This window comes from Denticeps clupeoides, chromosome 8, assembly GCF_900700375.1.
Source record: "Denticeps clupeoides chromosome 8, fDenClu1.1, whole genome shotgun sequence".
NCBI lineage: Eukaryota > Metazoa > Chordata > Actinopteri > Clupeiformes > Denticipitidae > Denticeps > Denticeps clupeoides.
In genome coordinates this window covers 12,772,066-12,910,792 of record NC_041714.1, presented here as the reverse complement: position 1 = coordinate 12,910,792, position 138,727 = coordinate 12,772,066, and the positions used below count along the sequence as shown (strand labels likewise).

The 138,727-nt window shown below is 42.7% G+C and overlaps 6 protein-coding genes across 15 annotated transcripts; 4 read left to right on the top strand and 2 right to left on the bottom strand.

Moving 5' to 3' along the window:
• Nucleotides 1-40,610: 40,610 nt before the first annotated feature.
• LOC114796030 (homeobox protein HMX2-like) lies at nucleotides 40,611-42,482 on the bottom strand. Its single transcript, XM_028989857.1, has 2 exons — nucleotides 42,080-42,482; nucleotides 40,611-41,271 (listed from the first exon to the last, which is right to left on the bottom strand). Exons 1-2 carry the CDS (start codon nucleotides 42,291-42,293, stop codon nucleotides 40,751-40,753), a joined length of 735 nt encoding a protein of 244 aa, XP_028845690.1. The 5' UTR covers nucleotides 42,294-42,482; the 3' UTR covers nucleotides 40,611-40,750.
• A 3,473-nt stretch (nucleotides 42,483-45,955) lies between these two features.
• Nucleotides 45,956-47,368, bottom strand: LOC114795958 (homeobox protein HMX3-like). The gene is made up of 2 exons (XM_028989717.1): nucleotides 47,000-47,368; nucleotides 45,956-46,681 (listed from the first exon to the last, which is right to left on the bottom strand). Exons 1-2 carry the CDS (start codon nucleotides 47,235-47,237, stop codon nucleotides 46,053-46,055), a joined length of 867 nt encoding a protein of 288 aa, XP_028845550.1. The 5' UTR covers nucleotides 47,238-47,368; the 3' UTR covers nucleotides 45,956-46,052.
• Nucleotides 47,369-58,244: 10,876 nt separating this feature from the next.
• ikzf5 (IKAROS family zinc finger 5) lies at nucleotides 58,245-65,126 on the top strand. Of its 3 annotated transcripts, none has more exons than XM_028989543.1 (4): nucleotides 58,245-58,279; nucleotides 60,788-60,935; nucleotides 61,856-62,029; nucleotides 63,003-65,126. In XM_028989543.1, the coding sequence occupies exons 2-4, from the start codon at nucleotides 60,803-60,805 to the stop codon at nucleotides 63,947-63,949; spliced, it is 1,254 nt and encodes a 417-aa protein (XP_028845376.1). In that variant the 5' UTR covers nucleotides 58,245-58,279; nucleotides 60,788-60,802; the 3' UTR covers nucleotides 63,950-65,126. The 3 variants fall into 3 exon arrangements, with proteins under 3 accessions (XP_028845376.1, XP_028845375.1, XP_028845374.1); XM_028989542.1 differs by lacking the exon at nucleotides 58,245-58,279 and adding an exon at nucleotides 60,152-60,497; XM_028989541.1 differs by lacking the exon at nucleotides 58,245-58,279 and adding an exon at nucleotides 60,152-60,601.
• A 10,857-nt stretch (nucleotides 65,127-75,983) lies between these two features.
• On the top strand, nucleotides 75,984-91,639 carry plekha1a (pleckstrin homology domain containing, family A (phosphoinositide binding specific) member 1a). Of its 6 annotated transcripts, none has more exons than XR_003750603.1 (13): nucleotides 75,984-76,099; nucleotides 81,295-81,478; nucleotides 81,728-81,784; nucleotides 81,910-81,955; nucleotides 84,262-84,359; nucleotides 84,738-84,866; nucleotides 85,542-85,682; nucleotides 85,975-86,043; nucleotides 87,218-87,282; nucleotides 87,604-87,667; nucleotides 87,861-87,950; nucleotides 88,415-89,644; nucleotides 89,888-90,015. XR_003750603.1 is itself a non-coding variant. In XM_028990019.1 (13 exons), exons 2-13 carry the CDS (start codon nucleotides 81,338-81,340, stop codon nucleotides 90,087-90,089), a joined length of 1,173 nt encoding a protein of 390 aa, XP_028845852.1. In that variant the 5' UTR covers nucleotides 75,984-76,099; nucleotides 81,295-81,337; the 3' UTR covers nucleotides 90,090-91,639. The 6 variants fall into 6 exon arrangements, 4 of the variants coding, with proteins under 4 accessions (XP_028845852.1, XP_028845849.1, XP_028845850.1 ...); XR_003750604.1 differs by having other exon boundaries at nucleotides 88,415-89,623; nucleotides 89,888-89,998; XM_028990019.1 differs by having other exon boundaries at nucleotides 88,415-88,485; nucleotides 89,888-91,639.
• Nucleotides 91,640-93,856: 2,217 nt separating this feature from the next.
• On the top strand, nucleotides 93,857-120,400 carry LOC114796123 (serine protease HTRA1A). 2 transcript variants are annotated; one of them, XM_028990030.1, is made up of 9 exons: nucleotides 93,857-94,409; nucleotides 107,371-107,470; nucleotides 107,613-107,817; nucleotides 116,174-116,368; nucleotides 116,735-116,767; nucleotides 116,860-116,974; nucleotides 117,117-117,174; nucleotides 117,580-117,675; nucleotides 119,822-120,400. In XM_028990030.1, the coding sequence occupies exons 1-9, from the start codon at nucleotides 93,887-93,889 to the stop codon at nucleotides 119,988-119,990; spliced, it is 1,494 nt and encodes a 497-aa protein (XP_028845863.1). In that variant the 5' UTR covers nucleotides 93,857-93,886; the 3' UTR covers nucleotides 119,991-120,400. The 2 variants fall into 2 exon arrangements, with proteins under 2 accessions (XP_028845863.1, XP_028845864.1); XM_028990031.1 differs by lacking the exon at nucleotides 93,857-94,409 and adding an exon at nucleotides 95,267-95,291.
• A 2,838-nt stretch (nucleotides 120,401-123,238) lies between these two features.
• On the top strand, nucleotides 123,239-138,323 carry wapla (WAPL cohesin release factor a). Of its 2 annotated transcripts, none has more exons than XM_028989990.1 (20): nucleotides 123,239-123,509; nucleotides 124,306-124,700; nucleotides 125,395-126,052; nucleotides 126,144-126,451; nucleotides 126,983-127,089; nucleotides 127,618-127,713; nucleotides 128,418-128,579; nucleotides 129,065-129,201; nucleotides 129,313-129,424; nucleotides 129,583-129,810; nucleotides 131,353-131,464; nucleotides 131,676-131,773; nucleotides 131,967-132,043; nucleotides 133,050-133,222; nucleotides 133,397-133,512; nucleotides 133,607-133,804; nucleotides 133,897-134,107; nucleotides 134,485-134,573; nucleotides 136,273-136,368; nucleotides 136,496-138,323. In XM_028989990.1, exons 2-20 carry the CDS (start codon nucleotides 124,328-124,330, stop codon nucleotides 136,559-136,561), a joined length of 3,417 nt encoding a protein of 1,138 aa, XP_028845823.1. In that variant the 5' UTR covers nucleotides 123,239-123,509; nucleotides 124,306-124,327; the 3' UTR covers nucleotides 136,562-138,323. The 2 variants fall into 2 exon arrangements, with proteins under 2 accessions (XP_028845823.1, XP_028845824.1); XM_028989991.1 differs by lacking the exon at nucleotides 123,239-123,509 and adding an exon at nucleotides 123,784-124,059.
• The last annotated feature ends 404 nt before the right edge of the window (nucleotides 138,324-138,727 follow it).

Below are 138,727 nucleotides of genomic sequence, written 5' to 3'. Positions count from 1 at the left end.
TGCTGAGCAAACATTACATAGAACTTAAGCTGAGAAAAAAATATAAAAGGAGGAGAATAAAACAAGCTCTTTTTGCGATTGCCTCTGTTATACTTGGCGAAGCTTTTAGACATGAACACATTGTGATGAAACTGTTGTCGAATTCCTCTCGTTTTGTACATCTGTCATCTTGTGTCTCACAAAGATGGATATACCAACGGGAATGTCTTTTCTATGCATGTGTTTATGCATTTCAAAAACCCCATCAAATTAGGCTGAAATCAGTCAAAATCAGTGGTCGCCTAGCAGTTAAGGAAGCGGCCCTGTAATCAGAAGGTTGCCGGTTCAAATCCTGATCCACCAAGGTGCCACTGAGGTACCACCAAACAAAGCACCTCGGGTGTCTGTCATGGCTACCCACTGCTCACCAAGGGTGATGCAGAGGACACATTTTGTTGTGTCACCGTGTGCTGTGCTGTGAATCACAACGACAATCACTTTAAAAACAGTGAGCATTTGTATCATGCTACTTTACATCACCGCTGTTTGGGACAGTAGGGTCTCAATGGTCCTTTGACTTTCGTTTGTCATCCCCCTATCAGCTATATCTGACAGAGTGTATTACATCCCCAATCACTGAAGGTGTTGTGTGGTCCAGTGTGACATTTTTTGAAAATCTGTTTTATCGAGTTGGTATAAAATTGCTTTTACTCATTGTCTCTCATCGCTAACCTCTTTTGTTTTTTGCATTATATCAGAGTATGAAGTGGAGCTGTATTACACACACTGCTGATCAATCAAAAGAGCATTTAGCTTGTTTTCCGCTCCCATTTCATCACTGAAGGATGCATGGCTGTGAAATTCCTGGAAAAAGAAGCGTGGTGCCTTCTGAACAGGCTCTTTCAGATGACAAATCGACATTTCGATTAGATGGTCTTTATGCGTGGCCACTCAGGAAACAAATATGCCTCAAGAAACCAAATATTGTAGGGGAGAAGTGGACAGAAAAACCATGCATTGATTTTTTCCTCTTTCTCTTCATTTGATTTTATGATACGATGCTTAATAGCCCTACTGAATGGTGGACTGCATGGACATTAGACTAATGACATATGACATAAACAGATCAGATTATCACCTTTTTCGTCTTTTTAATGCATCACCTCAGGTTTTAAGGATAAAAGCCATCAAAATGTGCCCAATAAATAAATGCCAATCTTAGAATCTGTGTACAGTATGAAGGGACTGACATTTTCCTACTATGCGTCAAAACGTGTCTCAGGTGGATGTAGTTTTCACTGTGTGTCATGTTAAAAAAACAGAAAGGTCTCTGAACTCGTCCTCGGAAGACACCTCTGTAACTCACCGCCAGCGGAGAGGCTCATTTTTAGCACTTAATTATGCAGCTTGTTTCCCGTGTTCATTTTGCTGATACACAGCTCAGCCAGCGATAAGTAGCAGCTGCTGAGGGAGGCTTGTACGCGGCAGGGACACCCGATAGCTCCCCAGGCGCGATTTTCCAGCCTCTGAAAATGAGCAGCATCTTTGATTTGGTCCCTGTAAACAGACAGAGACAAGACGACAGGACTTTTCAGATCTTCCATCGTGGACCTGTCACCCCAGCATCTGTTCCTAATCACATCACTGCCAGCCTGGGCCCTCGCCAAGATGCTGCAACCTGCCATGTTTGCCAACCGGCATGCACCCCTACGGGCACGGGATGACAGTTCAGGGTAAATATGTGTTTTAATCCATGTTGTGTTGTCAGTGCTAAATTAACACGTGCCTTGAATGCATACATCAACGCATGTTCAACATTATGGTTTGAATTGATAGTTAATATGGTCCTACCCCTTAGCATGTTCACAACTTTGTTTCAAATAATGGACCAACTCGTATCTAGGTTGTTCATATGTTCAGCTGTTTACTATTGAAATGGAAATTGAACATTTTGTAATGTATTAATACACGAGATGAGTGTTATATTGGACCTGTTGGGATGCCGCCCCGCCCTGGGTGAGGCCCCGCCTAGTGCCCAGTGTTCCGGGATTTGCTCCTGGAGCTGCAACCCTGAGTGGGACCGAGCAGTTATGGAAGCCTGACAAGCTTAACAAGCATGTGGTCAAGTTCAATAGATTAGCATTCATATACCAATACTTCATGGTACTGAAGAAAGTTTGCACTGTGTCACCGCAACTTAACCACTTTTAATTAATTACTCTTCTGGTCACAAGACCATAGTGTTGTGCATATTCCAAAGCTGGAGTCTTCATAACGAGTGTCTGACTATTAAGGGAAAATGAGAATTTTTACATGATAAACGAAAGCCACTGTCATACAATAAGACAAACCATAACCACAAAGCACTAATCATAAAAGCACAGACCACAGACAGATGAGTTTAAATAACGAATGACTGCGGTAGCCTGCCAGTGACTGACATGACACATTAGCGGTGCTGTGTATTCATTAAATTTTAATGCTGCAGGAGCAGCCATATAACATCACAGCCTTCTGGTGAATGGAAGCCGGGCTTTCGAGCATCTGCTGCAGCTCCGCTGGGCGCAAAGTGTACTGCGCCAAGCTCCTTTACTCTCTGCAGCACTTCACGGGGCCTCCGGTTCGCCGCTGTCGTGGCCGTGATGGAGTGGGCTCGATCGTAAAGCTGTGGTAATCTCCTAACGTGCTCCGCTGGGTTGCCGTGTCTTTGGCCCTTTAGTGCTTTTCAGGATTGCTGACCTCTGACCAACACGTCCGCTGGAACATTGAGTCGGAACCCTGGAACAGAAGGCCGAGGCGTCATAGCTCTTGTATATACCTGCCTGTCACTTCAGCGGCTCCCCGGAAAGAGCTGTGACTCTGCCGACTCTCAGGGTAATGGGCTAATAAACCTCGCAGAGGGCACCGAGACACGCCCCTGCCTGACCCCCTGCCCACCCAACCCCCCCATGCTGGGGCAATTGCAATAATCTTGTCTCATCCTAGGGTTCAGTGTGTGTGTGTGTGTGTGTGTGTGTGTGGGGGGGGCTATTCCATGTTTTTACCCTTTGAGTTACTTACCTCTTATTTTTCCACAGTGTTGGATCATGAAGCAATTCTCCATAATTAACACAAACACTTTTAATAATCTGTAATTAGCCAATTTAATTTTGAAAAATTGAAGCTGTTCAAATTTTAAAAAAGCGCCCCTCTTCATGCCACTTGTCAGTCTTTGTTCTTTTCTTCTCCCGCAAAAAGGCACTTTCTTGAAATGAAATAATTAATTGGTATATCCGTCCGTCCCTCTCAGTTTTTGACCTTTTCTGTTGTCTCTCCGAGGAGGACGGTGATGACTCAGGTCTGCTTCAGGGGGCAGGAGGGGGGCCGTTTTCCTGGGCACACCGGTGGACCGGCAGCCAGCGACTGGGCGGGTAGACTGTCTGCCTCCAGTCGGAGAACTTGAGGCGATGCGGTGGGCTAATGTGGCCCGGGGAGAGAGGAGGAGATGGAGGAAGTGTGCCGAGGTAAGATGTCGCGTCCCACTGTTGGCTAACAATTAAATGTGGCACCTCAAGCAGATCAATTTAATTTCTTTGATCCGAGGGATTTTTACCCCCCCCCCCCGTGTCTCCTTGCAATCTTGTAATGACTTTCCATTGACCCAGGCTCATCCCTCTCTCCTGACTCAGTATCCCGACAGGCCACTGAAGACGCTGGTAGGAAACGAAACACCATAAGAAAACAGCACTTGAAATATCAACATCACCCACAGCTAATTAGAGCGGGCCTAATGGGCCCTAATTGCGTCTCTGAAACGCGGCCGCCTCTGAATCGAGTTCTTTCCAGTGTAACCCGACTTCCCTGCGCTCCCGGAGTATTGATGGAACTCCGTGCGGCAAACTAAAACGCAGTTAATTTATTGTGAGGTCTATTAAGGGGGCGAGTAAAAATAAAAAGAGAGGGAGAGGAAATGGAGGAGAACGAACAAGGTGGTGATGATGATGATGGGTGGGGGCGGGGGGAGGGGGTGTAGGAGTTATTAGTCTCTTGTTAGCCAACGCTGCATTTCATTCAGTGACCACCCCCCTCCCCCCACCACCAGATTAAGCTTGTTAATTTGACTTACCGGCCGTATTCTTGGGGTGTCGTCCCCCCAAAAAAGGCCCAGGCAGAGGAGAGGCAGAGAGAGGGGCTGGGGGGGTAGGGGTGGGGGGGGTATTGTAAAGAAACGGGGGGCTCCTGAACAACAGTTACATTAACTGCTGTGTGCTTTTAATTCATCTAATTACAGGGAAAGGATGAGAGGCACGGGGGGCCGTTTTTTTTTTTTTTATTCTTTCTTTTTTTTTTTGTGAGCACGTTTGTGCGGCGCTGCTTCCTTTCATAGACGATTCCAGGTCTGGGCTTTTACGCGTTTCGCTTCTTTTATTCGGGGGCCGCCTTTCATTCAGCCAAAAAAGAAAGGGGGAAAAAAAAAAAGTTACAGCCATTTTCAGCGGTGAACGAGACAAAACAAGTTCAATAAGCAGAAAATGTACTTGTTTAAATGACCTTTTTTCTCTAATGTGGAAAACCATTAAGGTTGGTGCTTAGAGTAAGTTTTTCATTTTTGTCTACCTCTCTAGCTAGCCCCTTTTTGTAGCAGTTTATCCCCTGATAGTAGCTTTTATCACATTTTGTTATTATTCCATTAGATGGTGATATTCGTTTGGTATTATTCTGTGTTTCATTGCACATTTCATGAATTGAATGCACTGTGAAAAAGCTTCAGTATTTAGACTAATGTGCTTTCGATTCCAATGTAATGCCCATTTAAGTGATTCGGCCAGGATGCGCATTGAGAAATGCGTTTTTAATCTTGTCCCCGTTAACTTGCCGGTTGACTGAGCGAAAAAGTGTAGGAAAAAAGGCGGCAAAACGTACCTCAAATTGTGCCTCTGCTTCCATAAATCAACTCTCTAAGGAACAAAAAAAAAAGAAGTAAATTCTGGGAAATTTCTGTTACTCTTTAGTCTCCCTTTTGTTCTTGACCAGTGCTTTTTAAAAATGTTTTTTACAAAAAAATATAATCTCCCTTTTTACTGAGGAAAGTGTTGTTATAGCTGTAGCAATAGCAGTAGCATAATTTCAGTTTGTAGTCATTATAATTGAGATTTCAGCGCTAAATTTCAAATTTTACAACCAATATTATAAACAGATCTGTCAAAATGCATTTATTTTTAGAATTATGATGAAATTCATTTTAGTTTTTAGACACTGTGTGAAAAGTGAGACATGGATTACAACTATTTCTATGAGGCCACGTGCCACTGGGTAAAACACTTTGGTTATTTGCAAATCTCTCGACATACAACAACAAGGCAGACCTTGTTGTTGAAATTCACTTTTCGACAAAATAGCGTCATACTCAGACATCCTATAACTCTGACAGTACTATGGGGTTACCAACGCTGGCCATGGTGTACAGGTGTGGTGCAGCGGAGCACAATTTTACTTGATAATACAGCATCTCTTTCTGTTATCAGCATGAGGTTATGACTCACTGTGATACAATATATTGTCTCACAAACCACAAGATTGTCACATCTTGTCTTAACAGCTACTTGGGAAACCATTGGAAAAACCACTCCACTCAAAAAGGAACTATAATGTCACAATAAATCATTTTAAGGGAGGCAGAGTGGCACAGTGGTTAGAGCTGTTGCTTTACCAGGGCTGAGTAATGTTTGCCTGCTTTTCCTGAGCTAAAGTTCCTCTTGGTGCTCTGGTTTCTTGTTGCAGTCATGTAAAATGTAGACTATGTAATGTTAGGGTATAAGATTGTACATATGAACCTGTGATAGTGTTTTTGGGGTTTGTCCTGCAAAAGACAAATGGAAAAGTTGGTCCAGTTTCCCCCCAAATGTACAGATAATGGATGTTCTGTCTTACATTAACTGAACTAAATAATAACCTTATATGGCCATTCTACTTTTGATTAATAATGATTATGGGCCCAATTCTTCATTTGCACAACCAGTGTTTTTGAGTATCATATGTTATTTCAGTTTCACTATCGTCAGACAAAAGGGGCAGGCACGTGCCCACTCCCCTCTGACCCTGTGTACCCACCCCAAGAACTTTTGAGCCTCTGGGTTCACCGGCACCTTTTCTTGTTGCCACAGATGACCTAACTATGTCAACCTTTTGTCCCATGTATATAAGCCTTCCTGTGTTCTTATTTACTACTGTGGTCACCTTTTCAGACCAGGCCAAACTGGCCTCTACGTATTTCTCACATATGTTCTACATAGTGGGTTATAACAATAATCAAGCTGTACATAAATGCACATTTTGTAGTTGCATAAATGATTGCACTGCCTCATCTGGTAACAGAGAAAATAGCTGTGAAGAGGTTGCCTTGTATCACTCATGTGTTTAATTGAAAAGCAGTCTTTTACATCTGGTCAATGGTCAATTTGACTTTAGTTTTCGCATCACTGCAGCATTTCAAAGCTTTTATTGTTGAGCGTACACACATTAGTGTTTCAATGAAGCCACTTTCCACAACACACACACACAGTATGGCTAATTGGCTTGACATTAGTCAGTTGGACCTGTATTGATCTGCACGGTTTCATGTTTGTTTCAAACACCTGAAATACTTAGTGTTGTGAAGCTGGTGTTTTGGTTTAATGTGTATTAATCAATTAATCAATCGTGCACATCCTAGCAGGAAAATGAGGAAAAGTGAAGATTCTTAATCAGATAATTATATGGTAGGTGGCTGTGTTGGGACTTGAGAGCACTGCAGTAAAAGCAATTAATTGGACTCCATCTTGAGCAGATCATACAGCCCTGCGTTTTCTAAGCCCATCCCACCTTGGAACACCCCTACACACACAGACACACACATTTTTGTGTTGTTTCAGTTTTAATTAGACTGGCCAACACAATGGCCACCCTGGTTGGGGGACAGCGCCTCTTTAAACGTCCATTTGTTTCAGCCGGGGGACGGTGTGCGAGCGATGGTGAATAAAAGGGAAATCAATAGGGTTTCATTAGAGCAGCAGGCAGTCTTTTGCCTGGGCATGGCTTAATTACAGCCTCGCTGGCGTTTGCTTTAATTGGAGAGAATAAAAGAGTGAAGTGGAGTGAATGAATGCATTAGCATATCTATCCGCGCCGGGGCCTGCGTTACCTGCATTGCCCTGCGGCTTCAGCCTTCCCCCTATTAACCTTTCCATCACTCTTACTCTCTCTCGCTCTCTCGCTCTCTTTTTCTCACCATATCCCTTTTTCTCTCTCGCTTGCACAGACAGACACAAACTGGCGGGAGCTGAATAAGAAGATTATGTATTCAGTTGACCAGCTACTGAGGCCATTTTTTTCGTGCTCAATTTTTTAAAAATGACATATCATATCACATTTTTAGATTTTATCTAAAATAATTTAAGTAAATGCATATTCTCTGAGCTGTTAATTCCATTAATGATAAATGCAATAATAAAGTAGACCATCGTTGTTCCAGGAGTTTGTTTAGTTAGAAATTTAGAAATCCCTCAGCAACAGGCTTCTACACATATTATGAATGCTACCACAGGTCCTTCATTCCATCTGGATCCCATAAGATGCTACATAAAACATAACAGTTAATTAAGTTCTGCAATGTACAGTAATCTGAATGTCCATTAGACATGTATATCTATTCATCACTGCATATGGGCAATAATATTTAGATACACAGGCTCTGTCTAATACATTTTTATATTTTCTTGTCTTATCTTATCTTATCAAATCTTGTCTCTTTTGTATCTGTTGCATTTGAAACTTGTGTTGAAATTTTTAGACAACGTTTCACTGTTCCATCCAAATAGCAGTCACTGCACCATGAAACGTTCATTCGGAAGTACCTTCCGACCTGAATTTAACATTTGGCAGAGCCACTAATTCTCAATGCAACCGTCAGCACCCCACTCCTGACACTGACAAACGGCCCTTGGGGATGAAATATCTCCGCTCCACCACGAGGAGACAGACAGTTTGAGCTGCCTGCGCTCTCAGGGCAGTTAATATTGGTTTGAGAGTGAGTGCTCAGGGTTAATCACACAGTCATCCTAATGAGGGACTCAGCGACAGCTGTAAGCAAGCCAAGCCGATCAAGAACAGCCATCCGTCTCTGTCAACTTCGTGCTTCCGATAACAATTTTTCTCACTTCAATGGTTTTTATTGTAATTCCAGCAAACACAGACACATATCAGAATAACAAACTGCCTTCATCCTGCTTATGGACGGTTTATGTGTGCTCTTACTGCTGTAACTACAAAACTGAGACTTTGGGATTTGCCCTGTATGATTGTTTATGCATACAATTCAATATAAAGTTAAAGAAAAGTTCACCGTTGCTAATTTAATAACTTGAGAGCCATGTAAAAAAATTAAATTCTGTAATTTAAATACAGGATGCCGAATGAAAAGAAATAGGTAAATAAAACTGTAGTCACTGATATTCCAGATGCCCTGAGAAGATCTAGTATCTAGTACCTAGTGGTTCTACAGTGACACTACAGGTCAGAAGTTTGGATTAAAAATAATAATAACAATAATAATAATAATACTGCCTGGTTTTAAATTTTTTTAGTCTATAGTTACACAAAAAATATGACAACAAGTTCTTTCCCAAAGTTGCTGGAAAGATTGCTGCAAAGCTTCCGTGATAAAGACACGGTTGGTTACTCAGTGTATGTTGTTAAATTAGACTTCAAAACCAGACTGTTACATCTGATATATACGGTATTTCTAACGTTTTAGCATAATTTTTGGGTTTGAAAAGAGATTTGCAGGATGTTTATTTGGTTGGTTTTAGAAAAGACTACTGCTTGCTGATTCTCTTACAATTATTACTATATATGTTTTTCCAATAAATAAATAAATACAGCAAACATTTGAGGATGGCTAACTCACCTGCTGATTGTCCACCAGTAGCCACCAATGGTGACACAGCAAGGGGGGGAAAGGGGTGTGGATCGGGATTGGCAGATTCTTCGCTCCAGGTCCACACGCTTCTCTGAAACACAAGGCCATTTTTCAATTAGCCGGTGGAGCCTGCGCTTCTGTTTACGGGCGCTGCCTGTTTTCCTTGTAGTGCAGTGCCTGGCCAATGCCTTCGGTCGTCCAGCAGTGAAAAGCTTGATTTGTAATGTGTAGCATTACCATCTGTTGTGGTTACGCGAAATTACCGATAAACCAGTTAGTAAACACTTTGCCCCATTGTCTGTTGTTTTGATAATCATCCATAATAGCATCCCGCATCAATATGGTCTTTAAACCCGATTAAGGAGCTAATAGAATAAGAGAGACGGGGAGAGAGAGCGAGAGGCAGTCGGTGTATGCACTGCGGGGGGATAATGTCATTAGAAATGTTTGTGAAGAACAAATTAAATCAGTCGTAAATTGTGCTCTCAAGTCAGCCAGGAAAAACTGGGCCTCATTCAAGAGCCAGGGATTCATATTTTAACCTCTTGCAGAAAATGCACTTAAACAGATTAAAATAAAGCCGGGCCTGTGTGGATGGATGGGAATGGTAATTGCCGGCGCTCTAATGGTTTCCGGCTGGCCACGATAGGCGGTGGGCAGAGCTATTCTAAAGGCGGTCTGTGATTGAGGTCAGCGCTATGGCTATCTGGTGATTAAACCGAATAGAGCTTGTCACCTAACAGAAGATTATGCGCAGACACCTAATGGAGGTTTTTTTTTTTTTTTTTTTGACATTTTCTTCAGGGTGCCGGCTGTCGGGGGAGCGTGTCATTTTATGCACAACAGAGGAGCAGCGTTTTTGCATACGTTTATTCAGGTCACCCCTTGCAGTCGGCTAAATATGCTTTTTAACAGCTTTTGCCTTAGCATTTATGGAAATTATGTCATCGCGGCTGCCTATGGGTGAATAAATGTACGCCTGGGCCTAAAACGGCAAGCTTGTAAGCGCCACTAATTATTTTCATATTTTCATACGCCTGAAAGAGACGCTGTCCACACTTAGTGAGCCTTTGTGGTTTTTACTCATGCAGATTTCTTTAGGAGCCTGAAAGTCGCAACCAATAGGCCTGCTGTTTGTCTGTTTATGATATTAAATTGCACGTTCTGCATCCTTGTCAGCACACGCACACAGACGCCGCTGCTGCTCTAATCTTACCACCCGGGGATTTCCAAAATCAGGCTAATTTGAGAGTAAATTTAATAGGAATGTATGCCTTGCATTCCTTTGTAGTAACATTGAACTTTGAAACATTTATACTCCTGTTCAAAAGTTGTCTTAACAGGTCATTTAGAAATGTCCTCATAATTGACAGAAAGGAATGTCCGTTAAAATAACATCGGATTGCTCGAAACGCACATGCTGACACTGTTCATGTTGAAAATGACTGGTAGCTGGAAATGGCCGTAAATGAAAGGAATATCTGTGGATAATTTGGATACTGGCCAAATTATGTTTTAATGGGAAAAAAAAAAATTTTTTAATCGGCCAAAAAGTCTGAACGTAAAGAACATAAATTCCTAACATGAATTTTTGTTTTGTTATGAAAAAAGACTGAATAATGATTTCGCCATCATCAAAGTAAGAGTCTCTCTCTCTCTCTCTCTCTCTCTCTGTGTGTGTGTGTGTGAGTTTTTTTTGATACCTCAACATCCCCCCCCTCACACACACTCACACTTGCCTTCAGCAGTATGGGTTTACCTGTGGTCTCAGACTCACCTGTAACTGAGCACCGTTGGCTGGAGGTAAAAAGGCAGACGGCTGCTCGGTGATGTTCGGTCTTTGTGCAGAGGTCGGTGGAGGGCTGGCCAGATAGAATGGCAAACATGCAGGTGATGACACATCCTTCATAACACAAAGTGTGCGGCATTACTCAGAGACGGCCGAGAGGCGAAGCCTGCATGGCACCGCGTGCCGCGCTTTCTGACGCCGAATGAGAAACGCTGCCGCTTGGGCGCAGCCACTTTAAATTAGATCTGGAGCGTTGTTTAATTACCGCTGTGTTATTTTCTGCCCTTTTTCCCATCCCTCTCTCTCTCTCGCTCTCTCTCTCACATGCACACACACACACACACACACACACACACAAAATTCATCACTTTTGCTATGAGTATCTGGTTCTGGGTGGAGTGAGGAGAGCTTGATGAATGTCTAGTAATCTAAAAAGACATGATGAGGTCATGTTTCAGTAGTAATCTGTTAACCAGTGACGTCCTACCTCTTCTTCTTTTCCTCTACTTTTCCTTGAGAAGGCCCCATATTACGGGAGGAGGAGGAGGAGGAGGAGGAAAATAATCGTGTTATTACATCATCTTTGAAACTGCATATGGAGATCTAGGATTTCAACTTTTGTGGTCTCCATATCACCTGGTCTCCAGAGATAACGCAGCGAGATTGATTAGGCTGTAATAAGCCATGTCAATCTGAGCAACACAATTATACATAAGGCAGAACTCTCTAGAAAAGCGGGTTTTTCCTTTTTAATACGAGTTGCCATACTAATCATTAGAGGTTATTTTCCGTACGCCGTTTGCCACCTTTGATATCCGCATGCTGGATGGCGGTGTAATATAAGTAGCGCAGGCAGTTAATTATATATTGTACTCCTGATGTGATCAGTTAAGCCGCAGCTCTATCAGCTATACGAGCTTCACAGGGGTTTTCAGACGCGGGCCCGGCGTTTTGTTCGGCAACAGATGTTCTTTCAGGCCGCCAATTTGCAACACTGCAGCGAGGTAACTGGAGAGCGCCGCCCATGTCTGAGCACTCTGATAACACTTTGTGAAAAGCGCAGTTCTCCCCTCCCTCCTTCCCGTCGGGGCAAGAGGTGAGGAGAGGAGAGAGGCAAACAATGGGACTCCTGCGTGCTACCAGGGGGAGAGAGACAGTGGCTCGTCTGTCACCACACCAGGGGTTGATGTCACAAAGACATTCCACATTCTGACAGAGAGAAAGGGGCCTGTGAGAGTGGGTCATGTTGTCCCCGTGGCAACAGAGGCCCCGGAGGCAGACAGTGAGGTTGATGGAGTGGAGGGTTTTGTTAGATGAGATCTGGAGCTGGGCTTGGTGTTGCCTGCACCTCCAGGGTTGGGTATTCACACAGGAGCGAAAGGGGTTTGGGCTACATAATACTGAGTGACCCCAAACACACATGACCCTAAACACATACACCGTGCTGTACAAATCCCCGAGGACATAACGTGTGTGTGGGAGAAGCAAGAAATGGCAAAATGAAAAGGAGCAGCGAATACTGGACATGTCAGGATCTGACTCCAGGGGTGGTACTCCGGTTCTGCGGTTTGGTCCGGAGTTTTTGTATTGTTAGTGTTGTGCTCCTGATTGCCCTTATTGTTTTAATCAAATAAGTATTACCATCACAGGCCACTTCAGTCTCTGTGTTTAAATCCTCTTTAGAACACAGTCACCTAGTCAAACATAGACAGTGTTCAGTCCTAGTTAGGGTACCGGTGGGGCAGTGGTGGCCTAGCGAGTAAAGAAGCCGCCCCGTAATCAGAAGGTTGCCCGATCCGCTGAGGTGCCCCACACACTGCTCCCTGGGCGCCCGTCATGGCTGCTCACTGCTCACCAAGGGTGATGGTTAAAAGCAGAGGACACATTTAGTTGTGTCACCATGTGCTGTGCTGCAGTGTTTCACAATGACAATCCTTTCACTTTCACTTTCACTATTACACTAGTGTACCTCCATGAGACCACCAGAGAGGTACAGGTGTGCATATGGACTATCCCTAACCCCACCGACACAAATATTTACACACGACTGTGATCATCACTGGCATGGACTTCTTATAGTCATGACTCTTCTTTACCCTGTGGTAACAGTAACACTACAGTGATGCCCATTGCACTCTTTCTGCCCTCTCTGAATTATTCCTTCACACGAGAGTCCTTCCTTGTGTCCAGAGAGAGTCCAGGTTTGAGGGGTGTCGGCTGTAATGGCATTGGTAGTAGTTTTATTTTAAAATGCATGCTTTTATGGACAGGTGCATTGTGCAGAGACAATAGACGTCGAATTCAGATCCTTATCTTAATGACCCCGCTCTTAGGCGGTGAGCTGTTTATCTGATTCATTCCGCAAATTATTTCAAACCCTCACCACCGTCTGAAAGACTCGGTGCAGGAAGAGAAATGAAATGAAAGCCGTTGTCTCATGTCTGACAGCAGGTATGCACCTCGTGATGACTGTCTCGACGTTCATTGAGGAGAAATTCTTGGCAGGACCGGAGAGTGTGTTCCAGACCACAGCAGAACCCAAGCCTTCGCGGCATTCTGTCTGTGGTGCACGTATCATTACAGGGGGATCCCAGGAAAGGCTGGCTCACAACCTCTTATCTCAGCTTGAGGTGTCCTGTTGTCTTGTTGTTATGTGTTATTATTTGTGTGAGTTGGCAGTCTAACTCTGGATTAATGCATTTTATGGATGAGGGGGAGTCCTTGAGTATATAATATGCATATAAAATGACAGAACATCAGTTCGATCATTTTTGTGGAACTCTAAAAAGATTGTTGGTACATTATCCAAACTACGTTTCTTTCTGTAAACATGGTAAACGGCAAAAAACTGTCATGATGATTTGTTTTAACGGAATGTTGGACCTGTTCTACGTCTGTGAATTAGAACCCATGCCGCCATCCATTCCTTTTTAGTTGTCAAACATGGCCGAACGCATCCACGCCGTCACCTGAGGGGTCCAGGCATGCTGTATTAATCAACCGCAAAAGCAGGAGGGGATCCCGAGAACAAAATGTATGTTCTGTTGTACCTGGGCTCTCTGTTTGTTTTGTATTATATTCTAACAGATGAGGTGGAGGAACAGGAAGCCTCCAGGCAGGTTAAAGGAAGTGTGCAAAAACACACACACGGCGCCTTCACAGCCCCTCTCAGTGCTTGGCAAATTGGGCCTATCAGAATTTGATATTTATATAAAAAAATAATAATTGTCACTAATAGGTTTTGAGGAGCCCAACTGTCGTTTATGTGTGTTTAATAGTGACATTCAGTTAACTACCAGATAACAATTTTGCCTGTTTTGATGCATTGTGGACAACTGTGGCCTGAAACACTTGCACTACTTTACATGTGTTCCGTATCGATGAGCAGTTGTTGTGGCAAGTCAGTTCTTCCCTTCCAAGTTAGAAATAACTAGCAAGTGGCCCTGTATTCGTTTATTTCTTTAAACCCAGAAAAACTATTTGATGTGACATTAGGAAACATGCTTCAAGCACTTATATTATATAATATTCAGCCCTTTGAAATCAGGACTCTAGAGGACATAAGTGGTGATGCAGCGCTTACCCATTTGTTTCGTCTTGTTCTGCATATGCAGGTCCAAGACTGTGATTAGGAATCACAGAGATGGTAAATGTGGCAAATTTGCCCTGAGCCTTTTGTTAGAGTGAATGTGAAGAGTTGCAGGGATGGGCGAAGGGCCTTTACTGGTCTCCTCTTTCTCTCTCTCTCGCCTCTCTCTCCTCTCTCACCCCCCTCACCCCCCCCCCCCAAACAAAAACCCAACCCAACCCCACCCCACCCCCATCTGTGTCTCTGTCTCTTATTATGTGACCCCGTCTTAAGGGATCCTGCTCCAGTCCATTTTATTTAATCATCTGATATTACCAGCTGCCCTTTTCACTATTAAAATAATAACCAACAATTACGGACAAAAGGGAGAGGGGAGCAGCAAATAGAGAAATCACACACACTGTAATATTTTCTCTACCTTGGATGCTTTTGATGTTTTTGTATTTCTTCTAGTTTTTTTTTCTGAAGGGGGTAGGAGGTGGGTGCTGGTAATAATAGACTCATGGGTGTCTGAGCGGTTTTCTCCCACAATGCACCAGGATTACGTGCTATGTGTTCTCTCAATGTGCTGACAATTTATCCGGGACTGGAGATGAAAGAGAAAAGGTGCAAATAATTTAAAAATTGACCACCTCTAAAATGAAGAAAATAGAACTGTAAAAGGGGCATTGTGATCTACTTTAATCCTCTAGCCGATGCCAAGAAGAAGAAAAAAAAGAAGAGAAAGAACTCGCACCATTAAAATCTTCCTTTGAAATGCTTTGAAATGTATGTGGGCCATTGCTTGGGGTGGCAAGCATCCCAGATGAACCCATTGTCAAAGCAAATAAAATAGGAGATGAAAGTTAAATTCATACAAATATTGGGCGAGAAGAGAGGCCGGTCCAGGTGCTAGAAAAAAAACATGGAATAGAAAATCCATTTGAAGAGGGAAACAGCGGCGAGGTAGAAAGAACGAGCTAAAATCTCCCTCTCACAGGAAAGGAGAGCCAGGTAGAGAGGAATATAAAAAACAGATCAAGCTCCAAAGCAAAGATGAAAGCTGTCAATGTCACTCTAATTAATACATGAAACAGAACATGGGTAATAATTATGGCCAGAAGAGTTGCTCAGTTACATTAGCTGCTCGCTGCGTTTTGGGTAAGTCACTTTAAATTGGATTAGGAGAGTTGTTTTGATAATGGCGTTCTGGCCACTCACTCTTTTTAATTATGAGGCCAGAGTGCAACAGCGCCCACAATATGTCTCTCTTTGCCTTATTCAGATGAGTGCAGTCAACTCTTATAAAAATAAAAAAAACAACAACATGACTTTCATTTCACATGTAGGGATTAATGTGGGATAAACAGTGATGCTGTGTTTATTCCATTATACCGTTAATCCAGCGTCACACTAAACGTCCCAGAGACAATGATCAATTCAGTTCAGTAAACCACACACTTATGACATGTTAGTTGTGACATAGTGACCATGGGGTGCTGTAAAAGGGGGATTGTATGATGATTTAAAGGGCCCGGCCTTAATGGCACCTTTTTTCTATTTCTTTTATGTTTCCAAACCCTACAGCATGTTGCGCTACAGGGACATCTAATGAGTTGCAACGCCTATGTTTTCAGATCAAATATATGCAACTTTGCATTCAACAAGAATGCCTCTTTAAAAAATAAAGTCTGGATTTTCTTTTTTATGCTTCCTGAAGAATTGTATATTCTTATTGTATTTATTGTAATAAAGGACAAACAAACATATTGGTCTCTGCTTGGGAAAAAGGAGTGAGGAATGGGGCTCACTCCTCCGGGGCATGACTCCACACTCGCACCTGGTCTGAAAAGAAAAAAAAACACAAAACATTTCAACATCACACACACACAGCCAAGACCCCCCGAATCACACGACTCAGGCTTGACATGTGGGCACACACACGACACTTGCACACAAAACACCCTCAACTCACGCACAAACAGTGACGGGCAGTACAAGAATTTCGGACCCGGAGCACTGGCACAGGTACTCCTTTAAAGGAGGGAAAAGAGGTGCGGGTAATCGGGAAGGGGCGGGGCCTGCACTCAATCGAGGATTGTTACAATAGCCAATAGATTTTTCACATTACGTGGTGTAATATATAGATGGGTGCCTAAATGTGTTACACAAACTTATACTTAACGCTTACAAGGTTGTTTGCTGTCATTACATTAAAATTTCTCAAATTAAACAATGTACATAACTAATCTGCATACCATCAACAAGCTAGCGAATGGTTTGTAATGGTATGTAATGTAGGCTAATTAAACACACTTCAAAGCTATGCTTCCAAGGCATTATGAGTTTTTGCTTATCAATCTTGCAGTAATGGCTAATTAACATGCTAACTCCTTCACCCATCTCTTTAACCAGTGTCTGGTACGTTATTCAAGAAAAGTAAAGTTTTACTGATGACTCTTTTACTTGCTGCTTATTGCCAGCAATTAATTAATGAAATCACTGTCTTACAACAAATCTATAATTTAAGTATTAAATAAACCCTACATGTTCTGGTAACTCGCAGTACTACTTGTACTAGTTATTATAATATTATTACTGTTTAGGGTATTATAATCCCCAACAACGCACCATTCTGCCGAAAACCTTTGTCAACCTCAGCCTTGTGCGAAATGAACTGAAGCAATGGAAGGAAATGGCTGACGGCATATTTAAAAACAAACCATTCTGCTCAGCTCTTTACCGTGTGCTCAGCCACTGTATTGAGCATAACGAATGGTGATGTGTACAACCACCCTACTGTACTATTCATCCCTTCATTATTATTTCATTCCTATATGATTAACACTTATTGCGCACACCCTGCTCCCATTTACAGCATCGACGGCCGTGCCGAACGCAGCCTGAGCTTGAGAGATGTGGCTTTTGCAAGTCATTTAAATTTTACAGTTCCATTTACTCCGCCTTTTAATTTAGCATATAATGACGCCATTAGAATAAAATCCATCTGGAAGTTCTTCTGGGAGTGTGTAATGCTCCATGCCTTTTGACGCTAATGCTGCTCCCGCCGCACAGGCAACAGATGCTAGGAGAGAAACAGATATATTTTCTCCAATTACCTCAACAGCGCTGTCTGCATTTAAAATAAATGTTTCACATCATGCCAGGCTGAACGCATTTGGGCAGACAGAAATAAATCAGATGGAAAATACATAATCAATGTGTATTGTGTGTGTAAGAAAAAAAAAGTGGACAACATGGAAAGTTTCCTCGTGCTACCGACACCAGAGGAGATGTAAAGCATCCTGCGTTCGGGCCAAAATAATGCGAAATTAGCCTCATTTTACCAAATTAGCTGCCACCTATGACTCTTTTGTGCGGGCGCGAGCCATGTTTGTCGGTGTGAAAACAATATTTACCTTGAATAATTCATCTACGGGATTCTCAGCCGTTAAATCTCGGACCTTTCTCCGCTTAACGGAGATACGAAAACATATGCCTTGTCAATTAAATTATTAAATAAAAGTGATTAATTAAAATAATAAACATCGGAAATGTGGAAGCGGCCCATGGCCCCACCCTGGAGTAGCCTTTAATCCTGTCTGCCTCTTATTATGCAAATGAGGACTTTTTTTTTTTTTTTTTTTACTCCCTGCCACTAATTAGAGTGATTAATTTTCCCATGTTTTGAATTACAATTCCAGTGCCTGCTAGCACTTTAGAGCACTCGTTAATTACCAATTAAATCAGCAAGCTTGCATGCTACAGTGTCACGCATTCCGTTGTGTAGCACTTAGGGTTTGTGTTTAATGTGCTAATTGGGGGAGATTAAACGTGTGACCTCTTATGATGAGAAGAGGATGGAAAACTTATTAGAGGCCATGATATTAGTGCAACGTCAGAGCGACACCAGTCCCGTGTGCTGGGGCAGTGGTGGCCTAGCGGTTAAGGAAGCGGCCCCGTAATCAGAAGGTTGCCGGTTCGAATCCCGATCTGTCAAGATGCCACTGAGGTGCCACTGAGCAAAGCACCGTCCCCACACACTGCCCCCCGAGCGCCTGTCATGGCTGCCCACTGCTCACCAATGATGGGTTAAATGCAGAGGACAAATTTCACTGTGTGCTGTGCTGCTGTGTATCACATGTGACAATCACTTCACTTCTTTTTCCCGTCCCCCTGGTTTGTCACTGATTTGCATTCAATATTGTCATTGTGCGCGCTCAGATCAAGCTAGCACATCCATTGTTGGGCGTGGCGAGCAAGATAGACTTAATCTCTCCATCAATCATGTTTCTGCTTGCTAATGGCACGTTACTGTCTTGGCTCAGGTTATGCGTTGTTGCGTGAGAATTTGGGTCGTGAGTAGTTGCTTGGTGTGGTTGTTTTGTACCCCGTGGCAAGGTGTGTTGTTTACTCCTTGGGTCAGTGTAGACTTGTGCTATTTTATTGTACATTTACATTTACATTTACGGCATTTATCAGACGCTCTTATCCAGAGCGACTTACAATCAGTAGTTACAGGGACAGTCCCCCTGGAGCAACTTAGGGTTAAGTGTCTTGCTCAGGGACACAATGGTATTAAGTGGGGTTTGAACCTGTGACTCTGTAGTCTTCTGGTTCATAGGCAAGTGTGTTACCCACTAGGCTACTACCATTACTACCATTGTATTGACTCGGCCAAGTATATTCCGGTTGACTGCGCACTCTTTTCTTCGGCCAACTGTAGTTCAAGAGGCAAATTTATTTTTTAAGTTGTCTAATTATTGTATTCATGGCCTAATTCTGTAAAAGATGATGCATGTCTGCTCCATTTTTTTGTAACCGGAGACACATTTGGTCATGTTGAGGCAATTGTTGTCTGGAGCTTAGTGCACACAACAGGATTTTAAACCGGATTCTTGCCGGATAAGTGATTTATTATTTGCAAATGTCACATTCACTAGTTTCATCATTAAAATTAATATAAAATAGGCGGGCAGCTCTGCCTGCAAAGATAACTAGTAAAGGATTATTAGAAAGCACCTCATTTCTTGCTTTTTGTTATGTTCTATATTTTTTTGGTAAAATATGAAAACATGGAAGGCACTGTGAACATAGGCCCAAACTCTTCCCGTCTTTCTCTAGGGAGGTGAAGCCATAAACAGTGTCTATTTGGCCGTTGTCCTTGGGAGCAGCAGATGTGTAGTGTGAGTATTAAGTACAGAAATAGAGCCTGTGTTTTACTGTAAAGGATGATGTGCACCTGTAGCACAGGGGCCCTTATCGTAAGCTTGTATCAGAGGTGTCTGCTTTCTCTTCTGGCCTCGCTGTTTTCCAGCTTGACATACTTTTATTTCTATTCTGTCATTCGTGATGTCCACTTGAGTCGCATTAACAGCTCCCGAGTCCATTTTCTGAGACTGAGACTGACTCAAATTAAGTTTGCTGCATCAGCGTAACAGTGCTCAGGGCACACTTGAATGGGCATTAGAAAAGGGCTTTTTTCATGTCCTGATGTGATCTCCTTGAATAGCAACTAGATTATTTTATATTTTATCAACGGTTGCGGCCTTCTCTTCCAAATGTAAGGATCAGAGGTTCTGAGGGGAAAGTGTCGTTTACCAGAGTGCTCTGATTCACAGAACAGGGAGCGTTAATGCCATACAAGGGTCCATCAATGGAGACAGTGCCAGAGCCTGGGGCTTACACTACTCTACAGAGTATCTGCAGCTTTTTTTCCTCAGGACTTTAAAAAGGGGGCTTCTCACAAAATAAAATGGATTTTGCAGATCCAAAAACAGTTGGCTGCAATGATGAGTTTATTTTCTGTATTAAAAAAGTTTTGTCCTCTCCGATATTGCAGAATTACATAAAGTGTATGTGAGTGTGTGTGTGTTTAGTGAGTAAAGGACCATGTGCACATGGGCCCGCCTGGACCCATCTGTGTCCCGGTTTCACCATTAACCCCCGGGGCCAGTGTGTGTAAAACACTGACTGCTCATACATCCCAGCTCCACCCGTCTCCACATCCCTGATGAAGACGATGAGTGGACAACAAAAATGGGCTCCTGGAGGAGGCCTTGAAAAACAAAATCCAGTTTCTTTGTCGCGTTAACCTTCTCCCATGTCTCAAGTGTTTGGAAACTGGCAAAAATCTATTAGCTCGCTTGTAGAAGGACAATGGTGTGAAATTCTAGTCTATCAAGCCCCTTTGTTTGGATAATTTACACAGCTTGAGGCAAAAGCACTTTTGACAATGCTGAAGCATCAAGATGAGATATGGACACTTTATGTGAGGCCGGACACTCGCCTGGATCATGGATGCACTTTACATTAACATGGAAATGAACTAATGCCCTCGCCTTTCTGCTTGCTTGCGAACGTTCTTTGTTCTGCGAACATCTCCGTGTGTGTGTCTCTCTGTGTGTGTGTGGACAGCACTTTCATTTGCAGTGCAGCTGCAGTGAGGGGTGGCTGCGGGGTGAATGGTGGCTCAAACTGTTCAAACAGTTCGATTCTCTGCCATTTATACTTAAATGTTCCATTTTTGACATTCAAATGAGCTCAAGATAACCTTTGTGACAGTGATTATAACTTTGCTGCTGATTTTGGATCATTGCGGATCATGTTTCACTCAAGGAATGTACACAAATACGCACATTTTTGGTTTTAGGCATTAAACTGAAACTAATTAAAGGTTTTTACATCTTCCCAACAGTAATTGCTCAGGAAGGGACTGTTTATGTGTAAAACACACAAATTGTAATGAATTAAAAAGTGAAATTGGAAATCTCACCCAACTCTGTAAACTCTGTAATGAATGATCTCCTACAACCAAAAAACGATATTGCATTGCTGCTCAGAGAACAATCGGATAACAGGTTGTGTTTATTATGTGTCCCTTACACATAATGTCGTTGTTTAACGAAAGCCAGAAAATTCTGCAATAAACGGTTTAGTTAAATCAATATTTGATCAAAGTTTGACAGATTTATTTTCAAGTGGCAGTTCAGATAAACGGTGTTTTTTTTTTCACTGGTTTGTATCGCACAGTACTTAGCAAAACATGAACTTATAATGTACTTAGATCATTTAATTGACATAGAAATTCATTTTAACAAATTACTTTAATAATAATCCGTTTATAATAAGTTATAATCCATTTATAATACAGATGCTGTATTACATTGTGAGACAGGGTATGCATTCATTTCATGTTCCTGATAAAATTAAACCAATTCCATGCTGCATTTCCTCAGCATGATAAAAAATGTAACACATACGGCGTTGCCTTTAGGATTTACAGTAATAAACAGACATAAACAAGAGAATGGCTGCTTGCTAGCGGTCTCTATTGTGAACAGATGTAACTAACTAGTGGCCTTATTTCTGTCACTTAGAAGACAACCTTTAATGAAGTTATTACAAAAGTCTAAAAATTAAATGATTAACAGCTCTCACGCGTCATGCTTCCACATTCAACGTTGAAACAGATGTCGTGGTTTTTAATTCAATGAGCCCAGTGTCCTAGGATGGCCTCTGGGAACCGTAACCCTACTTATGTGATTATGGAAAATGAGTGACATTCACTGACACTCCCAAGATGCTGCATCTATTCCATGTGCCTCTGCCAATGTTTCTGTGGTTTGCTAGTCACATACCGGCTTTTGACAGTATTTGTGAGTAAATTACAGTTGCAAATAGTTGAAATGTAATAGATCCAAATGATAATAGATCCATAATGTTTTTATGTATTTAAATAATTTTGAACAGCCCCAACCTCATTTTAACATGTTAAATAGTGAATAGCAAACACCAAAACCAAAACCTCTTCAATCAAATCCTATAGGGCAGCTCCACCAGTTGATGGTCCCGTTATGAAGCTGGACAAAGGCATGCTTGTCAGGGAGGAAGGGGGAGGAGAGAACCAGGCGAGGGTCGGAAAACGACTCGCTGCAACAAGGTAACAAGGTAAATAGATCCTTCCTGGAATTATCTGGGGACTGGAGACAGAGGACTGCCAGTCTGCAGATCAATGAGTTGGGGGCTGGAGGGGTGTAGCCGGCAGGATATTGCTGTGCAGGTAAGTGTGCCGGAGCCAAGCCCAGTGAAAAAGACTGGATCCTCCCACCAGTACAGGTGTGTCGCAGAATTTCACTGGATTAAAACGTACTTATTGACTGATCTCTATTATGATTAGAATAACGGACTTAGCAATAAGAATAGTGTAGCTCTAACACAGCAGAATAGTTCTAGACTATTATAGTTATAGAAACTTTTACCAATCTATGCAATGACTTGTGGCAGTCCTAAACATTCTGAAATTTTAAACCGACAATGAGTTGACCGTCATGAATGAAACCTGCAATGTGAAAAACACTTCTAAGTGATTTTTCGATACCTGATTTTATGGGTCTAAAATGGAACAATTGAGTGTTTGCAGTTTATGTCTGACACATAATGAGAAATTAAAGAATTAATTAACCTTGTCTTAAAACTCAGTAAAACCCCCCACTTCATTTCGCATTGAACAAACGCATGACCCTCCCCCGCAGCAATCTCACATCACTGCACTTAGTTCCCGAAATCGCAGTATAAATGATAAACAGGCCGCAGGTACTCTCTCTCTCTCTCTCTCTCTCTCTCTCTCTTATTTCTCTCTCTCTCTCCTGTCAAGCCTTTATTGCGCCATTAGATTCCTCTTTGAGTCGGCTCATCACAGGTATGAAAGCGCCCCGCGCACTTGGTCCACATTCTCTCGTGTGATAATGCCTCCCTTGTCTGAGCACGAAGCGGCAGAGTGTGCCGCTGCTTGTGTTGCTTATCGATCCTCTTTGTGGGAGCTTGGGAGCCCGGGGTAATTAGCGGCGACCATTAGCCAGTTCTGTGGGCTAAAATCACCATTAATGCCCCAGCATGTTCTTTCATAAATGTTAACATTCATGGCGACTTATTATTACATATACTTTAGCCCCAAAGAACAACAAGGAGGAAATGGTGTGGAGAAATTTCAATAGAATAAAAGATGGCAAAAAGGCTGAAGTGGATGTTTGAAAGCATTAGACGGGGTCTGGATTTAATTAACAGGCTTTAATAGCTGCCACCTTTGTTTTCACGATGAAAATGATCTTCTGAGCACAGAACAGAATATTGGCTTCGGCAAATGTGTTATTAAATGGTACTTTCATAAACACGGAGCCTTTTATATTCCTTGTTAAGTATTTCTTTTAAATATTTTTTTTTGATGACCACAATAGCACAATGCATCTGTTCTCATGGCTACCTTTGACGCATTTAAAGCAACCTGGGACTGAGTTGCCCAGGTTTTTTTGGTCACTGAATGTTATTGGAACACAACGCTGTTTAATAAAAGATATCCGTGAAGCAGCCACAAAGTAAACTCCAGCTAAAAGCTCCACAGTTGCCCATCTGTTGCGGAGCTTTGCTAACAAAGTACTGTGAGAACTATGGCACAATGTTGCCCATAGTCAAATACCATGAAGTGTTATAGTGAGGAAACTATGACATGTTGTTAACTCTACTTTTTGTACTTTTTTGGATTTTTTTTATAAATCACAAACAAAAATCATCCATAGTTTACCGACAATAACATGCAGCGCATTACTGTATTTAAGCTGTTTGGATCCGACCAGCCACAGGAGCGGCAAAACTTTCCTTTGGTGAGGGGCAAGTAAAACTGGATAAGTGATGGTAAGTCTGTATGATGCACAGCACACGGTGCACACAAACAAAATGTGTCCTCTGCATTTAAACCATTAGACTTAGTGAGCAGTGGGCAGCCATGAAAGGCGCCCTGGGAGCAGTGTGTGGGGACCGGTACCTTGCTCAAGGGCACCTCAGTGGCAAACCATTGATTGGTTGAGGTCAAATTAAATGCATGGTAACGTGAGGCAGAGGTCATGGGTTTTTACATAAAGGCAATGGCGAGTATTTGTTCATCTAAAGGCTGTTGATTGTTCCACCATGGCGAAGAGAAAACATGTATTTGTTAATTATTTCTATTTACCATTTTCTGCCATCCAAAGATGTTTCCCTCTCATCACAGGCTTTTAGAGGCTCGTCAGAATGGCACTTTATCCCAAAGAACGTGCAGCGCCATGCAGAATGATGAGATCCCCAGACCGACTCAGGCCCGAGGAGACCTGCAATGCCGAGACCTGCTGTTTCACCTCTGACCTTTCAATTTGCCCTGCAGGACTAGGTGTGTATGTACATATCATATTGACCCATGCTACATACCAGATGAGATGGGGTTGGGTTGTCTATAGAGAGCTAAAGAGAAAGGGAGGGATGATGTTAAAACCACTCATGTCCTGTTATTACCATCGGCTGTCATCACAATGCATGCAATCATCATAAATGCGTTTGGAAGACACCGGGGCCGGAATAAAGGTGGGTCAACCCTGCTTCAGCTCTACACGTTTTTGCTGACCCTGACACAGCACATAATCTCACAGATCTGATTTGTATCAAGTGGCCAGTATTTAAATAACACCAACCAAGAGAGGAGACCGTGTACTTGAGCATTACACGCAATTTACACATTTCATTTAAATCTGATCCCTGTGCATGTAAGCAGAAATAACACATAGGGGGCAGTCTCCTTCCTCTCTCTCTCTCTCTCTCTCTCTCTCTCTCTCTCTCTCTGACAAACAGTAAATAAGCTCTGGATGTCTCATTACACGGCCCCATTCCTCGACAGCTGCATTCATCCAAAATGCATTGTACCTAAAGGTTAAGAGTAGTTATGGGGAGAGTAATGTACTATTAAAATACCTTTCGGAGTGAAGTACCTTTTGATATATTTTCCTTGGTAATGAAAGCAGCGTTCGGAGGGGAAATGTAGTAATTTGCTGTCCCATTTCTGCGGCCTTTATTCTCCGTCTATGGCTGCACGACATCTGGGCCGAGGAAAAACGCAGGCTAGGAGGAGACCGTAAATACCCTGCAATAGTCAGCCGTGTCTTACATTACACCACTTTCAATAAAAAACCCCGTAAAGCATTCAGGGCATCTTCAGCACTAGATGCCTCTCAATTTTTTACTCCCTTCCTCCCCCCCTCCCCTTCTCTCCCTGCTTTTTGTCAGACATTGTTAAAGCAGTAACTGAATGCAGAAAATGGCTTGGCTTGTTTGGTGCCTGATCATGGAATGAGAAATGAGAATGACGGGAAGGCGGTTTGATGATCTTTTTTTTTTTTTTTTTTCACTCTCCCTCTCTTCCTCGTTTCTCTCGGAGTCGGAGTCAAAGCTTTACCAAAAGCCTTGTGAGAGTAGGATTCAGGGGAAAAGAATAGCTCGCACTCAAACCTCTATTAAAAGCATCAGGCTTGTTAGGGCTGGTGAAAAGGACAGGAAATCAGCGGGTGAAACGAAGATTCTTCTTGCCGGTTAGGGAGATGAGAGTGTAACATCTTAGAGCTCTTTGTGTTACCCATTACACACAACCACACACACACACACACACACACACACACACCCTTCACCTGCGCTGACGATTTCCTCCCATCCATGAGTATTGAACCGGGTGCATTAGTGATCGGGCATAAAGAGAGGCGGCTCACGTCTCGGCCGAGGACGGGGTGCCAGCGCCGGCCTTTCTTCTGCGCCGCCGGGAGCGGGTCCGGCCGGTTTCACCCGGAACGTTCCCTCTGTGTCTGGGTCCTGGATGAAACCTTGCGAAGATGAAAGGCTCCATCCTGGACCCCTTCAGGGACAAGCTGAGGTGCCCTCAGCAATCTGCCGAGATCTTTATCAAGTACAGATGAGCGTAGCTGGTGCTGCGGCGCTTTGTGTGTCTGCTGTGTTCGTGCCGAGATTTAAACTGCCGTTCTGACAGAAATTTGCCCGCTTTTTAGGGGTTCATTACGAGATGCAATATAATCTTTGTGCCTTTAAAACTGTTTTATCTTGATTGGGTATGTAATTGATGACATAAGTGCTCACAACATCTGTGTAAATCCTGTGTGTACCTCTTTTTTTCTGGTTCTTCCGGCGCTCTCCGGGGGACGTCCGCCACCGCAAGGCTGCATCATCTGACCACATCTCTTAATTACCAGTCAAGAGATAACAATAAAGAAACTAAGCGCTCTGTACAGAAACAAGAGGAGCTAAATCCCTCTGGATCATGTGGGGTCTTTTTTTCCTCAAAATGCTTTGTGCAATTGTGTATTTTATAGCACATATTAACAATAATAGTATTTGAACCAGTGCATTAACATTTCATCTATTTAATTGTATGCAAATGTGTTATCCTTTGGAAATGAAGATTAATGTCGCTGCTTCGGTCATTAGCGCTGAACTACCCCTCTGTTTATTTGTGCGTTGGAACATCACCCCGAAAATTCACTAATGTAGTCATTTTAGTCGGAAGGCCATGCCCATACCCCAGCATCACGCCCGGTTCATCTGTCAAATGAGATGTTTGAAACCCCTCACTGTTTTGCCACAAGCATATAAAAGTAAATGCTAATAAGAGTTTCATTTTTCTTTTTCTTTTCTTTTTTTGACCACTGCCATATATGTTCCGTTTTTAGTATGTGATTTAAATACAGTGATGTGTAATGGCTTCGCCTTCTGTTTAATGTTCATGTCAAGATTGACAAAGCTGTTGGGGACGTTCAGAAGGGTGCTGAGCGAGGTGGTTCGCAAGGGAAGCCGCAACCATGCGAACAGCAGCGCGAGGCTGTGCCAGTTATTTGCAAGGGTAATGTTGTAGAAAACAGCATTACCCACCCCCACCCACAGCCCCACAAAAGACATTCGTTAGCCCCATCAACCTGACCTCTTCCTGCATAATGTTGTCAAATGTGACAACGCGTCAGACTATTGGCGAGCACGATGATCAATAAATATGCAACAGTGGCGTGATTCTGCGCTTCTGGCATTTGTGCAACAAAAATGGCAGCCAGCGGAGTGCCAGGGCTCGCTAATCTGTCATATATCTGCTCATAAAGCACCGGACTGAGCAGCCGACGCCATCAATAATAATAATAGAGCATCCAGTGCGCGGGCCGTGATGTATTACGCCCTGGGCTTTTCCACTGGCCTGTAGCACTGATGCATGTGTGTGTGCTAAATGAACAGGCATCAGACAAACACAGGGAATCTGGGCATTATATTAGTTAGATAAATACATAACTGAATCGATATGTTGCCTCTGTCTCGCACATGCACACTGGGTTTTTTTTTTTCTTTTTTTTTTTGTCTCTGTGTCAACAGAACAAAATAAACATCTCTCTCGTTCCAAAATTGAAGTTTAAATGATTTTGGATGGTGTGCATGCTTAATAATAATAATAATAATTATAATATTATATATATATATATATGTATAGTACATTGATAGTACATATCTGCTGTCTTATACATATATAAAGACAGCAGATATGTACTATCAACATAGATAAAAACATATCTGCTGTATTTATCTGGATGTTGATCTGGAAATTTGAGTGGACTTCTTAGACAGTCTCTCACAATTCCTCTCTATTTCTGATTCAGCTCTTAGAAAAAACAATTGTTATCACTAAAGTCATAAATTAAAAAAGCCTTTAGTGAGTAAATATGCAGCACACCCAAGTCAATATTTCACAGCATAGTATGTCCTCAAGTGTTTATATGATTTTCTATTGGATTTGAATTCATGAAGCAAATTGCTGCACTGTAAGTATAAATTCTGTATAATCTGTACATTGCTGTTTTGTGCATCATTTCTAAATAAGAATTACAATGGCTGAAAAGAGGCACCAGCAGCCAAAAAAGAGCCAGTCCACCTCCTGAGAAGGCCATGCTTATCCGATTCTGATGTCACTGCTCAGTGTGTGCATGTTTTTTTCTTTTTCTTGCTGTACAGATAAGTGATCCCGATACAGATCACATTGTCATGCACAAGGTGTAAATGGGGCCTTTGTGTGTTGGGTGCTGCACCTGGCGCTTGGCTGCAATGCACTGAAAATAAGACGGGGATGGCGAATGTGTAGGTTTTGAGTTTCACTCCTTACACTTTCAACATTAGATTTACAGTGGGTAACAAATTAAGACAGAGTGCCTCGGACCTCCCCTTGAATCTGAATCTAGTATCTCTCTCTATCTAGCTATCTGTCATTCTGTAAAATAAAATGCTGTAAATGTCTGTAAAAGGCACTAAATTCAATTAAACTAAAAGGTTTGATTACGGCTGTGACTTTATTAGACATTCTCAGCCAATAGGAATTTAGCCACATAATCAACTTTTTTTTCTAAACATCTATCTTGTGACATTCTTATTAGTTTTGAGATTTTAACATTTGACAAGGTGAGATTTAAAAAAAAAAAATTTTAAACCTGAGACAGAAGTGTACTGATGTGTCCCTTTGAATAACAGTACTTTTCCTCCAACTATTTCTTTATCAGCAAAGTTGTTCATTAATGTTGATTCCCTTGTCCATCTCATGTAGTTCTTTAATCCAACAATGGCACGTATTTGCATATACCAATCCCAAATACCAAAGAACCCGGTTAACAACTGCTTCTCACTATTTGGATCCCTAATGATTTTTATCTGTGTGATTGACTTGAAGCCATCTATTCATTAGAGCCCCCAGAATATCACCATAGACAGCTGTTCTTTGTTATTCGCTAACTGTATTTTTATTTTTTTTACCTCTGTTGGAACAAAGAGACACAATGGGTGGTAGGTAGTCTGATAGCTAGAGTTTTACAGTGACCAAAACCTGTACTGTCATTGACCCTGTCATTTATTTATTCTTTGTTGATTATTTTTTCACTCAAATTTTTAATTTTCACAGGTAAAAATTCAATCCATTTCCATAAAACATGGAAATGAAAGTGAGTGGTCTGGTTATTTGTTTTTTAAGAAAGAAAAAAAACCTACACATTTTAATGACACCAACCAGTAGCTATAAATACTGTGTTACACAATGACAAGTGAACCTTTCAAAGGAAAGAATTGGCCAGACAGGGTCAATAAGGGAGAACTTCCATGCTCCTCATATTAAAGAGGACAAGACCGCAATCTTCCATCCCATAACCCTGCTGAGATGAGTTTCTGAAGTGTGCTCCTCAAAGGCCATTCTAGAGCCAGCCTGATTTCACATCTGATGACACATTTCTGCCAAATCAGTTTTTTTGGTTCCATAGCCAAATGTGTCATGGCTTCAGCAAGAATTACAACAAAGGTGACTGGTAAACGAGAGAGAGGTTCAAGTGAAAAAAAAAAGTTTTCTTGTGAAAGCAGATAGGTGGTTCGGCTTTATTGCATCTATATCTAACACATAAGGTACCACGCTATGGTTAAAATCATACTAAAGAAGATAATGCATGCATGTATGCATGCAAAAAAAGCTGTGCAGGAGAAATCTTTTGTTATTTTTGGCCATGCTGCTCTGTGTGACACTCAATTCAGCGAAGGTAACAAACACCAAATGCTGCCACCATAATTTAGCTTCATGTAAATAAAAAGGAAAAGTGCTGTCTGCTTCAGCCAGCAAATAAAATGGTCCGTGGCTTGTGGTGGCAGAAATTGGGCAAAAGTTAAAAAGAAAAGTGCTGAAAGCATGTCATCCTTGATGTAAATCCCCTCGTGGATTGTTGCATTTGGAGAGATAAATGGCACTGTGCATTAATGGCTGAATGTGTCTGACTTTGTTGCGAGGGAGATATAAAATAATAGAAGACTACCCGTGCTGGGGAAAATGAGGATATTGCGGTGCTTTCAGTTGAAAAGGACCCTCTTTCCGACCTCTTGATCAGTCTCTAACCTTTAAGCACATCAGCCATCTCATAAATAGGTGGTGTGCTAACAGAGACTTCAAAAGGAAGGGGACCCGATAATTTCAAAATGGAACCTCGTGGAGTGGAGAGTCTATGAAAGCTGTCTTGCTCTCTCCCACACCTCTCTGCTTCACAACAGCCAGTTAGGGTAATAGCCTGGGAGAGAGGGATAGAGGGAGAGGGAGGGATAGAGGGAAAAAGGGTAATTACATGCAATCATTCGCTGGGGAAGAGCTAGTGATCATTACAGTATAACAGATTGTTCTGTCCCCCTGGTTGGAATCACAGAGAGGTACAACTCCGGAGCAGCCCGCAGGTAACGACAGGGAGATTATCCTGTAACCTCAAGCCCCCCACAAACTCACACCCTTTCTTCTGTCTGTCTGTCTGTCTGTCTATCTATCTATCTATCTATCTATCTATCTGTCTGTCTGTCTGTCTGTCTGTCTGTTCAAATGCTTTCAACCATTTTTCGTTTAAATTTTAATGTGTTGTCTATATATTTATATATAACAACATGTTTAATATTTAATACCAGCAACTCAGACATAAACTGCGCTCAATCAATCTTCGCAGGTGTTGCACTATGTCTGAAATAAATAAATAAATAAAATACACGGGTTCTTTAATGAGCCAAATAATTGCGATCATTTCTAGAGAGATCCTACCTAGATACATTAGCGGCATTCTGCTAAAACCTTTTTTTTTTTTTTTTGTAAACATCAGCAAGCGGCTTTCATTAAATATAAGTGCCTTGGACCATACTGCAAAATTCAAAGCAACCATTATCTTGAATTAGAATCATTATCAGTGTAATTATTTCTCTTGGCTAAACAGTAAATTCAGTCTCTTGCAATTACAGTTGATTGAGTGGATATGCTCAGTAGCTAGGAACTCACACAGTGTATGTGTTTATTGGTTCGTCTACAGTAACACAGGGAAAAAAATGATAAGAAAGACAGAAACATATCATGAAAAAGAAAGGGCACGGAGGTCATATTTTAAGGCCCCTTTCAACACTTGTGATTGGCTGCAGATGGAAACGCATAATGGAGGCACGAGTGCACAAACGTGACATTGAACGTCTTCACAAACGTGTCTGTGAGACACCCCAGCTGAGGCTAGTCCAAGCACCAATACAACGCAGGCCTGTGTTTCTCAAAAGCATGTTAAGCAGTACAGAAAAATCCCTCTTGGGAATCCTTTGTTGATTTAGAGAGCATTTCCTAAAAGCATCATGAGAAAAGTGCTGGAGATACGTGTCAGATGGCAAAACGTCTTAAACATATCGTACCGACATAAATATTTCTCATAGTGTAGTCTAATAATATTAAAATTACCGTTAATTATTTTTAATAAACAGGCACATGCCATGTTAGTAAGACGTTTGGTAAGGCTTAATTACCATTGTTTTGTTGTGTCTTCACTTGCAGTGGCCCAGATATGCGCTTCTTGAGAACCCTGTTGACAGGAAGCGCTATTGATCATGAGCAGCGTTCGCCATGTGCTCTGCTTGCCCCCATGTCCCAGTCAAAACTAATCCATCAAGTGCATTCGTGCATAAGCCTGTCTTTCTGCAAGAGGAGGACACCTTTACAAATTACAGATAAAGATTTCACAGTTTCACTTTATTTTAAAAGCAATAGGAAAGTGAGTTTGTAAAGATTTAACACCAGCTAAATTAGTACAAAAAAACCTCTGACAATGGCACTCTGGTGCTGTAAAATCAGAAGTATGAGTGGAGAAGAATGATGTAGGAAAAAAAAAAAAGAAACCATGTCAGACAGCTTATTCAGTCTGAACATTAAAAAAGTGGGTTTTTTTTTTTCTTCCTTCCCCCGTTTCCACAGGGTCATGTTGACCACGTTGAAGGACAGCACTAATGGCAACGTCAAAGTCCTTGCTTTGAACAAATCAGCAGACAGACAGCTGCCCATGGCTACTGCGTCCCGTCAACATCAGAGTGAATGGCAACGTTATACCCATTGGACATATGGGCACAGGGGGGCTTGGGGGCCGGCTTTCAGTAACTGTTTAAGGCGGCAGCTGAAGAGCTGTGTTAAGTCTCAGGGACCCTTGCACGGGACCCTTTTCGTTTAAAAAAAAAAAAAAGATATCCTGCTTCTATAAAACTTACTAAGCACGTGGACATGAACATACGTAATTTCTTCCTGCAGGGGTGGGGGGTTCCGACGTCGGAAACGCTCCGTTTCTGATGGGGCTGTGCGCACTGTGCGCTGATGGTAGCAGCAGCCTTAAGAGCGGCTCTGTTTTTGTTGCCGTTCAAAGGGAATTACCAATAACACAGCTTATAATAAGGGTGGTAATGGATACACGGGGCGGCCTAATCTGCCCCGCAGGTTCTCTGACAGGGCTCAGGTAACATGATGCTCAAAGATTCGCAGCATTAGTTCTGCTTAGCTAACCGTGAATGCTAATTGCAGGAAGGACAAACTGCTACCCCTCCCCTGCCCCTTTTCGTCCCACTTCCCCTTTGGCTATGAGCGCATTGAACAACGCAAAGATTTTTTTTTTTTTTTTTTTGGGTGGAGGAGTTTGGGCAACAGTATAGGGGATGCGAATAGGAGCTGGGAGCATTTATTTTTAAGAGAGGGGACGCATTAAGAGTTTGAATTAAGTCTCCTGCAGCAATCTCTGCTCCGCTCTGACAGCACGCTGACAGTATAGAAGGGTTGTGGCGGGTGGGGACAGTCACTAAACAACCTGACACGGATAATCCCCACAGTGCAGTATCTTTCACTCTGGATTTTTCCCCTAATCTCTTTCTTAAAGGAAGGGATCTACCTCTTTTCTTCTGCCCGTGGCTTTCAGATGGCGATAACCGAGATACATTGTCAGGGGAGATGTGGCTTTCTGTAGTAACTGTATTACTGAATTGTAGAAATGTCAGCATGCATGGGTTAATAGCATTAATAAATGTAACATGCTGATAACACAATGCATCTTTAACGCCATGATGCGCAATCCTTGAAACCATCCGTAGAAAAACATGCTATTTATGTCTTTATTAATAACATTTATTATAACCTTTATGAACATGTTATTCATGCTTTATGTTTAGCATGTTCCTATTATTATTATTATTATTATATTCTGAGAGCACTAAACATAATAGGAAATATGTTAGTTCCAAGATAACAAAATCACATAAATGTGATATAAAATATTAAACAGAATTCTACAAAGGAGCCCATTTAAAATTTAAATGAAGCTGTGAATGTTTTCTGTAAATCAAGGACTTCATTGTGATTTAAACCTCAAAACTAGTCCACATTCACCTGGGACCATGGTGCAACACAAACACAAAAAAAAGGCTTCACAGATGCTGACAGGACTACAGAATGTGCAAACAACAGGACGGCATACAATGCAGCTAACCAAACAGTAATGGTGTGCACAAAATGACCTGGTAAGTGCAAAGGCATTGAATAATACTATTTAACGTGCAAAAAAGCAAAAACGAATCAGGTTGCATTAAGTTATTGAAGATTTACAAAGAAATAAAACTGAGAATACACTGGAGGGAGGTATGAAATATAATTCTGATAGGGATTTGTCAAAGTAAGTAATCTTGTAATTTTGGTCTATTGTTTGTGGCTGTTCAAATTTAAATGTAACAAATGGCTGTCAATACCTTCAGATCATCTTCCCTGACATCCTTCCAGATCATTAGTTACATTTGAAGAGAGCTTAATCACTGACTTATTAGCGAGCACAAAGGCTGGGAAATATGACAGATGGGGACAGGCAGGGAGCGGGAAAGTAACATCTAATGCGAACGCTGATACCGATACTAATCTATGGACAAGGTCAAAGACTGATGCACGCACAAGACTCTCCTCCGGCTTTGGGCTTGTGTCCCTCCCAACGATCAGAGGTCGCAGCCCTCCTTTGAGACTCCAGCCCTACAGCGAATCACAGGCCACAGGCCCACTGACCGCTTTCAATCTCCTGTTGGTGATCTTCTCTCTTCAAATCAGACCAGCACCCTTGGGCTACGCGTTCTATGGCATGACCACTGCGCCGTCCCTTGCTGCCCTGGACGTTGTGGAGATGTGCTGTAATGGAATCCCGTCATTATACGTGTCTCTCACAGTCTGAGCACCTTCCCACAGGGACACAGCTTTGATGTTGGTGACCTCTGACCGTTCTGGTCTTGCTTCCACACCACTGAGCTCCTGGCATTATACCTGTCTTCCTAATTGGTCAGTTGACTCAGAATATGTTGCCCCTGGTTTACATGAAGCTGTTGTTTGTGACCAATTTACATGCAACAATCTACATTCTTTATATTATATCATATTCATAATTCTTGCAAAATAATGATTCAAAAATAGGCCTGGCGCACGTCTGGAAAGGCCAGACAGCTTATTGGTTCACAGGACCCTTGCCAGGCCCTTCACCCCACATTAGCACTGGCCTGCAGTGGGAGCGAGGTGCAGTGATGGAGGTGGTGGAAGGGGCCGTGTGCCCTGCAGGTGAACGTGAGCAGGTGGCCCGGAGTTCCCCGTGCATCTTCCGCTCTGCGAGAGCCTCGTCTCCGGCTACACAGTCGTGCATTAACCAACCATCAAAGCGCCTAAAAGTGCCTGCAAATGAATGCACTTAACAAGCAACAATTTATCAATTAAGGTAATTGACGTGTCTTTGGGTTTGAACACGCTTTTAAAGTCAAGCACTAATGCTTCAATCGACATGCTCCTATTTAGTCAAATTAATTGCGCCGAATGTTGGTTGCTTTTCCCCTCTTTATCGCATATACCTAAAATGGAAGTAATGTGCGTTGTGCTCTAAAAGGCGCGCTCAGTAATGACAGCTCGTCTACGACTCAGGACCAAACACTCGGTAGAACAAGCGAGCTCGAGTAAGTGGTGGCCAGATAAAGGATGTGGGGAAGCCGCGACTTCGGTGCTTTTAAAAACGCGCTCGGGTACCTATAGCCACGCCGGGCACGTTTTAACTTAGCTCGGCGCGGCAGCCAGCGTGTGGCTCGCGCAAGGCTTGGGGTTAAGGTTAGGACGTGGAAATAACAATTTCACTTTTGTTTCAGCAACAAGCCATTTATTCACGGTTTTTTTTTCTGTTTTGTGTACTTAAGTCAGCCAATGGCAACGAAGTATTAGTGGCTTGACCTGTTTATTGCAGCTGCTCTCTTGGCCTCCTGGCCAGAAAAGGGTAAAACTGTTAGGGGCGTAAAATTAGGCTGCAGATCTATGGCCCTAAGCTCTACTAATTACTTTCTAATGTAACAACACTTCTTTTGAAGAGCTGTTTTCTCACTTGCCAAATCTCTTTAAAAGCTTCCCCAGGGCAGCATGGAGGCCAACCGGGCCACACCAGGGCGAGACGGGGGGCTCAGGTTACCCCCCTGCCTGCCGTGATGCATCGTCTGTGGGACGCCGAGGCTCCAGCCCTCCCCCTCCTCTGCTTACGCCTCAAGTCCCTGCAGTCGCCCAGCGCAGCCACACAGCCTCTCTGACAGCAGCTCCGAGGAGGCACTCTGCACATGAAACACTACACTCAACTAATGGTTACAAATGTGTTCTCAAAGAAACATCTTGGGTCCCCACATTCACCCATATACACTCAGAGACGTATGCGCACACACACACACACACACACACACACACCACACAAGAAGACAGTGCAGGGGTGCTGTTTTTGAGCCTCCGAAAATTTTGGAATATTCTAAATACAGCACATCGTATTACATTCAGGCCTATCTACGAGATGAAATAGAAATCCCGACTTTGCACTGTGCAGCTGGACTCTGCAGCCTGCCCACAGAAACAGCGTTCTCCAGCCAGCCAATGAGCTCTAATTACCTGTCAGGCGATAGTCTCTGTGGCGTTGTTACATGCTGCAGGGCTTTTTGGGTAAGCAGTGAGGTGTGCTCACGGAACGAATGGGCCTCTTCCCATGAGCTCCACCCAATAGGAGAAAGAGCACCGGCACAACAAAAGAGCGCCTGAGTCTCTTAATTAAAAACCAATCCGCTATCATATTCTTGTCCAGAACCGGCGGCGGTATGACCCTCCATGTGTTACGAAGGAAGTGTGTTTGATCAGGGGAAAGGAAAGGAGGGAAAGTCTGAGATATATTAAACTCTTTCATGGGAATGGGAATATTGCCATTTAGGGTTCTGTGAATGCTGGACGGTCAAATAAGTGTAATTTGGTATATTTATTAAATGTGTCATTAATTGGTTTATTGACCTATTGACCAAGACACATGAATAGTTGCACAGTTTCCTTACTGTTAGATAATCTGTTTTTAATGTAGAGCGTTAAGTGGAGCGTTTCGCCGTCAGAAGCGAGAGCTGAAGGTCATCGATGGGGTCGGGTGTTAACATAAGACCCTTTTGTGGTTTGGGTAAATGTACATGACCGCCCACTAGAACACACTTACCCCTCTTCAAATACTGTGTAACAGCCCCGTGAAGAGCCAAACTGTCTGCCACACTTTGGCACTTAGACACCAGACGTGCGCACACACAGATGTGCACATGTGCACACAGCACGTGTGCATAGAGAGAGAGACACACACACACACACACACACATGCACAAAAAAATGAAAAGAGTTAATGCAGACACGAGCACATCCATGCATGTTCACATTTACCGACACCCAACCAGGAATGCACAAACACACCACACCTACACACACTATACACACCAACGTGCGCATGAACAAGTGCACACAACAGGACAAGCAGGAATACAGGAATGGCAGGGTGCGCGGTGACACAGTGCCAGACACCGGGGTGGGGGTTGCGCGACAGAAATGTTGTGGACGTTTTGTTGCGTACCACCAGAGCCGAGTCAGAAACTGGGGAAAAACAACGGCGGCTAAATAGGCATTTTTCCTTCCCGACATCCGTTGATTGGAGAGGGCCGGGAAGGAAATTTAACAGCTCCGTCTTCAGCCCGGCCAGCTGAGAAACTTAATTTTCCAATTTGCGGGAAGACAAGATGGCAGGAAACCGAGCAATTTGCTGCATGCTCGCCGCACAACAAACCCCCGGCTTTCGCTCCCCAGCCGTCCTCCCGGGTAATTATCCTTAAAAAGGATGCCATCTTGGATTAAGATGAAGTCCCATCAGAAATGAGAGAGTTGGCCTCATTACATGTAATTATGAGGGAATTAGAAACATCATTTAACTAAACGAGCAAATAATGTCCAGGATATTGAAGAAGCTGCCTTCGCTTCTGCAGACCGCTGAAAGTCCCATTACAAAAATTGTGGCTCTTAAATAGAATAATGACCTGCTTTATCTTCCCTCAGCTCCACGGCAGCAGGGAGCCTGGTCACTGAGAGCAGGGGAAGGAGAGGGAGGGAGAGGAGGTGGAGGAGGAGGAGGAAGAGGAAACAACTGTTGCTTCTTCGGCTGAGTGCTCTCTTTTTATTTCAGTTTTAGTGCAAATGCAGGAAGCCATGGAGGTTTAAGGCTCTTTCAGCCTTTGTGTTGAATAAATGGGTGACATATTAATAGGAGTATCTTGAAACCATGAGGAATAGCAGTCAACAGAACATATAATACAGTCAGTAAAAATAAAAATATTCCCCAAAAAATTGTAGATTTTAATAGAATTATTTGCTAATTAAATGCGGTTAAACATAAATTACACAATAATGAAGGAAATAAATAGATGGGACAATGGACCACAGATTTAAATGACACATTATTGTATGAATTTATTTAAAACCTATTTTGAAGTTTAACAACGATTGACCACGTAATTATTCTGTGGTTATATTGCCCCTCATGGAGTATTACGTAGTGTTATGAATCATAAGCATACTCATCCGGGTGAAAACTGAATCGAGTCATCGGCAAACCCCCCGGACAGGGGCCCTGTTCCTCCATTCAGGCTGGAAATAAAGCCGAATCATGGAACGTCACTTCAGGCCCAAGCCCCCCCTTTTTTTTACCCATTAGTCCAGGCATGGGCAAACCACGGCCTGTTGGTCTCTTCACTCCGGCCCGCCGTAGATTGGTACCGAATTGCCCAAATAATTGCCAATAATTCTAACTGCAGTAGTTTTCCTGTAATTCCTGGCGTTATACCAGGTGGTGCATTAGGCGCAGATGGAGCTGAAGATCTTTGCCCGAACCCGACGGGCAAGCAGTCAGGGCCAATAATCTCCAGGTTTTGAAGCTGCTTGATCATAAAACGGCGTCCGTGTGCAAGTGCCGCTTTTTACGCCGTCGTGCCTCACCCAGGACGCAGCAAAAACGCCGCTTTTCTCGTATTCCAGTGATCTCGGTCCTGTGCGCTTCACAGCAAACAAAGTTGAACTGTCTGGACCCAGTCAGTAACGCAGAAATCAGACCACACCAGTCCGGCGCAGATCTCCTACGCTGACGATGATGCGCCGAGCTGCTGCAGTGGTGGTTTTTACTGGTTTTACTGGTTTTACTCTCCTTAACAATCCAGAAAATGGTCAATGTCACGAAAAAATTGTTCAATCGTTTGGCGACGTTGCCTAAGTGGCACATACTTATTATGTGATGGATTTTCAGTCCTTTCAGATCATCAAGTCATTAAACAAAATGCATGGATCTCTGCATATGGTGCCGGCCCGGCCTGTCTGTGAAGTATTCAACATCAATATGGCCCCCGAGATAAAAAGTTAGCACACCTCTGCATTAGTCTATTAGTATGGGGGCCCAGACAGGCCAGAAATGGCGTCGCGGCCCACAGGTTTCTCAGATTTGAAGACGGGAGGAGCTCCTGGTTGTGAAGGGAGCTTGTTATTTTTTTTTTTGTGTGTGTGTGTGTGTGTGTGTGTGTGTGTTTGCAGACAGAACACAGACAGGAAACGCCACACCGGTTCAGTCATTGTTGGCACCAGTGTGTTTGGCATGCTCAGTTTTAACCTGTCAAAAGGAATTATTAAATGTGCCAGGGAATATAATTCCATCGACAACAAAAAAAAAAAATCTTATCACCTGTCACTGTGCAGATAGCCAAAAGTGAAATAATAATAATAATACCTGCATGGACATATTTTACAGCCATGGTGGGATAATATGACACATATAACGGACGGACCGGTTCTGTTTAGCCTGAGCTTTGTAGACATGTGTGTAGCATAATCTTTATAAACCGCAAATATTTATTCCCTTCGTCGCGATGAGTTGATTTACACGACTTTCCAACGCTCACGGACAAGTTCGCGATCGTGTGACGGAACCTCCGCTTTATTAGGGCGATAAAAGGGGTCCCCTCGTTAAATCAACTCGGCGAATTAAAACGACCCTGCGTGTCCCGTCTCTCCCGATAGAAACATGACTGCGTCGCGGCGACAGTAAACAGTCACACTTCACGCCCGGACCCATAAATCCCGCGTGTGTTTAAAACACGTGGCCCGCGTCCCGTTATTCGCTTTTCCTCTGATGAATCCTGAGGCGCAACACATCATCTCCACAAATCATCCCGGGGACGCCGGCCTCTGTCTCCCGCCCCGTTAAAATCACTTCAAATCATTTTCATCGCCGCCACTATTAAAATTTGTAATTCACACCTGCCATTCAGGCACTATATAACCCAGGCCTCCCTCTCTCTCTCTCTCTCTCTCTCTCTCTCCCCCTCTCTCTCTCTCATTCTCCCTTTTTCAGTTCAACAGCAGGAATCATGCAGACGGAGGTGAGAGAGAGAGAGAGAATAAGCACACTTTACCCCTGTTACTTCAGTACCATGAACTACAAGTTGACATGTCCCTCGTGGACATTTGGTGTTCGGCAAACTCGTATTTCATTGGTTCTCCGTTCGAATCCCGATCCGCCACTGAGGTGCCCACTGCTCACCAAGGGTGATGGTTAAAGGCAGAGCACACGTTTCGTCGTGTCACCGTGTGCTGTGCTGCACTGTGTCACAATGACAAACAGCTTCACTTTCACTTGACACGTCACGTCTCGAACTTGTCGACACGTGACTTTTACTGCGGAGTTGACCGTGGACGTTCGTGATCAGCGCGCATGTTGAATTTTATATATTTTTTAAAAACATATTTCATTTCATTTTCCCGCCTGTCTGCTTGAACCCATTATCCCGCAGTGCGCGCGCTTGTTCCGCGTAGTTACGACGCCAATAACTGCTAGTTGGGGAGTAGTAAACGAGGAGCTGTCTGTGGTGCTGATTCCTGCTTTTCTTTCTTTCCTTCCTTCTTAATTTTTTTTACTGAAATGACACCGTGTCGTTCCGAATTATGACGATTGGACGAGAATATGAGAAATAAGTGGGCACCGTTACTGATGTAGAAAATTTATTGAATGAGTGGATTACAACAGCAATATTATTCTTATCAATTTTCTTTTTCTTTTTTTTTTTTTCTTGGTGGGGGGGGAGTCTGGTCGCCTATTACCCCCCCACCCCACCCCACCCCACCCAACCTCACCCCCCACCCCTCCGTCCAGCTGCCCGTTCGGCTCTAGTTGGAATCGAATCCCGGGAATAAAGCAGGAAGATGCGGCGTGTGTGGACGAAGTAGTAGAAAAAAAAAAAAAAAAAATTCAGAAAAATGAATTCGCATACACACGGTGTATTTCGTACATGTAGAGCAGCTCTCGCGAAACGGAAATATAAGATATAGACCGCCGAATAAAAACCAGAAATAAAAATGATATAAATAGCGAGGTGGTGGGGTGTGGGCTTGGGTGTGGGGGATCCGCAGCAGCAGTCAGTACTCGAGCTTGTTGTACAGGTTGTACAGCGGCAGCGCCGGCAGCCCCCCGCCCGGGTAGTACAGCGGCGTGGGGAAGGCGATGGACCGCGGCACCGGCACCCGGAGCAGCGAGCTGTCCCTGAACACCAGCGGCACGCCGACCAGAGTCTGCGCCGAGGCGTGCGCCATGTTGGCCGCCTCCAGCTCGGCGGACAGCTGCCGCTTCCACTTGTTCCGGCGGTTCTGGAACCACGTCTTGACCTGCGTCTCGGTCAGCTGCAGGCTGGAGGCCAGGCAGGCGCGCTCCGAGCTGCTCAGGTAGCGCTTGACGTCGAACGTGGACTCCAGCTGGTACACCTGGCTGCGGGAGAAGACGGTGCGCGTCTTCTTCTTGGCGGCGGCCGCGGCGGCGGCGGAAGCGGCCTGCTTGTCCGGCGCGTCCCTCTGCCGGTCCTCCGGGAGGCCGCAGGCGCCGTCCGGCTCGTCCCGGTCCCGGTCCCGGTCCCGGTCGTGTCCGGAGAGGAGTCCTTTAGCGCCTGCGACCGCCACAAACTCACGATTATACGCCATGAATACCAGCATTCAATTCACCCTTTTAAACTTTACACTTGTGTGTCTCCAGATTAAACGCTCGATCGTTTCAGGGCGTCATGTTAAAACAACAACGACGACGATTTATTGTTCATTCGTGGGTTTTGGGGCGTTTTTAAAAAAAAAAAAAAAAAGAGTGTGTTTTGGTCTGTATACCGTGTATTGAAATAATGTTTCACACAATTTATATATACACGCACACTAAACTGTACTAACTAAAACTAAAGCTTAAATACTGTACAGGTATCTATATAGGATAAAAGTACAACTTTTCTGTACACAACAGGACATAACTGGACAACATCGTTTTTTTTTTTTTTTTATTCTAATGCACATTCAGCACATTGCTGGTCGGCAGTTATAGTTATAACTTTTGGTCGCCAGGAAGGATGCGGCCATTATTCGATACTTTGCACAAGTGATCATTAAAAATTTGAACCCTGGCCGCGTGATCGGCCGCTTGAAAGGTTACAAGTGGGCGCGCGGCGGCGTTAATTAAGTCGAGTTACATTTAGGCGCTTAATCGACGAACCAAATGAATGAATAAATAAAGAAATGTATTAAAAATCGGCACCGCGCTCGTTCTAAAAGCCCGCGGTAATCAATTAGCGGGGCTCGATTAAAAAAACACAAGCAATAATAATACTAATAATCACCAGCGTTAATTATCTGACCTTTATGTCCTCCGCGGAGTGATGCGACGTGAATAATAAAATTAAAATAAAATAAAATAAAAAAAGGACGGAGTCTCACCCAGGCGCGGGAAGCTCAGGCGCGGCTGGCGGCCGCACGGCTCCGGGCAGCAGCACTCCTCTCCCGCGCTGCACTCGTCCTCGGACAGGGACAGGGACACGGACGGCGCGCGCTTCCTGGCGTCGGCGGACGGCGTGCCCAGGATGGACTGGATGGTGAAGCTGGAGACCGGCGCGGGGGAGCACTTGCTCCCGCTGTCCTCGGAGTGGCTCATCGTCGCCTCATGCCAGTAGAGTTGGGGACTCGCGTCAGGCGTCTTGGTCGTGGCGGCGATTTTTTTTTTTTTGTTCTCGGACGTTTGGAAGAGTGTGTGTGCGCGTGTGCGTGTGTGTTGTTGTTGTTGTTGTTGTTGTTTTTCGGTTAGCTCCAGAAGTGGCCGAGCGCGCGATTCCTCGCCACTTTCCTCGCGCTGTGGGCTAAAGGCGCCCGGGCGCGCGCCCTCATTTGCATACGGCTCGGGAGCGCGCGGGCCAATCGCGTATCGTCGCGTCGGCCGCGAAATTTCGAAACGGCGGAGTTTACGCGCACGACCGCCCGCCGCGGTTCTGCAGGAGTTGCAAGTTACTTTAAACAAATAATCATTTTCATCGCACTAGATTTTTTTAATAAGATCGAATAATAAAAAAAAATCATAAATCTCGGCGATGCACCCGTCTTTTAACTTGTGTTTACTGTGAGGGTGAGCATGAGGACAGATGATCCAGATCTTAAACCCCAGACATGAGAAGGAAACGAATAAGACGTTTTCCTAACTTATCTTCTTAATTAAAAAAAAAAACAGACTGTATTAATAAATTCTCGATTGACGCGGAGGGTGTGAAGTCAGAACCTCCTGCAGACCCAGGGCAGACCGCGAGAGCACGGTCCTGACCTTAGGCGCAATTCTCCCATGGACCACTGCGGTGGGGGCGATGGTAATAATGATGATGATAATGATGATGAAGTATCAGAACTTTCAGAAGGAGGTCACGCTATATCTCACTATAAATAATTCATGTCAGATCCCGCTGGTGCTTATAATAAGCCGCGTCTTCGTCCATTTTCTCAACGTTTATTAAAATGTTTAAAGATTCCTCATTTTACGGTGTACACGCAGTGGTACGCGGTTACGTTGTTGCCGTGGATCGCGAAAACGTCGTCGTTTTGTTCGTTTCGTGGGCGCCGCGGACGGAACGGGGCCTGCGCCGCCGGCGCTGCGCGTGCACGAGCCGGGCGCGCGCCCCTCGCCGTGGAAAGACGTATGAAGTCGTGCTCCGGCTTTGATCCGGGAATCGAGCCTCGATAAATATTAAACCGCGGGAAGAAAAGAAAGGAGGGACGTGTACACGCGCGCGTATTATGATGTATGGCGTGTCCGAACTTTAAAATAAGGAAATTACCGGAGAAAATGATACCGATAAATTTTCTAAGTATAAACGTTGATTATGTTTCGATTTTCATTCAAGGGTGCGAGGCCGGCCTTTTATATTTTCTCCGGTGATGGTTTGGAGAGGCGGGGTACGGGATGGGGGGGGGGGGGTCCCGAGCCCTGGAGGTGTACAATTTATGTAATCTGCGCCTGGGAAATGAATTGGGTAATTTATTGGAAAACAGAAAGTCAAGAAGATTGGATCAGTACAGGCCGTCCGAGGGCTCCTATCCATCAACTTCCAATTAACAACCTCAACCATTGAGCTTTAATGGCTTTCCAATCTACTGCCCTGATAGACTCATCCATTCCTCGGGGAGAAATTAAGGGGTGTCGGGGGGTGGTGGTGGTGGTGGGGGGGGGGGGATCGACCGCCCCTCGGCGCTCGCGCTGTCATTCCCCGCCGCAACTATATGTCAAATTAAAAACACAATTAAAATTTAAACTGTTCCGATCGCGGGCTGCCGCGCAACCTATGTTTCACTTAATAGGAGGTCGGATGAGAAACGGATGCGCGCGTTCACCCCCCCACCCCCCAACACCCCCACCAAAAAGAGAAAAGAGAAGATTTCCGTTTCCGCGAGACTGCGGTGCGATAAAACACACACACACACACACACACACACACACACACACACACACACACACACACATAACTCATACATATAATCATATATAATCTTACATATATAAAAGAGAAAGCATTAATATTAGATTAATAAAACGTTTCGAAATGGTCAAACACGCAGGTTCCTTTATAAAAAGTGAAATAAAGGCACGACGACACGTGTCAGAGGCAAAGACGACGACACTAATGACAAAATAGTGACAATAGTAAAAACAAAACGTTTTTAAGAGGAATAAAAGTCCGAATGGGGACGGGCAATGCATGCCGGGAGTTAATCTGGACACTGGCACCGAGAGGGTTAAAATGACTTTTTATAAAATGATTTTCACCCACAAGCCCCCCGCTCCTTCGCATAGAGACGTCGCGCGGAATGGGAATTATCGAGTGGTCTTTTTTTTTTTTTTTTTGTCAAGGTCATGAGCGCACCTCGCCACGAGAAGAAAGTAGCCGCGCGAACCACGTCCGTGATCCGCAGCAATATTTTACAGACGCCCGCGGATCGATATTCTCGCCGATCTATTCGTTCTCCAATAACGGGCCGGCGCTGCGGTCAATAGCGGACTTACTCCGATATTACACGCTGTCTGCCGCGCCTTTACACTTTCGCCCACTTACGTTTTTGCATGGTTTTGTGTAGTGCTTATTAAGTTTTGTAGAATATTTTTGTGCAGTGTTCATTATATGAAGCATTTTTATTTGGAAGTCCCGCATAATTTTTTTTATTCCCAACCTGCGAACGTTTGCGATTTATATGCGAAAGTAAAACCTTGGATCTTGAAACTCGAACTGCTGCCTGGCGCTATAACACACACACACACACACACACACACACACACATATATTGAAAACGTGCAGAGGCCGCAAACTCAGGATCTTGAAAGGCCATGTTAATATGGCAGGAATTGCGGATGGGATCTGGTGGGATCTGTCCCTCTTCCGGTTGATTATTTCAGTTTTCCGGCCTGCTGGCTTCGCCGTTGAGGCCTCAAAATACTCCCTCATTACATATTTAATATAAAAAAACTTTTAAAAAACTACTCCTCACAATTGCCTCAGTGTATTTAAGGCAGAACGTTGCCTCTGTCCGTCGTTATATAACTTTACAACAACATATATCGCAACAAGTCAAAACTTCAGTAATGAAAGAATAATTGTTAATTATCAAAATAACCAAATAAAAATGATGAATGGACAACAAAACAACAATATAAAATATTATTTTCTGTTGTGATTGTTTGTTCTCTTAATCTTAATTCCACACAAAGGCCTAATTAATACTAGTGCTGCCTCTAATACAACCAATAATAATAGTAATAACAGTAATAAACATGCTGGCCAGCAGTTTCACGCAGACATAAAGAACCGGAACAAAAACTTCCGTTTATTTCACAACAATATTCAGCAATACAATATGAAAAAAGTTCTCTCTCCCTGCCCTTATTTCGATTAAATATTAAATATACAATTTATACAGCATGTGTTCACAGAAACAATACACGTATTTACAGCAGTTCTGTCGACGCGCCCCGTCGAACACCACATCCAGTTGTATTTTTTTTTCAACGTAGAAATAAATGATGATTGTCCTTGGTGAAACGTATTATAAACTCTACGTTGCTTATTAGTATTATAATTTTTTTTAATTTCATTTTCTCAATATAGGGACACTACAATATTAAATTATAAAATAACCAACGAGGAACCACATTCTAAACCTCCTCCGAGAAGACAGGTAGATGGAAACGACGAGGAAATACTCTCCAATAATAATAATATTAAGAATAATAAATTAGTCTTATATCGATACCCCTATGAAACTTTTTTTTTTCGTTTTTTTTTGTTTTTTTTTTTTTTACAAAAATACATTTCTTTTCTTTTCTTTTTCTTCTTCTTCTTTTTTTTTTTGTTGCACATGTACGAGAAGGACGCTTCACGGATCACACCGGCCTCAGCAGCGGCACGGACGTGACGAGGGGCGGGTGCGAGTAGTAAACCGGGTGCGGGAACGTCAGCAGCGGCTGGCTGACCGGCGCGCTCCCGGCGCCCGCGGCCGCGCCGCTCGCGTCCGACGCCGCGCTCTCGTGGTACAGGATGGGCACGCGCACGATCCGCTGCGCCGCCGCCGCCGCCGCGTGGCTCAGGTTGGCCGCCTCCAGCTCGGCCGCCAGCTGCCGCTTCCACTTGTTCCTGCGGTTCTGGAACCAGATCTTCACCTGCGTCTCGGTCAGGTGCAGCGAGGCGGCCAGGCCGGCGCGCTCCGAGCTGCTCAGGTAGCGCTTGACGTCGAACGTGGACTCCAGCTGGAAGACCTGGCTGCGGGAGAAGACGGTGCGCGTCTTCTTCTTGCGGCAGGGCTTCTTGTCGTCGCGGCCCTTCCAGTCCTCGGCGGGGCCGCCGTCCTTCTTGGCCTCCTCGGCGTCGCTCTCCTCCAGCACGATCTCGTCGGCGCTCTTGTCCTCGTCCTCCTCGTCGTCGTCTTTGGCGTCGGGCTCGGATTTGAGGAGCAGGTCCGGCGAGTCCCGGTCGGTGGCGGAGGCGGGCGACGCGCCTCGGACCTTCTCGGCAGCTGGACAGGACAACAACAGAAGACAAGGCGACATCAAACCTCAGCTCGCAACTTGACAGCAACGATGTAGATTTATATTCTAAAAGGCATTCCCCGCTCTGGTCCAGGAGGCCTATATCTTAACGATCACGTGACTCACGAAACGAAGCAAAAAAGAAGCTAATCGTGTTAAAGAGGAGTACCCCCCCCCCCAAAAAAAAAAAAAAAAAAAAAAAAAAAAAAAACAACAACGGTCTTTTGAATAATAACAAAATCGAAACGATCGAAAACGATTATTTCCAGCTAGCCGCGTGCGCTCGGGATCGGTAAGAGCCTCACCGTGGCCGGCCGCGCCGAGCGTGTACGGGTACCACCAGGCGCGCTCCAGGTAGGCGGGCAGCGCCAGGCGCGGGAAGCTCAGCTCCGCCACCGGGGAGAGGGCGAAGCCGCAGGCGCCGTCCGGGGCCGCCGCCCGGGGTCTGGGTCGCGACGGCTTGCTGTCGCAGTTCAGCAGGTTCTTGATGAAGAACGGGGAGTCCTTGGGCGCGGGGCGCGTTTCGGGGGTCGTCTCGGGCATGGCGAGGGCGCGGGTTCCCACCGTCCGTCCGTCCGGCTGTCTGTCTTCTCCTCTGAGAAGTCGAACGAAACGACCGTTCAAAGCAAAACCGAACGATTACGAACGTTGCATCTCGCCGTTCTGGTTAAAAAAAAAAAGAATATAAAAACGTAAAAAATAAAAAAGTCTCTTCGCTGGGTCAAGAGCGGATCTCTGCGCGCGCGTCGGTCCGGCGCCGGATGCTAATGATGGAATAAAAATGTCATCCAAGTTAAACGCGGAAAAGTACACGGCGATTGGGCACGTACAACGGCAAATGGGATTAAGGAAGAGATGGGAAGGAGAGAGAGAGAGAGAGAGAGAGAGGAGGGGGAGCGAGCGAGAGAGAGAGAGAGATCGTGGGTTCCCCTCCCAGACTCCTTATATAGTCCAATTATACCCGGCAAATGAGGACGGCCCATTAGCACAAAAGGGGTTCGAATCCGAAGCCAGCAAACCTCACACTATCTATCTATCTATCTATCTATCTATCTATCTATCTATCTATCTATCTATCTATCTATATCGTTTTATATATTTTTTTTACATATTCCACGTTATCCGTTTTTTCCTTCTCCACCCACAGGTGTTAACGTGTCACAAACCTCGTGTTTTTTATGGTATGGGGTCACGGTTCATATTAACAAACAACCGATTAACGTACCTTGCTGAATCTCTTTATATGTTTCTATAAATACATTTTCCATGTAATACATTTTGTAAAAAAAAGAAATCACAGTTTTATGTTCCACAGCATCAGGCGAACTTGCGGTACGAAACGGAGGACATTAATAATTGGAAATGATGTTAATTTAATTAGCTCGTGACTGCATGTTTAATGAGGTCAGATAACAGTCAGCTGCTGCCCTCTACGGGCGACGAAGGAAAACTCATTTTTTACCTCATTTTTACCCTGTAACCTCATAACACTTTAAATCCAACAATAATACAAATATTTTAATCACAATCTTTAGTGCAAAGTAAAGGACACGCTACTACTACACTTGCAATAATAATTATATTAATAACCAGAATTATTACATTACTCACTCACCAAATGTTTTCTGCTGTAATTGTTTTGTAGTCCGAATATGAAATGTTTTAATATCGCTGCAGGTTAACGCCATTGAATTTCCAGCATTTGAGCCTGTACGCCATCACTTATGATGACATCACTTATGATGACGAATTACAGCGTGCTTTTTTGTAGATCAGCGAGGTTTAAATCACGTGGTTTCTTTTTCATCTATTTATTTATTTGTTTGTTTGTTTACTGCTGTTACTTTAAATGACTCCCAAAACCAAGACGTCTTTGTCTTTTGTATTGGAGATGACAATCAGCAATTTAGAGAAAAACAAACGTGAGCAATTATTCTGGGGAGAAGCAGTTCTTCAGCGCCACCATGTGTTCGTGTGACAATGACTGTGAGTCAGTGGCGCACAAGCACGGGCTCTCTGTCTCTCTCTCTCTCTCTCTCTCTCTCTCTCTCTCTCTCTCTCTCACTCTATACACACACACACACACATATATTCTTTTTTTCAAGACTAGATTAAATCACATTCATTTTTATATTTAAAAATATCCCAGCAAATTTAAATATTGTTTCGCTGACCGTGGACTTTTTAAAAAAAAATAATACAAACACACACTATTTAAAAATGCAATTTGAAAATTAAGCTGAATTCCTTTTTATTATCACCACAATAAAAATAACATCTTCCCACCATGTATGTGTATTATTATTATTTTTAAATTATTATTCTGTTCTTATTCTGTATTTATCTATTGTTCCGTTATTCTTTTCTCAGCTTAGTGGTCGGGTTAATGATGGTGAAGTGCAGTTAGTGGACACAGCTATAACTCAGATCATGTGCTTTTCATTTTTTATTTATTTTTGTTAATATTTCATCATCATGTTCGCTGTGCTTTAAAATGATACCGCGATACCCTACAATGTTGTGCCTTCTTTGTTACTAGGTGGAGGAAATCTCACACAGAGGCCTTAGCCTTTTTTTTATTATTTATTTCGAAACAAGGCGCTATTGATTATTTCAGTAGGAAAAATGACAAATGGCACCGCAGAATGACACGGTCAGCAGGTTCTATTAAAGAAATGATAGTATTGCTCATGGTTTGTCAAAAAGGTCCAGTTTAGGTACTTTACAGGTTTACATCCATCACCATCTAACGACCGTCATGAAGAGAATAAAAAAAAAAAGACAGAAAAGGCGAGAGAGAGTGAAACGTGTTGGCCGGTTAGAATGACAATGCTTCTAACCCCAAGATGTCATTTCTCTTGTTCAATATAGACAGAGAGAATCTTCCAGAAACACACAAAGACACACAAACATTTCCCACATAAAAATGATCAATAAGCTCTCTGAATGTGTAAAAATTAAGCTGTCCTGCTTTCTGTAGGTGCACTCTGGGGTCTGTATGCATCCTACTTTTCCTTTCTTCTACTTTCTCCTTGGTCTTCGGTCTGGACGACTGTGAAGGTCACGTTGCCGGCCCCGCAGCCACCCACACCCAGTACTTAAGCACGGCATTTAACTTGTAAAGGACTCGCCGTGGCCTCCCGGTGACCTGGACACTTAATTGGAATTGTATGGGTATTGATTGGCCGGGGCGACGTGTGGCTGCTCTGAGTTACAGTGTGATTAGCGAGGCCTCCGCTGAAGGTTTACAGGCCTGCTCAGAAGCTGTGAGCCGAGGAGTTCTAAAGGCCCGTTGAGGGAATGGGACGGAAGGTCCGAGACGTTGTGTGCATGGAGATGTTCTCCTGGTGAAAAAAAACCCCGAGGTTTCTTGCACATTGGTGATAACACAGCAAATAGATGGTGCGTGCTGTGCCAAGCTAAGGGCACCTGTCACAGGCCAACTGCATCCTAGGACAGCCGTGTGGGAATGTGGCCTGCCATCATCCTATCCCAAAATGCACCGTGGCCACACCTCCGGCCGGCCTCGCCGCGCAAGCGCGCCATTTCGGCGGTGTAATGCGGTCCAGGCGACACCGGGTTCTTATCAGTGTCAGTGGTGAGATATAGATATGGACCAGGTTACAAATGGCCCAAATGCGCAGGCGACGCGGCAGCCCATCAATAAAGCAATTTCTGGTGTCATAACAGCGACGCTTTCCCTAAAGCCAACCTTTCAAAAACTTTCCCCTCTGCAAATCGCTGCAGCCCCACCATTAGGGTCCCTGCCTTGTGAATTTAATGGATTCCGTACAAATAATATTCCACCATAATGGAAAAGGTTGAAGTCACCGAAGACAGATGAAGTCATAAACACGTATAATTGAGAATCAAAGACCGATAAATTTTAAACTGCTATCCATTCTCTGTTTTTCAGATGATGATCTATGTCGTGCGGGCGGCTGGAAAATGGAAGGGATTATGGGTGGAAATTATAACAATAAATTTTCTAAACATACACCTTGATTATGCTTCGATTTTTCCGGATGGGGCGGGGACTTGGGGGAAGGGGTGTTGGGTGGGGGGGTGGGGGGGGGGGGGGGTCGCTGAAAGCTTGCTGGCTAAATGGCGCCATAAAATAGGCTCTGCGCTCTTTCGCCCGGGGAGCGCCGGCATGCCTGGAGGTGTCATTTTCTCACTCTAAATGGGGGAAATGAATTGTGTAATTTATTGCAAACTGCAGCACAGTGAGATTAGATCAGCATATCCCATCAAAGGAACAACAATCAATCAGCCTCCAGTTAACAGCTTGAAACACATAAACCAGGGCTCCTAATGGCTTTCCAATTTAACAGATTGATAGACTTATCCTCTCCCTGGGGATGAATTAAGAAAATCTGGTACTTTCACACTTTCTTCTGACAGTGCCTACACCCCCACCCCGCACCCTGTTTCTTTTTCTGTGTGTGTGTGTGTGTGTGTGTGTGTGTGTGTATGTGTGTGTGTGAAGCCCATTCCGTCTCCGCGGGTTTTGAATATATGTAGATGATGCAGGAGTAAAGAGTCCGGGAGAGACCTCAGAGCCGGAGAGCGGGGGGCGAGACGTGGCTGGGCGTTTGTTATTCAGATGAGTGGGGAAGTGTGTCTGATGTGAGGAAGGTTTTCATTTTAATGACCTGATTATCGCGGGTCATTTGGAACTGTGAAATGAGGCGGCCATTCAAGCCCCACTTAAACACATATAAATGTGACCCTGACGGCCTACTCTACTGAGTGTGTGTGTGGGGGGGGGAGGAGGAGCAAAATCCTTTATTTCGATTAAAGGAGTTAACGGGATCCGAGGGAGAAAGAAAGGAAAAGGGAAGGAACAGGTGCTTTCTTGGGGCATTTGGAGGAGTTAAGGTGCCGAACACATTCATGACCCCCCCCCCCTTAAATGAAATTTTGTCCTAAAAATTTGTCAGATTTGAATCTGAGGCAGAGTTACTGACTTTTAACGTTCTCCTCTGGGTGTCACCTGAGCTAATTTCACCCGTCTGTATTGTTGGATAATTAAGGAGAACTTGAGGAGAATGGGAAAGTGTTATTTTAGACCACTGCGGGGGGGGGGGGGGGGGGGGGGGGGCTGGGTTTACAAAGTGATTACATTTCTTCATTTTTTTAGAACCGTTCACATATACATACTGTTCCATCATGTAAACACCTATTAGGCCACCTCTGTTGAAACAACACAGCCAGACATAAAGTCTTTCTGTGGCTTTATGCAAAATGTATATAAGAAAAAATACAAATAAAGAAAAGTGCGGAGGTTAAACTGACATAAATTAGAAAACAAATCCTTCCGTGCTACTTGACTGCACTGTACTCTGCCTAATTATTTAACAGGGTAGGCTAATTACCAAGAACTGCACTGCAGCTCAGATGCTTTTACAGTTACAGGTGAAGAAGCTGTTCCAACATTCCAAAAAAATCGATCAATTGCTTACAAGAGGGCCGGCAATTTCATAAGAGGTGCTGCGTTACCCCAGCCCATGAATAAATCTTGCCATGATACACTGAGCAGATACTGTATCTCTGTCGGGTTTGTAGTCAAAAAAAAAAAAAAAAAAACCCGCCCGTCTCCTTTCTCTCCCCCGTAAAGAGAGTCATTACATTTCTCAGATCAGCTGCTCCAATCTTCATTCAGGTGGAGTTAAAGACCTCTCCTGTAGCTGAAGCTGTCAGGCTCCTTAGATCGGAGGAAACCCGAGCGGAAGCGCCAACCTTAGAGGCAGCTGCTCGCTATCTCTCGCCCGCCCAGGTTCTGTTACACTCAACCTCGCCGCATGAATGGCCCGCGTCGGACAGGCCTGTTTATCACAGGGCCTGTGATTCCCGGTCCTCCGGGGCTTGTGTGATTATTTTCTTGTGCAGAGTATCAATCAGTTGCCTTTTGCGTAAATGACATTCACACTTCTATATGCAGCTGTATAGAGGCCTTTACAACTCGGGGATTGACACAAATTGAGTTATTAAAGAATTTCAGGCCTGTATAGTTTGAACAAATAGCAACACACCACAATGTCAATAAGTTATGTTGTGCTACTCATGATGCAGATTCCAACAGGATTTAGGCAGGGGTCGGCCTGGTTACCACAAAAGAGAAGAGAAAAAAATTACATGTAAAATGAAGATAACAATGCATATATTAATTTTAGTTGTATGCTATGTATATATATATAAACAACTAGGCTATTGTGTTGCTGGTGAATTTTTACTTATGCAAAGAAAATAGTTTGCGAAGATTGCTTGTGTGTGGATGGGTGTGTGTCAGTAGGTGAGCGCTGCCTGAACGCTAACTCTAGACAGCTTACTTATCAACTTAAAGTCAACATATACACATATAATAAACACTGTTTCGAAATGCTGCTCTAAACTATGGCGGTCTAATATACGCATATACGGAGCTGTGGGTTGCCGACCGCTGGGTTAAGGGATTCAGATCTTAGATTAAGTCTGTAAAAGTCATGAAATGTCTCCAATACATCGAAACCTTTGAAATTCTCCTCACAACCCATGGGCCTCAGAGATCTCAGTCGTTGGAAGTGAGAGCTTGAGGCAATCAGCAAATGAAAAAGCTGCCATTTTTAAAACAGTCGTAAATAACAGCTCTGACCTGGGTGGACCAGATCTCCCCTGCATACAAATCCAGGCCTCCTCTTCTGTCTGAACAGAGAGGGTAGATAAGACCAAATCAGGAGTTTGTTGTACTTTATTCTGCTAAAAGAAATGTGATCAATGCGTTGATCATAAAAATAATGATCATTGCCATTTTTCACAAAGAAATAAATGTGTATAATCTTTTTCATATTTTTCAGTTCCACTATTTATTGCTCTGAACAAGTACAGATAGATAATTAGTATATTAACCAAACTGAATGCTCTATAAGACTAAATTCAAATACATTTTGCTGCAGAGTTAAATTGAACTAGGAAGACTGAGGGCGGGTGTGTAGTTGTTGAGGGTGTAGAGGTTGAGGGAGTGGTTGTGACCCAGGCATGGTCCTGGTTTAGAATCCATATGGCCTGAGGGAAGAAAGCTCTTCCTCATTCTCCCCATGGTGGCGTCAAGGGAGCAAAATTGCTTCTGTGACCTCAACAGGGAGAAGAGCTCATTGTTGGGATGGCTGAGGTGCTTCATCATCTTCCTGGCTTTGGAGTGGCACCGCTTGTTGTAGACAGATTGAAGGTCAGGGAGCTTGATGCTGATGACATCACTCATTGGAGAGACTGGCTGTCCAGTTTGGAGCTGTTCCCAAATCATTTGGAAGTATTTCCCATCAAGAAGTTGTTGGAGAAAAGGTTCATCAGCACCCATGGTGTTAGCCAGATGTCTTTGAAGCATCTCAGATGGAACAGATGCTGGTCAGCCTACTTCATGTGATGCTGATGTGGCAGGACCACAGCAGGTCTTGCATCATGTGAACGCCCAGGTACTGGAAATTGTCCACTCTGTCCACTGGGGACCTGTTGGTTTTAGCCACTTAATGGCTGAATGGTTTTTGGTATAAGGAATCACCACTGGATTCACCTGCCTGATTGTTAATGTTGTCAGGTAGCTTGGTGTACAAGGCCAACAGATTTTATATGGCCCCCTTGTGGTCTCCAGAAGCTATTTCTTCAGTCCGCATTATGCTAAGGGCTAATTGAATGAAAAGCAAATTTACCATTTTATAGGTTTAAGTTAATGTCCAGAAATTTGAATACATCAGTATATTGATAAAATAATGAATCAAATGAATAATCAATGTATTTCTACTTCAAGACACCCTGGTCCTGTTTCTTACCCCTATTTCCTACCAGATTAGCCCATTTACCATCACCTTATAAAGTGAATACTGGCTTGGAAGGACCCGGCAGGCAGCTACAGACAGAAAGAGATTCTGAACCTGGGGTATGAAAAATCAAACAGACACATAAACAAGGAAATCAAAAAGGTGCAGGCTGTTTCCAGGAGGCCCTGGAGGGATGTTTAAAGCCACACGGCCTCACTCTCCTCACACCTCTCTCTCTTTCGCCGGGGATCTGTTGAGCGCACAGCCTGAACGAAGCATTGATTATTCGTAAAAACATGAGTGCAAATCAAATCAGTAGTCCTCAGAAATAGATAAGTGGTCCCTTATCCACCCACACGAGGATTGAGACAATCATTAACCAATTGATTTTGTGCCGAGGACATTAGTTTCCTTCTTTCTGTTTTTTTTTCCCCCCTTCTTTTTAGTGCCTTTGCTGAGACTTTCACTGTATTGTTGCTCCCGCATGGCCCTCTCTCTCCGGTTCCCTCTCCGCTGTAAAAGAATTTATTCCCAGGCTCCAGATGAAACCTTTCCCTCAGCCCCTTATATATTTTGCTTTCTATTTCACTTTAATAGCGAGGAAATTGGTTACATATTCTTTTACAGCCTCCCAACACCATTACGGCCCTGTTGTCATTCGGTTATTTATGGAAAACCATTTCATGCTTACTTACATTCACCGCTTACTTCTCCCATGCGGCCTGCAGCACATTCGGCCTATTTCAGAAAGCCTTAAAGCCAATTCTTTACAAGTCTGCGCGTCAGCCCTCGCAACCCACACAGGCTTGAAATTCGGGTGGAAGACAGAGTCGGGCTGGGCCGAGCACGGGAGTGAGGGTGCGTGTACGGAACGTGTGCACGTGTGAGGAAGGCAGAGCGAGAAATTAGCAATAAAGCTGATGGATACCTCATGACAACACGTGCTGTGCAGCATGGCATGGTTGAATCATATGAAAGCAAGACAGAAAATAGAAATAAAATTCTATAAAATAGAATCAGAGCTTCTTTATTTTTTTATGTTTTAAGCTTTAACTGTTTTTAAGCTACATGAATATTGTTAAAGTGTAGGAGCTTAGAAATCAACATTAAGACATTAAGATCCATGCACCTTTTGCCAGTGGAGGACGCTGGGTCAGGCTGTCTGGCTCCCGCTGTCATACTTGTAAACGAGTGTAAGTAATGACCCTACTCAGTGTGGTTTGATGGGGGTAAAAAGCTTTAAATTTCCTACTCAGCTGTGTGACCAAAAGGAAGGTCCAGCTGGACATGGCTGAGGGATCAATAAAGAGGCTGGAGGTCAAAGTTCAGTCATCCTTTTCATTATGGCCTCAGCTGCTCGCATCATCTCCGGTGCAATGAGGCCTGCAGATTTGAAAAAAAGTATATATTACAAAATAAAATGTTTCAGACCAAACTGAATTAGATACACATATTTTAAATACATAAATCAACGTTTATTTTATTGTGTACTTCAGTCATATATTAATGTACGTTTGTTAAAAAATGTCCACTGGCATATTGTATAAATGTTGTTCTAATCATAATGACTTATTAGTTTTGGCCTCTCATTTGAGCCTTTAAGACCGACAAAACATTGTTTTCCGTCATGAATGTTGCTTTCCCTGTAATCCATCCATTCATCTCTACATCCACATTTGCAATTTAGTGTTGTGTTGGGCTGAATCCCATCCCAGCAAGATCTCACATGTACGCCAAGGCTGCATTGTTAAATGAATGAAAGATCAGTTGATGCCCAGTACAAAGCAGTTGTCATGGTTTCCAAACATGATGTCCATATTACTGGAAATTGTTTTTTTTGTTATGTTGCTATCACAAAATCACAAGAATTACCCTAAATAATCCCTGAAGATGGCTAAAGAAACAAAAATCTCAACTGAGGGATCGTGGGACGGTGGGTCTCTGCTACCTGGGCTTGGTACCCTGTACCGAGGCTGAGTGTTTTAAAGATGTGACAGAGGATGCTCTAAATTATCCCACTTTAGACACCGCTATCCATTCCGAAGCTCTCCGCGGCCCTTCACAGTGAGGCAACCGTGCGCTTCGAGATATCATTCAAGTCGATGAACTACGGCCGGCCGACTGACGAGCGGGAAAAAAATGCCCCCACTTTTCAGGCTGTACAAATGGCGTTTGGCCACAATAACTCATGAACGGACACTTCATTTCACGTCGAGAGCGACCGAACCCAGTCATAAGCTATTATACCATCTTCTTTATTAGTGGCCTGTAGTTTTGGTGTTAGGCCCCTCAGATAAATACAGCTAAAATGCCACTTCACTCAGAAATATTGGCCCATTCCTTTCCCGGCTGACTGAGCCCAGATGGCAACCTGTTCCATGCGTTATAAACCTTTTTTCATGTGCGTGTATGTGTGTGTGTATGTGTGTGTGTGTGTGCGTGTGTGTTTCAGTCACATGATATTGTCGCCAGGTATAAATCAATCATACAAACCCATCACCTATGAGCCGGCAAAAGTGATCAGTTGCATTTCGCCAAAGGATATATATATAAATTCTGATTACCCCTTTATTGGCTCCAATGACTTGGCATGCAGATGAAAAGGTGTAATGGCGCAATTTCTGTCAACCATGCTGCATTTGATCTATTTTGGTCTGGGGAAAATTTCTTTGAAATCTTTTCACCTGTGACATCTGGAGCTCCTCACCCCCGTCAACCAGTGCACTGCTAAGGTGACAATAGCTGCATTCAGACCTCATACAGTAACAGTGGTTTTATTGTGCTTCGCATCATAAAGCCACGTCGTCTGTGGGACGTGCCCGACACTTTTATTAAACACGATTCAGGCGGTGTGTGGGTTAGCGGCTGTCTAGATAAATCCTCATGAATAGTGAATCTGTCTGTCTTATGATATTTGTCATCACATTTTGAAGACAGAAACAATGCACAATGACCCAATCATTTGGCCTATATATATCAAATATGGACTTTTTTTATCCTGTATCATGCCATATTGTGGATGTTATTTTTAAAATGATTAAAAGAGGTGAATCTGAATCCAGAGCAGAAAGAGTCTCTGGGGAGGTAGATCAAGAAAAAAATGCCTTTGTGCTTTATCACACCTAATCTGTTCTTTGTGCAAATGTAGCTTGGCCCAAACCCTTGGCAATCGAGGACCACATTGCAGCTTTGTGAAAATCCACTTGTTCCCCAGGCATAATTAGAGATCTCATAGCCACGTAAAAAAAGGGAAGGAATAAGGGGTGGGGCAGGAGGGAGGGTGGCCTTGTTTGCCCATTTAAAGTGTGATTCGGATAATGGCGTCTCATCGAAGGTAGCAATTACATTCATTACGCAGGAGGCTCAGCTCTGCAGTGAGGAAAATTAAGTGGTGAAAGAATGAAAAGCTTAAAATGTACTTCCTTTATCCCATACAGTCTCCTCCCTTTTTTTCCATAGGCCCCGTGCGGAGCAAAGAATGGACAAGGGGGGGTCTGAAAACATGAATAGCCACGGGGGGTGGGGGGGTAAATCCTCCACTTTTTCTCCTCTCATGATGTGCCGTTGTGCAGCAACAAGGGCCAGCTTGTGTTGCTATAGCTGCATTTTTCAAGAGGGACCATGGAGCCTTTTCATTTGGGGTTAACGTCATTTAAATCAGGTCAGCATATGACGAGGGGGGTGGGGGGGTTCTCTAAATTAATAACCCATTTATTTTCAGGAAATGAAATTAATTGTTTTGTGCTTTATTACAGCACAGACAACACGTTTATCAAGCGCTTCAGTGGACATGTGAGTTCTTTCTTTCCAAGCCCTTTAAATGTGTGTTAGGGCAAGTGGTTGACTCGGCAAGTCCCCCACCCCCAGGAGCAGGTGTGATATAAGACACAGACTCGACACAGAACTAAATTAATTAAGCTAGAGTACTAGAAATCTATTACATTTGATGGTAATACAACCTGAGAGAACAAAAATTATACTAGAACTGGTATTCCATCTTGGATAAAATGGATGAAAATAGGTTTTTAGTTACATTTCATGTCACATGATGTTAATTAGTAAAATATCCATTACAGTGTTTTTACAACAGTGGAAACGAGTCTGATTTAACACACGGAACAGACAGAACTTTATTTTGTTCATTGATTTCTGGTTATCACTCAAATATACTAAAGTGTGGTCCTAAAGGAAGTAATGATTCTTTTCCATCCGACAAATTATCGTCAGCTCCTTGTGAATTATTTAAAAGGAAATGGGCACACTGGAAACCTGAGAATAATTAAGTTGCAATAAAATAACATTAGTGCGACAGGCCATTAGAAAGGTGCTGTAATTGACTGCTGCAGGGGTCGTAGTTCAACTCTACAAGGTTGCCTGTCACATCTGCTGTGGAGCTCTGCCCACGTGGCCTGCTACTGTATCTGGCTCACGGTGCCTTTACCTCTTAGCATTCAATACTACCACTGTCCAATTAACCGTATGGTCGTGTACATATATAGCTCAGTGCATAGTAGTGTCAACGGGATCACATAACATGCAATGGAAATGAACTGTCACAACCAGTTCAAAATAAAATGTGGAGATTTTATATATACTGCTTAGTATTGGACAATTGCCAGTAGTATGAGTATAGATAGATAGATAGATAGATAGATAGATAGATAGATAGATAGATAGATAGATAGATAGATAGATAGATAGATAGATAGATAGATAGATAGATAGATAGATAGATAGATAGATAGATAGATAGATAGATCTATACCTGTTGAAATTGCATTGGCACAGAATAGCAAGAGAATAGATGTTCTCAGGCGCCACCCAGTGGTTATTCGTCCCGCTGCACATTGTATGCGACCACAGTTACTGTTACACAGGACTATGTAGTATACATAACATTATGCATTTGAATAAAAAAAAAAATGCAAACATACTATTGTAAAAACATGCATTATCTGATGTACTATAATCACCAAAGGGAAAACACTTGTGATGTAAATGTAAATGGCATAAATCGTTAGAGGACGTTAAAAAAAACTCTTTTAAATGCACTCTCTTGATGACACACTGATACTTGCTACAGCTTCAGGATGTCATTACACTGTATTCACACTGCTCTCACTCAAACTGGCCATTTGTCACACTCACATCAGCCATTCATCACCACCATTGACACAAATAGAGCAACAAGATCCTTGTTAACTTTGCTGCTTTTAAATTATTAAGCATGGTGTTACTTAAACATGAATTAGTCAACAGCTTCTTAATGCAAAGGAACTGCTTACGTTCGTTGTAGAAAACACACAATACTTGTGCATGATTATAACAAAACAATCTACATAGAATTTACATATAGATTTTACTTTTACTTTTGTAGATCATGACAAAAAGACGTTGATAAAAAAAAGCTGTCTGTCTAATTGAATCTGTCAATTAAATGTATAATATCCAGTCCCACGTTGACTTTACATTGATCATACGTGCAATTCGTAATAAAACAAAACAACTTCACAATGAACAAATGAACACGTATGGCTGCACCTAGTAGCATAAAACAACAACCGTAATAAAAAAGTATAATAATAACAACCAAAAAAAAAAAAAAAACATTTCATTAAAGGGGAACCGGGGTAGGTGGGTGTCGTTTACCCGCCGGAAGAATTTCCGCGACGCGCCGGTGACCTTTCACCCCAAACTGAAGTCTCTTTTGTTTTGCTTTATCTCGCTACGCGTTCGTACGCCGCGACCGCGCGTCAGATCGGCGAAGACGCCTTTATCGGGTCCGTTTTCGATATAATACAACTCGCTCGCTTGTCCGGTGACTGCGGGTGCGTTTGTGTTTTGATTTCGTACATGAGATGTCGAGTGGAAAATGTTGCCTCTCGTCCGTCTGAGGTTCCCGACGTTGTCGATTCGCCGTCAGATCGGACCGCGGCGTCTCGCCTGATCGGCCAGAACTACGAGGCCCGGACGTCCGCTCGCTGCGCCGCCGCCGGTTCACCGCGTTCAGGTGCCTGCTTTTGGATTTTTAACGCCATTGTTGTTCTGGCGAGAGTGTGTTTCCAGCCGGCCAACGCGGTATCGTAGCAACAGATGCCTGCTGGCGGAGCTCAGGTGAATTTTCCAGCAGCGAAAAATGCTGACGAGCAGGTTCACGCGTGGCGTCGAAAAGCGGAGTGAAAAATCACACGCTGTCCAATGCTGCCCTATAAATGTGGAGTTTTGATTGTTATCGTGATGCCAAGTCCGATGTTTCGTGTGATTGTGTATTTACCTTTGCCCTTGTGCTGTTTATTTTAGGCACCACACCTTCAGATGGGTGAAGAGAAGCCAGAGACGTTAGACTTTGTCAAGGACTTTCAGGAGTACCTGAGCCAGCAGACACAACATGTCAACATGATATCGGGCTCGGTCAGTGGGGTCAAAGATGCAGACGAGCTATCAGGAGGTAAAGCGTCTCTTCAGCACTAAAGCATTGTCGAAATCTATTTGCATTGTCGAATTAATTGGACGTCCCGGTAGCAATGTGTGTGTTTTTTTTTTTTGGTTTGATTTACATCATACAACAAATGTCAGTGTATTAATGTCAAGGTACAGTACGAACCAAAAGTTTGGACACACCTTCTCATTCAATGTGTTTTCTACCATTTTCATTGGTAGAGTCTCACTGAAGGCATCAAATCTATGAATGAACACACGTGGAGTTATGTACTTAACAAAAAAACAAAACAAAACATGATTTCTTCAAAATAGCCGCCCTTTGCTCTGATTACTGCTTTGCACACTCTTGGCATTCTCTCGATGAGCTTCAAGAGGTCGTCACCTGAAATACTTTTCCAACAGTCTTGAAGGAGTTCCCAGAGGTGTTTAGTACTTGTTGGCCCCTTTGCCTTCACTCTGCGGTCCAGCTCACCCCCAAACCATCTCGATTGGGTTCAGGTCCGGTGACTGTGGAGTCCAGGTCTCCACTTTTTGTTAAGTACATAACTCCACGTGTGTTCATTCATAGTTTTGATGCCTTCAGTGAGAATCTACCAATGTAAATGGTCATGAAAATAAAGAAAACACATTGAATGAGAAGGTGTGTCCCAACCTTTGGCCTGTACTGTATATTGCAGGGAGCATACAACGTTTAAGGTGACTGTTTACTGTAATAAAAGGTACAGCTCCACCCATTTAACAATACCTTGATCTTTTCCTAAATTGCATTGAACCAGTTATGACCACAGGTCTTGGCTAAATTAATATAAATATTGGTGATGTGGCATCTTTGTCTGACCTGCAATTAATCACATTGAAAAAGTGTTACTCTTACATATGACTTTTTAAAGATTCTTTGTTTTAATTAATAATGACCCTTTCCTTTAGATATTGGTCAGAATGGCCTGGATCATCCCCCAGTTGACGTACACCTGGATGAAAGCTCAAGTATATTGGTGGATGGCTTTGAAAGGACTTACGATGGAAAACTGAAGTGTCGCTATTGCAATTATGCTACCAGGGGTACAGCACGTCTGATTGAACACATCCGCATTCACACAGGTAAATGCACAAGCTTCCACGTCTAGTGTAACATGCAGACTCATCAGTTAACGTGTTGCGTCCACTGGGTGTTTGTCTTTGCAAGAATCTCATGGTACGATACGTATCATGATACACTGATCACAATACGACTATATCATGATATATTGTAATCATATATCATGATATATGCTGTAATCTGTCTGTCATAGTCAGAGTTTTAAAGTACCCAGCTATACAGCGGCATATACAGGAGTGGAGGTTGAAAATACTCGACAGCACCACCCGGTGGACTAAATGTGTATACAAAAATATCGATAAAGTAAAGTGATGGTCACTTGTGATAAACAGCAGCACAGCACGATATCACGATATATTGCTTTATCAATATTTTCTAACATCCCTAGTGTCCACCATACAGGTATACAATGATGTTTCTGCATACTGAGGTGGGCTCCCAGGCGTTGCTGATAAACTTGATATGGTAGTGGCTGCATTTTGTTTTCATAGTAACCATTAACCACTGCTTAAGCCACTGAATCCTAGTCAGCATACAATCACTATACCCTCACACACTCACAACTAAGTCCAATATAAATTCTCCAATCCTGCTAGTATGCATTCCCTTGGGTGGCGGGAATGAAACTGAGAACCCTGAGGAGACCCCTGGCAACAGATTTAAATTCACATCCTTGGAGATGCGAGGCCACACCACTAAATGCATTGTGTTTCAAAGCATTTTATTGAATGAATAACTCTTTTGAACAGTTTAGAATTGTTAACTGTTAATGAACACCTCTACAGTGTAGCCTGAGCGTCTTCCAGCACCTGTGATGTGGACAAAAAATGCCTAAAGTTGGTTTCCTTCCAAACTTACTATTAGTCTATTTACCTTTCATGAAGGTCATTTTGTACATGGTTGTGGGTTTGAAATCATTGTACTGTGATCTAATTACCAAACCCCATTTTCTTTGGAAATGTTCTATTTTTTTAGGGGAGAAACCCCACCGCTGCCACTTGTGTCCTTTTGCCTCCGCCTATGAGCGCCACCTGGAGGCTCATATGCGCTCCCACACAGGCGAGAAGCCATACAAGTGTGAGCTCTGTTCGTTCCGCTGCAGCGACCGAAGCAACCTGTCCCACCACCGCCGACGCCGCCACAAGCTGCTGCCCATGAAGGGTGCGCGATCCTCCCTGTCCCACCGCAAAATGCTGAGCGTTCTGCAGAAGCGAGGCACCTCCCTGGGCTACGGCCGTCGTTTGCTCATCAACTTCAGCCCCCCTTCCATGGTCCTGCCCAAGTCCGGCACGGAACAGCAGCACTTGGAAGACTTTGGGCACGAGCTCCCTTCCCACTCTCATCTGCACCAGCATGCCTACGAAAGCCTCGAAAAGGACCAGCAGGTCAGTGACGGAGGCCTGTCCAGGGATGCCCACGATTTATCTATGGACAATCCCCTCAACCAGCTCTCGACTCTGGCCGGCCAGCTAGCGAGCCTGCCCCCTGATGCCCAGGGTCCTCCCGTGTCCCCTGGAGCCGAGTCCCTGCCCGATGAGAAGCCTTCGTTCCTCGTCCAGCAGCCAGCAGCAGCTCCAGCTGCTGTTTCTGCCGCCGTGGCTCAGGCCTCCTCTCCCATCACCCCGGAGCCTCGTCCTGCGGCTCACAGCAGCTGTAGCCCCGGGGTGGGTCCCAGCAGTGAGAGAACCAGCACACCTAGTGGCACTAACAGCCAGCCCGGCACACCCACGCCAGCCCAGGACCCCCAGTTACTGCACCATTGCCCCCACTGTCACATATACTTCCCTGACAATATCCTCTACACCATCCACATGGGCTGCCATGGCTTTGAAAACCCCTTCCAGTGTAACATCTGCGGCCACCGCTGCAGGAATCGCTACGACTTTGCGTGTCACTTTGCCAGAGGTCAGCATAAGCAGTGACTGAGAGGTCAGCCGGTCAGGACACGACGTGATTGAGGGGTGCGGCTCACTCGTGCACCATAGATGTTGTGTCTGGAACAGTTTTGAAGTGGAGTTTTTGTGTACATCTGCCTTGTAAATCTGTTGTACTTTTTCATCATTTCTAAATAATTTTATCAAATCTAACTGATATAGCTGTTATTTATTACCTATTTTTTATGTAGATTTGTACGTATACCTTTTTTTACATTTTAGACTGACAGGTACAGGAAACCGCATTTCCTAACATATTGCTATAATTATTCTTTATATACTAATAACCCATATTGTACAGTTTTTCTTTCAGCCTCACAGTTGAGGAGTTTTTAATCATAGGGGTTGGAATCACAGAGGATGACATGATAAAATATCAATGATCAAAATTGACCAACAATTTTCTGGACCAACAAAGGAAAGGTTTATAAGTGCTTGTCCCTCTCTGCAGCTTCACACACATTGTTACCGGACTGGTAACGTATCACCACAGGAAGCATCCGTGTGTTCTGACACTTTCAGTAGCCTGTTAACTAGTGAAAGCAGCAAGGTGCAATTGCACTACAGTGCCTCCAGGGATTCATTCATTCACACATCTTTCAAGTTATTGTGAGATTGGGCTCGTCAAATCTGGTCCTCGAAACCAAATCCTGGCCTGGCTCTCAGGTCTCTTAGGGTAGACGTTTAACAAATACTGATTGGACAGGTTCTGTACCTGATTAAAGAGTATTTGAAATTCTGAGAACCATGATTGGAAGAGCCATGCCAATAGGAATAGAAAGTTCTGTAAAAACATTTGCCTGTAAAAATATAGGACATTAAGGGATTGTATTGTCACATATTGTTAATGTTCTGGTTCACTTGTAGGATGTGGTGTGATCAGACGTGCTATGTTTTCCTTAGAAATGATCTTAAGACAGTAGCCCACGCCATAACGTCTTCACAGTATAAAGTCTATGCCTCAGTCTGTCTTGCACTCAGTTTCTGTCTTCTTTCTCTCAGCACAGGTTTGCCAAGTATTACCACAGTTGCCATGATGTAAATGTCATTCTAATGTTTTGTGGTGCTATAAAGCCGTGATGTGCAGTTACATTTCTAACACTGTCAAATGAGTATTGTGTTGTCTATTACTAAATGATATTAATAAATTATGAGTGGCCTCTCATTCAGGCATAATTGATTCATTGTTGACCAGTCCCCGAAAGCATCAGTAGATCAGTATGTATTCTACTTGAGGTGAACCAAATGAATCTTATAAATTCAATTTCTAAATATAAATTTCTTCCACTTTGAAAAATAAAGACTTTGACATTATCCAATTTTCTTTTTGAAAATAGCCTTATACTTACCCAGCATTACAGGCCATTCAAGAATTACATAAAGAATATCTTTGACCCACAGACTCTGCAGTCTTTTGCACCAATCTGTATTTATGTAATGCCTTTGATACGTTGATGCATGTGGATGTGCATGTTGAAAATGAAAATGCATTATCCAGGATAACTCCAATTATATCTCAATGGTCAAATGCTGACATGAGAATGATGGTTGCACTGCAGATCATTTTTAATCATTGTGTTGAAGCAACAACATTATGAGAACCTATTGCATACCGAGTAGCGTATGTAAGAGTTACATTCGGCAGGAAGCGGCTGATTGGGCTTCTGTTTGATTCTAGAGTATGTCTGGTTGAGACTTATGTTTCTATTTCTTCAAGCTCTTTTTTGTATTTTTCTTCAAGCTCCTTTACTTTAGGTTTCTCCAGATCTGAAAAGGGGGAAAATAAGATGTTATAGACAACATCCATGTTTCCATGTGGAACATAATATTATTGACAAAGGTTTTCAATAGGACATGACCTCTGACCTTTCAGCTTAAATGGTCCAAGGATCACAGTAGTAGTGTCATCATAGGAACCCAGATCTCGAGCTGCACGAGAACGACATCCTTGGCGACAGCGTGAGTTGTTGTCATGTCTGAGGCAGATGAAGAAGTTGCACTGGAGATACACAGTCGGATGTGTGCGTAAGAATTTGAAGGCCTGGAAGCGGAATCCGGCCTTGGACTGGCTGCCACTTGAGATGGTGGAGTAAGTGTTATCTCTAGGACAGCTGGAGAAAAAATAGAGAATTTTGAGTTAAGTCTCACATATGCACTGGCTAGACAGCCAATTACTTATTTAAACAGCAACAAAAAAACATGCACATCCATGCTAGAGCCTGAAATAAATGGTTCAGGTAAATCAATTTTCACATCCCTTTCATGTTAACAAAATTGCCTACAGCTTAGCTAAACAGGGTTTGTATTGGTGCCTCAGACTTTTACCCAGTTACTGTATCTTCATGAACCTTTAACTAGAAACTTATATCATGTCTATGGACTCAGGGCTGATGTAAATGAAATATAACGTGTCGCACCCATTGCGTATCAAGTCATAAATCCGGTGCTCAGAAAAGTTGTGTGGGTTCGGGGAGGCCACACAAGTGTCCACAAAGAGTACCAGGCTGCTGTCATCTCTCCTGAGGTGTGCTCCCACGTACAAGAACTGGTTGAGTTGGACTACGTAGGGACTGTCGTATATTTTCTGGGTTAAGCTCGAAGAGGTGTAAAACGCCATCATGACCGTGAAGCGACCTATGCCGTCAATGCTGCCCTCGTTGGTTTCATTTGCAACATACATGAGCTGAGCCATGGCATCCTTCTCCATGTAGCAGCCAACATGCAACATGAAATTTGACTGCCGTGTGATCTCTCCATAGTTGGACTGATATGCTCGGAGAGCATTTTTGTACATCACCCTCCCACTTATGAACTGGAACACAGAGAAAAATACAAATGAAGGTAGGAAACTGCATTACGCACATTTCAGTAGCTATGAGTCTATGCTTTGGCTCTTCTTCTGGAATTTCTCTGCATTGTTTTTTGTGGTTCATCCCACATGATTACACTGTATTTACAATTCCAGATATTTTAAAGACTTTTAGAAACCGGTTTGCATTTACCAGTTTTAAATAAATGATCCTATCCTAACATCTACATGGCTGCAATGTAACAAAATACATATAACAGTGATATGTATTCAGAATAATACAATTCTGTATTTGTACTCTGTACATATTACATTTTCAAAAAAACAAATTAAGCAAGATGAACAATGAATATATTCCAAATTTATTCTAAATTGACAATATTTTGACTGTGTGGGTAAATTGCTGGTTACGTCTCTGAAAACTCTGCACTCATTATTAGAAAAGTTGATGTTTATTTTTTGATATTTATTGCTATTGGTTTACACAGTAGCATGGCAGTTGGCGACATGGCCTCACACCTCCAATGTTCAGACCTTGTGTGCGCAGAGTTAACATGCTATCCATGTGTTGGTTCAGGTTTCCTCTGGGTTCTCCGGATTCCTCCTGCCGTACACCAGGTGAACTGGTGGCAGAATTGTCTGTTGGTGTGAGTGTGTGTGTGCAGTGTGTGTGCCCAGCCTTGGGTGAGTCCCCACTCTGCAAGTTTACTGGTTTACTCTGTGGGTTAGTATCTGGTTACCTCTCTGACGGTTCCACACTCGTTAATAGGAAAGTTGAAGACAACTTGGTAGCTGCTGATAGATGGACGACAGTTTTGGTCATTCAGATAAAGGTCATGTCCACTGTAACCCACAGAATTCAGATATGATGTAGAAATCACAATGTTCACGTTGTCTGAGGAGCAGTCCACCCGGCCTATGACAAACCCACAGATTCAGAGCCATGAAAACAGAGAAGCACATCTAGTTTTGCCATTCAGGACAACTCCCCTGTCCAGGCTATTCTTGAAAGTATTGGTGGATTTAGTTAATAAACAGTTCCTCTCTAGCTGTGCTCACACTTACTGTGCACTACAACCTACAGGTCATTTCCCATTTCATTTACCTTTATCAGTTGGCAGTGAGCTGTAAAACGAGGCCCTGAAACCACGGGCTACTCCAGAGAAGTCACTGCGGAAGACAACTGTCATGGAGTTGTAGGAGGAATGAAAAACCTCAGAGGACGTGTTGTGGCAGATGCTTCCAAGCTGGTGAGAGCTTGTTGATGAGCCATCATAGACGGCAATGTTGTCGCATGAACAGCAGTGCTCCAGCCTAAAGCAGAGTCAGGAATTCAGAAATCAGGGCCAACACTGCCCAGTTTACATTCACTGAAGTGACAACTTGGACATTTAGATGCATATGAGCACTCAGGGTGGTAGTAGCCTAGTGGGTAACACACTTGCCTATGAACCAGAAGACCAAGGTTCAAATCCCACTTACTACCATTGTGTCCCTGAGCAAGACACTTAACCCTGAGTTGCTCCAGGGGGACTGTCCCTGTAACTACTGATTGTAAATGCCGTAAATGTAAATGTAAATGTAAATGTAAAACTTATTACTTTCCACTTACTCCACATCAGAAATAGTCAGGTAGAGCCGCTGTCCGGAGGGAGCTGACAGGTACCAAATGCAGTGTGCATTGTTGGGATAATAGCCTGGATAGTTTGGGCTGGTGAATGATCCGGACCCAGTCAAGCTGCCCCCACACACTGAGCTGTTAGCTTGAAAGTACATAATTGGTACATAAATGAATAAATAAACCATAGACTCATCACTGAAATCTTTAGAATCATACATCATACCTGTGACCTGTGGTGATGCTGTTGAGTCACAATAATCTGGAAAGAAATTATAATAACGCAGTTACTATTAGAACAGTGTTTGCTTATTTTATAGTAGCGCTGTTTAGCAGGTCTGAGATGTTGAGTGGTATAGTCCATAGATTTATTGACATATTGACAGAATCAATAATTACACTCAGAGCAGAGCTGACATCAGTTATCACACAGTGAAATCAGAACGTATTCAGACAGCTTCACAATTTCACATCTAAAAATTAATGTGTAATTATAAACGCAAATCTTCAATATCACATGCATTTGAGTGGTAAGAGCAGGGTTACTGTGGACTGTTTAACTAGAAGAGACTGTTGACACCTAACAACCTAAAACCAGTAAGGACTGGTCTAAAGGCTCAGCGTTGCCCTTGTGTTTTACTCACCATAGTAGTCAGGGCAGCAGTCCCGATAGTACTGACATGAGCTGGAGCAGGAGCAGCTGCCAAAGGAGTATCCACAGTTGTACCTGCAGGAGGGGAGAACTACCATCCAAAAATATATCCTTAATACAAGGTCATTTGATCATTATTTGTTGTTAAGCTCTACCATTATAACTTTAAACTAAAACAAAAATGTCAGATCATCAATTTACTTGAGTAGTTGTCACATCCTGGTGCCTCTGGTCCACCAGGGGGCGCAACATCCTCATTTGTGTCCCTGTATGAGTGCTTATGATGTTGTCTAGTTAACCTCGTGTGCATATAACCTGCCCTTCCATGTCTAGTGTTGGTCGCTTGTCTGTTCTATTCTGCCTGCATAATGTTGTTGTCTGTCAAGACCCTCCTACTTCCATATTTATCGTCTGTTTTGGCCCTTGAGCCTTATTTAAGTATAATAAAACCATGTTCATGTTGTGATGGAGACCTACCTGGTGGCGAGGTTACTGCAACGCAGTAATCTAGAAAAGAAAAGAATTACATTAAGAATTACTGTAGAATACCCAACTGGCTGAGAAAGGTGCCACTAGGCAGCCAACCCCATAAAACCAGTCAGTACAGAGCTGCCACCGGACAGAGGCTCAGCTGTACTCACTGTAGTAGTCAGGGCAGCAGTCCCCGTAGTACTGACATGAGCTGGAGCAGGAGCAGCTGCCAAAGGAGTATCCACAGCTGTACCTGCAGGAGGGGAGAACTACCATCCAAAAAATATATCCTTAATACAAGGTCATTTGATCATTATTTGTTGTTAAGCTCTACCATTATAACTTTAAACTAAAACAAAAATGTCAGATCATCAATTTACTTGAGTAGTTGTCACGTCCTGGTGCCTCTGGTCCACCAGGGGGCGCAACATCTCGTTTGTGTCTGAGTGATTTATGATGTTGTCTAATTAACCTCATGTGCATATAACCTGCCCTTCCATGTCTAGTGTTGGTCCCTTGTCTGTTCTATTCTGCCCGCATAGTGTTGTTGTCTGTCAAGACCCTCCTACTTCCATATTTATTGTCTGTTTTGGCCCTTGAGCCTTATTTAAGTATAATAAAACCATGTTCATGTTGTGATGGAGACCTACCTGGTGGCGAGGTTACTGCAACGCAGTAATCTAGAAAAGAAAAGAATTACATTAAGAATTACTGTAGAATACCCAACTGGCTGAGAAAGGTGCCACTAGGCAGCCAACCCCCTACAACCGGTCAGTACAGAGCTGCCACCGGACAGAGGCTCAGCTGTACTCACTGTAGTAGTCAGGGCAGCAGTCCCCGTAGTACTGGCATGAGCTGGAGCAGGAGCAGCTGCCAAAGGAGTATCCACAGCTGTACCTGCAGGAAGGCACATCTACCAGAAACCCAACAGTTCATCATTTCCAACTCAGACCTTGTTACAGTGCGTGTGTGTGTGTGTGTGTGTGTCTGTGTGCTTATGCAGCCTGCACCGAATATTACCATGTTTGCCTTGTTTTTGGTTCTGCCTGGCTTGAAAAAAATGTCGGTAAAGGTTGTATTTCTTTGTTGTTTAATCTATTTTAATCATATAATGCATTTGACCTTACACTCTTAATTCGTAGCTCTGCGCTTAGCAAAAGTTTGACAAGATTGCTCATTGTGTCGTGGGGCAGTCATCTAGTAATGGGTGAAATTCGAAACGTTTTTTCTGATGCTTTTAACAAAACTGCTTATTGCTGAATGAATAAACCAGTAATAATTCACGCTCTTAATTTATATTCTACTAATCCTAGAACAAGATTTACAGCACAGTCAGAGTGTGATAACAAGTTAATCAAATAAATACACAAAAAAATTTAAAAGAAACAGATTACATAATATCTGTCAAAAAGGGAAAAGTGAAGTTGCTATTAGTAATTTGCAGTTGCCATTATTAAAATAACTTGATAAAATACATGGTATATGATGGGTTTATTGGACTATGGCAGGCTTTGATGACAGGAAACTTACCCACAAAAACATAGTCAGCCTGAAAACCGCGGTAAGTGTTGCTTGAATCACTAGTGAAGACCACTGTCATTTCATTCTTTGAGGAGTTAAATGAACCAGTACGGAACCCACAAAGTTTTGCCATCATTGGGGAGGACTCAGACGGGCCATCGTAAATTAAAATGGAATCATGTGTACAGTTTGAGTGATCTTCAGTCCTGCAGAAAAAAAAGAACTGAGACATCACAGCTGATGCACACAATAATGCAAGATGCAAGAAAACTAAGAACATTTCTGCACAAACATGCACTGGATTTTTAAATTGTAGAGATGTCCTTTTCCATCAGATTATCCCAATTGCTTCAGAAACTAATTAATCAAGTCTGACCATCTTCCATCAGAGACTTGAAAGACAGAGAAGTGCATGAATAACTGTTTGACCAACAAACTTGATACATACTGCATATAATTGATATGGAGTGTGATAATATGACTTGACGGGCTCTGGATCCTCCATGTGCAGCGTGCATTGTTGGGGTAGTTACTGGGATATCCGGGACTGACAATCTCCCCCCAACTTCGGTTAAGGTTACCACCACAGGAATCCCAAATTCTGTCTATAAAAAAAGATAACAAAAGTATTGTCTTCCTGTGCTGTGTTATACTATATTTCTTACCTGATACTGTATTGCACTGGAATTCTTACCTGGTGTATAGGGCGTAAAATCTGTGAAATAAGCTAAATAGGAAAAAAAAAAAAAAGTAAAAACAATACATTAACACATTCTGTGCAGTCTTTCAGTAGACATGCATTTGACAACATGAATCTAATATATGACAATATAACTATAATATCATAGTACATTATAAGCATTATTATAAAACGTGTTTTAATGTCCTGTCTTATTATTAAACTGTACCTCGAACACCGGTGAGAGTGATGAGGGTGAAGAGCAGAGTCGTTTCAGTCCCCATATTTCTTCTTAGTTTCGAATTGTCCTAAAGCCACAAGCACTGGAACTTTTATACACAGATAGATGATTCAAATGTTCTTTATAGCCTCCATAAATGTAAATATCTGGGGGAAAGGCCCACCTGGTCATGCTGTAACAATAATTGTATTATTTGACCTGCTGTAAATCGTCTGGGGTGCTGTAAAAACTGGAGCAATCTGCAACAGTGTGAGAAAGTGTACACCGGTTTCTAAAGTGTACATATTATGGGCGTTGTATTCTTATTCAGCAATATAATATATGCCTTACTGCACCACAAAACTAATAAACACGGCTTTTGCCCTGTGTTTTGGGTCCGTCACCAAAAAGTCCCTAGAACGTGCATGTGAACATGTTTATTTTGTTAATTCTCATGCAGATGGTAGTTTAGCAGCGGATCCTGTACCAACAGACTGCAGGACAGGTTCTTCTGCCAGGCAGTCAGAATGCTAAACCACACAGATCCACATTCTGACAATAAAATGACTTATCGGCATAAAAGACACATTTTGGAGATATACTTGTTTAATGTTTAATATCGAGACCTGTTATTTACTGTAAAAGTGACAGGAGAAAAAGTTTGATAATCATTTGAAATTTAATTTCTTTTGATTACACGGATGCTTCAATACACATTTGACCTGCCTTGACCTTCTGAATGGATTTCTAATGGTAAGCCGGACATATTAACAAATTTATCATCCCTGTCCCTGTGCACATTTCAGGAGGGCAACTGTTTGGCAACTGTTTGCTAACATTTGTTGACATAGGTCTTGCATGTAAAGGATCTTCCTTATTGCAACTATAATTAATATCCATTGCAACAACCATATTTTTCATGTGTTGGTTATAACCAGTTTTCCCAGAGATGTCAAACACATTTCAGGGCTATCCACATATGAATATAAGAAGTTACTCAACTATTATGAAAGCTGAAGTAATAACCACTGCCATCAGAGTCTACAGGGTGCTCATCTCCATTTCATTCTCTATCTGAGTCTCTTTCCATGTCATTGTTTAAAATATGCTATAGCAAGCTTTATTCTTAAGGATTAATTGTGATTAATCAATTACAAAATGTGCAATTAATGAGTGGAAATATGAATATGAACATAAACTCATACATGCAAGAATAACAAATGGCATGTATCTATGTATGTATGTCATATGTATGTGTGCTGGAGTGATGTGGTTATACTGTGTGTGATGTGTGCTTTGTGTCTTCAATTTTCTTATTTTCTAAAGACCTTTATTTTGGTTATCTGTATTCTGGTGTTGGTAAGGGAATTATAGTAACAACCTGGGTGTTTAATTATTGTTGAATGTCTAAGTGTGTCAGTGTTTCTGGTTATATCAAATATGTTTCTGTATTTTCTTTTTGTTTAATTTAGGGTTATTGTGAAACGTTATGTCAGTTATAAAACTCTGCTCACCCCCCAAAAATTCTATGGGTTAGTGGGTCGGAGACCTGGTTCCGTTTCTTGATTACATGGCGTGGGCTGTAAGAGGTACGAGGGGTTGGTGCCCAGAATGTTATTTTTTTATTATAAATGATGTGCATATTAGGAATATTCTGTGTGCGCATGTTCTTATAATAATGCATATTGTAGAGCGAGGCACAGGAAGTAGCATCGATGTTGTGATGCGATGTTCTGATGCGACTTTGCTTTTTGTGCAGAAAAATACACATGGTTAAGCAATCTCTTGGTGTCATCTTGTCATTTGCTGTTCGAGGAGCAAAATAAAAATACCCAAAGCAGGAGAAGAACCGCTACATATGTTTATATAATTTTTTGCCCAACGATTCTGTCACGATCCGGTCCGAAATGGGGGTTACGCCGGTCCGGGATCCGGACCGGAGTTTCATTGTTGTCCTGTGTAATGTTCCCTAATCGTTTTCACCTGTGTTAATTGTATAAAGCTGCTCTGTTCGTTTCTGTTCGCTGTCAGGTCTTTAACGTTATTTTAACGTTATGTTCACCAGTGTCTACGTCTCGGATGTCTCCCCTGTCTTGTGATTCACAATTAAACCCTGGTTTTGTGATGTCAGGTGAAAGCGTCCTTCATTCCACGTCTTCTCGTCACTCTTCGTCCTTCTCTCCGTTCAACCGCCGCGTCATGCCCACATGGACGTGACAGATTCAACATTTGAATTTTTCCACATTTCTACATTACGTACTTAACGGATTGTCCCTTGATTTACGCAACTGACCACCTCCTTTACTACCACAAACTGTGAAGTTACAGTGGGGTTGGCCTTCTCAATTTTGGAGCAGAATCCCTGCATTGCAGGCTGGAATCTGAATTTCTGCACTTCTTCCTGCAATCAGAAGAGACAATGCTGTCAAAAGGAAACAAGTGCAGTGCCAGGAAACACAGCTTGAGAAATGTCATTGCTTAATGAAGCGAGTGTGTTGACTGAGCTGATTAAGGACTGCTTGTAGCATTCACACTGAATACACACATCAGTGAGCTCAGATGCTCTCACTTTGCACTTAAGTGCATATTTGCACACAACCAGTTGCCCACTCTTGTGCATCTTGAAAGACTTTACTGTAAAATGGTAGTGGTATACAAATGTCAAATACGTTAACCTTCTACTTTTCTGCCTCTCCCCACATAGTGACAACGAGCTTCTATTTCAAATGACTAAAAGGACATTAAATCCTTAAACCTTCAACCAGGATTTGTCAGGGGTTTGGGTTTTGGTTCGGCCTCTACTGGCAAAACCTTTAGTTGAACCACAAGGTGGCGTCAAATTTTTAACCAAACTGGTTTTATTGGTTGATGTCTGAAGTGGCCTTTTTATTCATGAATGAAGTGCAAAAACTACCAACAGCAACTTATCCCGAATCATGGAAATAATGGAGGGCAGGAGGCAAACAGACACAGAAAGCAGACAGGAAGTGATCCTGATTTGTCATACATCATCCTCTACAATCATATGCAATTTGAAAGATGTTAACTTCACCTGTGCAAAGATGTCATGCTTTTTTCTAGGCATGTGTTTCACTTCACCAGCCCTCCACCACATTGAATGGCTTCTCTTTCTTATGTGGCTGTTCAAGTTAACTCATATTACAATAAAGCTTAATCCGTGCCTGGAAATTTGACACATAACATGACTTTAAGGTTTTACAAGGTAGTAACAGATCCTGGAGAAATGAATGAGGGGGATCAGCCTGGTACAGGGGTACGGTTTGCAATACTCTTTACCATTTGCAATGATTTTCAAAAAATCCATTGTAATAAAACATTTCACATTTTAATTAATGCATTTTCATTAAATATACTATCACATATGACATATATGATACACTGTTGTACATCATATCATGGTATATCAAATGTGATAGTATATCACATAGTATGCCACTTAGTATAACATGGTATGATATACCTAGTTTTGGTGTGGTTATGGAAAACAGAAAACAAAGTGTACCCGCCGTCTACCCTGACCATTATGAAGCGTGGTTAAACTCTTTAACACACCATATTATTGTATTCTTATCCAGCAATATAATCTTACTGCACCACAAATCTGATGCACAGTCTTTGCACTGTGTTTTGTGTCCGTCACCAAAACGTATCTAGAACGTGGATGTGAACATGTTTATTTTGTTAATTCTCATGCAGATGGTAGTTTAGCAGTGGATCCTGTACCAACAGAGTGCAGGACAGGTTCTTCTGCCAGGCCATCAGAAGGCTAAACCACACAGATGACCAATAAGTCACAAATGACTTGTTGGCAAAAAAAAAAATACACATTTTGGACGTAAATTTGTTTCATTTTTAATATCAAGACCTGTTATTTACTGTAAAAGTGAGAGGAGAACAAGTTTGATATTGATTTGATGACACTGTGTCAGGATGGTAACCCTGGCTAAGCGCTCCATTTCGGCACGACACCGGCGCCGGGCGGCAGAGGCGCGCCCCCTGGCGGCGGCGCGACGCACGGCCACTTCCGCTCGGGAGAGGGAGGCACGTAGCGCCGCACACAGGCGCGCAGAGCAGCGCGGCGCGGCGCGGCGGAGATGGGCCCGCTCCCCGCCGAGTTCCTCGCTCCTCTCCGCCCGGCGGGAAGCCTGTAAGTAGCCCGCACACGCCCTTCTTCTGGGTGTGTTGGGCTTGTTTTTTCCCACCATTATTGCTTTAATAATCTAGTTTCTAGTTGTTTTTTTAATCCACCGCGCCCGTGACGGACCTGGTTAGCCGCGGAGCTAAAGCTACAGTTGTCAGGCTTGTTGGAGCTTGTCCCCGTGGGTTTGGGGGAAGTTGTCGGGATGGTTTTCGGGGAAGTTTGGGAGCCGCGGCTGCATGGGCTTCCAGAACAAACGAAAAAAAAAAACGCAATGCAATGTTATTTCTGAAATGTGGAACCGTCCCGGCGCGATAAATCTGGTTAATTAAAACAAGGGCTTATCTTATTTCTGCCCTTTTTTTAACGCAAATAAATATCCAGTCATCGACGTCTCACACCTGTGAGAAATTCTTTTACAGAAAATTAAAAGGAGGACAATAACGAAGAACCCAAATTAATTTCTCATTTATTTAGTTGGCGTTTTGCTTGTGCGTAAATGTCTTTAAATCTCTTCCCGTGTAGTTTCACTCACATAGCATGCCACGTTCGAATTGACCCACACGATATCTATATTTAAAATGAAGTGACTAGATGGGGTTAACTAAAAGTAATGGAAATCACGCTTAGCTTATTAAATGATTCCCTCCCCGTAAACCCGATTCTTTCGGTTCAGGTGGTTTGGAAACTTCTCCACATGCTGTTTCCGTGCGATTAACCTGGAATAGTCCGTGGACCTTGCTTACAGCAGTGCGGAATTCCGTTTTATTCCCATTTACCTGCAGCCGGGCCGTGTCTATGCAGGATCGTCGCCATGTGATCGGTGTCAAAAGGCCTATTTGATTCCTGAAATGACAGTATTGGATTTCGTACAGCGGTTCACTGCGAGCACTTAGTAGGGTTAATAGATAAGAGGTAAAGGTGCAAGTTGTTTCTTTGTGGCTGCTGGATAAATGGTAAATATATATATGAAGTTGACTTCATGCAACAATTATGTACAATAGGGCACGGTGCAGTGTAGTACTGTGTAGTGCGACTAGAACAATTAAAGCCGTTCGACAAACTGTGATGGGACAGTCATTATAGATAAAGTCATGGTTAAAAGGCCTTCTTGCATTGAAACGACTAACAAAAAAGTTTAAATTGGCAAGTTCCATCTTTTGCACAGTGCATCGTTTGTATGATTATCAGGTTTGTCCATCTGAAAGTGAAGTGATTGTCATTGTGAAACACTGCCGCACAGCACACGGTGACACAACGTGTCCTCTGCTTTTAACCCTCACCCTTGGTGAGCAGTGGGCAGCCATGATAGGCGCCCGGGGAGCAGTGTGTGGGGACGGTGCTTTGCTCAGTGGCACCTTGGCGGATCGGGATTCGAAATGGCAACCTTCTGATTACATTTATTGCTTTCGATACAGTTATTGCTGTATTTGCATCCTCTTAAAATGGACGTTTAGAGGTGCGGTGCTGTGTGCAGAGTTAGGAAAACCGTAACCCAGTGGTGGCTGAAAATGTCATCGTCAAAGGTGAAAGGTTGGCTGTGCTGAACAGACTTCTTGTTTCTAGTTCTTTTTTTTTTTTTTTGTTGTGTTATCTGCTGGGAAAAAAAGTAAAAGCAAGAAGCGAAATCATTATCAGAAGGTTGCGGGTTCAAATCCTGAATGTGCTGTGCCGTGTCTTCACAGTGACAATCACTTGACTGCAGCGCTGTGATGCGCAAGAGACCTGGGTAGGGGGGCGGGGATCCTGACGCGCGTGATATCGAGGGGTCGATTAACCCTGGACGTGACCTGTGAGCCTGAGCGGGCGTGTCTGGAACAGGCGTGTCGGCCTCTGCGAGCAGCCCTGCTGCCTAGAGTCGACACAGACAGCTGCGTCATTGGAAACCAGTTGTTCCTGCCCCCCCCTGCACACACATGCTGTTTACTCACACCAGCTTTTCACCGTAGACCCTGAGTCAGTTAACCCTACGGCTGTGCGATATTAATCACCTACGATATCATCTTAATTGATGTGGGAGCTTAAATGATCAAGTGTAACGAATCGCGCGTATTCAGGAACATGAGTCCATGCACAGCGTGCCTGATGCGAGTGTGTGTGGCCTAGCGGTTAAGGAAGCGGCCCCATAATAAGAAGGTTGCCGGTTCGAATCCCGATCCGCCAAGGTGCCACTGAGCGAAGCACCGTTCCCACACACTGCTCCCCGGGCGCCTGTCATGGCTGCCCACCTCTCGTCATGGCTGCCCACCTCTCACCATGGGTTAAAATGATGGGTTAAAAGCAGAGGACACATTTCGTTGAGTGCACCACGTGCTGTGCTGCAGTGTATCACAATGACAAATCACTTCACTGTACACTTTATGTACCAGCTAGTGAAGCTCAAATCAGTCAGATTATAAAAAAAAAAAAAAGACCGCACTTTGCAATGTATGTTGTTCGATTTAATTGCTAGACATGGGTTATGAATGTTGCTTTGAAGTAACAACTCAAAATTACTGAAATAAAATGGAATAAAACAGTGGATGCATTGTAGCAATGTGTTATGTGACTTATTTAATGTGAATACATGTCAGGACGAAAAATTCAGAATTCAGAATTAAAAATTCAGGATTCAGAATTAAATAAATAATAATGTACAAATGCAGTAATGCAAAAGAAAAGGGAAAGAGGAGAATGATACTTTAAATTGAAAGTATTGTTTATCGTTATTGTTGCAGAGGGTATGGAAAATGCCGTAAATGCAATTCTCAGTATTTATCAGACGCCCTTATCCTGAGCGACTTATAATCGGTAGTTACAGGGCCCGTCGCCCTGGACACACTCAGGGTTAAGTGTCTTGCTCAGGGACACAATTTTCTATTTGCTCAAAACAGCCCCTACAGTAAATCCTGGGTTGTTCACCATAAGTCATAGCATTAAAGAGTAGAGAGAGGCACCAAAGGCTGGTAGTAGCCTAACGGGTACCACACCCGTCTGTGAACCAGAAGACCCAGGTTTAAACCCCACTTACTACCGTCATGTCCCTGAGCAAGACACTTAACCCTGTAAATACTGATTGTAAGTCGCTCTGGATAAGGGCGTCTGATAAATGCTGTAAATGTAAAGGCAGTTTACTCTCAGCAGCAGTACGGTGACGACCCTTCAATGGTGAATATTAAAAAATATTCTCGCCTAGTTCTTGGGATCATGTTGTAGAGAACGGCCCTGTAATGTGCCGAGTATCAGTCGGTACTGTAGGCGGCGTATCGCGGGTAAGTGTGATTTCAGAGAGTCCGTACCTGCTCCCCGCCAGCAGCCTGTTAAAGTGGTTTTATGAACACAATAAGGATCGGTGTCGCTAATGTTAATCTGGGCCCTTTCCGGGCTGCATAGACACGCCAGTGGCCTGATACGTACGACTGGCCGACTTTTACGACCTGGATCGACGATCGCGAAGAAGCTCAGCTGGGTGGCGGTGATCAGCTTTGGGCATTTTTCAGTCACGTTAAAAACGGCAGAAATGTACATTACTTTTAAACGCAGCCACGCTGTAGCGCAGACGCTGGAATACAGAAGGAACGCACGCGGCACGAGGTGACGTAGTTCACCGGCTGAAAACTGAGCTGAGGAGGGCAGCGAGAGTCAGGGTTTTATATGTTAATGAACCGTTTATTATCACTGCTGTCTTCAATTTCAGTCGGGAAAAATTGCGAAAATCTAATCGGGAAATGTACAGGGTGGGGCATTTATATGGATACACCTTAATAAAATGGGAATGGTTGGCGACATTGAACACATTTCAGAATAAAGTTACGTTAAAACCACCATTTTTTCCCTGTGAAAATACCAATAAATCTGATGTCACATGACCCTCTTCCTATTGAAAAAACTAAAGTTGGATCCAAGATGACCGGCTTCAAAATGGCCACTATAGTCACCGCCCATTTTGAAAAGTTTGCCCCCTCACATATACCAATGTGCCACAAACAGGACGTTAATGTCACCAACCATTACCATTTTATTAAGGTGTATCCATATTTACATTTACGGCATTTATCAGATGCCCTTATCCAGAGCGACTTACAATCAGTAGTTACAGGGGACAGTCCCCCTGGAGCAATTTAGGGTTAAGTGTCTTGCTCAGGGACACAATGGTAGTAAGCGGGATTTGAACCCGGGTCTTCTGGTTCATAGGCGAGTGTGTTACCCACTAGGCTACTACCACCCCATATAAATGGCCCACCCTGTACTTAATGGTGCAAATTCCAAATATAAGAGTTTTATTTTGTCATCACCTGTTTGGCATGTGCGGGTGCGTATCTGCGTGGGAGGAAAAGCGGGATTTCTCGAATGCCTACTGCTCCTGTCGTCATCTCACCTCTGAACAACACGAGCTTATCGCTGGGGCCACAGCTCTAACACAAGGTCCTTTCACAGCAGGGACCCTCCTGCCACACAACGACTCACTCTATCCCGGGTTTCCAGAACATGACAGAGTGTCTTCTGTGCATATCGATCGGGACGAGGCGCACCGAAGTCCTCTCCATTTTTCCACTGTGCTCCGTCTTTTCCTACAGGAAAGCAAAGTTTCATCACCGTCACCTTTCTCTCCTACGGACACTTGTCCTGTTCGTGTATTGTCACCTGAACCCGTTTTCTGAAACGTTGTTCAATTAGACAAAGCTCTCTGCCCCCCCCCCCCCCCCCCCCACTCTTCTCTCTCTCCTCCTCTCCTTTTCCCCACCCCATTTTCAGTTTTTCTGTATTATGTGCTTGCCCAAACGCATGAAATCCATATCTGAGTTCCATCTCTTCTCTTCTCTCTTTCTCCCTCCCTCGCTGTCAGAATCTTCACACAGTCGGCCCCTTGTCTTTTTCTTCCGCCCACTCGGCGGCACACTCGCTGGTGTGTTTCCTCATGCCACTGTCTGTCACGGCCTGCATAGTCGACTTGAACATCGAGTGCCGACTGTCAAGCGAGTTTATGCAAAGTACAGCTGGAGACAGTGCTTTCAAAAAAATATGTTCCTGTATATATGTCTATTTTTTCTTCTTTTTCTTCCCAAAAGAACTGGTTTGTTCTTATGAGTGACGTTAAAGATTTGCAGTGTCCATGAATTAGGGTGGGGCGCAGAGTACATTTATTTTATTTTATATAAAGGAAAAGACAGTGACGTCCGTCGTCCAGTGCATTCAGCAGCATTTTCTTCCCCTTTCCCCATCAGTGGCTGGTGGTAGTGTGGAGCGGGAAGGAACAGAGCCGCAGAAATGCCTTATGTGGACCGGCAGGATCGGATATGCGGCTTCCTGGACATCGAGGAGCAGGAGCAGAGCGGGAAGTTCCTGCGGCGATATTTCATACTGGACACCCAGAAGGGCAGTCTGGTGTGGTATATGGACAACCCCCAGGTGAGCTCAAGGCGCTGTGACGTGCATATGAGCCCGACTGGGTGCTGTGCATGAAGCTGTCCTCCTTGGGTTGTAAGGTTATAAAAGCTGTGAACATTTATGACTCAGAGTTAAGCATTATATTTCATGTATTTATTAATTTATACATATGGAATATGGAGTAGTGGTGTGTCATACAAATTTTGTACCAAAAAGATATTGCAAACGATTGCAAATTTTTGTGTGTTTTTTCTCCTCTATCTCTTAAAGAACTTACCTGAAGGTGCAGGCTGCCAGGGTTCTCTCAAACTTACCTACATTTCCAAGGTGAGGTTCCTCGCTGTGCATTATGCATTGTTTTACTGTGGTGGAATCAGTGGTGCGCAGATGATTTATTTTTTGTTGTTGCTTTTTCTTTGTGTTTATGACTCAATGCGTGTGTCACATTGCAGGTCAGTGACGCCACCAAGCAGAGGCCAAAGGCGGAGTTCTGCTTTGGTAAGGACCGACTGTTTTCCCCACTGTGTGTGTGTGTGTGTGTGTCACTAACCCACAAACACACAAGAGTAAGGTTGTCAGGTGCATCCGGTGTGTCATGGGTGTGTCCTGCTGTTTGTGCTCAACTGTGTACTACACTGTTTGTCTTGTAGTAAGGCTTGAGGTTGTGTTGATCTCACCGCAGCTCTTAAATGTTTTTATATATATATATTTAGAATTTTAAGCACACATGCCTTTGCTGTGTGCCATACTGCTTCAGCTTCCTCAGACGTGACTAAGTCTTCCTATAATCTGTGTCACACACAAGCTTAGTCACAGACACACACACAAACACGCACGCACGCACACACCGCACTTCCAGCATGACATGGATTTCCTGGGATGTGATGGAATGAGGTTCTCTGCTGTTCTTATCAGTGCCTTTTAGTTTCATTCCTGGCTTTGAATGACCATGTTCATGATGTTCGCTAGACATTTTCTCGGTCTTGTACCAAAAAATAAGGCAAATGCGCATTTTATTGTTATTTTAGTGTTTGTTTTTATTTTGTAGATTTAACGGTGGTTTAGAAAGATTTGATTAGATTTAAGCAGCTTTACACTATTTATTGACAGATGCACCCCATGCAGTCAGCATAACTGGACACTATGGCACAGAATGACTCCTGTGGCACAGAGACAAGGGTCGGGATGCTAATCTTTTAAAGGTCTCCTCTTATGATTTTTTTTTTTTTTGCTTTTATATCGGTCTTAGTGGTCCCCTAATACTGTATCGGAAGTCTGTTTCCAAAATTCATCCATGGTGTTGAATTACAGCCGTTTTGAGCCAGTCCCACAATGAAATTTCTCCAGGACGCGCCATTTCGGTGTATGTAGCTTTAAATGCTAATGAGGAGGAGAGAGGCGGTACGAGTCATGCTGCTGTTTTTTCCATTAAAAAAATCCCCTTGTGATGACATAAGGGGACAAATTCCAGATTTGGCTGTCTGAGCTGCCACATTCAGAACGGCATAGCAGAATGAACAAAGTACTCTTCACACCTATTGCCATGTCTATGCTAAAGGAACATGTATTAATGTTAAATAATAAAAATAATTTGAAATTTTCATGTCAGGACTTTTAGGGCTGACCAATTGTAATCCTTATATTCTTAGTGTAGGACCGTCTAGCCAAGTAGCACTAGCTGTCTCTGCCGGCTCAGCCATATACACACTGTACAAACAAACAGTCTCTGACCAAGAACGTGCTGCATACAATACAAACAGAACATTTGGTCCTGTACTGTAAGAGTGGAAGGGTTGAATCTAAAAATACTTCACAAGACAAGGGGGTTTAGGAAAGGCCACCTCCATAATGTTGTAAATAATGATGTTTTATAGTGTTTTGTAGTTATAAAAGCTAGGTTTAATGGTAATAATGCACATTTTAGTGACCAATAAATTCTTTATGCTGAAGTCCGGACTGAATCATGTGCTAAAGGTGTGAGTGCAAGGTGGCTGGATGTATGATCATAGGTAAAATGCAAATAATCAGGTCTTGGTCTTCATTCCATAATTTAAGTATTTCAGTAAGAAACCCTGCAAACCTTTGTGGGGTGATTACAGGCTAAACTGTAACTCTGCTGCAGAGATAAGTGCAAATGTTAACCTTGACAAATGAGTGAAATGGAGGGAAACTCAGCCCACGATAGAGGATTATACGCACACACAGACACACAGCTCACTGTTTCATGGCCACACATGTGAACTCTGACACACTCGCTCTCCCTCTCTTGGACTCATTGTCCGATTGTTTCTTCCCCCTCATTTCTTTTGCAGTGACTGAGGAACAGTGCTGCCCTTTGTGCTACAGGGTGTTAAGCACTTTCCACCTCAGCCCGCTACTGAATGTCTTGAATAATGAGAGCCTAATTTCTCTGTAGTACGACTAAAAAAAAAAAAGTCTGAGGTCGCACCAGTGCGACAAGATGCGCGGGGGGGGTTCTCCGTAAATCCTTGTTGTTCAAACACACACATTAGGCCCATTTTTGTATTCTAAACCAGTCAGAGATTGTGAAGGGCGGGGCCCACTTGAAAGTGACCAGTGAGTAGCCTGGATCCATCAGATAGACAGAATGAACATAGCCACGGATTAGAGCTTTAATCAGCCCTTAAAAATAAGACCCCAGTCCAACAAGTACAGCTTTTTAAAAGCCCAAACCAGACATTGTGGCAGTGGATGCAGGACTGTACCAACATGCTTTGAGTCTTTTAAAAATGTTGTGAATGTAATTTTCATGGTCAAGTTTTTTTTTTTTTTTTTCCATACAGTCATTAATGCTGGGATGAGGAAGTTCTTTCTGCAAGCTAATGATCAGCAGGATCTTGTGGAGTGGGTCAACGCATTGAATAATGCCACCAAGATCACTGTGAGTTCTGTTTTTTTTTTTTGTGTGTGCACGCTAGAAAGGGAAACCGTAAACTTCTATAATTAAGCAGGCTACTGATGAGGAGCTCAGAGTGCAGAAATTAAAGACTTAGATCTGTGCAGCTGCTAACCTCCACCGCACCAACCTCAAAGATTCCTCCACCCGCTCTCTCTACCCCTCCTCCCCCTCGCTCTCATTTTCATTCTCATGTGGTCCTCACTCTGTACGTTCACATTAGTCGTTTCCTTTCTCAGCACTTTACCGGGTTTACCGTAAGTGAGAGTGAGTGTCTGCTGTTTTTTCATGTGTGGGAGATGAGTCACTCCACATTAAGTGTGTTTTGGTGGGACAGATCAGATTTTAGTGTTTGATTCACAGGTGCCAAAGACATGTGAGATTTCCCAACATGCAGAGAACCCGAAGGCCCAGTCTGATGCAGGCTTCAGGAAGCAAGTCTCTTACAAGACTGAGATAATTGGCGGGGTTCCGATCATCACACTCACACAGGTATGTTTGTTCTTTCAGATAAGTACACCTTTCAGACAAACTGGTGATACCTTTTGAAAGTATTTTGATGCATGCTGGTTTTGCTGCACATTATGCCTGAGGTGTTCTAAGAAGGTGTTATGCCTGGAAGTTAACCTGTAATTACGGATCGTGGTGACCACAAATAATATAATTAATGGTCGTTTTTCTCAAATATTTCTGTCATTAATATGAACTTTGTGAGTTCCAGGTTTTTTTTAGTGCATGGTGGGTAAAGCAGTGTTCAAATTAAGTCACTTCAAATATTATAAAAAAATCTAACAATAATGTCATGCTAATAAAACTTTAGTAATACTTAATACCAATGTAAGTCACCGCTTGTATATATGAAATGTAACAATGAACACAAAGTACAGTTTCACAGATTACATATATTTGTCCACCCAAATAACCACCCCTTGCCGTGATCATTTGCAGATATTTCTGGGAATAAAGCAAGTTTTCCAGCATGCCAAGTGTCAGTGTAGCCATTTAACTCACCGTTTCAAACCTATTTAAAAGTGGAAATGTGTTGCTTCATTGCTACAACCTCTCCCGCAGCCGCTTCTTTATATTTGGAGAGGATCTTGTATGTAGCCCTATGTCAGCTTGGTGATGTTATGTTAACTTGCAGTTGACTTCCTGTGTCTGCTGCAGCAAGAGGGAGCAGATGGCTATAATGGACCTGAGAAAGAGGCGCTGAGGCGCACGTGCAGCCAGCTGCCCTACTTCCTTTGTCGGCCAACCCAGGACCAGTCCGTTATCAAGGCCGGCTACTGCGTGAAACAGGGAGCTGTGGTGAGAATCGTCCCCCAATCACATGTTGCTGTGATGTTTTAGTGGAATTTATTGTTCTTCCATGGACAGTGAAATGTTAGAAAAGGTCTAGGACTGCACAATTATGAATTTTTTTTTTTTTTTTTAAAACAGCTTGTCTCTCTCTTACACACATACACACACACACACACACACACACATAGTGCAGTCCCTTATTTATATTTTATTAACCTCAAAAGAGTTGTCGTTTCTTTCTTCTTTTTTTTTTTTTGTATTTGTTTAAAATGAGAATTTTATTTCCCCATCCTGTCAGATGAAGAACTGGAAACGTAGATATTTCATCCTCGAGGAGAACTCTTTGAGCTATTTCAAATCCGATTTGGTAAGTGTGTGATCATTTCACATAGATTCTGGAAATGCGATCCATTTGATCTGCACCTTCAGGCTAGAAACTTAGATTCGCCATATTTTTTACTGTCATGCGTATTTTTACTGTCAGTGTGGTTCACACTTAGAAGTTTGCCATGCAGACATGCCACATGCCAGAACCTGCCTCTGGAATCCCTCCCCCCCCCCACACATTTCAAACTCGGGAGCCAGTCACAGCATGTTTTACAACTTATTTTCTTTCCTTACTCTGTTATGTCATATTGGGCTGTATTTTATGTCTTGTAATTAAGCCTTAGAAATGAGTGTATATTCACCACCATTCACCAAAGCTAGCTTGACACCTCCTTTATTTTTGAAAAGAGCTGCTAAGCAGTAAAAGTAAAGCTACAACTAAGCAACTTTGATTTTACTTTGATTTAGTTTCCTCTGTTAAAATGCATCCCAGCATTCCAAGTATGATCTTTGCAGTGTGAACAGTAAAATAAGGTATACACACTTATTTTTTCCTTTCTTAAAGTAGATTGAAAAAGTCTGGAAATATTAATAGTTTTAGTATTAATTAATAATCTGCAATGTAAATGAAATGGTAAATTTCATTAATGAAAAGACTGGACTCAATGCTTTGTATGTGAAAGAAGGACTGACCTATGTGTACAGTACACACATTTGCTCTCAAGTGAAATTTAGGTTTCAAGAATGAATTACTTTAACATTTGTTATTTTTATTATAGGATTGTTCAAGATGAAATACTGTTTAATTCTGTTGTATTATAACTCAATGAGTTATATTACTGGTGAAAATACCACAAGTCCTATTTGCTTCTCTGGTCAACCAAAAGGAAGAAGGGTCTTATTTTGACTTGCTTTCAGTTCCTGCTTGTGGCTTTGTGGCCAAATCATTTGTTGCTGTTGAGATTTTCAAAGTTCTGAGTGTGTCGTTACCTGTGCTAGTGGTGCTGTTCACTGCAATGAAAATTGTGTTCTCCCTGTGACTAGCAGTCCACTACTAAAATCAATAGTTTCTTCTTTATTTGATTGTAACAGTTACAAATGTTACTTAAATGCATTTTTCAATTTGGCCAGAATTTATTGTAGTCCATATGAAGGTCGATAGGTCCCCGTAGAACATATTCAGTATTTATTGGCATCTCACATCTCTGTTCCAGGAAAAAGAGCCACTAAGGATTATTTCACTGAAGGAGGTTCACAAAGTGCATGAGTGTAAGCAGAGGTGAGAATCCTGGTTTTGGCCATGCATTGAGTGGTTCGCCTGGCATGCGTGACTTGACTCAGGCTGGAAATGTTGTATTGTGAGGTTAGATGTAGATATATAAATATGTGCACTTGCAACAGACTCACTGCCCTTCTCCCCCCCCCCATGTTTATACCAAAACTGGGTCACATTCAAAATGTTTGCATTTGAACATGCCCCAAACAATACCATTAAAAATATGTTGGGTCTGGACAGTGCTATACATAGTTTGCCACACTTATAAACATTTAAACTGACCATTACTTACAGTTTATTTGTTTTGTTATTGCTATATTGTAGTGACATAATGATGCGAGACAATCTGTTTGAAGTTGTCACCACTGCTAGAACCTTTTACATACAGGTGAGATGGCTTTTTGAATACCATGTTGTCATTGTAAACATTAGCAATACAAATGTTTTCTCTCTTTATGTATTTGGTTCCACTCGTATTTTTAACTTGGTGTTAAAAAGGTGTTTTGGGTTGAAATGACAAATCCGGCGGAACTGCTCAGAAAACAGTTGCTCTTTCTCCCCTTGTTACCACCGCCTTTCAGGCGGACAGTCCAGAAGAGATGCATAGCTGGATCAAAGCCATTTCAGGGGCAATCGTGGCCCAGAGGGGCCCTGGACGGACCACAGCCTCTGTATGTACCCAAATACAAACATTCCAACAGAGCAGATGCTGGAACCCTGAGCTGACATTTTATTTGCTCTCAACCAAATATGCTATTTGATCATGTCAGGTGCATTTCAATGTTTGCCCACTAGTGACACATTTTCAATACCCATAGACAAAAATGCAAATATTCTGACATTTCAAAAGTTGTCTGCAGTGCATGATCAAGGCGCAGTGACGGCCCACACATTGTTAATGCGCGGGAGATGTGGCAGTAAAGGTTTGCACTGACTGCAGAAGTTGAAGGTCAGAAGTGAGCACAAGCAGTGGGTCCAACTTGAAACTGCAGAATGCAAACCACAGCCTTCTCTCTCTTCTCTCTTTTTATTTCCCCCCTACCGACCTCCTTGTCTGCTTCATTCCTCCCGTCTCCCTCTTCCACCTTCTGTCTGCCTCCTATGTCCTGTAATGTGGCTTTGCGCTGTGTTTCAGATGCGTCAGGCCAGGCGGCATTCGAACCCTTGTATTCAGAGGTATTCGGCGCGCGCCGCTGAAGGCAGCACGTATGTGAGCTCCACTACCTCAAAGCTGCCTTTCTGGCGTTTCATTTCTCTCCTCTGTGGTTTAGAGGTGATTGTAGTTCAGTGGAGTCAACTATCGGCATAACATCTCGCTCTCCCACGCTCCAACTTACATCTGTACATATCTCCACAACCCCAACCCCCCTCCGCCGGGCACCGCTCATCTCCCGGCTTTACTTATAATAAATTATATCGCATCTGCCTCAACCCTGCAGTCATCACCTGACCGCTCATCTCTCCCTAACGCTTGTACCCGCCAGTAAAAGAAACGCAAGAATACAATTTAGATTATTTTTATCTTTTACTCCATGTATGTTTTTTTTTTTTTTTTTTTGTGTACTCTTATTAAATATGCACTGTATGACACTTACTGACAACTAACTCTTACCATTAGTGTTGAAGAGGCGACTACACAAAGTGTGGTAGGTCAGTGTGTAATCAGTGAATCAGTATCTACAACTTTAATAGTCACACTGTACACAGTACACTCTACTAGCCTTATACACCACTTCTGAAAAAAATTCTCTATACCTATTTCAAAAACACTAAGCAGCTGTAACATTTAAAACCATTGGGCATTATGATATGGCTGATTGGTGTACATTATGTTTTTGGATTCTACTCACAAATGTATTTTAACCTTCTGAGCTTTCTTATTGCATTGAGCCTACACCTTTCAGGGTATGTAGACAGCAAGCATCCTGTGCTCAGAACTAAGTGTATAACAACTGTGCAAGGAACCATGTGGGCTGTGGTCTTATGCACATATAGGAAAGTAGGTTTTACTAATGCTTTTCAATTTTAGCCCTTTTAACATGTAAAACTGCTGCCATATCTTTTAACAGCTTTTTTTTTTTTTATCGCACTACTTCGACTGAAGCATGAGTGTTTCTGGCTTCCAGTGACAACAATTACATTACAATCATAATTGTAATAATAATAATAATTACTATTATTGTAAATACCAATTCATTGCCCTATTCAAATGCCTCTATGGCTAGGTGTAGAGAATGGTTATCAAAGTATATACAGAGCTTGTCCCATTTTTTGTTTTTTCTTCATTAACATGCCTTATTGGAGCGTGCAGTGCTTTGGCCCATCTGGTTAACAAATGGAACTGGTGGGTAGCTGTAGCTGGAAAGTGAGTTTACTTACACTTTCTGCTGTTACTACTACTACTACTAATAACTGTAACTACTTCCACCAGTACTGGCTGATTGCTCTTCTGCTGTTCACTGTTGGCGACATGCTGTTCTCTCATTTGACGCACTCATACTGGACACTGCATGCATGCAGTTACTGATTCACTATGCTAAACTAGGCCTCTTGTCCAGCACAGTCACTAAAACACATTTAATGCCGTCCATGTGCCCTCTCTCTGCAGGAGCACGCCGTCAGCTCCTCTTTCTACCGCCCCCATGCGTCTACCCCCAACCCACAGCCGCCTGCCGCCGCCGTGCCCACACATGCAGCATGCGGCGGTGCCCCGGGGGCTGGCGTGGGACAGCGAGCACTTCATGAGCCTGCTGCCGCTGCCAAGGCCCCGGGCCCGGCTCTCGCTGCAAGAGACACGGCTTTCCAAGTGAGCGAGGAGTCGCCGTGGCGACGCCGCAGCAGCTTCGAACCACACAACCCTGAGCCCCCTCTGGACCTCGACGACGCAAATTTACAAGTCAGCCAGGTGTGACCCCTTGACCACTTCCTCTCAGGAGGAGGAGACAGGAAGTCCGCTGTGTTTGGAAAGATGGAGGGAAACAGGTGAAAGAGAAAAATCTATGCAGGGCTTTCCATTGGCTGTGGATCGGACCACTAGTGGGACAGGCCTGTGGAACTTGAACAGGAGGCAGCAAAGCCCCTCCAAATTCCCTTCTGCTGTGTAGCTTCAGGACCTGTCCTCTGGCCACAGAATGTGTGCATAAGAGAACAATATCATTTAAATGTTTTTTTTTTTTTTTTTTTAAATCTGCATTTCTTGTTTTGGTATGTTACAAGGTGACAGCGGAGAGATGGTAATACGCTCTCTGCAAGGGGTACTTACTTGACCAGTGGTTATACGAACCTTTAAAAAGGTTACCATGCGGTATTCAGTGTGCTAATCATCGTTGGATTAGTAATTGTTTAGAACTGGTTAAGTATGGATGCGGTTGCAATACTAATATGGAGCTGAATAATAATAAGCGATGGTATGTTTCTTGTTTATTCTCATTTTTATGGGGATTTGGCTCCATTCAATTAAAAGGGAGGTTGCAGACAATACAGAATAAACAGAAAAATTCACATTAACATTGTCCATCTGCTTTTAAACCACTTTCTTTTTTTGGGTAAACGATTTTATTAATACGCACCAGAATTATTCTAAAACATTTTGTGAGTGTATTTTTAGACCTTTTCAAGTTAAGGGATGGCTTTTTTTTCTTTCTTTTTAAATTTTAATCACCACTTCTTTGTCAGAGCTTCATTCTGTAACGCCATGGCAATTTAAAACCTTTACACTAAGGTGTGATTCCATTGTTTTCATGATTGTTGCTTATTTGAATCCTGCTTGACAACTGTCTTAAACCAGAAGAACGGAGGGTGTCAGCGGGGACAAAATGGGGCTTAAATGACCACTTATTTTAGAAAGTGAGAGCAGGTTAGTGAGTCCTATGTGCCATCAAAACTCCGATTTTGTGTGCTTTTTGCAGAGCTTTTTAAGGCTAATTTTGGCTAATATTATTTGGGTTTGGTTTTATGATTTGATTGTTTACTATATTATAGAATATCCCACTGACCCTAACATTTTTACTAAAATGTCACTTTTTCTCTTATTTTTACTGCAGTTTCGAGCAATGTATGTTTGCACATGTGCCTATATTTCTTTCTCTGCCAAATTGGGAGTGTGTGTGTGTGTGTGTGTGTGTGTGTGTGTGTGTGTGTGTGTGTGTGTGTGTGTGAGAGGGTGTGTGAGTGAGAAGTAAGATATGGCTGTGTACATTTGGTTTTTGAGAAGACTGCAACATAAGTGCCTACTTACCAAAACTGAGCTGTTCAAGCAATTTTTTCTTTTAATTTGTTTTGTTTTTGTTACTGATAATTTTAATCCCATGTTATTTATTTTATGGAAACTGAAATAAAATAAGTTAAATGACTAAATGTTTTTTTATGTCTAACCTGAATTTATTTGTGTCCATTAATGTATGTTATGAATGCAGAATCTTCCGATATAATGGACCTGGCTGAAAGTGTTCCACTGCCCTCTGGTGGTCAGAAATATTCATAACTAGACTGGTATATCCAAAAGTCTATTCAATATGAGAATTAATTTCTTGAAATAGTAGTCATAGTGCATTTTGATTGAGGTAGCAAAATTACTCTGTTGCACTCATTTGCTTCCAGTAACTGCAGAGTTCACCATAGGGTGTCAGCTTTACCCAGGTCATCGAGTGCAAGACTGGGACCCACCTTGGGTGGGCCTTCAGGCGGCAACACCAAACGCACACACACCATACACATGCCTGCGGCCAATTTTAGAGTCCCTGATCCAATTTGCCCGGTGTGCATGCTCTTTGGTAGTGGGAGTAGTAAACCAGAAGACCACAAAGTCACAGGTTCAAACCCCACTTACTACCATTGTGTCCCTGAGGAAGATGCTTAACCCTGAGGCCTTCTCATTTTTTTAGTTTGCCAGCCATTCTCTACTTAATGAAATTTGCTATCCAGTTATTAAAAGTCAAACTATCTCTGCTTTGAACGTATGCTGGTCTATGTCCGTATCAGTGATCTCATAGGGTCATGGCCAATGACCGCACTGAGGCCAATGTGAAGGTTTTTCTCTTCCTCTCGCCTTTTCCGTTGTCATCTGAAACGGATCACGTGCCATCTTATTTTTCTGACCTGATGCAATGTATGAAAGATTCGGGAAAAAGGAGGTAGAACCCGGCCCAAACTCGCCACTGGATGACCTGCAGTGGAATGAATAGCACAGGCGTTCTGTGATGCCATTCAAATGTTGCACAAGAATTCACTCCCCACCCCTCAGCGTATGAGTTTTATTGTAGGTCCATCCATGTGGTCAGCGCAATAAAAAAAATACAAGAAAATCGCAATACATTTTTAATAACTAAACCAACAGTAACACTAACCAAAATGCTGATGAACAATTCCAAATGGCAAATTTGGGCTTAAGCATTAGAGCAGGGACGCACCACGGCGCAAAACCACTTTTACAACCACGGCTGGTCGGCCCAGTACTTGCTGAAATGTACAGTTTACAGCCCTCAACAGACCCATAACCTGTGAAAACAGGCCGATTGTTCGTTGAATGAGTTACTGTTCACCACTCCAGTCATATGCCATTTAGTGCAAGATCATTTCCACAAGTTTAAAAAGCACAAAAAGCATAAAAAAAAAAAAAAAAAAAACTCCAAAAACAACCGCACTTGAAACTTAAGAATTAAACCACTTGATAAAAATCCTCAAACATTTGGTGAACCCAGCTGGAGCCTAAAATCTAATGAAATGAAGTCAAGATTGATGTTTGGCAACTTTTAATAACATAAATATACATTTTACAAGCTTGTTTCAATTTTTTATGGCACAATGTATGTCAGTGGTGATTCACAACAGATTCCCAGATTTGTTGCATCCTATCTTTCAACTTTTGGGAAAGGAAACACCACAGCACACTGTACTAAACACACAACTGATACGTCTCGTTCATTCGTCAAACATTGCATATACCCAATATATGCAATATATTTCCCCCAACGTATACGAATTGAATGGCATGAGTTTCTGTGTAAGATGAGATAAGATGAACCTTTATAAGTCCCACAAGTGGGAAATTTACATTGTCACGGTAGGAAAAAGTGGACAAGATAAGAGCAGCAACAGACAATGTCGAATGTATAATATAAAAGTTCACTGTACAAATAAACAAATAAATAGTCCTAGAAAAGCAAAATAAAACCGTGAAAGTGATTTTTTTTTTTTACATGTGTACAGAGTAGGTAGATATGCACATATTGCACTTAAGAGAAATGGAGATGGTGCACACAACGAAATGTGTCCTCTGCATTTAACCCATCACCCTTGGTGAGCAGTGAGCAGCCATGACAGGCGCCCGGGGAGCAGTGTGTGGCGGATCGGGATTCGAACCGGCAACCCACTGCCCCTGTGACCGGATGTTTTCCCAGTATTCCGTGCTCGCGTGGACGCTGGACGTTGCCAGCTGGCGTCAGACCGGCAGCCACGCCCCCGCTCGGTCGCGCGCGTCGCCAACCCGCCAATCGCGGCGCGTGTTTATATTGCGAACGCGACTCGTGGGTTTATAAACGCTGCGCCGGCAAATCACGCTCACACGCGCACGCACGCACGCACGCCGAGTCCTGTGGGGTAGAAGCGGATGTGGCTCTGGCTCTTCTTCATTAAAAAAACAAAAAAAAAAAGTTCTTTTTTCTGCGGAATTCTGCCTCTTTTTTCCCTTTACCGCGTAACGATGTTCCGCTCGCTGCTCTGCGCGGCTCTCCTCCTCGCGTCGTTCGCGGCCGGCTGCCCCGACCGCTGCGACAGGACCATGTGTCCCCCGCCGCCGAAGGACTGTCCGGCGGGCCGGGCTCCGGACCAGTGCGGCTGCTGCCCGGTGTGCGCCTCCGCGGAGGGCGACGCCTGCGGCCCCGCCGGGAAGCTCGGCGACCCCGTGTGCGGAGACGGCTTGGAGTGCTCCGTCTCGGCGGGAGTGGGTTACTCCTCCACGGTGAGGAGGCGAGGCAAAGGCGGCGTCTGCGTGTGCCGCGGCGCGGAGCCCGTGTGCGGCAGCGACGGGGTGTCGTACCGAAACATCTGCGAGCTGAAACGCGTCAGCGGCCGAGCGCAGAGGCTGCAGCAGCCGCCGGTTCTCTTCATCCAGCGGGGGGCCTGCGGGAAAGGTACGGTGGGATTCCAATATTACAATATTCAAAAGGAATAATAATACGCCAAGTCACCCTGGGCGAGCAGTGGCACCCTGGCGGTTCGGGATTCGAACCGGCAACCTTCCGATCACCCACTGCCCCATGATTTAGGCCGCCGGCCTAAACTGCCCTGTCAGTTGTAGTCGGTGCCAGAACTAAAATGTACTTTGGGTCTCCAGTCCCACCCCTGACGGGTGGAATAGAAGGTCCAGTGAGTTTAGAACTAAATATGGGACGGGTCCATGTGGCGGGTCCATATTTAACAGACATTTAATGAAGTTAGCATGCTTAACATTAATGCTGTCTTATAATATATATAGTAGTTGGTAGTAGCCTAGTGGGTAACACACTCGCCTATGAACCAGAAGACCCGGGTTCAAATCCCACTTACTACCATTGTGTCCCTGAGCAAGACACTTAAGCCTAAGTTAGGGGGGGACTGTCCCTGTAACTACTGATTGTAAGTCGCTCTGGATAAGGGCTGTATGTCAAATAATGTGAATGTAAAATAATATCACCGTGTATGATTAGAGACTTTGGGATGCATTGGGCATGCAAATCACGAGTCCCAAAAGAAGCAATGTCTCTCCAGCTTCCTTTTTTGGTAGACCACTTTCTGGTGATGTTTGGCCCCTCCATTTCCATCGAGGTCGAATTGTGCAGGCTGCGAAAAATCCACGCTACACCTTTAAATATGTTATGCTTGAATGGAAAAAAAGGATGGTGTTCTCCAGATGTGCAGAGCTCTCCATCTTCTGTTACATTTTTTAGATGAAAAACCTTGCCAAGCAGCAAGAGGTCCCTGGGTTTTGGTCTGAACAGCCCTACTTAAGTCCACCTCGCTGGCAGAGGCTTCAGGTGACATCACTTTCATCTGTTTCTGAAGTTGCCGGCTACGCAGGTTATTGGCTAAAGTCAGAAATGGGTCAGATTCTGCGCTCTTTCCAGCTTCTCATGCGCTGGAAGAATAAAACACTTTGTTAAGCGGGGTGACGTGTTGGAGTCCTCAGTGATGAGGTCTGGATGAAAGGTGTCACCTCGGAACGTGGCTGGAACCGGAACGGATGCAGCGGGTTTAATTATTCGCGGCTAAGGCCTCTTGCACGCAGACCCGTCCGCGTCTTTGCTGTGGGTTCTCCGGGCCCCGGGCCGAGTGCGGCGGCCCTCTCGATGCTCGGCTGGCCAACGCGCCTCGCGGTTTGGCTCCGCTTTACTCGCTCAGTTTTATTTGTCCTTTTGTATCTCTCGCCCGCTCTCTCTCTCTCTCTCTCTCTTCTCCCCCCTTCCCGATGAATGAGGAGGTCCTTTATATAACTTGCAATCTGATCCGTAATCTCGCAGCGTTTTAATTCTGGTTGCTGCATAATGAAGAATGAAACCCCCCCTTTTTCCACCCTTCTGTTTCACTCATCTTTCTTTTTTTTTAGTTATTTTTGCTCCCGCTTTCCCATATTCCTTTGCGGTGGCCAGTGAGTAAACTGCTGTCGTTCTCTCTGCCTTGATGCAGCAGGAACCCCCGGCCACAGATACTCCGGAGATAAGCCCCCGTCCCGCCTGGCGACGGCTGCGCTTTGTGGGCCGATCAGACGGTCGTCTTTGGCAGCTTGCAGGGCAGCGGGGGGAAGGCGGGGGTTTGCTGGAATACCAGCGCTGATGGAAAGCCGATGCTTCTCTCTGCGTGCGTGGTGTGAGGAAGGGGAGCTTCCGCCTGGAAAATCCTCGTAAAATGTCGGAGAAAACAAGGTCGGCAGGCAGCCAAGCAGAGAGAGCCAGAGCGTGTGGTGGCTCTTCTGAATATATGGACACAGAATGGCCAATAAATTGCTGAGTTGGCTCTTATATACTTGTATAAAAGCAGCTAATTCTGCCCCAAAGGTCGGACGCTGTTCATCGCCCATCTGGGCTCTGTGATCGGCGTTTCTCTTGGCTCGCTGCGCACTATAAAGCAGTTTCCTATGCGTACAGCGTAGTTGAGCGGGAAAATATCACAGTGCAAGAGTGAACCAGTGGCGCTGTATATCGCTTATTCTCATTCTGGCTACCGGATTGTTCCCACCATTCTTTTCTTGTTTCCCAGCCTCCCATTAAACTGCTTTTGACCCAAAAAAGGCAAGTGAGCACTTGGCCTCATATATATAGGGCTCATTTATAATCCACAGTACTGCAACATTAATACCAAACCACAATCTATTCGTTTACTTTATCCGGTACTGGGTCTACTGAGAAAGAAAAAGATAATAAATAAATATATCTATAGGGGGGAAAATATTCTGAATACCAATGCATGGTTAAGGCATATATCCCAAGACACAAGTACTTGTCCCAAGAGATATTTAAATATCTGTACCACTCAGCTGTACCACTCAGCTTGACATCAGGGATCTTATAATGGGCCGGTGCTGCTGGTTAGGCGTCCATGGTTAGGGCCCTGTTATAAGAAACTGGTTGGCAGCAGACCGACGCTGCTGCATTGAAGTGGATCTGTCAGTACCGTATGTGTAGTTGTTCTCAGTTACTGGCAATTGGCACATGCCTGCAGCTTCGTTCATGTTTGCTCCTCTGTTGTTTTCCCCTGGTTTTGGCCCTCGTGACATTTTTCCTTTGTCCTGTCGCTGTGCTTCCTTCCCGTCAGCCCCTGGTCGTGACATAAAGCGTTTTATTTTTTTTACAACTAAGACGACACTGATAAATGCACATGGATCTAAACTATGTCAATCTTGCCAGGCTAAAGTGACACATCACATCTGATTTGTGGGCAAGTGTGAATGGTTCGATTTGTGCATTCTGTACCGTTTCTGAAGACACAGGCCAATAATGAATTAAGACTGAATTAACCTGATTGTCAAGTCCTGAGCAAAATTCCTGAACTGAACAATGAGATCATACATAGCATCCCTGATCCCGGTGACCGGAAAATAGAGATGTAATGATATGTGAACTAAGAACAAAATCTCTATTTAGGATGAAAATAATCACAATTCACCAGCCATCTTTACCTTACCTTAACAATAGTCGACATTGTTGACAATAAGCCACAATAAATGTCAAAGAATCTGATTGTCGATAATTGTCGCCTAAACACTACTCAGTTGTTATAAACATGATATATACAAAAAAACTACAGATGTATTTCACAAAATATTCATTACACCTCTCACAGCTTCCACAGCTTCATTACACCTCTCAACTAGGGCTGCAACTAACGATTATTTTAATAATTAATCGTAGAATCGGATCAAATAAAAAAAAACAAGAATAGCATTCATTTCCAACCCTTTTATTCAAAAACAGAACCAAAATCTTTAGAAAGTGCACAAACATGGTGCTCCTTGATCTGTTATAATAATAATAAAATAAAATAAAAATTGACTAACACAAAAAAATATACATGTATGCTTTACATCTGCCAAATATAGACTTTTTTTTTTTTTTAAATAAAGTGCCACCTGAGCTGCCAGAACGATAAATAATTTATAAAAAAAAATAAAGAACAATACAAATCAGAAAATTTAACAGGATTTGTTTGAATGTCAGAACTTGTTCTCTACACTACACTGCAGATGCACACACTCGCAGACGCACAAACTCACAAACTCTCACACTGACACACACACACACTGCAAAAAATGCTTTTCTAACTTAGTAGTTTTGTACTGATTTCAGTCCAAATCTCTAAAAAATCTTAAATCAAGATACATTTACTAGACACATGAAATAGCATAAGAAATGATGTCTTGTTTTCTGATAAAACATCTTAAAATGAAGTGATTGTTTAAAACAAGCAAAATTATCTGCCAATGGGGTAAGAAAACTAATCTTAATGAAATATAATCTCAAACAGAAGTTTTAAGCAATACTTAATTTTCTCATGCCATTTTTCTTGTCTAGTAATCTTTATTTAAGATTTTTTAGATATTTGTACTGGAAACGAGACAAAATTACTAGGTAAGAAAAGCTTTTTTTGCAGTGTAGCTATACATGACAACAGATTGAAAAATGAATGGTCCAAAAAAGGCTAGTGAATAAAAACATGTCTTTAGTCTTTTAATGCAAAGTAACTATGGCACCCCTGCTTTACTACTGTTATTAACGCACTAACGCTAACTTGGAATGCTTGTCAGGCTGGATGACGGGTAAACATTTACATTTGCAGCATTTATCAGACGCCCTTATCCAGAGCGACTTACAATCAGTAGTTACAGGGACAGTCCTCCTGGAGCAACTTAGGGTTAAGTGTCTTGCTCAGGGACACAATAGACGAGTCGTCCACGCGGAGACGCAGAGAACAGTCCGAACGCTGTTTCATCCCCCTCCACACCTGTAGGTGGCGCTGTAAGTCCCCGTCTAGTTCTCCTTCGCGGCGAGTTAAACACCAGCACCAGGGACATTACGTTCCTCACTTCAAAACGGAACAAAAGTAGGATTCTGTAGCGACTTTCCCTGCTGCTGAACTCCCTTCTTCCTCCTCAAACACGCGTTTCAGGTGCTGGATCATTGCCGTGGTCCCGTGCCGTGCCATGTCGCTTTTGCATATTTTCGCGCAGATTTCTCTGCCTCCGCCATGTATCTGTCCTCTACCTCCGCTCGTTTTTTTTTTTTTTTGCTCCGTGCTGTCTATGAGGCGCCAAACTCTGCTAGCATCTGTGCGTGAGAGAGACGAAGTGTGTTCACTCCGCTCCTTGCCAACTCTTTTAGTAATCGATTTTTATCGATTCAATCGATTCGTTGTTGCAGCCCTACTCTCAACAATATCAAAATCTAGATCAACATCTAGATAACCCAGATATAATTCAAAAAAGGTCCTAACAATTTGAATCATTTGAAAGGCCGAGAATATGAAAATCCCTCAAAAAATTCTCACATGGATATTAAGCATATTACAGTTTTTCTCAAATGCTAAAACACATTTCACAAACGTTTCCTCCATGTTCCCCAATGTCTAAACACAACACCTTTTTCTAAAGCTACATAAACACAACCACACCTTCTCACTTTCAAAAGCTTTCAAAAATATTAACACTATACACATCATTACACACTACAGCAAAACAATTGAAAACACAATGCTCAATTTGTGAGAAGGTTCTTGTGTACACTACTGTAACACAACTCAGTGCAAAAACAGAATCTATTGCACACAACAGTACCCTTGAAAACATGATCAGGGTGTGAAGTTTTTTTATTTACTTTATTCACAACACACACACACACACCACAATCACTGTGCGACATCATGTCGCTGAGCTGCATCGGGTCACATCACCTCATCCACATCGCAGGCTATATTGTCTCTTGCCAGGTCCCGTGGGAAAAATGCCCTGGAATGGCAAATCTATCCTTGGATGGCCTCCACTGGGATGTCAACACAGGCCAGCTCCATTGCCATTAGGAGGTTCTCTCTAGTGTATGGTTGTCTGTCATAAACCTTCCATCTCCACGATGAGAAGAACTCCTCTATAGGGTTCAGGAAAGGGGAGTAGGGTGGCAGAGAGACATTAAAAAAGTGGTTACTGTTGGTGGTGAACCACTCTCGGATTTGGTTTGTCCTGTGAAAGTGGACATTGTCCCAAATGATCACATAAATCTGATGTGCGGGCCCAGGATGGTGTTGTTGGTGGTCCAGGAGGATGTCTTTTAGAAAGATGAGGAGATGCTGAGTGTTGTAAGACCCAAGGAAAAGCCGCTCCAAACCCATGGCCGCACAAAGAGTAATATTACCCCCTGTTGGCCAGGAACCTCAGTGATGGCTTTTTGGCCAATGATGTTACGGCCTCTTTTCCTTTGTTTCTGCAGGTTGAAGCCACCCTCATCCAGGTAGAGGTACTCATGAGGTCTGGCCACCGCATCCAACTGTAATATCCTCTGTGAAATGTGAAAGTGCACAGGTGTTCAGAACAACAGTCCATCAGGTAGCACAGTATTGTCCAGAAGTAATATAGACCACTGAGCAACACAGTATGTCCACTAACTGTACTGTGAACATGGATGTATACGTACGCTGAAAGGGACCCTATAGACCTGTTTCATCCTCATCTTTTGGCACCAGAGAACTCACTCTTTTTTGGCCAAGCTGACATCATCAATGCTCTCAAAGTTGACACTATTGGCAATGACTTTGTCTCTGATCTCCTGGAGTCTCATGAGGTTGTTCTCACAAACCATATCCACAATGAGTGTTTCCTGGGCCGCTGTAAATATGGCAACCCTCCCACCGCTATGTGGTATTCTTTCAACTCTTTGTCATGCCATAGACAATGACATGGTCAATGACTGTTGCTTGCATCTTGTCCGTAATGATGGTGCAAGGTTGTCTTGCTCTCCCTCCTGGACCTTCTCCTCACCCTTGTTGGCTCCTCTTCTTCCATGGCCAGCTCTTCTCACTCCTCTGACTCGATTCCTCTTCCCCTGACTCTGCCTTCATCCATTGTGTTTGTTTAGAATCCTCAGCAAACTGTGCACTCTGAACTTGCTTTTATACATGTGGTCACAGCATTAGCAACAAGTGTCTTCAATTTTGAGTCGTTGTGTGTAATGAATGACGCCAGGTGTGTTCATTGTGTTCAAATATTGCTGACTGTGGCAAGCATTTTGCATCACATGAGCTTTAATTTGAGAATATGAGCAGAGTTCTTTTGCAACTTGTGTTTTGGCAAGGAAAAATGGGTTTAGATTTATGAGAACGGAGGATTGTGTTTTGTGAATTGTGTCTTCATGTGAAGTGTGTTTATGATATTGGAAAATGATGCCTAGATTTAGACAACTGGTAATTTGGTTTAGAGGATTGGCTTTTGTGTTTTAGCATTTGAGAAAAAATGTAATGGTATCAATTTTTCTGAAGCCACTGATGCCCTCTATGAGATTCTGTAATTATTTTACTTCAGCATTGAATAATTTCTGACATAATGTCATGATCTAGTCTGGAAGGGGTTACTCCGGGTCCAGAGTTTCATGTTCATCCTGTGTAATGTTTCCTGATCGTGTTCACCTGTGTCTGATTGTATAAAGCTGCCCTGTTCGTGTCTGTTCACTGTCGGGTCATTGTTACTTGTCACTGGATGTCTTCCCTGTCCTGTTCATCATGTATTAATCCCCTGTTTCGTGACGTCGTGCGTATGCGTCCTTCTTCATCATCATGTCCAGCCATCTTTCCAGATTACCTGCCTCACCATGTCAAACCAGCGTGACACATAAACTGTGCTTCCAGTCATGTGCTCTGTCTAACACGATTTAGGCTCACTACAGAAATTATCTATTTGCTCAAAACCGCACTTGTCAAACAGAGTAACAGCTAGTCGATTACGAGATGAAACCCTAGTTACCAATGCAAAAAAAAAGAATAATAACTACAAAAACATATATATTGTACATATATTTCTGCAGCACTATGCAGTTTGGAATGTCACGTCCGACAGTTCTCCCATCACAACAGAGTAAGTTCGCAGTTTTTTTCGTGTTAGATTTTTGTACAATAATGTTGTAATAGGCTCTAAGAAAAAAACATCTTTGCAGTTGGTTCAGTATAATTTTGAAAATAATTTTATTTGTCATCCCAAACACTGGAACAACTTTAAAAGTCCACTGTGAATATGGAGTTATTATGGACCATTACACCTGTACTGGAGAGGTCTATTTCAGGTTAGGCTTAAAGGTTGATGGTCATGTTGTGTATTTCCAAAGTTAAAACGGTAGCTTGAACGGTGGCTCGGAGTTTTGGAATTTCTCAGAGGGCATGGGATTTTCCATGATATTTTCTTTATGAGTCAATCATAGCTTTTGCAAGTAGATCAGCAATAAAAGATGATATAATGTATGCTTTGCAGGTTTTGAGAGGCCATTATTTATGTACTGTAGGACAGGGATAGTAATTGTTGGTTTTGTGGGTTTAATTAAAAACAAGAATGTTTAATTAAATACTGATGAGTTATAATTGTCTGTCAGAAATATAAAAACATAGATTTTTGATTAGCACCATGATGTTTACCGATTTACTTTTGGGTTTGGCCAATATTGGATCATAAGATACAAAAGTTATACAAAATATTTTTTTCAGAAAATCTGCTTTTCATTCTTATAAGTTGCAAGTGAACAGCCTACTCTCATGTGTATGACATTAGAATGATTTTAGTTAGTTATGTGTTTATTTTCCCATCAGGTAACATTATGTGGACCAATGAAAATGCAAGTTGTTGTTATCCATAAAAACAGATCTCAAAATTGTGAATAATATAGCATAATGGAAACACAAAGGTCACCACTAAATTGTGTTCATGTGAAATCTGTAGAATACTAGCTAATGATTTTGAGCTTTTGAAAGTATGAAATCCAGATGTTTTAGGTCTCAAACACATAATCTTTTGAAAAGCATATCTTTGATCATTTAAGTGATGTCCATGGTTTAAGCAGGTCTTGATGCCTCTGCTCTGTCTGCTGGAGCAGATGGTTTTCTTCTTTCTGCTTAGTTTTACGGGCCTCCTTTCATTTCTCTGCTCCTCCGCAGAAGAGCTGGCGTCATAAAAAGTGCCACAGTCCGCAGCCTACAGAATATTGTGTGCAGTGGCCTTTGGACCCTGCCCACCACGTCTGGTCTGGTTTAGCTGGACGTTTCACAGAGTCAGCTGAAACCCCTCTTGACTGGACTGGCATGCGGTACAGCGAATCGGTTCTGGTTGTCTCTGGAGAGGCTGCAGTGAAAGTTAATGCAGCACAACAAGCGTCATGCCAAGGACTCTGCTGTAGAGCTGCATGGCACACCGTGAAACTATGAGTCTTATAGCTGGATCTAGTTTGTTGCACTCCATCCAGTGTTCGCTGAATAAAACCGGTTTAAAAGTTTTCAGAGTAGATATTTGGACATAATTTTGACATAACCTTCCACACATTTTTCAGTCTGGGCTCTTAAAGAAGTCCTCTTCTTCAAGTTTCGCTTCAGGATTTACAAAAATAAACAGATAAAATCACGAAAGGACTGCTTTCTACTTATCTACATCTGGGAGAAGAGACCCTTCCTTACCCACCCATCCCTTTTTGTTGGTGTGCTATGATTTCTGACACAAGATGACCTTTAATGGTGTGTTTATAAACAAAGTTGAAAATGGGAGGAGTTAATTGGGATGATTGATAGCTCCATGCACCCTGCCTCCTCATTCTGGATGACATAATCCCCCTCCCGCCAATATGTCTCACACCCAAGTCCCAACTTTGATTCCCTTCTTTGTACAGTATATGCTCTTAATATCCCTTGTGCACATACCAACTGCTGATACCAACAGGGGCAGTGGTGGCCTAGAGGGGCAGTGGTGGCCTAGCGGTTAAGGAAGCGGCCCCGTAATCAGAAGGTTGCCGGTTCGAATCCCGATCCGCCAAGGTGCCACTGAGGTGCCACTGAGCAAAGCACCGTCCCCACACACTGCTCCCCGGGTGCCTGTCATGGCTGCCCACTGCTCACTCAGGGTGATGGGTTAAATGCAGAGGACAAATTTCACTGTGTGCACCGTGTGCTGTGCTGCTGTGTATCACATGTGACAATCACTTCACTTTAACTGAATTTGCCAATGTGTACTTTAACTGCAGAATTCTGATGGGTGAACTGGTGAATGTGACATTAGAAAAATGAAAGAAATTGAAGTGATTGTCACTATGATACACATCACGGTGCACACTACGAAATGTGCCTTCTGAATTGAACCCATCACCCTTGGTGTGCAGTGGGATGTCATGAAAGGCGCCCGGGGAGCAGTGTGTGGGGACGGTGATTTTGCTCTGTGGCACCTCAGTGGCACCTTGGCGGTCCGTTTCCTTACCCGCTGGGCCACTGCCCCAGTGAGCATGTCCCACGCATGTGACTTCATTCATTAAGTATAGATTCAGTTCCCCTGGCGCTACATTAGTCTGAGTTGCTTAAAGTGTTCACACTTATGGGGTGACACGCTTTATATTGTGACCTCTGCACTGTGATGCATCATAATAGTAATCTGCTGTCAATGTCTAGCACTAGTGTGCGTCATATCATAAGGTAGCTGCTAATATCCAGCTCCTTCTGCAACTGCTTTAAGGTTTTAACACCTGAAATTTTGACATTCAAGGCATCCATCGGCGCATATGACCATAAATACCCAATCCATTTGATCATAGACATGGGGGGATTCATTTTTCCATCACTAAAAGAATAGGTTTTTTACTTCGCACATTTATTTATCATTATTTTCACCTGTTTTAGCGCTGTCTGTCTCATTGTTGTCTACATATTGTTTGTTAAATGCACTCTTGCACTACCTGTGTCCCCTGTTTGCACATTATGTAGCCCAGTTTGTCAAGTAACTTTGTCTAATTGTTCAAATGTTACCTGTAGCACCAGGTTCTGGAGAAACATTATTTCTTTTCACGATGTGCCGTCTAACATGTATATAGGTGAAATGACAATAAAGCTCAACTTCAGCTTCAACAAGTTTACGTGGAAATTGCAGTCTCATAGAGTTTCTGCCTCAGCTTGCCATAATCCAGAATGCCATTTGGTTCACAAAATGATGTCTCTGGTCTAATATTCTCTTTCTCTGACTCCATCATACCAAAATATGTTCCCTCATTTGGTGTTTTGATGAGAGTAATAGAGAGTATTGCTGTCAAATAATTTCATTTAAATTTACATCCATCTGTATTAAAGACTAGAAAATGGGCAGATTTTATTGCATTTTTGTTTAACTGAGCAGCACTTTTCTACATTTTAAAATCCTAATAAAACCTCCAAAAAAGAGGATGACTGCCTGTACTTTTCCAGTGGAATATGGCAAAAAAAAAAAAAAAAAAGCTCAGCAGTTGAGCTGTGAAAATTGCGTCGGCCTGCGTTTGGAAGTTCCCTCTCCGAGATGCGAGAGATGTGCAAGATGCTGAACCTGTAATTAAGTCTGATGTTATAGGCCAGAGCAGCACTGCGTTATATTCCACTTGAAAAACGAAAGCGATGCTGCGCCCCACCGCTGTCTCTCCACGGGCGGAGCAGGAGCAGCTGCCGCTTAGATGTTGCTGCCACGTCTGTAATCAAACATAATTACGCTCTGAAGTCGATTGGACCTGTTGCTGCTATGAACGTTTGTGATCCTGGGGGGCTGACTGTCTCCCGCCCCCCTCTCCCACGTTCATACTTTCCTGGGATGTGGAAGAAAGGGGAAAGAGTCGTGGAAAGTTTTTTTTTTGTCAGTTATCTTTACTTTTTTCAATTTAACATGATAACTAGGGGAAACTTTTTTTTACTTAAAGTGTAAAATTACCATGCACTAGCCTAGGGCTGCACGGTATAAATGTAAATATAAATATATAAATATATAAATATAAATGCAATATAAATTTGGCCAATTGGAGAGATTTTGATTATATCGTCCTACCGCAGAAATATCCGCTCCTCGCAAAAATGACAAAGTCGCATCACCTGTGCGAAACCACGGCTACTTGCAGCACAAGGCATTGGTTTTGGGACGAGAGCACAGAGCTCATGGCAGGGTGTCTACAGAACTTTAGTCCTAAAATACTGCAGTCCCAAAAAATAAAATAGAACAACCCTGTGCACTGCGCACTTCCAGGTTTACTAAATGTCAGTGCCCAATCTGTACCACTGTACCACCGTACCATTGCCCAATCCATACCAGTACATGCGATCGGGTACTTACTATGACAAATGACCTGGGCCGATTCTAGCCTGTTTGGTGCCCTGTACAAAAAAGTCATTCTGATAAAAAAAAAATCACAAAATATGATCCTTGTGATCCTGGAGGGACTGCATGATCAAATATGAACAAGCAAAAGTGACGATATGTGATAACAATATGTTACTGATGCTATAAATGCAATCATTTAATAGGAATAATACAAATATCTGACTCAATTGTTCAGCTTTTATGGATATTTATTGTACATTTACATGTATTTATTTACATTTACAGCATTTATCAGATGCCCTTAATCAGAGCAATTTACAGTCAGTAGTTACAGGGACAGTCCCCCCCTGGAGCAGTTTAGGATTAAGTGCCTTGTTCAGGGACACAATGGTAGTAAGTGGGATTTGAACCTGGGTCTTCTGGTTCATAGACAAGTGTGTTACCCACTAGGCTACTACCACCCTGCTACCCTACTACCCTACTACCACACTGCCCACTAAACACACACACCATATGCTCACACATACCTTTCATTCCATGCACAAACAGGTATGGACAGTACAACAATACTGGACCTGGAACACTGGTGCAGGTACTCTTTTAAAGGAGAGAAATCGGGTGTAGGGAATCAGGAATGGGCAGGGCTTGCACTCAGGTCCCTGGGACCGGCAATAGCACCCAGCTCACAATGGGTGCCAGGGAGAAACCATTTAAGTTTCTTAATTGTCTCCAGTGTGCAGGCATCAAAGTGGCCACAGGACAAACACGAAACTCCGGTCCGAACCCCTGAGCCCCTTCTGGAACGGATGTTGACACTGACAATTATATCAAAATAGCATTAATCAAGCCATCCTAATCCATCAGGAAATACTCTCACTCACCCACTTTCTATAACTACTTAGTCCCATTCCAATACACACACACACACACACACACACTATTCACTCATACACTCGAACCTACATCAGTCCACCTTTCATCAGTCCACCTAGTGTGCATATCTTTGGATGGTGGAGGAAACCCAAGCCAACATGGGGAGAGCATACAGACTCCACAAAAAGTCCCAGCCAGGATTCAAACTCACAATCTTGGAGGTGTGAGGCAATGTCGCTAAACATTGTTCCACCTTTAAGCCCCATTAGGAAACAATACCAATAATTTAAAAATAAAGAGCAAGTCTGGATTCTGCTGCACTGTCCTGCTGTGAGGATTTAATTTCATATTTACTGTATATTATTTACTGTATATATCTCTCTCTTATCTGTCCTTCTGTTTGTTTGTTTTTTCAGCCCAGGACAACCCAGACAGCCTGAGACACAAATATAACTTCATCGCTGATGTGGTAGAGAAGATTGCTCCTGCAGTGGTTCATATCGAGCTATACCGCAAGTAGGAGACTCGCCTCCATACACCTCTGTTTTCTTCAACACCTCTCCAGAAGTCATCCAGTGGTCTCAGAGACTAGTGAAACTGCTCTGCTCACCATTGATGTCTCTTTCCCTGTGTGTGTGTGTGTGTGTGTGTGTGTCAGGATGGTTTACTCAAAAAGGGAGATGGCCGTAGCAAGCGGTTCTGGTTTTGTCGTGTCAGAAGATGGTCTGATTGTCACCAATGCCCATGTGGTGGCCAATAAACATCGGGTGAAAGTGGAGCTTAAGAGTGGTGCCACCTTTGATGCCAAGATCAAAGACGTGGATGAGAAAGCGGACATTGCACTCATCAAAATCGACCCACCGGTAAATGATTTCAGCTGTATGTTAAAAAGTTTACTTGACTGTTTGATGCACCCATAGATTCTCAACCGAAACACAGAGCCCCATGTGGAGAAAAAATTACATTGACAACAAAAGATTGTTTAAGACAAAAACTCAACAAAACATTTAAATAAAAAAGTGTGATTTTTTAAAAAATAAGTATAATCAGTTTGGTTTGCAAAGGCCTGTAAAGTGGTTATTAAATATAACTCTAGTGACTTCACTCAGCTCATACTATGAGAATATGGCATATATTTTAGAAAAAAAAGCCACACATTTATGAATCTGAGTGACGCACCAAGAAACTATTTCTGCACATCTAATGGACCGTTCTGATCATTCTACAAGGGGAAATAAGAAGGCTGATTTAAAACGGATGTCTAAAGACATGGACTTGATTTTCATTTTGTCAGAAGGCTTCGGGGGCCAGTAGAGGCCGGCTGCATTCTTACATCACAGTACTCACAGTTGGACCCAGACGAATCAGGGCGGGTTATCAAAGAACAGTTTCAGAATAATAGCTTGTCAGAGGTGCACTGTACTAGCATGATGTAATGTTCTGGCCATGATAAAAACGGGCAAGCATTCAACACGTTTGGTTCTCTTTAAACTCAATTTGGTTGAATATCATAGTTGGCATTTGTTTTGAATGTGACTTCATTCAAGACAACTGCTGAAAATAGAACCTGAATGTTTGCACCAATAGATATGCGTGAAATGGCATACACTGGCCTTATATGGCTGCTTCTGAATCAGGCCTGCTTACACAGCTGAAAAGCACACATGCATTCATATTTTATCTTCTAACAGACAGACACAGGGACATTTTATTTTTATATTTTTCTGAAGACCTGTGGATTGTAATATATATGTTTTAAATGTGTAACTATTTCCAAGAATTTTTAATTTTCAAACAACCCTACCGGAGGACCTTGGTAAGCTCATGGCCTGTAGTTCATTTACTTTATGATGTTTGGACCAGCAAGCATAGGGACATTTAAGAACCAAAAGTCACAGGTTCAAACTCCACTTGTGTCACTGAGCAAGGCACTCAATCCTCAGTGTCTCCAGGGGAACTGTCCCTGTAACTACTGATTGTAGGATAAGGGCGTCTGATAAATGCCATCTTTACACACAAAACCATTTACATACACTCATCCCCTCATGCATTTGAATCTCTCTCACAAATACAAAAGCATGGCCATATACAGTACAGGCGGAAAATTTGGACGCACCTTCTCATTCAATGTGTTTTCTTTATTTTCATGACCATTTACATTGGTAGATTCTCACTGAAGTCATCAAAACTATGAATGAACACATGTGGAGTTATGGAGTTATGTATGAAAAAATTCTTCAAAATAGCCGCCCTTTGCTCTGATTACTGCTTTGCACACTCTTGGCATTCTCTCGATGAGCTTCAAGAGGTTGTCACCTGAAATGGTTTTCCAACAGTCTTGAAGGAGTTCCCAGAGGTGTTTAGCACTTGTTGGCCCCTTTGCCTTCACTCTGCGGTCCAGCTCACCCCAAACCATCTCGATTGGGTTCAGGTCCGGTGACTGTGGAGGCCAGGTCTCCACTTTTTGTTAAGTACATAACTCCACATGTGTTCATTCATAGTTTTGATGCCTTCAGTGAGAATCTACCAATGTAAATGGTCATGAAAATAAAGAGAACACATTGAATGAGAAGGTGTGTCCAAACTTTTGGCCTGTACTGTATACATATATATGCTCTCTCACACACACATACGAGCGCACATACACAAATTTTATATATACATATGTGTTTGTTTGTGTGGCTGGGACAGTTCTCCTATGGGTAAAGTGCGCCCAGTGCAATACCCTTCTGATTGAGCTCTCTGTGGGCAGGCGTGGGGAAAGGGGAGGAATGTCTGGCTTCCAGTCAAAGCCCCAGGCTAGAAGTGGCCGCGCTGCTAAACACTTTCCCCAGCCTCTGCAGCACAGCTGAAAAGCCACTCAGCAGCAGACAGAGCAGGACAGTGCTGGGCGAACTCCTTGCCCTGAGAACCAGAGGCTATGTGTGTGTGTGTGTGTGTGTGTGTGTCGTTATTATATACAGATTTTTTTTCTTCTTCAGGAAACATCACTTTTGACTGATTGGTATCGCATTGTTGTATATGGCCATGAGTAAATAGTTCGTGTGGCCAATTTATAGGTTACAGTGGGTTACCACGAACCTGAGACAGCACGCATTCCTGTCTGTGCTCCTACTGCTTGCGGTTAAGGCCTTTGGGTGCTTGCGATGCTAAAAGTGGTTAACTTTCAGTGAACATTTACGTTTGAGTGCTGGTTGACAGGCCAGCTGGTGAAATGCTAGCACCCGTTTGCATTAATGTTTTCCATGAGTAATGCCCACCACAGGGGAACAGGTCTGCGGTTTCACTCTTCAGCATGACTGTCATCTAATGAGAGCGAGAGAAAAAGAGAGAGATTTTTGTGATTTTTTTTTTTAGATGCAGCTTCGAATCCATCTATTGGTCGGCACCTGGGAACACTTTTAACAGATAAAACGTCTTTAAATGCGGGCGCTCTTGTGCTGGCCACTCTTGGTAAACTTTCTGACCTGTTGACCTGAAACACAGGTGAACAGGAATAATATTCCTTCTCTTGATGTGCTTCAGAAAGAGCGAATGCATAGCATATGTCTGAGGGGGTTAAACGTCTCTCGAACCCTCTTCTTTGTAGAAAGTGGGGGATTTTATTGGAGGCTTGGTTGTGGTTGTTCCAGTCTCTGGGGAAGACATTACTCTGTCTGCAGCTGGTAGGACTTTGGAGACAGGGAAAAAGGGAAAGAGTCCTTGAAGAGAGAAATAGTGAGGGATTGAGAAAGAGGGGGAACAGCTAATGTGGTCAGGACTCAAAAATGGATCCGCATGTGTGAAGGCAGAAGAGAAATCTAATGAATTTCTTTTAATGGGGACTCTGTTTCAGGGGACACTACATAATCACAGCTACAAAGGATGCATCCACTCTAGACAATATACTGAACTGTATGACTTGGCATTTCTCTACAATGATGTCTCTAATGAAGATGTCCTGGTTATCCCTGGGAAGACTCTTTTCGATCCTCACCATGTCTGTCTAACACAAACCGTGCAAAATGTGTCCTGTCCACGCCTTGTTTCACCGTCCATTCAGCTGTGCCTTCCAGTAAACCGCTCCCAAGGATGTGATGCATTGGTGACGCTGGCTGTTCTGGCCAAAGAAAGCATTTTCTTCTCAAACCAGGGTCACCATGAGTTTTGGTGTATTCTTTTATATATCTCCGTGTGTGTCTGAGTGTCTGTGGTTTGTTTTTCTGCATGTGCATGTAGGCCTGCCCAAATGTGCATGGATCTATGTCACATTATTTGTGCACAAAAGTGTGTGCATGGCGTGTGTGTGTTTCTGTGAGCTCTGATGCAGATTAAGGGAAGCAGCATGCCCTTTGCGTGGCCTTGTCTCCAGACATCTACTGTCCTCTGCTTTAGCCATGCTGGAAACACAGCAATGCTTCAGCCAATGTGAATGCAGCTGTATCTGTGTGTTTGTCTGTATCCCCGTTTCTGTTTCTCATTTCATATGCTCTTGTACCTTTTTTCAAGCACTTACTCTTTACCAGTTTTAACTGTCAATCTTTCATCTCCTAAACAGCAGGATTAAGATTCAGGCTGTGTGTGCATGTGTGTTTGTGGTTAGAAGATGTCGAGAGGCTGTCCAGAAAGAAAAACATGGCAGTGACCTCACACTGCCACATGTGTACAGCCCGAGCCTTACCAAAGAATGGACCACACAGAACCGGAGGGTCAGCGGGTCTGCTAATGATTGGAAAATGAGAGCAATTCCACAACGCAGCACAGCCTCATAACCTCAGGAGCCACCTGGGCTGACCTGCTGCGCACTGTCCCTCTGAGGATCCTCCGTGCCTCTGTTGTGCTTGAATGCAGCCATTCTCCCGGCTTAAAATAGCACTGCTGGTATGGTATTGGAGGGAATTAGGGGGTTGCAATAGCTGGGTGAAGGTCTGGTTGTTTCGCTGCCCTCTCCCGCTCGGGTTTTATGGTGTGTAAACTGACCTGTGGATGTCTGTGATGTTTGCATTGCACCTCGGGACCTGGGGCCCAATTGCTAAAAATAGGTCAAACTTGGGACTGAGAATTGCTGCGCTTTGCACCTGCGTTTGGGCTAAACACAATTGCAGCGTAACAGCATTCAATGCACTGTTGTGATCCTACATCAGGGGAGGCTGAACTTTCGCTCCAGCTGACGCGTGACTCCCCCAACTATAGTAGGGTATAATAGTAGTATAGCCTACTGGGTAACACACTCGCCTATGAACCAGAAGAGCACAAAGTTACAGGTTCAAACCCCACTTTCTACCATTGTGTCCCTGAACAAGATGCTCCAGGGTGACTGTCCCTGTAACTACTCATTGTAAGTAGCTCTGGATAAGAGTGTCTGATAAATGCCATAAGTGGAAATGTATTATGTCGGTTTTAAATTAAGGCAATTATCTGGGTGTTAAATTGTTCATCACAGTGGGTGCAGTGGTGGTTTACTTGTTAAGGAAGCTGAATCGTAATCAAAAGGTTTCGAATCCCGAGCCGCCAAGGTGCTACTGAGGTGCCACTGAGCAAAGTCCCCACACCGTGTGTTTCCAGCCATCATGTAATGATTTTCATTTTTCAAAGTGTTGCTTGTCCCTCCTTCACAAGGTCCTATGTCCTTTCTTACTCTACAACCAATGAGTCTGTTATAGTCATCTTGCATCTCTAAGGACTTCAGAAACACACAGATAGAGAAAATAGAGAGAATATCATGCCTTTTAATATCATGCAATTAAATTCTTTCTGCTAATCCACACATGATTGTCACTAACAGAACTTGATCAGCTCAGTGCTCATCTGAAAGTCTAAAGAGGTGTATTTTGCACTGGCAATTTTTGTATTTATGGTTCCTTGGTTTGGGCATCCCACTTAGTTTCCCATCCAGCATCTCCATGACAGGAATCATTAGCACATGCAGAATCTCATTTACATGTTCTGCATGCGTTGTGTCACACAGTATTTTGAAATGCACATGCAATTTAATTTTCCCTAATTTGGATTTTTAAAAGAAGTCAGACGGTGGGATTTGAATGTGTGGCATTTCGGAACACATCATTGCCAGGTGACAGTTTATCATTTCATCTCCAACCACACGTACCTTTCCAAACATCCTTGTCTCACTGTCAGCATTGAAGTGCTGCTTGAAAGATGAGAGAACCACAAAACCACAGCATGTCAGATGGAGTAGATTGTTAATCATCGTCATCTGGATGGCGGAAACTTCATTATGACGTCTCACTCTATGGCTTGGTGGAAATACAAAGAAACCCCCCCACCCTAAATTCCCCCTCTATTTTTTTATGCTGATTCGTTTCAGTAATGCAGTGTCGCTCCATGCCTTATTTGCACAGCATTCCTAGTGCATTACGTGTGAAGCCGTAAACACAGATACCCGAGGGTGTTAGCGACAGATTTACAGGTCATGTTTGATTTACTGCTGTACATTTGCTTCTAATGAACTGCTAATCTGTCAGATTCACTAAAGAGCCACTGTATTTTTTTCAAAGATTAGAATTTTCCATCTCCGCTTGAGATCCTAGCACACATGTTTGGGTATAAATTAAAACATCAGTAGTAAAGAGAAAGTGGTCTGCGGCGTTGGCATTCTGTCTGGAAGTGACACGAAGGCTAATATTTCACCCTGACACAAAATGGCCGCCTAACGTTCCACCTGGGTGCAACATGGCTGACGGTTGCTGCCTGTGGTTAAGACATAGCTGCTGATTTTGACCACTGACTTTGAGTCAGCTGGCACACCCGCAGAGTGTACTGACTACGCTGAATTTTTGCTGGTGTAGAGCCCGAAGTACAAACTCATCCAAACAAAGCGTCCTGCAAACCTGTAATTTTTTTTTATTTCTTCTGTGCGAATTATGTGACACGTAAAGTTTGCTATGTAAATGTTTGATGTGTGTGTATATATGCAAGTAGTTTAAATACTTATGGATCATCGTTAATCTTATATCTTTCATTACTGTACATACATGCTTCCTGTCAGAAATACGCGTGTTCTTCTCATACCGTCCATCTGTTTATCCTCTTACCCTTTGGGGGGGCAGTGTGGGGTTCTTGGTCGTCCGCTATTCCTGTGCCAGGTCCCTAAGAAGGGGGATGAAAGATAGAGGAGAGGATGTGTGAAAGGTTTCTCTTTTCATTTACACAGGCCTTAACCATCTCCTCTCTATTTATAAACCTCCTCGTGAGATGAGTCAAGATGGGTCAAGTTCGCTCAGAAGTTCACCACATGATCGGCATTGCAGCACAAACATTTGGGGGGAAAAAAGGTTGTGTTAGATGACCATTTGATCAAACATTTATAATTTACTACACCATTTAATATATTTCCAATATGTATGAAAAAAAATGCACTATGCATTATATTGCCCAAAATTCTTCTTACCAGGAGGGGGCGGTAAACAAAACTTTTTTGCTTTTGCCTTGCAATTAAAAAAAATATTCAGAAATTACAACCCCATTCAAATTGGAATTTTTTAGGAGTTATTAAATGATATTAAACGTTTGGTCATGTAAGAGAGATGCTATTCTATGAAAGGAAGATGAAGATACTAAGATGAGATTTGATAAAACAGTGTGGCTTAATGAAAGGCCTTCAAATCTTATGAAGTGGTCTCAGTTACACAGTTGGTTACTCTATTTTTACCATGTGTAAACGAATAAGAGGTGGCCACAGCCAACAGCAGGTTTGCTGTTGTCTAGGCATGCATCCGACCTGCACGATGTGACTGTCTGCAGGGCAGAGATTCCGGAAAGGACTCTCACTTCCAAGCTGGAATGGGAAACCTGCATTTCGATATTTGCAACTCTCCCAGTGTATCTGTGTCGTTTTTTCCCATTACATCATGAAGGTTACCCCGAGAGAGGGTGTCATATGTACAATCTGTTTATAAAGCACTCATGGATGGAGGACAGATTGGTCGCATAGTGTTCATATATTTTTGTGTCTATTTTCTTGATAACAATTGCTTGTAACATGTTCATAAGTCCTTATTGTCATTGATGATTAAAAAATAAAAGCATGAGAATGATTTATATGTTTTAGGCAGCAGGTCAAATCTTATCATAATAGAATGGGTGTCAAGGCTCATATTTAGTTTTAGCAATTAGAAGTCTGTGGGTCACACTTCATAAACTGAGGTATTTGTTCAGACCTTGTGTCCTTTACTGGTTCAGGTTTGATTTGAGTAATATAATATAATAAAAAGTTTAGGACATTTTCTTAACCCAAGTCCAAAATGTCAATGTTTCAATCCAATTAGCAGCACTATGAAGATATTATTGTAGTCTTACTGGTAAATGAACTCCTCAGCTATTTTCGCATCTAATTTGTAAAGTCTCAATGATAGTCCTAGTTTCAGACTCCATTGTGATATAAGTGGGTTGTAATAATAACATCTGTACTGATCGCCAGTGTACTGTAGTGAAATTTTGGGCCTTGTCAAAGCTTAAATGAAACATGCTGAGTCCTACAATTAACCTGGCTATTCACAAAGGTACCATGATACCAAGTTAAATCAGCGGGAGAAGTCTACATGTCTCAGGAAAGAGTATGAGCGTGACAGGGAGTTACTTACAAAACTGACCTAGCCCACCCTGCCAGACATGCTCTCCAAATGAAAAGGCTAAATGTACTGGAATTAAAAAGTTCAATTCTTTTTTTGATGAAACAATGCCTGCTTTCTTGTCATCAAGCGTGTGAAAAGTAATCCCCTAATCTCTCCAGTTCATCAGCAGCAGTACAGCAGGGATTAAATGCATTTTTCTCTTTCTCTCTAATCTCCCATTCTTTTTCTCATTCTGTCTCTGCTACTATTCATCGTCTTCATCTTACTGCTCATCATCCTTCAGCAATTTTCTAATCTGTTCTCAATCCTGCATAATCCTCTGCATAGTCATATTACTCCTTTAACAATTATTTGTGTTCCTCTGTTGCCCCACAAATAGGAACTGGACAGCTATGGGACTGAAACTTTATCCATACACAGATATTTTCCTGCACTTTTGTTTTTCCATAGGCATCTCCATCCAGTCCATGAAAAAACATTCAATAAAACAATGTGGAGACAACTGTAATTCAGTTGAGGGTGATTATGTAGTAAAAATGTATTTTTAGATTTTTAGATGGACTCAGATGAGGAAATAACACGAATGTAGAAGGGAGGTTCACTATTTTACTTCCCTTAATGACCACTCCTGTGTTTCCTACCACAGAACAAGCTGCCAGTCCTGCTGCTGGGACGATCGGCAGACCTGAGACCAGGAGAGTTTGTGGTTGCCATTGGCAGCCCTTTTTCCCTTCAAAATACAGTTACCACAGGGATTGTCAGCACCACCCAGAGAGGCGGTAAAGAACTTGGCCTCCGCAATTCCGACATGGACTACATCCAGACTGATGCCATAATTAACGTGAGCACATGTTATCATGCATTTAACATGAGTGAGGCATATGCAGACACTCATTTATTTACACCGCCAACACGCACATATACATTTCAGCCAATTTTTGTCATAAAAGGATTCACTGCATGCCACTGGGGCTGTAAGTAACCAAGTAGCTGTATTTATGCAGATTTTATCTATCATGGCATGTTGTTGTAGCTAGGGTCATATTTTTGATTGCCTATCAGTCTTCATCAGTCTTGGGTAATTTACATGAAGACCATTCAGGGTATCTCAAGTCTCACCTGTCTTAGTTGAAGAGGGCTATTGTTCATTTTTCTAGTTTCATGGCTCCAGCTTTCCCCTCCCTTTTTTCTTTACTTCTCCTTGCAGTATGGGAATTCAGGAGGACCCTTAGTCAATCTGGTGAGAAAATATGTTTTCTTTACTATTTATTCTGTGCAAGTCTCTTACAAGTGTTATTACCGCCATTATGAAGGTCTTCTGTTGTCCTGCAGGATGGAGAAGTGATTGGGATCAATACGCTGAAAGTAACAGCTGGGATCTCTTTTGCCATCCCCTCTGACAAGATCCGTCAGTTTCTTGCAGAGTCATATGACAGACAGGCCAGAGGTACACATGGTGTACGGTCCTAAATATTGCACTGAATATGTCACAGCATGGACTAAATGCTGTACTGCATGCTGAAACAAGGCTCCATTATATTTAAAGTAAATAAATCCATAAATAACATGTTGCATTGTTGTAATTATAGGAAGGGGAACTGTGAAGAAAAGGTACATTGGAATAAGAATGATGACATTAACTCCAGCGTAAGTACTGAGGCACACAGTTTATATAGTTTATGCATGCATAAATCCTGGTTATTATACCACAGTAAGCTCTGATCTGCCATTTTTACTGGATAAGTAGAATCTTATTACAAATGAATCGCTTAATATTGATGCATGAAACATCATTCAGACTTATTGTAGGATATCATTTATTGTAGTTATGTAAAATATGTCCATATTACATGAGTTTTAAAAAGCCTCACATGATAGTAATTGTAATACGTTCCAGCTGAATTAATAAACATAATACCTGGGTCATTATTTGGTTTATCTGATTTCCTAGTGATGTTGTTTTAGGTTAATGTTCAATAACATATTAGGATCAACAACACATGGATATCAGATCAGCAGCTTTTTTAAACTGAATTGTCTTTCATCTAACAGTTTGGCTAAGGAGCTTAAGGTCCGAATAAGGGATTTTCCTGATATCACTTCTGGAGCATATGTCATGGAGGTCATTGCTAAAACGCCTGCTGCAGCGTAAGTAAATAAAGACTATGGCTAGAATGATGTTTTCATCACCGCAACATACTGTTTTGTTTATTTATTCCCATTACATCAATATGGATTTGATACATATATTGATTTAATTTAGTCTAATTAATCAAATGTCTGACTCCCTTTAACTGTTGAATTTCACTCTCCAACTCCATTTCACTCTCCAACTGCCATTAGGAATATTGTAAACTATTGAAAATTTGATTGGCCTGTACATGATGTAATCTTGAGTCATTGGTTGACATATAAATAAAATGATTTAGTTGCATGCATTCTGATCCATTCTGCTGGTCTTTCGTTGAATGAATTCTTGGAATAGAATCTTTTGGGGACAACAAGGGGTGAGAGAGAGAGAGAGAGAGAGATTTATATATATGTCACCTCACAATTCACATGCACGCACACAGTTCAGTACTTCACAACTGAACATTAGGGTCCATTTATTTCCATCTCATTTATTTCTATCCGAAACACACTGAAACATTTTATAGATTTTTTTTGACAGACATCGGCCAGAGTAGGAGAGTTGTATCTATACACTTGGGCCTTACATTCTCTTGGGATGTGTTCCCGACATGCTTTTTTGCTTTTTCTGACATAAGCTGTAAGATTGTTGCCTTTGGCTTAGGCAGCATGCATGTTTCAACTTTATGACACACGCCCACCCTTCAGCAAACACAGCCACACATACACATCTGGCACTCTCAGACAAAACCTTTGTGCAAACATCTCTGTATATTATGTGACAAAGGAGAAACTGAGATAAAGGCCACAGAGAGAGAGAGAGCGAGCAAAGAGTTGGAAAGTGGGACATAAAAAAAAAGCAGGGAACAGTGCTGAGGCAGCACCTTCTTCATCTTTACACCCCAGGACTGTTTTACTCTGTGCTGTCTCTGTGGTACCCAAGACCCTTCCCTCTAAATAGTTATTGTTCATTTTGTTAAAAACAATACTGCTTATAGGACATGTCTCTTTCAGTTTTTGGACCCTATTTTCAAACTGGTGCTAAGCATGCAGCTTGTTGTTTTCGTCTAAGATATTATTACAAAATATCTTTATCAACAAACCTTTTTGACACGATAAAGATGAGAAGTAAATGCTGGTCATGTGATGATAAATATAACGAAATATATACTTTGACTAAACATGGTTTGACAAACACAAGACAAAACGTTATTTCCTCTCATTTAATTGCGGTATGATATCGTGGTTTCTGTTTCCTGTATCTCCTAGTCGGTCGCACAAATGACATCAATTCCGCAATACACAAATCTGGATTAAATTAGATTTAAGGATACGTGTTTTGGGTGAGCAGATGGGCTGGGAGAAAAGTATGAAGTTATCTTTGGATGCACTTTCTTTACAATGAAGTGGGCAAGAAAGCAGAATGTTTGGTTGAAAAACATGGAACAAATCAGAGCGTCTTTAGTATCTTGAATGGATGTAGAGTATTCTTAAGTAGATAACGATAATATAATAACCTTGGTTTAATTATGAAATGGGTTTGACTAAAAGAAAATGTTGAGTTTCTCCATTCTACTTGGCACTTGTACTATACTGACTGGATTAAATGGAATTGCATTGCTAAAAAAAGAGATTAAAAAATCTTTTTTTTTCTAAATTTTTACTAAAATGTCATCAGTTCTTGTTGCTTAAAACTAGACTAAAATGGTCATGGATAATTCTAAATAAATTTATTTATTTAGAATTAGTCGACTGAAACTTTACACTAAAAGACGTATGGACGTGACTTGGACGAAAATAAAAATAAAATGGCTAGACTAAAACTAAAATTAAAACTAAACAAATATAGTGACAGGTTTTAAATAATCCAGAATGAGGAAGTGCCATGCATGGGAGCTGTCAGTCATCTCCCATTATAAACCCTGTGTGTGCTTATGTATCTGTAAAATCTGATTAGCATAATGACTTTACAACAATGTAACTCTGAGTGATTAATTTCCATACAACTTCTGAAACAACATTCTTTTCTCCTCACAGTATCTCTTTGTCTGTGCTGTGCTGGTGGCAGTGAGAGATGCCACTGTACACAAAAGAGTCATTTACCACTAAAAAAAAGAACATTATTCTCTCCCTGACTGCCTCTCTTTTTTCCTTTCATCTCCAGTGGTGGACTGAAGGAGCATGATGTCATCATCTCCATTAACGGCCAGCGCATGGCCTCTGCTACAGATGTCAGCAACGCCATCAAGAAAGACGGCTCGTTACGGGTGGTGGTCCGCCGTGGAAACGAGGACGCCATCCTTACCATCATTCCTGTGGAAATTGACCCTTGACCTTGACCCTAACCCCAGAGACCTTGGTGGTCAGCAGTGCCACTCGTGAACTTGACATTGGTTGTATATGAGACCACAGCCATGGGCAGCTCTGTGGCCAATAGCGATCTGCCCCTGGTCTGACTGACATATTCAGGCCCTGCTTTAAAAAAAAGGCTGTTCAGAGCACATACGGGGCTGTTTTAGGTTCTCATACACATTGCCTATTGGATAATTTTTTATACGCTTTTTTTTTAGAATGCTGTTGTTTACTGTTTAGTTCTAGCTGTGTAATTTTTTCAAAATTAAATGCTGAATTTTCTTACTGGCTCACAAAAACTTTTTTTGTGTGATTTTTTTTTTGTTTTATTGTTACTGTCATTTACAGAGAACTGAATATATGAATTTTAATAAAATTTGGTAACATGAATAAGAAATAACACTTGTTTTGCTGTATTTGAGACGAACTGAACATTCCCACCAACAGCTTAAAAAACACAGCTCAATGCTTCTGTGCATTTGGCAAAATTGTTTGATAACTGTATTCTAGTGTCTACAGAGCCACATATAATTTTTATAGTAGCATGGCAATCATAACTGCAGACATGTATTGTTTGATCCCAGAATCTGCATTAATTGTGCAAATACCAACTCTCCAGGATACCAAGGAACCATCTACTCCATATAACGTTTTCTACAACCCCATGGTGTCAGGTTTAACATTATTACTGCATAGTGTCTGCATCACTGTACATCACTGTACCCAGACCCTCTTCCAGCAGCAGCCAAGCCCATCCAAGTACTGGCCAGGCTCAGACCTGCTGATCTTCAATGGATTGTGAAGTGTTAATGGTATTGCTGCTGACTGAAACAAACTGCTAGTAAAGCATCCCCCCAAAAACATGCATGTTGAAACAGAACCCAAACCCAAATTTTGAGTAGCATTTGAACCTGGGGCATGATATTATCACCGTGTAGTGGTGCAGTATAACATATCCTTATTCAAAAATGATTTTAGAGGGATACTACCCTAGTAGTTATCAACAAAATATTCCAAACCCTATAATGCCCTTTCAGAAGACACAGAAATCTATGTTGATTCAGGGTGACTGAGTCTGAGAAACAGCAAATCAAAGTTTCTCTGTCACATGAGATAAATGAATAAATGTTTATTTTCTTAACAGTGTTTGCATCTCCTCATCCGAATGCATCAGCAGAGTAAAAAAAAGGGTCTGGCAGACAGATGTGCATTACAGACGAGGGTCAATAGTACATGGGGATAGTAAGTGTGTGGGGCCTGTCAAAGACGAACTGTATGGGATTTTGGACTATATAAGAAATAGATGTCGTCCTCTGTTGCAGATGTGCTGATAAAATTCATTTTAGCCTCTTCAAAAATGATATATAAATTATTTATACTACAGTGTAAACACACACATATAATTTTTTGTTGATCTGTCAAGCAGGTGTAAAAGGTGTGTAATAGTTAATATTTTGTTGGATAACGACTGCCCCCTACTGGGGGCTTATTGCAGCTGAAGCACATACTGCCAGATTCATACTTAACCTTAATTCATCCAATTCTTCAACATGGTTCTAACTTATCTGCCATCACATAGACCTATATCTTTCTTAATGTTAAAGGTTGGGCTTAAAACAATAACTTTAAGGACTTTGGAACTGTAAGAAAATATTAAGTTGCCCAGTGTTCTCTTCTGTTTACAGCTGTGACAGGGTGTGTGTGCAGGATGAGGTCAGTCACCAGCTGAATATACTTGGCCAGTGATGGCGATGAAACCAGCACTCGTGTGGCTCAACAGTCCTTGTTAGGTCACCTCTTGCAGTCTCCCAACTGGCCCCATCCACCCAGCACATGTTCACGTGTTGTGAAGACGTTTTATCCTTTACGGCCTGAATACATGCCAGCTATTAGCAGGGTGGTGTGTTGTTTTGCGTAAGTTATGGTCTTAGAAAATAATTCATTTCATTACCCATTACCCAATAAATCACTGATAAATGAAGGACTTCAGTTGAGCTTGTTACTTTACATGCATCATGTTTTCAGCAGCCTCTGCCCTGCCTGGTACCCGCCATAGCACAGGCCCCAAATCATAATGTTGTTTTAAGATTATCATGGAAATTCAACATGCTAATACTTTAGGTAGCAAAAGATTTCCATTGGCATTAGACTGCACCACGTTTTAATGTAAAACCACTAAACCAAGAGAATTACATTTTGTGTCATTTCTTGTCAAATGGTTTGATATGGTTGACTGCTCAATATAAAATCAGTTTCAGTACAGTTTACAATACCTTGAATCATCTTATTGAGAAAATACACACAAGGAATTCCGGTTGATGGTGTCTCTTAAGCACAACATCACATGTGACAATCACTTCACTCAACAGTATAAACCAACAACATAATGTAGAATATAGCCTGAATTTTATGTACAGAAAATAAAAAGATTCAACTCATCCTAATCTATCTACCTGTACACATTTAACTAGTGCAGATAACGAAAACACGACTGCTACTGTACTTTCAAGATTTTAACAAGTTTTTAACAAATGTACTTATGTAAATATAGTACTGGCCAAAAGTTTGGACACACCTTCTCATGCAATGTCTTTATTTTCATGACCATTTACATTTGTAGATACTCACTGAAGGCATCAAAACTATGAATGAACACATGTGGAGTTATGTAATTAACAAAAAAGGTGAAATAACTGAAAATATGTTTTATATTGTAGTTTCTTCAACAGTCTTGAAGGAGTTCCCAGAGGTGTTTAGCACTTGTTGGCCCCTTTGCCTTCACTCTGCGGTCCAGCTCACCCCAAACCATCTCTATTGGGTTCAGGTCCGGTGACTGTGGAGGCCAGGTCCCCACTTTTTGTTAATTATATAACTCCACATGTGTTCATTCATAGTCTTGATGCCTTCAGTGAGAATCTACCAATGTAAATGGTCATGAAAATAAAGAAAACACTTTGAATGAGAAGGTGTGTCCAAACGTTTGGCCTGTCCTGTATATTGTGTTTTCATTTGTCCGCAATACTGAGCAAGGTCAGATACTCAGTTTCCCATAGTCCTTTTAAAATTGGACTCCACCCCGTTTCTGGCGCCCACGTTCAGCATTCTTCCACCAATCACACACGTCCGTCATTCAGTTGTACCCACTCGTCGTCGTGTTTACGAAGCGGACGCGGCAACATTCCCTCTTCCCATTGGACGAGATTCCGTCAGTCGCGAAGTGACGGAAATGTTGGCAGCGAGAGGAAGAGGGAGGAGGGGAGGTTTTAATGGTAGCCACTGGCGCATCTCAGACCAATTGCTAAAGTGTGTGGCCGTCATATAACTGCGGAAACCACGGACTTGCGGTCGAGCGCGTTTCTCGGGATCCCCTGGCCTGTAAAATAGTGCGGCGTCGCCACTCGCGGGGCTTTTGTCGGCTGGATTGAGCTCCGCGCTCGTTTTTGTGAAGCCAGATCGAGGACGGAGGCCTAGCCGGGAGCCAGTTGGGAGAATTGCGATTGGTGAGTTTCATGCCATGTTTTGAACGTCGCCGAAAGGAAACTTTGTGCCTTACGTTTGGAAAACGTTGACGTTGTTCCACTGGGAAAGTTTTAGCGAGACTTTTGGGAAATAATTGTGAGTCCCTGTCCCCCGGAAACGGTGGTAACATGTAAACATCGTGCTAGTAGCCCATTAGCTAGTTACAGCTGCTAGGCCTTGCTTCGAAATATTGCTGCAAATCGATTAGCAAGGTTACTCTTTATGGCCCCTGACAGATAATTTTTCGGCGACTGACTGGCTATGATCGAATCGGCGAATCGACAGATTTTAATCAACTAAATGCTTCTGGGTCCGAAAGTCAAGTCGTGTAAAATTCAATCAGTTTCGTACGGTGATGCATGCCGTGCAAAGCCAGACCGACCGCATGTATACAGTACACAGGAGTACGCAAGGCGTGCAAAACAGCTCGTTCGACTGGGCTCTCTTTACAGGAACAGGTCTGTGGTAAACGTGCAAGACCGCAGACAGACGAGGTCAGAGGTCACTGCAGCCTGACTACAATATTGCATCGTATGTAATTCCACTGTACGCACCCTTCACACTGTGTCTTGTCAATTAGCGTGGTTCTACTGTCATAATACAGCTGTACGTGTGCATTGCTGGGGCTGAATGAGGTAATAATCTGTGGTAAATTGTGCATAATGTTGCGAGTTATGGGAAATTGCAACATAATAAGGGCCGGATAATGTGCTTACTGGGTTAGAAATTAAGAACAACAGATGTGTATTTACAGTCCATGTGTTTTTTTTTGTACAGGGAATATGTAACAGAAGTCAACATGACCTCCAGATTTGGTAAAACCTACAGCCGGAAGGGCGGAGAAGCAAACTCCAAGTTTGACGAAGTCTTTTCGAACAAGAAGGCCACCCTGAGCACCAAATGGGGCGAGACCACCTATAAGGCCCAGCTCACATCCAAACGGCCCCTGCTGAAAACCGAGGCGCCAGAGCCGCTGAAGAGACCCAAGCTTGACGAGGACGATGGTTCCGATGATCCGTTCGGCTTCGACAGCGATGATGAGTCGAAGCCCGTTACCTCCCGCGGCACCCCTGAGACGAGTTCAGGTACAGAATTTCCTCCAGGAAAGAAATCTGAAGAGGCCACAGCCACTTTGAATGCTTCGTCTGTGGATTCTAACAGCTCCCCTGCAGGTAGGAAACAGATGAATTCATTTTCTGATATTTAACGCTATGCACATTATTTGACTGGAACTGTCAACGTGAATATTTGATATCACAATAAGATGCCAAGTGATTATTAAAGATTTTTTTAATTTGGTCTGATTGTCCTACCTCCAGACAAATTTGGAATTGAACAGTGTAATTCATATCAAAACTTAATTGCCATTTTCTATTATAACCATGCTTAACCATTGCCCTGTGTGTAGTCACCTAAACTCTTTGCGTAAATAATTTATCAAGATGTAACAAATCCTTGACAAATTCATAATCAGATTCATTCTAAAGTTTCTGTATGAGTTGCTTAAACTACAGTTTTCTCTGTAAGCACTGGACTTGTTTTGTAGATATCGGGTCACGTGGCAGTATCACTCCCCCCTCTTTAGGTATTTTTGTAGCCGGTTATATGTTGAGCTCCCATGAGGGCTTCTGTTCAGTGAGCTGAGAATAGAATCGGTGCGGCATCTCATGCAGACAGCTTCACGTTGTACTTCCTGCTCGGCCCATCACTCACTTCAGCAGCCAGTGGGCCGTTGGCTTGTTTACTCGCAGCATCAGCTCTGGCTTGAGGAATGGTTCTGGACGTCTCAGTTGGATAATAAAGTGCTTTAATGCGCTCTTTTTCAGAAATGAGTTATGAGTTCTGCATCTATATTTTATTTTTCAGGAAAACCTCTGCACACGTTAGCAAACGCTGGTCCGTGGTCCAAGAATCCAGTGAGTGATTCAAAACCCATATCCCAGTTCTCAAATTTGAAGTCCGTGCCCAAGGACCCTTCAGACGGCTGGAACTCTGAAGGGAGCCAGCGCTCCTCGTCGCCTGGCGAAGACTCACTTCAGGAGAGGGACTTTGGGGGTCCATCGTGGGGTGGGGACAGGGTAGACAGTGAGGCTTCTGTCCAGGGCAGGGACTCTGCTGAGGGGCAGAGTTTAACGGGTCAAGGAGATGTAGAGGCTGAAGAGAAGCCTGTTGACTTCGATCAACTGCCTCTTCTCAAGTCAGCTTCCTGCAGAACGTACCACAGACCCAGTCGGCAAAAAGATGGCGAAGAAGGCGCAGGAGTAAAGGCCGACAAGCCATCATCAACTGCACCAAACCCCAGCAGCACCCCAGCTGCAGGGAGCTCAGAAGCCAAGACTAGCGGGCGTGGCAGAGTACGGGACTACACGGTGCTCCACCCGTCTTGCGTGTCTGTATGCAATGTCACGATTCAGGACTCCATGGAGCGCACCGTGGATGAGTTCGCCAGCGCACCCCCAGCTGACCTGGGAGAGGCTGGGACTTTCAAGAGGAAGACTGACGCTCCACCACCCAAACCTACAAGGTCTGGAAACTCTCCGTCCTTCTGTTGTTTTAAATTCGATAGAATGAACATGCAGCTTTATGAGTGTCTCATGATCCATTCTCTGTTTTAGGTTCAGACCCACTCAGACTAAGACGAAGAAGGAGACCAAGTTGGAGTTCTTTGGCTTCGATGAGCACGAAGGCCTGGAAGCAGATGGAGAAGCCACCGCCTCTGGAAGCACCAGCTACAAAATCAAGTACTTTGGCTTCGACGAGTTAAGCGAGAGCGACAGCGATGAAGATGAGAACTCGCCGGCGGCAGAGAAGAGGAAAGCCAGGAAGGCTGCGTCTGCTGCAGCGTCGGTGGCAGCCATGTCCGGCAGTGCTGACAGTCCACAGACCAGTGACTCGCAGGACAGCCAATCAAACACCAACACAGGTCAGATATGCACAGATTCACTACAATTCAGTCACAGTGTTCTCTGAGGTATGCCGCAATATTTGAATTCATCTCAATTCATATATAGGATTCTGCTTTAATCAAGCAGTGCATAATGTGGTAGCTTTGATATATGGAAAAACGTGAGTTTAAAATTGTGGAAGCCTGATGATTGACAGCTCACACAAGCACTTCTTGCTCATTAATCCAAGCATGTAAATGATCAACATTTTCAGAGGCTTCCTACATATTTAAGGTGTAATGACTTAAGGAGAATAAAAACACTACATTTAATTTAGTTTAATTGTAACTGGGTAGGACCAATTGTTATAGATTTGCAATTCTATATTGTTTCTAAATTTAGATATTTAAATTTGGTTCCACCGAAACCACCTATAGGATTGGTGAGCTGTACTCATGTTGCGTCTTTGCTGTTAGAGATTTGAGAAATCATATTGGAATGTATGGATAGGTTTGTAATTTGGAGGAATGGATAATTGAATGTGTTTGTGTCGCTCTTTGTTGTTTCAGACTCTCTTGAGTTTCCTGAGGACTCGGATGCGCTCAGACCTCGGCAAGGGAAACAGTTGGACAAGTCAAAGGACATTGGCCGCAAGATCTTCAGTGGGCCCAAAAAAGTATGGCAATCATTATTACAAACGTACAAATCATTATTAACCAAACGTACATACTATTAAGGTGGCTGGCTGCAATTACAATTTACTAATGTGTTCAAGAAAAAAAAACGATATAAATTATGCATAAATATTTTCTGTAAATGAATCATCCAAGGTTATATCACACCTGGCCTCTGCTTTTCATCGCCGTCGTAAATCCTGTCCCGGGAACAAGCGTAACTATGTGCTTTGCATTCTTATGTAAAGGCACGGTGGCCTGCCAGCGTATCTGTGGGTTTCTGGCCACCGCTTCTCGTAGTCCCTGCTGTTGTTGTCGCTGTGAGTTGGCTTGGATTTGTCATGCAATGTTTCTGGAAGCCTTGTGCTCGGCTGCAGTGTGCGGTGCTAATGACACCATGATCGCTTCTTACCAGCAGGAGGAGGATATGTTGACTTCAGGAGGTTCTGAAATCTTTTTTTTTTTTTTTTCTTGTGCTGCTTTATTTTGGTGTATTTTCCAACATTGCTTTTTACGTGTTGTCTTGTTAGTCTCCTGCTAAAGCGGTGTACAATGCCAGACACTGGAACCAGCCTGAGCCTGAGGAAATGCCCCCACCTGCCCCAACCCGGTCCATCTCAGCCCCAGTAAGTACTTCCTGTCACAGCTCAGCACCTGTATGTGCCAGCCTGTCCTCAGATGCCTACGTGTAAGGTGGACATTGCAGTAACTCGAGTGGGGAACACCGTAGCATCTCTGCTAAATACGCATTGATTTAATGCCCTTTCTCTCATGCCAGTCCTTTGGGATGTGGGATGTCCAGTCAGTCTAAATATTTTCTTCTGCTTCAGCTGCTGTGCCTTTAATTCTGCACTGGGTAGCTAGTTGTGAACCAGTTTACATGATCACAGGTAACTTACTGCTCTGTGTCCTGATTTAAATCTTTTTTAAAGGTGTCCGGTTAACTACCCAAATTTGCCCTGTGGCCAGTGTCATGATTAGCAGACATATGTCACCGATATCTGCTGCAGAGATGCTCTTGCTATGTGCTCTTGTATTTCTAATACAATGGCGGTAGTAGCCTAGTAAGACACTCGGCTATGGATCAGAAGACCCAGGTTCAAATCCCATGTACTGCCAATGTGGCTGAACAAGACACCTAATCCTGAGTGACTCCAGGGAGACTGTCCCTGTAACTACTGCTTGCATGTCACTCTGGATAAGGGCATCTGATAAATGGCGTAAATGTTATAACTGCACTGTCTATATTATATCCATGAGGCAGCTCATGTAGAGATAATGAAATCGGCTTTTCTTTGTTCTGTTTTCTTTTTTCCTGCCACATCTTTAGGCCAGTTCATCAAGCGGGAGCAAAGAGACAAATTCTCACAAAGACGACGGAGTGTTCAAAGCTCCGCCTCCACCCCCCAAAGTCATGAAGTCAGTCACCATCCCCACTCAACTGAACCAGGACATTGTCACAACGCTGAAATGCAGGAAGGAGCACAAGGAGGTGAGAGCGGCATTCTGGGAAGCACGCTTCAGTGTCTGCCTTCCTGAAACATGCGGCCTTTGAAGGCGGTGTAAGCATTTAAAGTGAATTAACCTGAACCCCTCTGAGAGAGCGCAAGCGGGCCTGCAGGCTAATGGCGTAGCTTAGTGGGATCTGTCCCGGTAGATCTGCAAAGGTGTTAACGTTTTTGAGTTTTTTTTTTTTTTTTTGCTGGTGCGGAACAGCATGCCAACCACCAGCTGAGTTTCTAGCCTTGTCATTCCCTGATTCAGTTGGCTAGCGTAGCGTGCCCCTCCCGCAGATGTCGCCGGTTCTGCCTCTCTGAATTTGATGGTTGGCGTAGCCGGTATGACGTGCCAGTTTTTCTTCGAGGCTCTGAATTCTCTGTGTGCACTGATGTCTAGTTTAGAGAAGCAGCATGTTGCCACACTATTTATTTAAATTATTTTATAAATGTAACATTTTTTCTCTTTGTGTTCCTGTAGTTGTATACAGTGGTCCAGCATGTAAAGCACTTTAATGATGTGGTGGAGTTCGGGGAGAATCAGGAGTTCACTGATGACTTTGAATATCTGGAGACGGGTCTGAAGAGCGAACAGCCCCTCAACACACGCTGCCTTAGGTACAGTAGAGACTAAATTGTGGCCGCTACACACCCAGTATGTAACACAAATAACATTTAACATGCATGTCAGTAACATAATTATTTATTTTTTTTGCTCTGCATCTGCAGTATCATCAGCCTAGCCACCCGGTGTGCCATGCCCAGCTTCAGGATGCACCTGAGGGCCAGAGGGAAGGTAGCCCAGGTCTTTAAGATGCTGAGTGATTCACAACAACATCCAGTGAGTCCCCCCCACCCCCTTCTTGTATCCTAACTTGACTTTGTATTATCTAGTTTTACCAGTTAGATTACAGAAAAAAATCTCTATGCTCACTGACCCAGGGGAAAATTTTGGCTTTTGAGTATTGTCTGGTGCTTTCTCTTGTATTTAATTATCAGAACCTGGCACTCTGCACCGCGGCACTGATGTACATCCTAAGCCGCGACCGACTCAACATGGACCTGGACAGGGCCTGTCTGGAGCTCATGATCCGCCTACTGGAGCTGGAGCAGGATCATTCGGTGGATGACCAGCTGACCGCTAAGGAGATGAGCAAAGTCAAGGAGAAGATCCGCAAGCTGTGCGAAACCGTACACAACAAACATCTCGACCTGGAAAACATCACGGTCAGAACTACTGTTAGGTTAAACGCTTAAAAAGGGCTTTATAAAGAAGGTGGATGTGGAATAAAATGAATAACTCACTTAAATTTGCTGTACGGTTTGGTATGAGGGGGAACAAGATCATTTTTCAACTTCGACTGTATACCTTGCTATCCCCCGGCAGTTTTATTTGCAGCAAAGCAAAGCAAAACAAATCTAACATAGAAGAGCAAATTTTGTCCAGCATTTGGTTTCAACCATACATACAACTAGTGCTGCACGATTAATCTAATCGTAATCACGATGTCAGTCTGTGCGATTACATGAATGCAAAAAGCTGCAATTTAAATTATTAGTACATGGATTGGATCGGCAACATATCCGATCCATTCTCTCATTCTCTCAAGATAGGCTAAGCTAGCAAAGCTATGCATTCCTGTGTTCAAGTCAGCCTCCAAACAACGTTTTGGCTAAACGTAAGAACTATAATACGGGATTTTATAATGGCCAAATATAATCAAAACAGTTGTTTAGCCTTACCAGGGTTTGTCGTTCGACAGTAATGTAAAAGAGTTTTTTGTGATTTATTTAATTTTGTAGAATATTGTATTTTGAAAGCACTGGGCATTTCAGGTTATAAGTAGTTTGTATGTTTATCATATTGCAATCGCATATCACAATATTGATCTCAATAATCGCAATATGTCTTTTTCCCCAAATCATGCAGCCCTACATACAACCACACATTCTCTCACTGAAATGTCAAAGTTTCTAAACTGTGAAACATGCTGATTGTTTCAGTGTTTTTTTGATATTCATCACCACAAAATCAATGTGAACCTGTAGTGCTCATAGTTAGTTTCTTATTTTAATTAATGTCACTGTAGTTGTATTAACCAGCAACCAGTAAAATCCTTACAAAAACGATCAGGATTTCTTTGCTGGAAGCGTGAAATTCTTAGGTTCACAGAGTGCATTCTTGACTTTGATAAAATCCTCCACCATTGAACTCTGTTAGAAGCAGAAAATTGGCCCTTGAAGCTTTTACACTTCTACAGAGCTAGCATGTGTCAAAAGACTGTGCTTAGGTTGCCGAGAACAGCCGACGTGTCTTATTTCAAAATGTCTAGATGTTTTTTTTTTTTTTTTTTTTTTTTTTTTTTTTCATAATATATTTTGATTCATGAAGTTACCCCCAAGGTATTAATATTTCAAAGGGTTCTTCTAAACTGCAGGAAGAAAAAAAAAGACTTTCTTTCTGTATCCTTCACCTACTTATTAGGGAGTTAATATACGATGCTCAGCATCTGAGGGCCAGAGTAGCAATTTAATTTTCCCATGATAACAGCTGAGTCCATGTAGCTTTACTTTTCCATGGGATTCGGGTGTTAGAGGTTGCTGCTTTTTTCCTTAATTCTCTCTGCTGCGAGTTGTAAAAGCACAAGAAGGGGGGAGAATGAAATGCTGGGTTAATTGAGTTGTCAGGAGTTTCACAGAATTGCATCAGGAGTTTGAGAAAATGCTAATGGAATTATTTTCTGACACTTCTGTACACATTCTCTTCAGACTGGCCATCTGGCCATGGAGACGCTGCTGTCTCTGACATCCAAGCGGGCAGGAGACTGGTTCAAGGAGGAGCTGCGCTTACTGGGGGGTCTGGACCACATTGTAGATAAAGGTTGAGAATGACACTAAGCAGTCTGCCCTATAATTATATAAATGGTTACTTAGCTTAATGATTGATTCAAATTGCTGTCCTATGGAATTACTACTATTTGAGATTTATTGAAAATATTGTTTTTAATTTAAGTCTATACAAGTTGTGAAACTGGTTTACCAGTTTCGGCCTCGTTCTTGGTTCTCACGTTTTTATTGTTTGGTGCTTGCAGTGAAAGAGTGTGTGGAGAACCTCAGTGAAGAGGAGGATAAAGAGAAGTTGGTTGCCTCGCTCTGGGGGGCAGAACGATGTCTGCGTGTTTTGGAAAGTGTGAGTAACTTAGCCGTACCCTCATTGTGCCCGTTGTGCCTGTGCAGAACAATTATTATTTTTTAATTTTTATATATATATATATATATATATATATATATATATATATATATATATATATATATATATATATATAAAAATAATAATTATAAATTTCCTGTCAATGTTTTAATATATATTTTATTTATTGTAGGTAACTGTTCACAATCCTGAAAACCAGGCTTACCTGATTGCCTATAAAGAGTCCCAGCTTATAGTGTCATCTGCAAGGTAATTTGAACAGGGGAGGGTGTGTGAAACCCGTCGCTCACTTCCCACAGTCAGTCTGACTGGAGTGAAGGGCCCCCCCTGTTGTTCAAGTGCGGTCTAAGTGTGTGTGTGTGTGTGTGTGTGTGTGTGTGCTGTGACAGATGGCGAGAGTGCTAGAACTCGGGAGAGTCACTGTTCTTTTTTTTAGACTGTATTTAGAATATTTTCATAAAGTAGTTGTGAATGGCTTTGGCCTAATAAATGGCATATTATTGCAGCATTATATTTAGGGTTCCTTTAGTGTTTGTGCCTCTGAATGAATTGTAGTGTGAACATGTAACCAAATAACTCATTAAAGCAGTAAAGAGGGATTTTAACACTCGCTTTCTCACAGAGGAGCTGAGATAAAGAACGTTGTAAGGTCCCACATTTAATGTCATTTGTTTAAGAGCATAGGGACTTAAAACACATGATTATGATTACATTTAGTATTTATTTCAGGCAAGGGAGCATGGTGGCTTCTTTTAGTTATTATTTAGGAGTCGCAGGAGTCTCTAGGAGTCGTAGTCTTAGTGGAATCATGACAACTGCGCAGTGCTGACATAAATGCACTTTTTACACAAAAATGTTAAATGACTGAAGGTTCATAGAACTCTGAAATATTTGCAAGTCCATGGGACTGATGTAGGAATCTGACAGGAAACGTTTTTTTTTTTTTCTCCCCCACAAAAAACGCTGAAAGATTTAATTGTGAAGGAAAAATGAGCAAATCTACCATAGTATTGGTTATTTTGATCTAATACGAATGGATACAACTACATAGATATATACTGTTTTACAATACATTGGCAACGGAGGTTTGGAATTGGGTTGAAGCATTGAAGATTCATGTCGTTTTTATAGGCATTGTTTATACTACATATATACTTACACATTATTGCTATGTTGTGTAGTATTACTTTTTTCCTCCCAAAGATCTGGAATGAAGGTGCTTCTTGTAACTCTTGTGCCGTCTGTGCTTTGGCAGAGGTCTGCAGCACTGTGAGCAGATGATTCAGCGGTACAGCCGAGAGGTCAACAGCTCCTCCTCTGCTGCTGATTCCACCCTCCCTCACTGTAGCCATAGCAACGTGGGCAAAGCAGTGGAGGATTGCATGCGGGCGGTTATCGGAGTGCTGCTCAACCTCACTCATGACAACGGTGAGAGAACAGTCACCAGAGCTCCCACAGAACCCTCGTTTCTCCCTTCTGTCCCAGCAGAGTGAAGAGTGGCGGTTTTATTATAGCCCCGCTCCACTTTGCATTATCCACATCATCTGGCTGAGTAGGAATATTATTGAATGGCAGTCAAATGAATGTCATCTCTCCTCTCAGAGTGGGGCAGCACTAAGACTGGGGAGCAGGACAAGCTGATGGTGACGGCTCTGAACTGCGTCCTCAGAGTCCCCCGCTACCTACCTCAGGAACAGAGATTTGACATCCGTGTGCTGGTGAGGCCCGTGTGAAGGTGTATCTGTAGGCGGGCGGATTTTGGTTTTTCTATATTTCTTTTGTGTGTGTGAGTAACTCTCTTAATGACTCCAGGGTCTGGGTCTGCTGATTAACTTAGTGGAGTACAGTGCTAGAAACCGGCACTGCCTGGTAGACATGCAGCTGAACACAGCTCTGGCCTCTGTGGAGGAGAACCAAAAAGACAACGAAGCAGCGAAAGCACCAGAAGGAGAGGAGACGGTGAAGACTGAGGGCCCAACTTCCTCAGGAGCTCTGGCAGCAATCGTTCAGGTCAGGAAACTGCAGGGTGTTTCATCTGCGCTTACAGTTTGGGTTACAGATTTTAGTCGTGGATTTACCTTTTTGTGTCTTTGTGTGTTCAGCTCTTCCTGGAGCGGGAGCAGGCTGCAGTGCTAGCTGAGGCGCAGACTGATGACATCATAAGTGAAGCACCGAAGCCTCAGTTAGATCAGAGTGGGGAGTGGCAGGAGACGTCGGGAGAGATCCAGTGGGTTGCCTCAGAAAACAATGACGCAGATGACAAAGAAAAAGAAAAGAAAGAAGAGGAAGATGAGGAATTGGATCTGAATAAAGGTAAATGTTGACACAATGCACTTGAACTATTTGTCTTGTGAGGAATGTACTGGCTCACAAAATATAAATCTATAATAATATATAATCTGAAATATAAACTAAAGACATATATTAGTCGTAATTAAATTAATCATGACTAGGTTTATCTCAGTAATCTTAACTGTTTCCATTAATCTCATTAGTTTACAAACACTTTTTTTTGTTAAGAATGCAAAATGTTCTCTATATTCATAAATCTATATAACCAATACGGCACATTCCTAGTTCTAGTGAACATCCATACAAATGTGCAAGCACATAAGCTGAGTGCTAAATGAATGAGGGGTGTTCTATTGAGATATCTGTAAATGAGCTGTACTTACTCTCTCCCATCTCAGCCCTTCAGCATGCTGGGAAGCACATGGAGGACAGCATTGTGGCATCATACACTGCTCTTCTACTGGGCTGTTTGTGTCAGGGCAGTCCGGTACGTACTCCTGTGTTGTTTGTTTGGCATACAGGGAGTGCAGAATTTTTAGGCAAGTTGTATTTTTGAGGAATAATTTTATTATTGAACAACCACCATGTTCTCAATGAACCCAAAAAACTCATTAATATCAAAGCTGAATGTTTTTGGAAGTAGTTTTTAGTTTGTTTTTATTTTTAGCTATTTTAGGGGGATATATGTGTGTGTGCATAATTATTAGGCGACTTAACAAAAAACAAATATATACCCATTTCAATTATTTATTTTTACCAGTGAAACCAATATAACATCTCCACATTCACAAATATACATTTCTGACATTCAAAAACAAAACAAAAACAAATCAGCGACCAATATAGCCACCTTTCTTTGCAAGGACACTCAAAAGCCTGCCATCCATGGATTCTGTCAGTGTTTTGATCTGTTCACCATCAACATTGCGTGCAGCAGCAACCACAGCCTCCCAGACACTGTTCAGAGAGGTGTACTGTTTTCCCTCCTTGTAAATCTCACATTTGATGATGGACCACAGGTTCTCAATGGGGTTCAGATCAGGTGAACAAGGAGGCCATGTCATTAGATTTTCTTCTAATGACATGTGGAGTACTTGGACGCGTGTGATGGAGCATTGTCCTGCATGAAAACCATGTTTTTCTTGAAGGATGCAGACTTTTTCCTGTACCACTGCTTGAAGAAAGTGTCTTCCAGAAACTGGCAGTAGGACTGGGAGTTGAGCTTGACTCCATCCTCAACCCGAAAAGGCCCCACAAGCTCATCTTTGATGATACCAGCCCAAACCAGTACTCCACCTCCACCTTGCTGGCGTCTGAGTCGGACTGGAGCTCTCTGCCCTTTACCAATCCAGCCATGGGCCCATCCATCTGGCCCATCAATACTCACTCTCATTTCATCAGTCCATAAAACCTTAGAAAAATAAGTCTTGAGATATTTCTTGGCCCAGTCTTGACGTTTCAGCTTGTGTGTCTTGTTCAGTGGTGGTCGTCTTTCAGCCTTTCTTACCTTGGCCATGTCTCTGAGTATTGCACACCTTGTGCTTTTGGGCACTCCAGTGATGTTGCAGCTCTGAAATCATCACCTAATATGCTTAATTGGTAGTAGGCTTTCGAGCCTATACAGCTTGGAGTAAGACAACATGCATGCAAGAGGATGATGTGGACAAAATACTCATTTGCCTAATAATTCTGCACTCCCTGTATGTGTGACTAGTATACTGGTGGTGTGGTGGTGATTGAATTCTAAAATAGCCATAATAAAGTTAGGCAAGAATTACATTGATTGCATTCAAGTTCACCTGAGTTTCCCAACGATTATTGCTCTTTTGAAGAGTTCCGTTTCTGTGCATGCATGGAAACTTGATATCCTGATTTTAGAATCCAGGAGATTTTGTATGCTTATTTTGCATAACCTAATTATGCTACATGCAGGAATTCAAATAAAGCTATAATATTGTTGCTTGTGTACATTTTATGCCACTTTCTGAGCAGTTCTCAGAACTAATTGTTCTGGTGCATTTATTGACGTTATCACAAACCTAAACTCTTAAAGAAAACGAATTTGGGATATTTAATAGTTTCTGTTGGCCCTGTCTCCCATTAATAATACTATAATAATCTAGAAATTCTAGCTTCATTATTAAAAAATCTAATATATTGCTTTTCTGTGTGCCTACCCTTTCCAGATGAATGTGACAACAGTACGGGAACACCTGCCAAAAGGGGATTTCTCAATCATGACTGAGATGCTCAAAAAATTCCTCAATTTCATGAACCTTACAGTAAGTACTGTTGAAAAAAAACTTCACTGCCTGCCCATTTCTCACTTTTTTGTTTTTTTTTTTTCCCGTAAGACATTCAGCACTGATGCTAATCATTTGCCTCCTCCCCCTCCCCTCGTCTCTGCAGTGTGCAGTCGGGACCACAGGACAGAAGTCCATCTCTCGGGTGATCGATTATCTGGAGCACTGTTAGCGCTGGAGATCTGAGTGCTCTGCTCTCACAGGCCTGGCAAGCCAATGGAAGCCACGCACCGGGGTCCTAACGCTCACCTTGGTTACTGCTGCCATGGTCACCGCCACTGGGTTCATCACTTCAAAGGCTCACATCATTAGTTCCTCTTGTCTTTCTGCTGGGCTTTGCTTTTCCCCCCACAACCATCTTCCCATTTTCCTGCACATGCATAAGTAATAACATAAATTATATGTTGCCTGCATAGTGTATGTAATATGTATATTTAATTTTTTTTTTAATCATGTGACTTTTTAATTTTTTTTTTTTCCCCTTTTATTTATGAGTAGGGAGGTATATGAATTGATTTAAAGTAGGATTTGCTGTTTCATGGCCCCTCTAGCAAGGAAGATGTCTAATTGAAAGGAATCTCTTGATGAAACTTGAGCGTATTGTCTGCTAAAGAAAAACAGGCCAACAAACACAATTATACTTTGAAGTGCAGTGAATCACTGAATCACTTTTGAACCAAAGTCATGTTCTGTCTGAAGCTCCATTTTTGTGTGCTTTTTGAAATGCCAATATGCTCTTTAAAACCTACAAAGAAAAGTTTATCCGTTATCAGGCAAGTTTTTGAGTGCGTGTGTGTAAGTGGGTGACTGAGCGCCGTGTTTCTCTCAGTTAGGCCTTTCTTCACTTTGAGAGATGAAATGCTGTGTGTAGGATCTGGTCGGAAACATGAATGACCTTTTGAGCGTGGCTCGCCTTCCACCAGAGGGCTCGAGAGAGAGAGAGGGAGAGGCCCAGCTTCAGACAAGCTTCCCTCTAAAATGCCACTTTCTTTTCAGCTGTTCTCTGATCTTTCCCTGCCTATCGCTAACCTGATGTGAGCGGGGCCTGAAAACCCCTAATCTTGCACCATTCTCCTGTGTCTGGTTTGTTCTTTTGGGTCTGGAAAGCTTTTAGTTACGATTAATGTCTTTTGGGTTGAGGTTTTGAGTGTGTTGATTATCGCTTTTTTTGTGGCTTGGCGAAATGGACGGAAGCTGTAAGGAAATTGTCTGGACGTCCCTGAGCTAGCAATCTGAATTGAATAGAATAATGGAGTGCTAAGCCAGGAGGCTATGGCATTTTTTATTTTTTGGCAGGTATCAGTCCACACCTCCATTATAATTTAAATTAAACTCTTAATTTAATTTTCATTGCTTTTGAATTGAGCTCATAGCACTTGGCGTGGGGGAAACGATTTTGTAAATTGTCCAGGTCATGTTATAACTATTAACTCATCAGCCAATAGTGTAAGGCAACCCCACAAATTAAATAAATCATTTTTATTCACTGCACTCAAACTCTTGAAGACGTTGGTTTCTCAGACCATGGCTTGGGGTAGCAATTCAGTGAATCATGATTATTGTCTGACTTTGCACTAGTTTCCTAGTGCAGCGACACAAACTTTATAAGCTCAGAAACGTAAGGTCTAAAATAAGCAAACTAAGAAGTGTTGTCCTTGTGAGCTTTCGGGTAAATCAGAGCCATATTCTGTCATAATAATCTTTATTGTGTGACCTCTGATTTCTAAAGCAGAACTAAATCATTTACGAGGTTAAAATTGAGTGTTAAAGTGTAAATATTTCTGTAAATAGTGGCTGTTGGATGTTAAATGCTAGACTACTTTTTTTTTTTTTTAAATCTGATTTTTGTTTTATACTGTTATTTTTCGCAGTTGGGCTATTTGAAGTTAATGTAAAAAACAAAGACATCTGCAGGACGTATATAAATATATATAAACCAGTTTGTACCAGTTTCAAGAATAGTCTTTGGTTACCTGTAAATAATTTTAATTCAAATAAAAATTGCTACTTTCAGTAAGTTTCTTACTGTCTTATGAGTTCTTGGCCATTTGACGTTTTATCTTTTCTACTCAAAACACATACGAGAACCATTTTAAATGAACCAGAGGTTATCTGGTGCAGTGGTGGCTTATCGGGTAAAGAAAACGGACCCGTAATCGGATGGTTACTGGTTCGAATGCCACTGACCAAAGCGCCGTCTCCACACACTGCTCCCTGGACTCCTTTCATGGCAGCCCGCTGTGTGATGTTAAACGCAGAGGACACATTTTGTTGTGTCACCGTGTGCTGTGCTGCAGTGTTTCACAATGACAATCACTTCACTTCAGTCTACATACAA

What these genes read in the sequence shown, in the direction of transcription:
- wapla (XM_028989990.1), top strand. Translation starts at nt 124,328, where the DNA reads ATGACCTCCAGATTTGGTAAAACCTACAGCCGGAAGGGCGGAGAAGCA. An exon ending in CTTATAGTGTCATCTGCAAG is followed by an intron (nt 132,044 to 133,049) that starts GTAATTTGAACA and finishes GTGCTTTGGCAG; the next exon opens with AGGTCTGCAGCACTGTGAGC. An exon ending in TCAATTTCATGAACCTTACA is followed by an intron (nt 136,369 to 136,495) that starts GTAAGTACTGTT and finishes TCGTCTCTGCAG; the next exon opens with TGTGCAGTCGGGACCACAGG.
- ikzf5 (XM_028989541.1), top strand. Translation starts at nt 60,581, where the DNA reads ATGCCTGCTGGCGGAGCTCAG. An exon ending in TGCCTGCTGGCGGAGCTCAG is followed by an intron (nt 60,602 to 60,787) that starts GTGAATTTTCCA and finishes TGTTTATTTTAG; the next exon opens with GCACCACACCTTCAGATGGG. An exon ending in TGCAGACGAGCTATCAGGAG is followed by an intron (nt 60,936 to 61,855) that starts GTAAAGCGTCTC and finishes CCTTTCCTTTAG; the next exon opens with ATATTGGTCAGAATGGCCTG.
- LOC114796030 (XM_028989857.1), bottom strand. Translation starts at nt 42,293, where the DNA reads ATGAGCCACTCCGAGGACAGCGGGAGCAAGTGCTCCCCCGCGCCGGTC. An exon ending in CCTGAGCTTCCCGCGCCTGG is followed by an intron (nt 41,272 to 42,079) that starts GTGAGACTCCGT and finishes TGGCGGTCGCAG; the next exon opens with GCGCTAAAGGACTCCTCTCC.
- LOC114795958 (XM_028989717.1), bottom strand. Translation starts at nt 47,237, where the DNA reads ATGCCCGAGACGACCCCCGAAACGCGCCCCGCGCCCAAGGACTCCCCG. An exon ending in GCTCGGCGCGGCCGGCCACG is followed by an intron (nt 46,682 to 46,999) that starts GTGAGGCTCTTA and finishes TGTCCTGTCCAG; the next exon opens with CTGCCGAGAAGGTCCGAGGC.
- plekha1a (XM_028990016.1), top strand. Translation starts at nt 81,338, where the DNA reads ATGCCTTATGTGGACCGGCAGGATCGGATATGCGGCTTCCTGGACATC. An exon ending in AAAGGCGGAGTTCTGCTTTG is followed by an intron (nt 81,956 to 84,261) that starts GTAAGGACCGAC and finishes TTTTCCATACAG; the next exon opens with TCATTAATGCTGGGATGAGG. An exon ending in CTCTCCTCTGTGGTTTAGAG is followed by an intron (nt 88,553 to 89,887) that starts GTGATTGTAGTT and finishes CTCTCTCTGCAG; the next exon opens with GAGCACGCCGTCAGCTCCTC.
- LOC114796123 (XM_028990030.1), top strand. Translation starts at nt 93,887, where the DNA reads ATGTGGCTCTGGCTCTTCTTCATTAAAAAAACAAAAAAAAAAAGTTCT. An exon ending in GCGGGGGGCCTGCGGGAAAG is followed by an intron (nt 94,410 to 107,370) that starts GTACGGTGGGAT and finishes TTGTTTTTTCAG; the next exon opens with CCCAGGACAACCCAGACAGC. An exon ending in ATGATGACATTAACTCCAGC is followed by an intron (nt 117,175 to 117,579) that starts GTAAGTACTGAG and finishes TTCATCTAACAG; the next exon opens with TTTGGCTAAGGAGCTTAAGG.